This window comes from Rhynchophorus ferrugineus, unplaced genomic scaffold, assembly GCF_030347505.1.
Source record: "Rhynchophorus ferrugineus isolate W39M unplaced genomic scaffold, kcgeb_rfMv2 rfM2, whole genome shotgun sequence".
Lineage (NCBI taxonomy): Eukaryota > Metazoa > Arthropoda > Insecta > Coleoptera > Curculionidae > Rhynchophorus > Rhynchophorus ferrugineus.
Genome location: NW_027472581.1, coordinates 5,143,573 through 5,287,751, shown reverse-complemented (window position 1 = coordinate 5,287,751; position 144,179 = coordinate 5,143,573). Strand labels below are relative to the sequence as shown.

Below are 144,179 nucleotides of genomic sequence, written 5' to 3'. Positions count from 1 at the left end.
TTTTGTCATTTCGCCGTAATGCAAATTCAACATAGCTAGATTTGGAGCTATTAGCTGTATTTTCCAGTCTCTAGTCGATTTGTAGATTGATACCGTACTTTTTTACAGCCTTAGGCAGAGATATACCATTGCCATGATAACTGTGTTGTCGGCAGATGTTCTAATTACTGTTTCATTTATTGGACATCAGCAGTATAGAGCAGATACAGGAGTGGTCCCAAGACACTTCATTGTGGAACTCCAACCGAAATAGGTTTAAGTGTTGAGAATGCCCCTTCATGCGAAACTAAATTTTCTTTCGAAAAGATATGATTACAGCAGTCGACAGTAATTCCACAGTAGCAGTTTGCCCATTTTGTAGATTAATCCAAATACCATACCGGGTTAAAAGCTTGTGAGATGTCCAGGAATATTGCAGTTCAGTATTTCTTTTCTTCGAGTGCCTGTTCAATAACTGCTTTTATACTATGCACTTGGTTGATAGTCCAGTGATGATTTCGAAATCCAAACCGGAAATCTGATATTTCTATAAATGATTTAATACGTTTTAACAGCAGTTTTTCAAATAATTTTTATATTGGAGGTATCAGTGAAATAGGCCTATAAAATACAACTTGTTCTGTCAGTTTATCAGTTTATATAAATGTACAATACTGACAATGACGTCCGTTTATATATAAATGTTTTTAATTACTTATTAATTTATAACTATAGTTCTGTTGCATTTGCATCGATACATAATTAAGACGAGTGTGGGATAAATACATCAATATATAATTTCAAAATTAAAATAAAATGAGTTACAAGTTCATGTGGTTTGATTCGCTTCGTCCTGTGCTATCTGCATGTTGCCTACTAGCTGTATTGCTTCTACATTGGTGATATAGTAACCTTATTTAATGTTATAAGACGAAATCTTGTATAACTTCGTAAAAAAATATAAATAGTTAAAAATTTTATGTAAATGATTTTTTGGAGTGTTCATTTTCTAAGCGTATTAACTTTTCACTGAGTAAACGAGCTAAGTCATCGTTATACCTTGAATATTCTATACACTGTTACCTTTCAAACATGCGAAGTTAAGTTTCTAAATATTACTAAATATCTAAATATTACTAGAATATTCTAGGCTTTATATTAGTCTGTTAGGAAAATAATTAATGAAATTTTATACCAACATTATATAGGATAACACTGGATTGATCAATAGTTTCGTAAAGCTAGCTCACCAACTATTCATCAACATCAAAACTGAAATCTCGATGCCCTTTTATTAATTCATTTCATTCATGGGAACATAACCTAAATGATGAAGCATAAGTAGAAACGAAGGGAGGCATGAATTTGCGACCAAAGTGTTAGCATCTACTTTTTGGGATACAAAAGGAAAGTTTTTTTGGAATTGTCTCCAAGTCGGCAGCTCGATAAAGTCAGATCATTTTTTCACCTGGTGGATCCGTTGGATTCGTAGGAAAATACCAGGTTTGCATAGAGAAAAAATCGTCTATCATTAAAATAAGGCGCCTACTTACGCAAAATAGATCTAAAATTCATAAATAAAAGTAGGACTACTTTCAATATCCAGCTTATTAGACTGATTTGGCTTCCCATGACATCTGAATGTTTCAAACCACTCTTTCGTGGGAAATAATTGTTATCAGATATTGTATTTAGAATATAAAAATCATACTCCAAGGCAATATATCCAACACAAAAAAATCTTAGCATTATGTGAATTGTAAAGAAAATATTAGAAGCGTGTACAAAAAAATGTGAATATACATTTTTTAATCAGGTTAATTGCGCTTTTAATTGGTCATAAATATATATTGCCATGCGGAAATACACAATGCAATCGTTACACGCTAGTAGACAATGACTTTGTTTTCACAACACCGAAGATAGGCAACCCATATTTCGAGACATTCCGTCGTAATGTTATTATCTCTTTATTTGTTGGATAAATTGGAGAGTTTTTGTTATACTCCTATTAGTAAGGTAGAAAACAATAATATTAAATAATATTAGTAATAAATAAATAATATTAGTAAGTGATAACAGGTCAATTGAAAAGTCCAGGGCCTGACACATAGATGGCGCTACTAGAATTAAATCCATATGTTTTTAGTTAGCTCTAACCTTCAAAATATGCGTGTATAAATTTAACAGCTGTCGGATCGTTAGTTTGTGAATTATAGCATTTTGAGTGAAACAACTTTTGTTATTGTGAAAAAAATAGATAAAAAGGAATTTCGCGTGTTGATAAAGTATTGCTTTTTGAAGGGAAAAAATATAGTTGAAGCAAAAACTTGGCTTGATGCCGAGTTTTAGGACACTGCCCCAGGAAAATCAACCATCAAATATTGGTATGCTAAGTTTAGACGTGGTAAAATGAGCATCGAAGACGGTGAACGCAGTGGACGCCCAAAAGAGGTTGTTACCGACGAAAACATTTAAAAAATCCACAAAATGATTTTGAATGGCCGTAAATTGAAATTGAATGAAATAGCAGACACTAAAGATATTAACTGAACGGTACATCATATAATTCAGGAATATTTGGGTATGAGAAAGCTCTGTGTAAAGTGGGTGCCGCGCGAGCTCACTTTTGACCAAAAGCAGCGACGAGTTGATGATTCGGAGCAGTGTTTGAAGATGATCAAGCATAATAAATCCGAGTTTTTGCGTCGATATGTGACAATGAATGAAACATGACTCCATCATTTTACTCCGAAGTCCAATAGATCCCCTCCAAAGCGTGGGAAAACGCAACAGTCGGCTGGCAAATTTATAGCGTCTGTATTTTGGGATGCGCATGGGATAATTTTCATTAACTACCCTGGAAAAGGAAGGACGATCAACAATGACTATTACATAGCATTATTGGACCGTTTGAAGGACGAAATCGCTGAAAAACGGCCGCATTTGAAGAAAAAGAATGTGCTGCTTCACCAAGACAATGCACCGAGTCACAAGTCAGTGAAAACGATGGCAAAACTCCATGAATTGAGCTTCAAATTCCTTCCTCATCCACCGTATTCTCCAGATCTCAAAATAATGCTCGCTGGGAAGAAATTTTCATCGTATGAATAGGTGATCGCCGAAACTGAGGCCTATTTTGAATAAAAGGACAAATCGTACAACCAAAATGGTATCGAGAAGTTGGAGTGTCGCTATAATCAGTGTATCACCCTTGAAGGGAATTATGTTGAATAAAAAAAATAATTTTGCAAAAAATGTGTTTTACTATGGTAGGCCGTTGACTTGTTTGACCCTATGTATATAATCATTTAAACTGATGATAATACAAATAATATCTCTATAATATATATTAGCAAGCCATAAGATATAACCAGCTTTAGCATTAAAACAAATATGTCAACATTGGGTTGATTGTATTTCACTTCTCAATCAGAAAATACTTAAATTACAAAGCTATAGTAATAACTTGTTTATGTTATGCATAACCTAATTTAATTTTTTTTTAATCCAAGGTAGTATAATCCTGTACTGGATATAATTTTTTGAAATAAAAAAAAATTAACATTATGAAAGAAGTAGCTTTTTTCCGGACCTTCCCGTATACCGAGGCTTTAATAACCTTCTTACTAATTAAACTCTTGTTTTAATTTTGTTTGAGCATGCCGAAAGGGTTGCAGTCGTATAACCCGTACTGTTTTGTTTGCGCCTTTTTTATTACCTTTACCAGCTTATAATTTCCAAAAAAAAAAAAGAAATTGGTTTAATAATTTCGCCTGGTGAATATTAGAGTATTAGAGATAGTGACGATTGTTAAAAAATGTCCCTTGATACTGCCAACGAGCAAAGACATATTAATAATAATGAAGGAATTTAAATGAGAGCAAAACAAACTGACTGGTTTCACTTTAATAAAGTTTATTTAACCCACGAAAGGTTAAGCGAATATTTGCTTATCCGCACCCTGTTTTAACTTTTATATTTTTAAAACTTTTCGTTAAATATGCTACATAATACGGGAGTTGTGATACAATTATGAAAAATAGTAAGATTGCTACAATAGGATTATTAGGAATTTTTTCCTGTGCTTTTCAACATAGTACTGAAGGCAATTACGAGAAAAGTTCTAAAAAACACACATGGCGTTCGACATAGTGCTATAAACTCCTTGATGTTCGCTGCTGATAGCGCTATTTTCGTTGATACGTATGTAGAAGCTTCGAATATTCTTTATGATATATAGTTCGCACTGACAGTCATACAACTAAAAATATAGATAACTGACGAATCGCCTGTTATTGTAAACCTAAACTGGACTCAGTTAAACCAAGCGTAGAAATTAATTGAAACCCATTGTCAAATATTTGGTATCGATAATACAGGATAAGAAAATGGCACCTACCCCTGAAATAATAAGCCGAATTGATCCAGCTGCAACAGCGCTGGCTACAGAATTCTAAATAGAGTTAGCTTGCAGAACTTCTGAGAAATCGTATAAAGTATTAAAGGATTGGGAAAATCGATGCCATCAGCACGAGATGAGCCCTATAATTCAAGGATGAAGAACAGCAAGCTCACAATGAAGCTAAACATATGCGGTATCAGAAATATATAATAGTTTAGCATGAGAAAAACTCGGTAAATCTTAGGGCGTCAAATACTGCGTACAGACCGAGCCAATGAAAGACAACGAATGAGATTCGGCGTTGAATGCCGAACTTGGTTCGTTGACAAAAATGTACCCAATTTATGCCTATATAGATTTATATGTAATTTTTTTTTGGTAGTTTGCTTGTAAATAGCTATATATTATATATTAACTAGCGACCCGCCCCGGCTTCGCACGGGTGCAATGCTGATACTAAATTAAATACACTACAGAAAAAATATGAACGTTGTATATAAAAACATAGCGGCCCGCTCCGACATTGCACGGGCATAAAATATATATGCCTATGTCACTCAATGAAAACATGATTAAAATCGATCCAGTATTTTTGGTTCATTCATTACTGCCCTTGGCCTGCACGCATTAAATTTGGAGTAAAACAATTCCACTTCCCCTATACTTACTATGAAGATTTCCTGCTATCTTTGGAATATCTAAATTCATACAATTTTTATTACATTACACATTTTTAAACGCAAATTTTAAATTTGTAATATCTCCGAAAATATTTGTTTAATTTACATGCTGTAAGGAACCATATTGATCTATATTAATTGCACACTGTATTTAAGGTACTTAATTCGATAAGGATTAATGCCGTATTGCTTAAAATAGCTTCGTAAATAAGCCATTTTCTCACGTAAAAAGTAAACAATAAAAATGGTTAATGTGGGTTATCCCTAAAAGATAAACATATACCATCGCGGACTTTTTTGTAGACCTTTTTATGGTGTACAATACTGTAGTACATTAATTTGATCTAACTCGTAGGGTTAGGCAGCGTTTTTGCTAATTGCTAAATAAGCCTAAAAAATAGGTTAATTTACGACATCACGTTAGAAACCTCTAAAATTAGCAATGTTGCCTTAGTATATTATGCATGTATTATACATATAAACCTTCCTCTTGAATCACTCTATCTATTGAAAAAAACCGCATCAAAATCCGTTGCGTAGTTTTAAAGATTTAAGCGCACATAGGGATATAGGGACAGAAAAGGCGACTTTGTTTTATACTATGTAGTGATACACCAGCATTTTGGAACGATATTTTTAAGGTTGTTAATGTAATAGGGTAAAACGATTGTTAATGATAAATAGTAACATAGTTTTCACTGTTTTTATGACAATAATAGGTAATATTTCGATTACTCTCTCGATTTTTGTGAAAAAAATATTTCCGTTCAATAATAAATAAAGCATTTACTTTATTTAAAAGCTCTAGTAGTTATTGTGCGATCATTTTTAAATATGTCATGAATTAGTTCTATTGTATTGTCTATATTTATTATAGTATATTATTAGAAAATAGCAATTAACATATTAGAATACGATAAAACATTTGTGGGTTATTATTCCATTTCATAGAAAAATTCCATTCCTTTTTACAGATCGTCAGAACATTCACATATAAAAAGAATTCTACTTAGTTTAAAATGAAATTATTAATTGCATGTTAATAGTATTCAGTAATTATTTTTTTCCTTTCTTTTTTAAAGTTAGTACGTGAAGGAATTGTTCATCTCCGTCTCACTTATACTACCGTTGGAAAATATAAGCACATTATATTATTATTTTCTATAGTTTGGGGCTCGGCACCGACTTGGTAGTAGTTAACTACCAATGTACCAAGTGCACTCTTTCGAATAAGTAAAGAATTTTGAAAACCGGCCCACAATTGATGGAAATCGGCAAACATACATTAAAAAAATATATCCCTTTTCAAAGTCGGTTAAAAAAGTTTGCGACCAACAGGCAACAGTCGCGGAACCTGGTGATGAAGTTTTGTAATCCTGCGTCAAGAGTATTAGTATTAGTTGAGGTAGCTGCTCTGGTCATTGATGATGATAATAACGATGATGCTTTTCACAAACTATTCACTCAAATAACATTTCATCATTTCAAACGTTTGACAAGTTGAAAAACCATCTCTAAAATAAAATTTATATCGATTATAGCTAAATTGCATAGACTCATCAAAAACAAAACGAAATTACTAGATAATAGCGAGAATAAATTGAAGAATCCAGGGTAAAATTACACACCATAAACCATTTTGAAAATGACTTTGTGAAATTTAACAGTCTTTATTAGTTAATTCAGTCTTAGAACTTATTGCAAATAAATAAATGCAGATTAAAGACAATTAAATGGAAAGAATTAAATCAAAAAGTCGAACAACTAAAATAATTGTTGAATAATAACAAAATAAATGAAACAAAAAAACGGCATTTTGCAAAACAATTTGGCAAAAAATATATCTTCCTCTTTTTTACACGGGAATGAAATAAATATACAATCTATTCAAAGTTATTTGGTACATGTCTTCTAAATTTGTGACGTCAAAACGTCGCAATGTTGCCGTATCAACTCGGAGTTTTATTTCAGTTTGGCCTTGAATTACAACAAAATTTTAGTTTAAATAAAATAATTAAACAAAAATACTGGTATCAAATATGTTTTTTTAAATATTAGTGTAAATCTAATGCATATATTATCGAAGGGGTTCAAACTACAATTAAGTACACATCTATACTAATTTGTAAGTTAGGATTGTATTTGTTATATATTTAACTCTTTTCCATACCACCTATTAGTTCTAATAGTGTTGTTAGTTGTATCCCTTTTGTATTCTTAAATCCTAAATTGTATATCCAAGTAATATAGTTTACTTTCATTGGTGAGACTATTTAGCATTATAAAATTAGATTCAGGAAAACAGTTAGCAATCATTCCGTTCTCATGCATTCTTCTCAAACGTCACATATATTCTGAACAATCCTATATTAATTATATTTTCACTTTTAGTTGTTTCCACTCCTTGCCTTTTGCCTTGGTAATTGTTATTTCGAAAGACTCTACCATTTGTGAACCTCCTCTTTTGGGTGTCTAATGGAGTTCATCCAGAATAAATTATTGATAATCTTTTTTCCAATATTCAACAGTTCTTGGTTGTATATCCTTCTCGATCTACATACCAATTCTTTGCCACACTTTGCCATACTCTGTGGCCATCTGATCTAGAGAGCATCTTTTTTCAGGCCTATTTCTAAAAAAGTAAATAACATCACTACATAGTATAAAACAAAGTCGCCTTTCCTGTCCCTATATCCCTATGTGCGCTTAAATCTTTAAAACTACGCAACGGATTTTGATGCGGTTTTTTTCAATAGATAGAGTGATTCAAGAGGAAGGTTTATATGTATAATACATGCATAATATACTAAGGCAACATTGCTAATTTTAGAGGTTTCTAACGTGATGTCGTAAATTAACCTATTTTTTTAGGCTTATTTAGCAATTAGCAAAAACGCTGCCTAACCCTACGAGTTAGATCAAATTAATGTACTACAGTATTGTACACCATAAAAAGGTCTACAAAAAAGTCCGCGATGGTATATGTTTATCTTTTAGGTATAACCCACATTAACCATTTTTATTGTTTACTTTTTACGTGAGAAAATGGCTTATTTACGAAGCTATTTTAAGCAATACGGCATTAATCCTTATCGAATTAAGTACCTTAAATACAGTGTGCAATTAATATAGATCAATATGGTTCCTTACAGCATGTAAATTAAACAAATATTTTCGGAGATATTACAAATTTAAAATTTGCGTTTAAAAATGTGTAATGTAATAAAAATTGTATGAATTTAGATATTCCAAAGATAGCAGGAAATCTTCATAGTAAGTATAGGGGAAGAGGAATTGTTTTACTCCAAATTTAATGCGTGCAGGCCAAGGGCAGTAATGAATGAACCAAAAATACTGGATCGATTTTAATCATGTTTTCATTGAGTGACATAGGCATATATATTTTATGCCCGTGCAAAGTCGGAGCGGGCCGCTATGTTTTTATATACAACGTTCATATTTTTTCTGTAGTGTATTTAATTTAGTATCAGCATTGCACCCGTGCGAAGCCGGGGCGGGTCGCTAGTATAATACAATTAAATATTTCATTTATATTTATTAAGTGACTATTTTAAATACTTCACTCTTTCAAGACGTAATCATCAAGACGTAATTTATGTTTTGCAAGCCATTCCTTAATTACAGACTTTGTCGATCCACTTATTGGCATCTCTTTGACCAGTATGTTATGATATGATACACTGTTCATAACAATAATTGATGGTTCCTTCAAGTTCTTTAACAATCGATTTTCAAACTGGAGCAAAAATATAGTATGACTAATTTTCCCACGTTAACATGAACTTGGAGGAAAACACTAATTCTGTTCCAGAAATAAAACCACTTTTGTTTCCAACATGAAGAACAATACATCTGCAATGAATTTATAAATTAATCCTTTAATGAATAGATTAAGTGTTGATGTATGGTAATAATGTGTACTTGCTTTCTAGGTATGGACCAAACTTACACCTATAAGTAATTTTCGCATGGTAAAAGTCCATTCAGTCTTCCACGACATCCCAGCCGAAACCATGTTTGACGTACTGCACGATCCGGATTACCGCAAAGAATGGGACGAACATATGATGGCTTCAATAGAGATAGGATTTTTGAATCCCAACAACGACGTAGGTTATTATGCACGTATGTAGAAAAAGACTCGGTAAATCACCATAAATTCTATGCGATATTTTTTAGTGTCTTGCCCGGCACCCGTGAAGAACAGGGATTTCGTTCTCCAAAGATCTTGGTTGGATATGGATGAAGAGAAATTGATATTAAACCATTCTGTAAACCACAAAGATTATCCGGCAAAAAAAGGATACATACGGTATATAGATGCTTGTCGAATGTATATATAGGTTTTAAAGTGTTCTTTTATCGTAACTGATATTTTATTTAGAGAAACTGGTTAAAACCCTTTCTACTTTGCCTCTGTAACATTTTGGTATTGTACATAGAACACATATGGCAACTAACAGTTCAATTGAAAAGTCGCCGGCCTGACACATAGATGGCACTATTAGAATTAAATCCATATATTTCTTAGTTAGCCCTAACCCTCAAAATACGCGTGTATATATTTGACAGCTGTCGGATCATTAGTTTGTGAATTATAGCATTTTAAGTGAAGCAACTTTTGTTATTGTAAAAAAATGGATAAAAAGGAATTTCGCGTGTTGATAAAATATTGCTTTTTGAAGGGAAAAATGCAGTTGAAGAAAAAACCTGGCTTGATGCCGAGTTTCCGGACACTGTCCAGGAAAATTTGTATGCTAACTTTAGACATGGTGACACGAGCACCGAAGACGGTGAACGCAGTGGACGCCCAAAAGAGGTTGTTGCCGACGAAAACTTTAAAAAATCCACAAAATGATTTTGAATGGCCGCAAATTGAAATTGAATGAGATAGCAGACACTCTAAAGATATCAACTGAAAGTGTACATCATATCATTCACGAATATTTGGGTATGAGAAAGCTCTGTGCAAAGTGGATGCCGCGCGAGCTCACTTTTGACCAAAAACAACGACGAGTTGAAGATTCGGAGCAGTGTTTGAAGATGATCAAGCGTAATAAACCCGAATTTTTGTATCGATTTGTGACCATGGATGAAACATGGCTCAATCATTTCACTCCGAAGTCCAATCGACAGTCATCCGAGTGGACTGCACACGATAAACCCACTCCAAAGTGTGGGAAAACGCAACAGTCGGCTGGCAAGGTTATGGCGTCTGTATTTTGGGATGCGCATGGAATAATTTTCATTGACTACCTTGAAAAAGGAAGGACTATCAACAGCGGCTACTACATAGCGTTACTGGACCGTTTGAAGGACGAAATCGCCGAAAAACGGCCGCATTTGAAGAAAAAGAAAGTGCTGCTTCACCAAGGTAATGCACCGTGTCACAAGTCAGTGAAAACGATGGCAAATTTCCATGAATTGGACTTCGAATTACTTCCTCATCCACCGTATTCTCCAGATCTGGCCCCCAGCGACTATTTCCTGTTCCCAGATCTCAAAAGAATGCTCGCTGGGAAGAAATTTTCGTCGAATGACGAGGTGATCGCCGTAACTGAGGCCTATTTTGAAGCAAAGAACAAATCGTACTACAAAAATGGTATCGAAAAGTTGGAGGGGCGCTATAACCAGTGTATTACCCTTAAAGGGAATTATGTTGAATAAAAAAAATAATTTTGCCAAAAACAATGGGTTTTACTATAGTAGGCCGGACACTTTTCAATTAACCTGTTGGCAATGTCTTCTAAATAGATAATTCGGATATATTTCAGTACATTGTAAGCATCACGTTTTTGAAAATCACATAATTTTGTTTATTGCTTCTTAATATGATCTTTCCACTTAAGCTTGACATCCATTGTCATGTTATGAAACTATTTATCACTGAGAGGTATGTGGGTGAAATACCAATACCTACTCAATAATGTTATTTACAGCTGTTTACAGTTGTCTCAATTTACAAAAACTTCTGGGAGATGGGAGAGAACATAACATTAAGATGATGCGATACTTGTGTGTGCACGATATGTACTTTCGTACATACATTTTACATTAAAAAATATTCATAGACTGAATATTTTTTCACTAATATTTGCATCCAATTAGTTGTAAGAGTTGCGATAATAACGAGAACTATTGCTTTACTCTGTCTATTCAGCCTATCGAAAACTTATGTCAGCCAAACCAAACTGAACAAGTGGTAGTCTAGTAGCTATACATAGTGAATACGGTGGGTTTGACAACAGTGTACAATTCAACCCCAAACCATAGAGAAACAACCTTCCCCCTTCTATTAAACAAATTCATTCTCGATTCACCCTCGATGCTGCAGACTAAAGGGAGGCCAACAGAGAGTGCACGGGGGTAAGGAAGGCCGTCTCGAACTGGCGAACGATGAAATGGAAGTCATTTAACTTTCTGGTGTATCTTTTGATTCCTCGTGGGGAAGACACACAATGTCATCCCCCTCTAAAGTCAGCGGTTACAGGAAATTTCGCAGTCACTGATCAAGAAAACGGCTATTGAAATGCCTCCCCCCGCAGAAAACACCAAACCTAAAGACAACGACAATATCATTAACGAATCCAACTCCATCAAAAGACTAGTCACCCCAGCCTTTCTTATCAACCATCTCGTGTCTCCAAAATCACTGCAGATGACTATGATCGGCAAACTTCAAACCAAAAAATCTTCTGGTTTGGACAAAATATCGATTACCCAATTATAAAGGCTACCACTTAAGCAGATCGTGGAACTGGTAAACATAATTAAATCCATCATTAGTTTGCAACATTTCCCGATGTCTTGGAAACACGCACATGTAGCGGTTATTCCCAAGAAAGAAGCAAAATCATCTCTATCTGACTACAGGCCCATCAGCTTTCCCAGTGCCATTTCGAGGCTTCATCCGTCCATCAGACCACTCGTCTGGCCGCACACATCCATCACGCTCTTGACCAGCGTAAAAAGCTTGGTGCAGTCTTCCTGGACCTAACCAAAGCTTTCGACAAGGTCTGGTTTGATCGCAAAATGCGTGCGGTTAGACTTCCCAAAAGACTTTTCAGGTCGTGATCAGGAAAACACTTTCCAGTCAAAAACAAATCGACGCAGAGACAAATCGACGACTCAACAATTCCATGGCTGGATAACGTCACGTACCTAGGTCTCCACTTCGACCGACGGTTCAGTTGGCATTCCCAAATCCAGAAATCGTCTTTACGGATCTAATGTCTACTCCAAGTTTGTTACACCTAACCAGTTGAAACGGCTTCAAGTGTTCCAAAATAAGCTCCTCACGAGAATCTGAAACACTCCATGGTTTATCAGAAATAATCAAATTCACAGGGAAACTGACACTCCAGAAATCAAGCACTTCATATCTCAATCCTTCCACAAGTTCAAAAAACGCCCTTGTTCGCGAGCTGGTGGAAACGCTGAGAGCTTAGCACCGCGTTATTGCTAACCTTCTCTTTGCCTTCGCCACCTTTCATCTCTTACAGCTACATATTAGATAATTTATTAGATTAGATTTAGCTGGACCTTAGCTTTACCAGATTAAACCAAACCAAACCAAAACCATTAAATTGAAAAGATAACTGAGGTTATTTAACAATTTTTTTGGGGCAAAAGTCCCGCTACCATTTTCGCCACAAGAACGAATAGAAATAGTTACAATATTTATTAAAAATAATCGTTCTATTATTGCCACCCAGCGAAAATTACGTCAATAGTAGCGCGAGTTTTGCCCCACGTTGTACATCGTTGATCAAAATGCACGGATTCTGTTTTTATGCACAACAGTTATGTTACTGAAAGATATACAATCTGTACATATAGTGTTTTACATGAGACAATATCTTTTATTAAGGGAGACTTGTTGGAAACTTATTTGTACAACTAATAATTTTAAACTTTAACATTTTTTGCCTTTTTTTAGGGCCATATCATATCTAACCGGATTTGTAGTAAGACAAGTGGGTAAAGGTTGCTTCTTGGGCTATATCTCGCAGACCGATCCTAGGGGGAAGCTTCCACCTTGGCTGGTGAATAAAGTAACTCAGAAATTCGCGCCTAAAGTAGTTAAACAGTTGAAAAGAGCGGCAGAAGGATACGAGTGTTGGAAGAGGAGGCAGGAGAATCCTCTATTGAAACCGTGGATATATCCAGAGCAGATGCAGGGTACTAAAATCAGTATTATGGATGTAAGTTTCTGTTAGCGTTTCCCAGTTCCTTTAATTTTATTTAATTGTTCTTCCAGTGCGTCGACAGTGATGCAACACATATCGAACTGGAAACCGACGAAGAGAATCAATAAAAACCAAAAACTAAAAACGAACAACTTGATAAGGACCCATATTTATTTATCATTAAATATATTTGTATATTATTTGTTTTATTTTTATATGTTATATACAAATCTTCTTATACTTAAGGTGTGTCATCCCGTTCAATACAGTGACGCAATGGGAAATAATAACGAGCTAGTCAAACATTAACTTTTATATAAATTAGTTTTCAAGCAGTTATCAATAAACATATTTCTTTTATTACTTGTATGGATCATTAAAACTGAATGATTGAAATAATAAATGTGAATGTTATGGTGAAACAATTAAAAGATAATTTTTTTATTAATGAATATCCAATTAATTACATCAAACATTAAAATCTAAAAAGATATGTTCGAATAATATGTTCCAGAAGAATGTATTAAAACCAGCTGCATTAGTAATTTCTTATAGTTTTTTTTTGCTAAAGGAAACACGTTATTTACAATTGATAATTAACATTTATTTATTGGTATTGGACATTTGATTCCTCAAACCTACTGAATTTTTACATTTCTAAAGACATCTCATCAAATCAAATATATATCGAGACGTTGTGCGAACTAACATCTGTTCACACTTCAGTATTGTTAACAGTGAATGTGACAACTCTAATAAAAAAACAAAAAAGCCTAATCTTTCTAATAAATTTACTAACTGGGACTGGTTTAGGCTTATATTTCAGGAATAAATCAGTTTAAACGTAAATATCAAAAGCACATTTTTTTTTATTACTCTTCGTGAGTCCACAATCTGCCCTATTGGCAATAAGTATTTCTTCTGTTTATATTATATATACATGGCATGTAGAAAATCACTTCATTAAGCAATCTTCTGTATAAAATATTATCTGAATTAATTAGTCTTATTCTAATGCTTATTCTAAACTCTACATATGTCCAGTAATCAGATCAGGTGGTGTTAAACGTTTTAGTCTACGCACTTCACTATCACGTCGCATATTTAGCTGATTAGCGAGTACATTGGGATGCACTGACACTCTTTCGAAGTACTTCACACAAACACGTTGGATTACACTCGTTATAGGTTCTAGAGGAATATCGCGTTGTATCACTTTATTTGAAATATAGTACGGAGCATCAACAATGGCACGCAACACCTTATTTTGGAACCGTTGAATGATGGATATATTAGATTTGCTAGCGGTACCCCATAGTTGAATTCCATATGTCCAAATGGGCTTGAGTATAGACTCATACAGCAATACCTTGTTATCTAATGATAACTTGGATTTGCGCCCAATGAGCCAATACATTTGATATAATTTTAGACCTAGTTGTTTCCGTTTAGAGAGTATGTACTTCTTCCAGGTTAGGCGTCGATCTAAATGCATACCAAGATATTTAACATGCTCTGCTTGGGGGAGTTGACGATGATTGATATTTACTGGTGGACATGTTCTTCTACGCAGGGTAAACGTTATATGCGTAGATTTTGATTCATTGGCTTTAATGCGCCATGTCTTCAACCATAATTGTATTTGCTCCAGGTGGGTTTGTAGGTTTATTGATGCTGTGACTGGATCTTCATGGGATGCTAAGATTGCTGTATCGTCTGCATATGCAAAAGCACATATGATCTTGAGCAGCAAACCTGAAATATAATTAAACAAATTTGGCCAGCTGCAAAGGAATCTACCCCAAGATGGAGAGAAAAATCAGAATATGAGGTAAATTTTCCCCTCGAAATTAGGGATTTGGTAAAAGAAACACGAAAAGCTAGAAGAGTATGGCACAGAACCAAAAATGCTATAGACAATACAATATTTAATAGAATTAGTAATCAGATAAATCAAAAGATTAAAGTATATAAACAGACTTGCTTTGAGAAATATGTAAGTGAATTAAACCCGGAAACAGACAAAGATTACTCGCTACGGAAAGCAACTTGGAGAATTAAGTTCTAGCTACTTAAATTTTACCTTACAGACAAACAATATACTACAAAACAAAATGATAAAAACACTGAACTGCTAAATATATTCCAGCATATGAAGTGTTATTTGAGATTTTTTAATATAATTTGTTGTAGAAATAGTTGTTTTTGGTAGAAAAGCTAAATACATTAAAAAAGTAAAAACAAATATCTGATATAAAAGCTTTTATTGAACTAATGAACTAATTTCATTTACAATAGTATTTAGTTTACTGCCTTTGAAAAATATTATCCTTCTATACGGAATCATTTGCTTATCTTCAGATAACCATTTGCCAGCTAAGCCAACATCGGCTTCTTTCTCTACACTAAAATCGAAAGTGGCATCAGCTGCTTTTCTAAAAATTTCTTCTTCATCATTAGAATAAAGTTCTTCTACTGCTGCGAAACAAATAAATATAAGATAAAGTTACTGAAAATAGCTATCATTAGTTTAATTACCATTATTTTCTTTTGGTTTGGATGTTTTGCAAATTAAAACATAATAATCAAAATCATATGAATTATCCTTTTTTTTAATCCTATTCAACTCATCTAAAAGTGAATTTAGCATGACAGCTGATATTTTGGCTGGTATATTAACAAATCTTTCATTTATTAAAAACCCTGAAATAAAAATAAATAAACAATATTTTAAACATAATTTTCCTATAATTTCCAATTGTTACCTATTTTATTGCTCTGCAGAATTTGAAGAATGTCTGATTGCATGTTATTATCAGCATGTTGTTTGATTAACTCCTCTAGTAAAGCATAAAACTGTTTAACACATAGGGTTTCTTTATGAGAACTCAAATTTATCACACTTGTAATTCCAAATACATTGGACTCATCTGACAGATCCATATCATCCTCATCATCACTATCTTCACAACTCTGATAACATTACATGCTATACTATAATATGTATATATACTTAGGAAAATATACCTGTTTCAATACAGACCCAACACCAAATTGGGCGATTAACATTTCAGCCATTTGAGAAAGATCAACATGTGCTTTCAGGAACAACTGAAGTAACAATTGTTTGATACCATGAAAATCTTGTCCTTCTGGGTTTCTACCCTCAAAGGTCGCTTCAACTTCCTGGAGAAACAAATAAGTATAATTAAATATTAAAAATATAGAAAATATAAAATACATGTATGAAAACAATTAATGTACAACCTGTTGGCCATGATAAGTCCCAGATTCGCTCTCATCACTCATAGATTCATCATCAGATTGAGGCTCCGCTGGTTTTCGGGGCTTTTTCGTGGGGCCGGCCATCGCTGCTTTAAAAAAAATTATCGGAAAGAATCAAAACACGCTTAAATACATAACCCAACATAAATATTATTAGTAACGGAAATAATCGAATCAAATTTAAGGAAACATTATACCATCCTTAAAAAAAAGTTGTCAAAAAATACTAGAAAAGGAATTGTTTTAAACGTAGCTTTAAAAAATCACTTGAGTCGGAGGAGAAAGACCGCAGGTGAACCCTTTGTCTTGTAGACGATACTTTGTTTCAAATAATTTTATATCAGATTGAAAGTAACGAATGAATTTATTCGATAGCTCAAATCAGCTATTTACCAGGCTTTCCATAGTTAAAACTCATTTGATTTTTATTAATACTAAATATTACAGTAAACCTAGTTCACACTGTTTATAGTTATCATGAAATTCAATAGATGACACTGCCTAAAAGTGGTGGGATTAGTTTTGTACTGTTGCATCTTTTTCTAACTTATAGTTTTTTGGGTATAGAATATATAAAATTAGTCCTTCATGAAATTCTTATCGATATTCTTGACGTAACAAATGAATGACCTTGCATATGTTTGTAAATATTCAGGCACGTTGCATGTGTTTGTGTATACTGAAACAATTTTTGCAAGTTTTCGACGCTCTGAAGAGTTTTTAAATAATAACAATGGATTTTCAAGAAATGACTGTGATCGACGAGAACATTGCCACAGTAAGTTTTAAATGACAAACAGTTTTTCATCGATTGTAAGGAAAATGCTGTATCTACACAAATATTATACTTATGTATATTTCAATCAGTTAATCTGACTCATATAGAAGTTAATGTAGTATTGATGCAAATTTGTTTGGCATTAATTTTATATTAATTTTAGAATTCCAAATTTAATTTTGATTAGCTTTTGTTCTAGGATATATTTAAGGGGCACATTTGGGTTATATAAAACGGGTTGCGCATGCGTTCCAATTGATGTGCGAAAAAATATTTTTATTGAATGTTGTAATTGTTATTAATGTCATAATACTCATATTTGTCCCGTTGTTTACCTACTCATAAAAATGACATTTTTTGTTATAATTAGGTTTGCTCTAAAAATAATTTCTGGTATTTTAAATATGTATTTCGTAAGATTACACCACTAACGCTACGATATTATCACGTATTGTCTAGAGATGGCGCTCTGCTGGTGTTTTTTACTGAACGGTCCACTAGTAGATGGTGCTGAAAGTTAATATTTCGAAATACATTTTATATGCACTTTAATATTAATTAATATTATAGATATTTTTTAATCTTTTTAGTTTTTGTTTTAAAGTTAATTATATCGTTGGCACAGAAATATTATGAATTTAACTGATATTAATTCGTATTTTGTTTAAAACTTTAATGTTGATTTTTTGTGGATTTTCACATTTCTTCTATTTTCCACTTTGAAAATTTCCAAGGCGGTGGTAAAACTGCGCAATATATAATGTCAACCGGTGTTGCCGTAATGACAAATCAGATTGTCATCCCAATTAAATACGTCTGGACAAGAAACAAATTTTATTGTTTGTCCAATTTACGTTTATAATATAGGTTATTGGAAATTGTCTTTATTTTAAATAGACACTTTTTATTTTCTATGTTTAATAATTTATGAAAACGACGCATTATCATGTTTTAAATTAAAATCCAATATTGCAATAAAAATACATATATACTTAAAAAAAACTTTTTTTGAAATACATGGGAAGAGACAGTCTTGGTTTAAAAATTATTTTATTTTAATCGTTTTATGATCTTATTGTGGAAAATAAATACATACTTTAGATATATTTTTTAGAAACGCAGTTTTGGTCGCAATTTTCATTTGGCAACAGCGCTGTTGTCGACGGCCGCTTTCATACCTAATAGCTGAGTTGTCGATAGTATCCGTATATAAGTATATTTAATTTTTTAAAAAAGTGGGTATCTTTGAACTTAGATTTTTCTCTGATACTGTCTAGTAACGATATAGGGACGTTTGGCTACACTTGAAACGTTGTATACGTTACGGAGTGTTGTCGAGGTAGTATGTCAGAGTTTGGCAACGTCGCACGGCGGGTTTTAGCCGTCCGTTCGTCTCCTCATCCACTGCGTGTCGGCGCTGCTTAAACTACGCACTTCATTGGGAAAACGGTAAGCGAATTATTTTAAATTCGTCATATTTTGTTACTTCTTATATTAAAATATTGCTCGGTATTGTCCAATTGGAAAAAGGAAAGTTTACCATTCATGGAATTCGTAGTTTTGCTTGACGGTTTGTCGAATTTAAGCCGGTCCCATGCCGGTTCTTTTGTTTCATGCATTTTTCTAAGCACACTATTGTATTATTGGGGTCAAATACAGTTGAATGCATCTTCACCAGCTGATATTTGAATAATAAAGCGCGAAAAAAATGATAATATACTTTAAATGGTGATTTATAATTGACGAACTATTGCGTAGTGGATGTACGACGTAAAAGGGATAGAGTATTTTTATATAATTATATAGTAATTTGTAATTGTCTTTTGCAGTATATATAATTCGTAATCGTTATGTTATTTATATAACGTTATTGGTGATTAAACGTTCGTCGTATTCATTTGTTTATTGAAGCCACTACTGAATCTAATTTCAACACTGACCTTCCTCACTAGCAGCGAAATTATGACGTGCTATCTATCACGAAACCGAACAAACAATAGAGACCCTGACATTCGGAAAAATGTGTCAGTGGCGGGCATTGGCAGTATCAAATAATGTCAATTGCTATGTCAATATTTCCTTAATCGTATTTACATAATGACAATATTTCTCGTTCGATTGTAGTCGATAATTTGAGATGTTTATTTAAAATTTATAATTTTATAATAAATATTGGTGTTGAGTTTTTAAGGGTAGAAAACATTGTTGCAAATGAAATACAATTTATTTTCTCTTTTCTCTGCTTAAATGAATGCGCGAAGACGAGTTTGTTTATTTAAATGAAAAATATAAAAAATATATAAAATGAAAGATGTCAGATCGATAGGTAATGGCGAAAAAAAATTATGAATTGCATGGAAATTACTTACTGAATCCTATGTCTGGTTTAGCTAATACTGATACTGATCGGACCCAACTGATGATTATACACGCGATCTATAAAAATTGTACTGTTCTTTACAAACAGCTATTCTGTATTTGTTCTTTCATTATTGTTGTTTTTTTTCTTCTTAATTGACATTTCTGTTCTCACTCTCGACACTCTACTGTTCTGACTTATTCTGTAATTCTGTTCGGACTTTTCTTTTCCGAACTCTTTGCAACTTCTTTTAATTTTGTTCTGGCTGTTCTTTTGTTCTTAATTTTGTTATTTTCGATAATTATAATTCTTTGAACACTTCAATTCTGATTCTCGTTGTCGGTGCACCGGGTTTTATCGTCGAAGCTCCTCCCTCCGGTTCTTGGTTCAAGCATCCCGATTCGTTCAAAATTTTGAGGAGGGAAAGACTCTTCCAGTTAGGAGCTTCGCACATGGATGAAACACGTGCGTTACCGATTCTTAAAAATGCTCGAATATTCCCTTCTTGAGGTTTATGGTTATAGCCATCATACAGGGTCCTCTATCAGGTCTAACTTACGATTCGTCTACCCCCGGCACCTGTACCACCATTATCAGGGCAGCTCGACCACTTTTTTACTAGCCACGTGTTATCTGTTTGCTCGGTGCCTTTCTTATCTAGGTCTAACTTCACCAGACATTCGATACTATGCGATATTTTCTGTTGAATTTCAAATAGTTTCTTGAATTTTTTTGGATGTGTTATTCCCAACAATTCTATGTATTCTTGTGTTTTACATGGATTATCATCGAGTAATTCTTTCACCAAAACCACGTCTTCAAACTTCCTTGGCTGAACGTTCAGAACGTTCTTTGTCTTCGGTGTCAAAATATTTAAACCATCGAACCCAGTACTCACATGTTCAAATCGGTGGAGCATCATTATCATTTATATTATAGAGAGAAAAATAAAATATTAGTAACAAAAAATTGAACCAACTTCAAAAAATAAATAAGGAACTACTCACTAAATAGTAATTAAGTTTATCTATTTTCAATATTATTTTAACTTCTACCAACAGATTACTTTGATGCCGGTGCCGAGCCTAAACAATACAATAATAATAATATAATTTTGTGACATATACACAAAATTAAATTAGGAACAAAACAAATCTATTTTGTTGCTAGATTCAATTTTTTTGTTAAAAATATTTTATGTACTCATATACACTTTGTTTTAGCCTTGGAGTTAGAAAGTACTTGAGATATCTGATGGTTTGAAGATGTTGTTGATAGTACCCTGTCAATGCGGCTTGTTGTTTCCCGAACCTGCGAGAGGGCTGCTAAGGAAACTTCTTCAGTCTTTTATTGTTTGGCATTGGCAATCGTTCCACAATTATTCGAAACATTCCTTGGTGTAGTTGGTGGCCGTTCAGGCAAAAGAATCGCAGCTGAAGCTGTAAGGCCTGTAATAAATGGGGATTGAAGGTGCTCAAAAACCCATATCCATAAACTATTCCAATAAGGAAACATTCAAGCTTTATGAAATACTCCTCGTTCTTCGACTTCTGGTATAAGTATCGTAGTTCAAGGTATAAGGCGATCAAAGACGGCGTAAAATTCCTGTGACCTAACATAGTCTACTGGAATTTAGACTGAGGCTTGCAGTTCAGAATGTGCAAGTACCAAGGCGGATTGCTGTAGCTCACAGAATTGTGTGTTTACATTAAGATTGAATGGTTTGATGTGTGAGATGTCTTATTTTCGAATAGATTTAAACGCTCAGTATCATTTTGTTCTTACTATTCAACAATAGCCACTTCTTTCCGTAATATAGAATAGTTCTAAAGTAAAATAAAAGTTTTTATTGTTTTAAACACTTAGTTCGCACTTTTTTTCTGGTATTTTTGATGTGAATGATAACCGGGGCTGTAGTCGCACAAACACTGAAAAAGTTGATGAAATTCTTGAAGCAGCCCAGAAATATAACCATATCAGCAGTATCGAAATTTGGAATGAGCTAGGTATTGAGCACAACGTTATTTTGAAATATTTATATAAACCTGGTTACAAAAAGAAGCTTAACAGGTCTATTGAAAAGTCCCCGGCTTACCATAGTAAAACACATTTTTTTTGGCAAAATTAAATTTTTTATTCAACATTATTCCCTTCAAGGATGATACACTGATTATAGCGACCATTTTCGATTATTGTATATTTCGATACCATTTTTGTAGTATGATTTATCCTTTGCTTCAAAATAGGCCTCAGTTTCACTGAGTCACTGGAGGGCCAGATCTGGAGAATACGGTGGATGAGGAAGCAATTCGAAGCCCAATTCATGGATTTTTTTCCATCGTTTTCACTTACTTGTAACACGGTGTATTGTCTTGGTGAAGCAGCACTTTCGTTTTCTTCAAATGCGGCCGTTTTTCGGTGATTTCGTCCATCAAACGGCCCAATAACGCTATGTAATCGTCGCTGTTAATGGTCCTTCCTTTTTCAAAGTAGTCAATGAAAATTATTCCATGCGCATCACAAATACAGACGCCACAAACTTGCCAGCCGACCGTTGCGTTTTCCCACGCTTTGGAGCGGGTTGATCGTATGCAGTCCACTCGGATGACTGTCAATTGGACTTCGGAGTGAAATGGTGGAGCTATGTTTCATCCATTGTCACATATCGACACAAAAACTCGTGTTTATTTCGCTTGATCATCTTCAAACACTGCTCCGAATCATCAACTCGTCGTTATTTTTGGTCAAAAGTGTGCCGCACCCACTTTGCACAGAGCTTTCTCATACCCAAATATTCGTGAATGATATGATATAAACGTTCAGTTGATATCTTTAGAGTGTCTGTTATTTCATTCAGTTTCAATTTACGGTCATTCAAAATCATTTTGTGGTTTTTTAAAATGTTTTCGTCGGTAACAACCTCTGTTGGGCGTCCACTGCAGTCACCGTCTTCGGTACTCGTTTCACCACGTCTAAACTTATCATACCAATCTTTGATGTTTGATTTTCCTGGGGCAATGTCCGGAAATTCGGCATCAAGCCAAGTTTTTGCTTCAATTGTATTTTTTCCCTTCAAAAAGCAACACTTTATGAACACACGAAATTCCTTTTTATCTATTTTTTTTCACAATAACAAAAGTTGCTTCGCTCAAAATGCTATAATTCACAAATTAATGATCCGACAGCTGCCAAATTTATACACGCTTCTTTTGAGAGTTAGGGCTAACTAAAACCATATGGATTTAATTCTAGTAGCGCCATCTATGTGTCAGTCCGGGTACTTTTCAATTGACCTGTTATAAGCGAAAGGCGAAAAAATGTTTCTGGTGGTCTTTTCTATACTCATAATTTTTTTTGTTTATTTTCATTCCTATTTTTTACCTTCTCCTGTTAGTTCTTCAAGTGTATTATCTATTTCAACAGTTTCTTATTTTTCTACATTTTAGTCATTTTTAGAAACGTGTTCAAGATACCATTTCTTTGTTTTACTCAATTTTTATAAACTGTAATTTCTGTGACATTATACTGACTTTGGAATGTTCTCTCTGGAGTTCTCTGGTTCTCTTTGGAATAGTTTGTCCCTATTGATGGACTCAATCATATATTTTTATTTTATATCAATCATATATCATATATTCATATGTTTTTTTTATTATTTATTTTAGCTTATCTATTGATGTGCTTTTTGAAAGTACGATATTGATGACTTCCTTTTTTAGTTTTTTTCTCTTGTTATGGAATAATAATACAAATGAATATCATATACATTGAAATCATCACTCACTTGCCTTCCATATTTTATCAGTTCCATATTAAGTTCTTCCTTGCCTACTGCAAAATAATTTGTTATTAATTTGAAAATACATTATTTTACTCTTTTATTTTCTCTTCGATACGTTATGTGAGCTGAATAAAATGTACCTGCTGATGCGTTTACCACCAGGCATAGTCCTTCCAATAAAATAGCCAATATACGTTATAGATATTCGATGTCACTTTTATAAAAATATAATATTCATTTTAAAGTTGGGGCAGATTTTTCCTTCTGATAGAAGAAGAAACAGAATGTTGTCTGATATGTCAGAACATATAACCGAATCAGTCTATAAAATCCGCTTTGTGTTGGCACTGATCGATCCTGTTGTCAAATGTATACAAAATTCTTCTAAACATTAGTGATAATTATTAGAATTACAAACTAGCTAACGCTGCAAACCAAAATTTTAAGTTAAGACGGCAACATTGCAACATGCGATAACTTACTAACTAACAAGAACAGAAGACTAATTTGTTTGCTTAATCAAAAGTTATTGAGCTTTGGAAATTATGTTATTCTTATACTCAAAATAACCACATAAATTACCACATTCCCAAATTAACTGTGATTGTGTCACAGTTCGTTTTTTTTTACTTTACTAACTTATGAAAACTTCCAACCTATTGTTATTTAGAATTAACTTGTTGGAAAATAAATACTTATATGAAATATTTTGTCGAATACTTTACAAATAATGGTTATGTTATAACTGGAGTTAAATAATTTGATTGATACACTTTGTTTTTGAAAATAATTTATTTATTTATAATTAATTACTTTTACTAAATTATTACAGAGACAACTTAAGTTCGAAAATTAAGTATATATATATATATATATATATATATATATATATATATATATATATATATATATATATATATATATATATATATATATATATATATATATATATATATATATATATATATATATATTATTGACGACATCGTATAAACACAGATTAAACTAATATAAACAAAGATGGGTCGTTTCTACCTACATAACTCCTCCCTCCATGAGTTCGGAAAATAAGAGTTGGCGATTTTCCGCTTCTCTGGGTTGAAGTTCTAAGGTAATATTGATGTCTTCTCCGTTCGTTTTTTTAGCTTGAGTCCTTTTCAATAGGCTTCTTGTGGTCACTATGATGCCAAATAAGATTAGGAGTACTAGGGCTGTAATTGGGGCTATCCAATGGTTAGCGGTTATTCTTATCCTGTGGACATCGTGAAATTTTATTGGTGATTAATTTCTTGCAATTTCAAGTGAGGGACATGTAGTAGAGGTTGCTTGATTTCTCGAACGCTGTTGACTGATCATTGATTTCTAGTGGGCATTTTTCTAGGGTGATGATTGTAGGTTTATCGATGAGTTTGGAGCGCTTCAACTCCTGGCAATGACTGATCAATGGTACCGGCTCTGCAGGTATTACCAAGATTTCCTTGTTGTTTACTTTGATGATACTTGTAGTAGTATAGCGGACATTGACCGACCGGTATTCTGGTTATGTGTGAGGATTCTTGTAATGCAGTTTTCTTCTTGCAACAGGCTTTCTTGTGCATATATAAAGATGTCTTCGACTTTTGGGCATTCTTCTTCTGTAGAGAAGTACTTTTTTTCCATAAGTAATAGGAAGGATTTAGGGGTGAGTATTGTTTGGTTCTGGAAGGGAATAAGCAGTATTTTGTACAATGTGAATTGAACGGGGTGACAATTGATATATGAATTGCAAATATTATATATTGATTCATCAGTTTAACTTGAGGTGTCATAATCTTATAATAACTTATTATGTTTGAAAATTGAACGAAGTTTCTATGTGGCAGTTTGTTAAGAATTTCGTTTAGCTCGAGGTCATTTAGGATTGTGTTGTGCATTACATTTATCCTTTTGCAAAACTAATTGCTGTTTCAATATTAATTAAAGTTGACTTTATCTTTAAAAGTTCGGCATTTATGTTATCAATTATAAGTGAGATATATAGAGTGTCGGTGATTGTTACCTCTTTACCTTCCAGAATTATCAGCTTATTTTTAATAATGTTTCGATTTTCCTCTACTTTACTTAGGTGGTTTATGTAGGCCTGTATTACGTTAGAAAGTACAATAATGTTATGTTTCACTTCATTTTGAAGTTGTCGTTGGTTATCAGAGATAGCTGAGATATATTCTGTTAAAAAAACCGGTAATGACTTTCCGGTACACCTTTGTTTTCGCTACACTGCTACGAAAAAAAAAACATCGACCATCAACAGTTTTCAACGATTTACATAAGACTGGGTACCAAAAAATGCTCAATACTTGGGTTCCATACCAGATTAGTATTAGAAATTTGTATGAATATATGCCCTATTCTAGTTTAAATGTTTTCGTTGGTTTTATTAACATGTATTTAAATGGTTTTAGGAGGGACCACAGCGTAGGGAGTCGGGCAAGAGAGGTCGCAAGCCGGGCCGAAAATCTGCTGACAAAGTTGACATGAAAGCCAAACTAGGTACTGGTTACCGCCGGCTCTTATTTAGAAAATATATTTTTTAAATTCTCAATTAATTTTAGAACGCAGTCGACAAAGTGCTAGAGAATGTAGAGCCCGGAAAAAACTAAGGTACCAATACCTAGAGGAACTTGTTGCAGATAGGGAGAAGGCTGTATTTGCGCTACGAAAGGAATTAGAACGGGTATGTGTATCACACTCACTATGTGTTTTTTTCATTAATTACATCTTTTATTTAATTGATATATCAGATATTTCAGATATATATATATATATATATATATATATATATATATATATATATATATATATATATATATATATATATATATATATATATATATATATATATATATATATATATATATCTGAAGAAACTGCGTACATGACAGATCAATGGATTATGTATGATACATAAGTATATATCAGAAAATGATTATAATCGGTATATATTTTACCATAGTAAAGCACACCTATGTTAAAACAGGTCAATTGAAAAGTTCCCGGCCTACCAGTAAAATTTTTTTAACAAAATTAGTTTCTTTTATTCAACATAATTTCCTTCAAGGGTGATACACTGATTATAGCGACCGTCCAACTTTTCGATACCATTTTTGTAGTACGATTTGTCCTTTGCCTCAAAATTGGCCTCAGCTTCGGCGATCGCCTCTTCATTCGACGAACTTTTTTTCCCAGCGAGCATTCCTTTGAGATTTGAGAACAGAAAATAGTCTCTGTGGGGGCCAGATCTGAAGAATACGGTGGATGAGGAAGTTAATTTCATGGTCCAATACACGGTGCATTGTCTTGGTGAAGCAGCACTTTCTTTTTCTTCAAATGCGGTCATTTTTCGGCGATTTCGTCCGGTTCAATAACGCTATGTCATAGTCGCTGTTGATAGTCCTCTCTTTTTCAAGGTAGTCAATGAAAATTATTCCATGCGCATCCCAAAATACAGACGGCATAAACTTGCCAGTCGACTGTTGCGTTTTCCCACGCTTTGGAGCGGGTTCATCGTGTGCAGTCCACTCGAATGACTGTCGATTATACTTCGGAGTGAAATGATGAGCCATATTTCATCTATTGTCACATACCAACGCAACAACTCGGGTTTATTAAGCTTGATCATCTTCAAACACTGCTCTGAAAAACTCGTCGTAATTTTTGGTCAAAAGTGAGCTCGCGCGGCACCCACTTTGCACAGACCTGCTTTTCGTACCCAAATATTCGTGAATAATATGATGTACACGAGTGTCTGCTATTTCATTCAATTTCAATTTACGGTCACTCAAAATCATTTTGTATATTTTTTTAATGTTTTCGTTGGTAACAACCTCTTTTGGGCGTCCACTGTGTTCACCGTCTCCGGTGCTCATTTTACCACGTCTAAACTTAGCATACCAATTCTTGATTGTTGATTTTCCTGAGGTAGTGTCCGGAAACTGAGCATCAAGCCAGGGTTTTGCTTCAACTATATTTTTTCCCTTCAAAAAGCAATATTTTATCAACACGCGAAATTCCTTTTTATCCATTTTTTTCACAATAACAAAAGTTGCTTCACTCAAAATGCTATAATTCACAAACTAATGACCCGACAGTTGTCAAATTTATACACGCATATTTTGACGGTTAGGGCTAACTAAAAAACATGGATTTAACTTGTTATTTATTGTCCATGGACTTTGTAGAAAAGAAATTTTTGCAGTGTTTGTAAGTTCGTTTCAAAACTAGTACTCAAATATTAGTATTCAAAACATGTAAAAAATAATTAAAACTTATTCAAAATTAAAGGAATAGTATTTTATATTTATGTATCATTAATATATTATTACCTTTGATTTTTTTTGCATGGAGTCTTTTTGCATTGTAGAAAAATAATAATAATAAAGATACGTTTCTATTTAATTAAAAACCGTAAATATTGAAAACTCTATTATTCACTGTTCAGTTACTTTTTCTAAATTATCATTATTTGTGTTGTTAAATATCTTACAATATATAGTTAAAACCCACCATATATCTTTCGTATTTCTCACGTTCTTCCAATGATTTTAATAAGTTTTTTATTATGGTTCTATAATATATATTTTTTACTCACTCAATATTTTGTCCGTGTTAATTGCACCATTTTTTTGTATCAATGTACCTACGTTTTAATATTCTCCTGTTGTATATAGTATCAAAGAAAGGGAAGAAAATTATAAGTAGGCCGGGGCTATAATAATAGAAATATGTAATTGGTAAAATCATTATCTTTCACTAAATATTACTCTGCAGTATATTTCACATTAAGTCAATTGGTCTGTCATGTACTTTGTCATGTGTCTAGTAAATAAAATATATCATTTTTATTTTTTTATACAGTAAAGTAGGCTTTGGTAAAAGCAGCGTTATCGGAATACGAGGTTTATTCAGAAAATAAGGGGGATTTTTTGATATTTTTATAAACAAATGTATTAATTCATCTACATTAATAATATTCTGTTCAAAATAGTTCCAAGTTAGATAACACATATCACCAAAACACGTTGTCTTTGGGATTACTTTGATCATTGGGAAGCTTTTTCACAAATTTACTTTTACTACCACTTGTGATGCTGGTCTGGGGAATATGTAAGGTTGGCGACAATCTGTTATTTGATTTTTATAACGTTTCTATTGTCTGTTGAAATTGTACACCATTGCAATGTAATCGTTCATGGAAAGTAATATTTAATTTTCCTATCACCTTATTGTGCTTTAAACCATTTTTATAACTTAATACAAATTATCTTATCAATCCTTTATAAAAAATATAAATTATCGAAACACGTTAGTTTTGTATCACTACATAGTATAAAACAAAGTCGCCTTTTCTGTCCCTATATCCCTATGTGCGCTTAAATCTTTAAAACTACGCAACGGATTTTGATGCGGTTTTTTTCAATAGATAGAGTGATTCAAGAGGAAGGTTTATATGTATAATACATGCATAATATACTAAGGCAACATTGCTAATTTTAGAGGTTTCTAACGTGATGTCGTAAATTAACCTATTTTTTTAGGCTTATTTAGCAATTAGCAAAAACGCTGCCTAACCCTACGAGTTAGATCCAATTAATGTACTACAGTATTGTACACCATAAAAAGGTCTACAAAAAAGTCCCCGATGGTATATGTTTATCTTTTAGGGATAACCCACATTAACCATTTTTATTGTTTACTTTTTACGTGAGAAAATGGCTTATTTACGAAGCTATTTTAAGCAATACGGCATTAATCCTTATCGAATTAAGTACCTTAAATACAGTGTGTAATTAATATAGATCAATATGGTTCCTTACAGCATGTAAATTAAACAAATATTTTCGGAGATATTACAAATTTAAAATTTGCGTTTAAAAATGTGTAATGTAATAAAAATTGTATGAATTTAGATATTCCAAAGATAGCAGGAAATCTTCATAGTAAGTATAGGGGAAGAGGAATTGTTTTACTCCAAATTTAATGCGTGCAGGCCAAGGGCAGTAATGAATGAACCAAAAATACTGGATCGATTTTAATCATGTTTTCATTGAGTGACATAGGCATATATATTTTATGCCCGTGCAAAGTCGGAGCGGGCCGCTATGTTTTTATATACAACGTTCATATTTTTTCTGTAGTGTATTTAATTTAGTATCAGCATTGCACCCGTGCGAAGCCGGGGCGGGTCGCTAGTGAGCTAATATATATCGAAATTCATGCATGATGTTTAGCTTGTATCAAAAGTTAAAAATGTATTTGTAATGGAAAAATTGTATGAATGTTGTAATTGTAATATTAATTTTAAAACATCTTTTTTTTTGTAGTACATACAAATCGCTAGAGAAATTGATGAGGGAAAAATTCCAGAGGGAATCCAAGCTTTGTTGGAAGAATCCACCGAACTCGATCTTAAACAGGAACCCTAGGCCTATACTTTCCATTGTGATATTTTAAAGTTGGCTATTCTCGGGTAGCCTTTTGTATATATATATTTTTTATGATTTAAAATTACATGAAGTCTATTAATCGATGAGGCACAAACAAAATAAGTTACAATAAAATCACGGCTTATCTTGTTACAATATTATACAATATCTGTGTTTGATCAGGTCTTATTTATTTTATATATGTTGGACAACATGAAAATATATTTTGTTACATTACAGATATATTGTTTTTTATTATGTATTAAAACCATTCCACTTTTTATATTTTTGGGAAAAGTGATATCTAATTAATCTGAATGATGGTTTTGGTGACTTGACTCTATACTGAGTTTAATATTCTTTTTTTTTCTAAAATTTTATGAAAAATATTAATGATAAACTACTTACATACAATGTTTTACATTACGTCTGTTCTCTAGATTTCTACACAAAGGATTCTTTAAAAGCTTTTGTAGTCATAATCTGACAAATGTATGAATTAACGTACATATTTGAACAACTTGCTTGTTCCTCTTTTCAGGTAATCTTCCTTTCTGGTGTAAGGTTTCGATCATAACAGTAAAACGGGTGAATGAATCATTGAGAACATGAAAATATAGTTAACCATGCAAAACAAATGGCCCCTCCTTTGATGTTTAAAGAATTGATTTTTTTGAATGAATTGATTCCTAACTCTATATAATAAGTGGAAAGTTGAAGCAATTAAACGACAATCTGTACAATGTAGGGCATCGAGTCTATTGTGACGCTTTTTTACCTATATATAAGTTTTTATTTGTATACGGATGGAAATACACTTTTATTATGCTTAAACAATTTTATTTTTAACCGATTTCTTTGTCGACAGTGGACTGATTTTCAAAATTCTTTTTTTATTCGAAAAAGCATACTTCCGAGGTGGTTCCATTGGAAGCAAGTCAGGATCTGTTTGAGGAATCCATGGAAATCGAGGGAAACCCTCAAATTTCAAAGGCACGTACAATGTTTTCACATATTTTTATTTAAAATAATCAAATATCTGTGTATAATGTTAGTGCTGAGTTGATGTGACAAAAGACACAACTCGTCAACGGTTAGTAGTCGGAGGATATTTCTTTAAATGTTATGGGGACGTACACACAACTACTTTCGTACTTTGAAGTTATTTAGGTAAGCTGATGATGAAAGCAGGGACCGGACCGCTATACCCTTCAGTGTTTTTGAGGAGATTTTAGTAAGGGTGTGTTTACCAAAGTCGTTGAGTGCAAAAGGCGTTCAATTTGCTTTTTCAGCACTAACCATATCATATGGGAAGCTGTAGAAATATTGCAGACAACTGCCTCTATGGTGTAGTGCTTAGAGAGTTCAGCACACACACGGAGGTCGCGGGTTCGATTCTAGGCGGGGGCAATGACTTTTTGTTGCTTTAGTTTGGTTAGAACATTTATCCAAGTCACCTCTAATCGTTCTTTATTTTCAATCGTTGTTTCTTTATTCCTATTTTTCCCATACGTGCTGCAACTTTAATTGACCTACCCATTGTAATACTAAAGTTTTTTTTATAACATCTTTATTAGATACGCTTTGTACAATCTTAATTATACATTAATTTATTGATACTTTTCATTTGTACTTGGATTAATTCACAAGCAAGAGGAGTGTGATAAAATACATCAATATGTATTCCTCAATAATAAAATTATAATAACTTATAGCTATAGTTACCATTAAAGGTATACACTTTATATAAGTTCGTATGGTTTGGTTCGCTTCAATCTCCTGACATCCTGCGCGCTGTCCAGCAGTTGTATTGCTTCTACGTTAGTATGATTTAGTAATCTTCTTTCGTGTTTCAAGGCGAATTCTTGGATAAATCTATTTGATTTCCAGGCCATCGTTGAGTTCTTCGTTGGTTACGTACCGATATGCATTGGTAATCAATCGAAGAACCTTGTTTTGACAGCGTTGTATGACTAGTTGATTTGAATTTTTAGTGCAACGCTATATTTGCACCCCATAGGTCCAAATTGGCTTTATAATTGTCTTATAGATCAACCTCTTTGATTTTAGATCAAGTTGAGTATTTACAATATTATTTTAACTGCTACCAACCGATCAGTTTGAAGTCGGTGCCGAGCCCAAACAATACGAAAATAATAACATAATTTTGTGTGATATACAAAAAATTAAATTAGGAACAAAATATCTAATTTAATATAACTGTTTGGGCTCTGAAATCTCTGACGATTGTTTTCACTAAATTAAGGAATTCTACCTATTTAAAGAGAGTGTAAACCACTTTCAAAATGTATAAAGTGCTCGATAGGACTTGTAAACAGAACAATAATTTTGGAAAAATATTTCTGTGTTAACTTGATGCTTATGAACTATTGGGTATTTACATGTATTATGATCATTTTTGCCCCTAAAAGACCTTCATTTATAAAAATATGTTCTGTCATTTTTTGCAACTTTTTCCCTTCTTTCTGGCAGTATAACTACACTGTATGAAAATGAATTTCTTTAACAAGCTAAGCTATGTTGCATCATTCAATCAAGAACACAGCAAGCCTTTATGGACATGAATATTCATGTTTTTATCTCCAGTCATAGTTCAGTTCCAACCTTCGTAGGGTGAAGACGTATTTTCAATACGGTCCAAGCTATAAAAAGATACCGTTCTTTAAAAAAACCCAGTATTTTACGGTTATTTAATTGAGTGTTAAAAACGCATAACAGATGCGGCTATCCGTCTCTCAGTGGACCTAAAGTGTAGTGAATACGTGTTTACGTGACCAGACAAAAGGTCTGCATCTCATTTTTATTAGTGTTTAAAATTATTTCATCTTATTTTACAACAGTCCTTTTGAAATTCATTTATAGTATTTATAGTAAAAAACTAGTGCTAAAATAACGTAAGTGAAAAATGAAGTGCGTGAAATAAACAATGTATTTATTTTATTTTTTTTATCATCTGGAAGTAAATTAAATAAAATATTAAAATATTAAAAAATGGCAAACCATAGCGATTCAACCAAATCACCTGCACACTTTGATATAAGATTAGAACAAACAGCAATAACGCAAACTCCATTATCAGAATGGACTACAGTCATTAACAAAAAACGATTGAGAAGTCCAGAAGAAGAAATCGCGAGGAAACAAACAAGAATCAGTGACTATTGGTTGCAGAAACCGATAGAGACAAAAAACAGTTTTAGCAACCTGTCGGAAGAAATTGAAGAGAACATACAACCAAGCCCTGAAAAAGTTGTTCCCAAACCACCACCAATAACAGTCTATAAGGTAGGAATAATAAAAAACATCCATGACTTATTGAAAACCATTACTACGAACTACACAATTAAAACAGTGAGCTATGAAACAATTAAAATCCAATTGTTCGAAGCGGATCACTTTAAAGTTCTTATAAAAGAATTAGATGAAAGAAACACCCAATACCATACATTCAGGCCAAAATCCGAGAGAACATTTAAATTCGTATTAAAAGGATTACATCACGGGACGGACTTTAACACCATCAAGGTAGCACTAGCTGAAAAAGGCCACGAGGTCGTAAATATTCACAATATACGACATCACACGACAAAAAAACCTCTGCCTATGTTTTATATAGACATAAAACCTAATGGAAATAATAAGGCGGTGTATGAAATCACCAAATTGGAAAATAATATTATTAAATGCGAACCACCACATATAAAAAGAATTATACCACAATGCACAAGATGTCAAGCGCACGGGCACACAAAGACTTACTGTCGCAAATCATATAGATGCGTAAAATGTGCAGGAGAACATAAGACAGGAGATTGTACTCGTAAAGTTCGCGATGAAAAAGTGAAATGTGTTAACTGTAATGGAAATCATCCAGCGAACTACAAGGGTTGCGCAGTTCACAAGCAACTACAACAGAAACTCTATCCTGCCTTAAGGGAAAAAAGGCATCAACAAAAACAATCCACTACTACCAATCTACCACTACCCACCAGAACAAGTCAACCAGACATAACTTATGCCCAAATAGTTGAAAATGGTTCAGCACAAAAACTAGAGACAATATCTCAACCTACTGAAACTAGCAACATCTCAAAATTAGAAAATATGATGGCTAAACTAATGGATCAAATGAGTACGATGCTTGGTCTACTCACAACCGTCGTAAGCAAACTTGCCTAATGCCTGAAACCAGTAGTTACAAAATCGCCGTCTGGAATGCCAATGGGCTCCAACAACACGCCAGGGAACTAAAAATGTTCGTAAATGAACAAAATATTGACATTATGATGGTTTCCGAAACACACTTTACGGACAAGAATTATCTGAAAGTTCCTAAATATAAGATTTATCATACAAATCACCCTGATGATAAAGCACATGGAGGTACAGCCATAATAATTCGAGATGATATAAAGCATTTCGAAAAAGAAAAATTCCGCAAAGACTACCTGCAAGCCACCAGTATAACCATAGAGGAAGCCCATGGACCATTAACAATTTCTGCGATTTATTGCCCACCCAAACATAACAACAAGGCAGAACAATTTCAAGAATTCTTCAGTACGCTAGGTAATAGATTTATAGCAGGAGGAGATTATAATGCAAAACATTTAATGTGGGGTTCAAGAATAATAACCTCAAAAGGTAGAGAACTGCTCAAAGCCATAAGGAAAGATAACTTACAATATATCTCTACTGGTGAACCAACATATTGGCCTTCAGACAGAAATAAAAAACCAGATACAATAGATTTCTGTATTACAAAAAATATTGATCCAAAAAAGTGTCAGGCAGAATCATGTTTCGACCTGTCTTCTGATCATTCACCAATAATAGTAACAATTTCTTCAAAAATTACCATCAAAGATAAACCCCCTTCTCTGTGCAATAATAGAACTAACTGGCCCTCATTTAGAGAAAACTTAGACCAAAATATCTCTCTAAACTTACCGTTACAAACTGAAATGGATATAGAAATAGCAGCAATAAATCTTACAAAAAATATACAGGAGGCAGCATATTCCGCGACTCCCAACAGTGAAACATTTCCAAGAAAAAATACACATATATCATGTACAATACAGAAAAAGATAGCAGAAAAAAGAAAGTTACGACGAAATTGGCAACGGCAAAGGACTGAAGAGAATAAAAGAAAATTTAATAGGGCCATAAAAGAGCTGAGAGATCTAATTCAAATTGAACAAAACCAAGGCATTCAAGAATACCTAGAAAACTTGACATCAACTGAGGCTACAGACTATTCGTTGTGGAAAGCAACAAAAAAGCTTAGGAGATCCCAGCAGCATAACCCACCTATTAAAACAAGCGAAAATAATTGGGCGAGAAGCAATAAAGAGAAGGCCGACATTTTCTCAAAACACTTAAAGAATGTTTTTAAACCTTTCCAGTCTCAGCTACATAAAGATGACGAAAATAAAATTACTAGCTTTCTAGATTCGCCATTTCAAATGGATTTACCGCACGAGAAATTAACGGTCAAAAAAGTTAAACATACAATAATGAGAGAGATTAATATTAAAAAAGCTCCTGGTTATGACTTAATTACTGGCAAAATTTTAAAAGAACTATCAGAAAAGGCTATAAAACTATTAACATATATATTTAATGCTATGCTACGAATTAATTATTTCCCTAGTATCTGGAAAGTAGCTAAAATATTAATGATACTTAAACCAGGAAAAATACCAGAAGATGTGACCTCCTACCGACCTATAAGTTTATTACCAATAATCTCGAAAGTTTTCGAGAAATTATACATAAAAAAACTAAACTGTATAATAGAAAAAAGAAAAATTATTCCAGAACATCAGTTTGGCTTTCGCAATAAGCATGGGACTATAGAACAAGTGCATAGACTTGTAAACCAAATAAACGCTGACCTAAATGCCAAAAGATATTGTTCGGCTGCTTTCCTAGACATATCTCAGGCTTTTGACAAAGTATGGCATACGGGCTTGCAGGTTAAACTAAAGAAACTTCTCCCTCATCCGGACTATCAGCTACTAAAATCGTATCTCACTGACAGACATTTTATTGTAAATCAAGGCGATGAACATACCGAATTAAATCCCATATATTCAGGAGTTCCGCAAGGTAGTGTACTGGGTCCAGTACTGTATCTTCTGTATACGGCTGATCTGCCCACCACAAAAATAACTACTGTGGCAACATATGCAGACGATACAGCAATCTTAGCATCCCATGAAGATCCAGTCACAGCATCAATAAACCTACAAACCCACCTGGATCAAATACAATTATGGTTGAAGACATGGCGCATTAAAGCCAATGAATCAAAATCCACGCATATAACGTTTACCCTGCGTAGAAGAACATGTCCACCAGTAAATATCAATCATCGTCAACTCCCCCAAGCAGAGCATGTTAAATATCTTGGTATGCATTTAGATCGACGCCTAACCTGGAAAAAGCACATACTCTCTAAACGGAAACAACTAGGACTAAAATTATATCAAATGTATTGGCTCATTGGGCGCAAATCCAAGTTATCATTAGATAACAAGGTATTGCTGTATGAGTCTATACTCAAGCCCATTTGGACATATGGAATTCAACTATGGGGTACCGCTAGCAAATCTAATATATCCATCATTCAACGGTTCCAAAATAAGGTGTTGCGTGCCATTGTTGATGCTCCGTACTATATTTCAAATAAAGTGATACAACGCGATATTCCTCTAGAACCTATAACGAGTGTAATCCAACGTGTTTGTGTGAAGTACTTCGAAAGAGTGTCAGTGCATCCCAATGTACTCGCTAATCAGCTAAATATGCGACGTGATAGTGAAGTGCGTAGACTAAAACGTTTAACACCACCTGATCTGATTACTGGACATATGTAGAGTTTAGAATAAGCATTAGAATAAGTCTAATTAATTAAGATAATATTTTATACAGAAGATTGCTTATTGAAGTGATTTTCTACATGCCATGTATATATAATATAAACAGAAGAAATACTTATTGCCAATAGGGCAGATTGTGGACTTACGAAGAGTAATAAAAAAAAAAAAAAAAAAAAAAAAAAAAATCTCCAGTCATAATGGGCCACAGAAAACTCTCTTTTGTTGTCTGGCAAGCAATGGAACAGCGAAGTTGAAGCGTAGTAGCCATTTCCCCTCTTTTTGGATATTTTGCATTGTACGTAAATGTCTGGAAACCATTGATTCATGAAGTGCTAAACTGTCTGAAGCTTCTTTGAGAGTTCGAGCTGAGTTTTCATCCAGTGGGTCTTGCAAGTCTCCATTTTCGATATTTGCAATGCTTCAGGCCATACTTGTCATTGATATCAAAATAACTATTGTTAAATCATTGGAACTAAAATATTAATAATTGAGGTGTGCCGCAGTAGCATCACCATAAGTTTCTAAAAGTGTTGGTTGGGCTTTGACAGAAAATTCTAAAGGGACAACTGTTATTTTATGGAGAGAAATGTTAAAATCATCGAATTTAATAGTTAGGTTAGGTTGTTTACATTAATATTTTCAGAAGTGGCTAATTTTAGGTGATCCTAGTCGGCATTCGATAAGCTTCAGCATACTCCGCTTAATTTTGCGATGTTGTCGTTGATCGAGAGTCCAATGAATTATGACAGCTACTTTTATTTTGATCCTGCCACTCCTAAGAATGTTATTGTTTATAGTTTATTTGTTCTTTGGATAAATAAATATATATGTATCATTATGGATAAATTATGGATTTGTAAATATTGCTATACAACCTTTTATATACTTTTAATTTTAATTTAATTTTTAAATTAAGAAAATTCATCCGAATATCCATTACATTTTTATTTTAAATTTGTAAAATAATTGACTCTGCCAAAGTAAAAGTTCTGATAAATATGATTCAATGTCCTTTATATGACCATACCTAATCAAAATCTAATGAACTAAATCCTCATTTATTAAGATTGCAGGTTATATTTGGTCAAAAATATTAGCACTTCTAAATTCGACTGTGATGATCGAGAGGAATTGATAAGAGTATCAAAGGATGAAAGAATTCAAAACTTCGGGGAATTAACAGAATAAATTATCACTGTCCATCTGACAAAAAAGAGAAGGGAATGTGAAATACAACTCAGGTGGGGCATGAAAATGACAAATGAGCGGGTGAGTTAATTCAATTAAAATCGGGTAGAAATGTGATTGCAGCCAAATTAGTAGCTGAAGTTGCAATGATAATTTCGAAAGATTAGACTTATTGGTTCGTAAAGTTCGATTTACAGTAAGCAAATTATTTGAATTCCATAAGGCATATAAGAAAAGCTAAGTGTGGAAGCAACGGTAGATGAGGTCAAAAAGAAATTAGAAATGAGAGTTTTGATAGGGGTAAGATTGCATTTTATTTGATAGACAATGTAATCGAATATTATGAAAGATCGGGCGATGTATTCAGTGAATATGTTAAGTTTTAGGTGTGTACAATTGTTTAGCTATATTATTGTATGATTGTAAAGATAAATAGATGCTTGTAGACCAGACTTAAGTGGATACCACATAAAAAAGTGTATCTAGAACTGCTTCATGGGTGGTATAGAAAATAATTTACAGTATATTTTTTATAGAAGTACAACTTTGATTTGTTATTGTAATGTTTATATATTGATAAATAAATTATATTTGTTATCGTACATATTATTTTATTTTCTCTTTTTTTCCTTTCAAAATTGTTTTGAAGTTAAATATGTTTATGAATGGTTCTTTATATTACAATAGATAAAAAAAACTTGAGTATCAGGGGAAATATTATATACTATAATCATCTACTTCAAATCTACGTATAATTTGCCAGAATTGGCAACGGGGCAAATTCAAATTCTTGCATATACTAAGGTCTTTCAAAATTAGACTCTTGTATAGTTACCAAGTTGAATATCGCTGATCAAAATAAATATAAGTAACAGGTAAATTGAAATGTCTCCGGCCTGACACATAGATGGCGCTACTAGAATTAAATCCATATGTTTTTTAGTTAGCCCTAACCCTCAAAAGATTCGTGTATAAATTTGACAACTGTCGGATCATTAGTTTGTGTTTTATAGCATTAATGCTATAAATTTTGAGTGAAGCAACTTTTGCAATTGTGAAAAAATGGATAAAAAGGAATTTCGTGTACGTTATATTGCTTCACAGCAATTTTTACAAGCAAGGAAAAAATACAGTTGAAGTAAAAACTTGGCTTGATGCGGAGTTTCCGGACACTGTCCCAGGAAAATCAACCATCAAGGATTGGTATGCTAAGTTTAGACGTAATGAAACCTGCACCGAAGACGGTGAACACAGTGGATGCCAAAAAGAGGTTGTTACCGACGAAAACATTAAAAAAATCCACAAAATGATTTTGAATGACCGTAAATTGAAATTGAATCAAAGAGCAGACACTTTAAAAATATTAACTGAACGTGTACATCATATCACTTACGAATATTTGGGTATGAGAAAGCTCTGTGCAAAGTGGGTGCCGCGTGAGCTCACTTTTGACCAAAAACAACGACGAGTTGATGATTCGGAGCAGTGTTTGAAGGTGATTAAGCGTAATAAACCCGAGTATTTGCGTTGATATGTGACAATGGATGAAACATGGCTCCATCATTTCACTCCGAAGTCCAATCGACAATCACCTGAGTGGATTGCACACGATGAACTTGCTCCAAAGCGTGGGAAAACGCAACAGTCGGCTGACAAGGTTATGGCATCTGTAGTTTGGGATGCTCATGGAATAATTTTCATCGACTACCTTAAAAAAGGAAGGACCATCAACAACGATTATTACATATCGTTGTTGGACCGTCTGAAGGACTAAATCGCCGAAAAACGGCCGCATTTGAAGGAAAAGAAAGTGCTGCTTCACCAAGACAATGCACCGTGTCACAGGTCAGTGAAAACGATGGCAAAATTCCTTGAATTGGGCTTCTAATTGCTTCCTCATCCGTCGTATTCCCCAAATCTGGTCCCTGGCGAGTATTTCCTGTTCTCAGATCTCAAAAAAGTGCTCGCTGGGAAGAAATATCGAATAAAAAAAACTAATTTTGCCAAAAAAATGTGTTTTACTATAGTAGTCCGGGGACTTTTCAATTGACCTGTTACCTAACAGAATATTCAAAAAAAAACGCTTTTCCAAGGTGTTAAATGAAATGAAATGTTTAATGAAACACTCTTTATTTACAGTTAACAAAAATACCGATATTGGAACATCATTTGGTTCGATGGAGTACACCTCTCGATTTGTATTATAATTATTATAAAGGCGATCACTAAACAACAATACAATATAACGCATATCCAGAAAATCGATCTTCTGGATGCCGTATTGTCGTGACATTTAAAAAGTATTAATCCTGAAACATATACATGTTTATTGAGTTTAGGCCTACCTGCATCTTTACCTATTAACAGTCCTGTTATAGCTCCGGCTAAGTGTGTCTGCCAGGATACCTGAGGTTTCTTTTTACACATGACATGTACGATGTCGTAAACTATGTCGAATAACACTAAGATTCCGATTGTGATGGAACGATATCTTCTATAAGTACTTGTTTCGTAATTCTATGAATGATAAATAGTAGTGCTGACGGCTTATTTGTATGCTTTCCTTAACTTACTACAATGAGATCCGATGCGTTTGACAGTAGAAGGGAATATCCACCAGCCGATGAACCGATTATTAAGTTTGGATTGACGCAGGTCGCGCCTAAAACACCTGTAGCACCTCCAGCTAGGTATATGGTCAATACTCGCAAGGAACCCTTAAAATAAAACCATTTTGTAAAGTTAGGATTGCGTATATCGCTTGTATTTTATCCAGCGCATAAATTAATATAAAATGATGAACAACAACAGAAGATCTCGTTATGTATTAAATCGCATAAAGTCTATTTGTAATCAACTTCATGTTGGGACCTCACCAACAGCTTCATTTCGCTTCATAGTATGCATCATTTCGCCGAAGTATGAACAAAACATTTTTTACTGTGTACTTCATCGATTTCAACATATGGATACTGGTTTTGACGTTTTAAAAGCCGGGATTTTGCCACGGAAGACAAATTGTGTTCTGGACAGTCAAACAGATTCGAAGACGAGGATTTGAAAGCATTACTATTTGATGATCCGCGTAAAACGCAAGAAGTATATGCCGAATTGTTGGGAGTAATACAAGAAAGCATTTATAATAATTTAAAGAACATGGGAATCAAAAGCTTAAATATTTTGTACTGTTTGCATTCAAGCCAAGAGATGCTGCTTCAACGACAAAATTGGAAATATTTTTGCATCGTATTGTTACTGGTCATGCATCAACGTCAACGGGAAAGCCGAATAGTCATGGCTCCAAGCTAATGCTCTTGGTGGGATCAGCTTGGTGTGCAATTCTATGAGCTGCTAAAATCTAACGAAACCATGAATGACGGTTGCTATTCTTCGGCATGTTAACGCTCGACTACATGTTGCAAAACCGGTAAAAACCTATTTGTAGACATTAAAAAGGAAAGTCCTACACCACCCGCCGTATTCTCCAGACCTTGTTCGTTCTGATAACTATCTGTTTCGACATACGAGTCGTGGCGTGTCTGAGCAACGCTTCACGTCTTATGAGGATACCAGAAAATGGGTCGATTCGTGCATAACCTCAAAATACACATCGTTCTTTTAAGAAGGAATCCGTAAATTGCCTGAAAGGTTGGAAAAATTTATTTATTGGCTGATAGGGCGTAAATTTAAATTATCATTAGATAACAAAATTTTACTGTATAAGTCAATATTTAGGCCCATTTGGACCTATGGTATTAAACTGTGGGGCACTACTAGCAAATCTAACATAGATAGCCTCCAGAGGTCCCAGAATAAAGTGTTGGGAGTTATATTATTATATATATATAGCCTGAAATACGATTAGTGGATCCCAATGCACTCGCCAAACAGTTAAATGTGCGCGATGACAATGAAGTGTGTAGGCTAACGCAAACTACCTTACGAACTGATTAATAGACACACAGAGTGAGATTTAATAATCTCTAGAATAAGTTAGAATAGTTTCTAGAATAAGATCTAGATTATAAGTTGTACAGCAGACCACTTACTGAAGTGATCTTCTAGATGTTAGGATGGTTATATTATATAACGGAAATCATATGATAATACTTATTGCCCACGGGCAAATTGTTGACGTTGACGAATCACTACATAGTATAAAACAAAGTCGCCTTTTCTGTCCATATATCCCTATGTGCGCTTAAATCTTTAAAACTACACAACGGATTTTGATGCGGTTTTCTTGAATAGATAGAGTGATTCAAGAGGAAGGTTTATATGTATAATACATGCATAATATACTAAGGCAACATTGCTAATTTTAGAGGTTTCTAACTTGATGTCGTAAATTAACCTATTTTTTTAGGCTTATTTAGCAATTAGCAAAAACGCTGCCTAACCCTACGAGTTAGATCAAATTAATGTACTACCATAAAAAGGTCTACAAAAAAGTCCGCGATGGTATATGTTTATCTTTTAGGGATAACCCACATTAACCATTTTTATTGTTTACTTTTTACGTGAGAAAATGGCTTATTTACGAAGCTATTTTAAGCAATACGGCATTAATCCTTATCGAATTAAGTACCTTAAATACAGTGTGCAATTAATATAGATCAATATGGTTCCTTACAGCATGTAAATTAAACAAATATTTTCGGAGATATTACAAATTTAAAATTTGCGTTTAAAAATGTGTAATGTAATAAAAATTGTATGAATTTAGATATTCCAAAGATAGCAGGAAATCTTCATAGTAAGTATAGGGGAAGAGGAATTGTTTTACTCCAAATTTAATGCGTGCAGGCCAAGGGCAGTAATGAATGAACCAAAAATACTGGATCGATTTTAATCATGTTTTCATTGAGTGACATAGGCATATATATTTTATGCCCGTGCAAAGTCGGAGCGGGCCGCTATGTTTTTATATACAACGTTCATATTTTTTCTGTAGTGTATTTAATTTAGTATCAGCATTGCACCCGTGCGAAGCCGGGGCGGGTCGCTAGTATTAGAATAAAACTTACTTGTTGGCGTTCCAATGGAGCTGCGAATATGCATTGAATAACAATATTTAATATTAAGTGTGCCCAATCTTCATGTACTAACATATATGTGATATATCTCCAAATTTCACTTCGTTTATCTGGTTCGAATCGGAAATATTTATCTGTTGTTGGCGTGGAAAATATATGAAGGAGTATCTGTAAATATAACTATATAAATGAATTATATTAGGTGGAATTAATTTGTAGCGTTGGGTTAGGATATCTTACCGAAAGAAATGGATTGATTTGTGAATTGTATCTAATGGCGAAATACAGAAAATATTGAGGAAATGTTTTTAATTCTACTAATTGAAGGTCTAAATGTACTCATATTACAATGTAAAAATTATCTAGCATTTGGACACACGTCAATCTTTTTGTAAGAAATAGGTGAAATGTGTTGTTATCGCTATATAACGTTATCTCGTATATGCCAAATACGTAAATTGCTGACATCATCCAGCTAACTGTGGGGGTCGTTACCATACAACCGATAAAATAACTTCAAAAACAAAGAGGAAAAAATTATAAACGAAAAAAGAAATAACTAAAAAACAGCTGAATCATAGGAAACAATGTTAATCGCAAGAAGAAGGAGAGTTTTCTTCCTCTATCTAAGATCATTCCACAATGCGGCATAACAGATAGTAGCACAAACGCACAAATGCACAAAAAGTTAAAGACAAACGACAGTTATGTATATAACTCTCAGAAAAAATTGATAAACATGAAAAAAACATCAAAAAAATATTAAAAGGTTGAAAAAATAAAGGCAGCTTAGAATGAAAATGAGCTATTAAAACAGGTCCATGAGTTATTCATATTTCTCATGCAGCAAAAATAGACAATTTGTCAATTTTCTCAAACACATTTTGCTAAGGGGTTACAATATGAATATGATATTAATACATAATTCTATATTAGAACATTATGAAGATATCATATATCCGATATGGGAGATATAAGCAACATCAAACATTGTTGCAATACTCACTGCCTACCTAGGTATGCACTAGAAAAAGAAAATTATCTTAGATATTTTTAAGAGTTCGGAAATCACTTCATAATTGAAAGAGATACAGAATATCACCACCAAGGGTAAGCAACTATATATATAACTATATATATAATAACGCTCGATGTTGTGAAATGACGCAGTAGAAGTGGAGGATCTGAGGCAACCAGCGTACTCACCAAACATAGTACGATAATTGAAAACCGTTTGGTAAGATCAATACTGCATGATATGTACAGGGCTTTGAAATGATGAGGAAGTGCCGTCCTTGTTTTGACACCATATTCTCGGAAAGATCGGTAAAAATGGTAGAGAATGATTTAAAAGTTGAAAATATTTTGATTGGTAAACTTGTACCAATTTTTCTCAGTTTTACTCATCTTTCAAGTGTACAATATATACCAGTCTATTGGTAAACCAGCGTATTAGCCAAAATATGTCAACAAAATATCGATTAATAAAATACATAAAGTGTGAAGCACCACTTCTATATCTGCGAATATTTGCTGACGACACAGTTATCATGGTAAAATATGTATCTCTGTCTAAGACTGTAGAAAAAGTGCAAGTAGCGATCAGCAAGATCTACATATGGACTAGAGACTGGAAAATACAACGTATTAGCTGCAAATCTCTCCATGTTAATTTAGCGTTGCGGCGAAATTACATATTATTATCGATTCCCCAAGCAGAATGAGCTAAATACCTCGGATTATATCTCGATGGATTAAACTGGAAACATCATGTTAGACAAAAAGTAAAGCAGATTAGACTCAAAATCAAGTAATTGTACTGGTTGGTCGGAAGATACTCTCGAATTGACCTGAAATTAAAGAGATTGATTTATCGGTAAATCATAAAACCAATTTGGACCCATGGAGTGCTAATATGGAGTTGCAGTAAGACATCAAACCAACTAGTAATTCAACGCAATTTCAGTGCTTATCGCTGCGTAACTAAGGAAGGGCTAAATGCGAAGGGATTTGTGAAGTGACCCAATATTTTACCTTAAAACATGAAATAAGGTTACGATCACAGCAACGTCAAAGCAATACAGCCAATGGACAAAACGAAGGAAATACCATACGAATGTGTATAGTGTATAAGTTTAACTCTTAAGCTTAAGTGCTTTAGTTTTGGGAAATACATACCGGTGTATTAATCCCGTACCCCCCTTCCTTGTGTATTGATGCAAGTAAAATAGAATAGTAGTAATTAATTAAATTAATTTGTGAATTAAGATTGAACTAAGCATATCTAATGAAAGATTAATAAAAGTAATTAATAAAAAAAACCTGTTATATGTAAACCGAAATATGTAAACTAACAACGTTATATTAACATTATATTATCAGAAAAATCGGAAAAAATTGTAGAAAATAATGAAAAATACTTTGATTAATATATATTTTAGCGACTTTCCTGATCATAATACATGCCAATCTACTGGTAAACCAACGTACTGGCCAAGAGATAGATAGAACGTCTTCAGAGTGTGAAGCACTCACATTGGTATTGAATATAATTATAGGTGAAATGATTGTCATCTTCCATCATTAATGAACTTAAATTATTCATAAAAAAGTATCGATTTCTTGATAAATGTAGAGATACCAATGAGAAATCCATCGTACACTGTTTAAGTAATGTTTTGAGAGGTTGCATCTGAATTTTAAACTAATAGAACAAGAAGAATTTTTACCGCCATAACCATACTAATTCCACTTACCTGCAAAATACTAACCACTACAATAGAAACTGGAATTCTTATATCGTCGATGTTGTCTTTGTATGACTTCCGTTTGTTTTGCTTGTTTCGTTCACATGTTTCTGTCATAAAAATGACCAGGGGATCGGTCATTTTTCGGGACAGGCCAATATGCGGACGTGTTCGACTAGTTGTGAATGTAAAAATTCTACAACACCGCCTGTTTCTCTTCACGTTTCTCCTCAATGTTTACGTATCGCGGTTACCTAATTAAAATAAACAAAAATCTGTGTATTATCGTCCTTGGGCGAAAGGTATATATAGAACGGCAATTATTTAAGGCAAATCTCGACTGTTTTCGAAACTATGCAAATCGTGTAGAATAAACTGTTCTAATTTTACGTCCTTTCTACAGATGCATTAGGATAGGTAAAGATAAATATTTCTCTTTCTGCGATTTGTTTTGGACAAATTGCCCGCTGGTTTATCGAATGTGAACAAAATACTAGCATGCACTGTATTATTTTATTTAATTATGTAAGGCAAGACAATGGGGAAGTCCAAGCCCAACATTGTTCATAACATTTTTGAATGAAATAACAAGGACATGTCAGAAAGAGGTTTTGTTGTTGTACTATAGAAAACCTTAACCAAAACACGGTTCTAAAATAATATGGGATGATTTTGAACAAAAACAATAGGAAAGTCACGATGATGGAGCATCCAAAAGAAATAAATATACAAGTTGAAGGGTTTGGAACACATTGAAATACATTCTGGTATATTTGAATAGAAATTGAAATTAATCGAAAAATATATTGAAGTTCGAATGTCAAAATTAGAAAAAATAAATTCCTTTGTAATGAATCTGAAATTCATTCAGACATGGCTGAATAGGATGAGAAACGATGAAATAAGAAAAAACCTCAACATAGAACCTTTAAAAGAATACATAAAAAGAAGATAGTTGAGACACTTATACTTATAGTTCGTAGAAGAAACAAGATGTGTTAAGAGGGTTTGGGAAAGAAGAAAAACCCGACCAAAAGCCAAAAAGCAATCACAACCAAAGAAATTATCCAAATTTATATACAGAACATATGAATAATAGTCACCAAATATAGTATATCTACACTAGTGATATAAAAGGCGTTTTGGTTATATATTATATTAACTTCTATTTTACTTTGAAAACGATTTTATTTTACGGAAAGAAATGGAAACTATTGAAGTGCGACTACAAAACAATAATGAAGAATTAAATCTATTATATAAAGTTTTTGTTACTTTAAACCCTTCACATGATGATTGATAATACAGAGCTGCGAAAAATACGTACTTTGCTTCAATTAAAATACAAATTACAAAATACTATCTCATATGTATTTAAAAATAAGGAATGCAAAATATTTTTAAGACATATATTTTATATATACAATATAAAATACAAAATATAGTATTTTAACTTTTTTTAAAAATATTTTTAGAGTCAGATGTTAGGCTATGTAAATATAATTGAAGCAATCTAATACAGCCCATTAATCAGTAAAAGAACAATTTCCTTTTACGAACACTAGACTTTGACATGTACTATCAAACACCCTATTGTTGAGGAATTAATAAAACCTACTCAAGAAAACAATAACTATTTACAACAATAAGCCCTGCTAAGCATAAATTTGTGTTATATTATATGAACCCATTTTTTATATTTGGATAGCATTCAAGGATGTTTTTTGCTTTTATTGTTTAAGAAGCTACTAACTCTATTTTCCAACTAACTCCAATTCCACTTTTGATGTCACTGCCCCTGTTTGCAAAAACAGTTAAATCATCTTCTTTACTAATACTGATACTTCCATTACTGCCAGGCATTATGCCATATTTTTTATAATTTCCCTTTAAGGCATGAATTGAAAGATATTAAATTATTTACCTCTCATAGTGATGTTTTCTGGCAGACAGTTTTGTGACAGTTCAAAAATCTTTTAATTTTTTTTGTAAGATCTTTTTCAGCTATAATGCAAGTGTAGTCTTATGCATCTTATCAAATAGGTACTTTCATTTTGATTTACATCTCATAAACTGCACTATAGGCTTGTAGAGTTCCATTATGTAGGACAGGAATATATGAACTGAGTCCTAAAGATAGTATTTTATGATTTGCAGCGGATTTGGATTGTTAATATCAATTAAAATTTACATTTTTAAGAAGTAATTGAATTACAAGTACAATTGCAATTGCGGATTTTAATTATTAAGTAATTAGGTACTACCCAACCCTGTGAAGTGATAATTCCTTCAAATTCATACAAATGTACAGGGTATATACAGGGTAAATACTTGTATTCTGTTTAGTTATTGTTTCAGATTTGCAATTTCAAATATAATTAAATATATATAAAAAAACAGCTAAAGTATAAGAAACAATATATAAAGAAAAAACCCAAGGGATTTTTCTCTTTTTACCTAAAAGTATCTCAGGACAACAAAATTACATAACTGACTATGCTTAACAACTAAGTATAACAGAAGGAGCCTAGTAGTAGATGCAATACTTAATATACGTTACCAACAATCTTCAAATAAAAATTAACATGAAAAAATTATTAAAACATTATTATAGTTTAAAATTTTGGTGAACTATCTGGTAAGCAAATGAGCTATTAAAATAGGTTTGATAGTTAAGATTAGAGTTTTGGACCTCCATAAAATCCCTACCAGAGGCTATAACAGAATACATCCGGTCTTATCTAGCCTAATTACCGGGATAACTGGAATAGTTGTTTCTTGTCGGATTTTACATTTGTTTGTAGACAATCATGTCTATAGATTCCCAAATATAGGTAAATATATTGCTTAATTGGAAGAAATTTACAATTATTATTGCGTAATAATCTGCTATTAGACAACCAAGTATTGATTGAATTGATTATTGAACTAATTACTTACATCTAGACCTTCAGATACCAACTGTCACTCAGGAAATCAAAATAACCGCAAGAAGACATGTGGAGAGACTTCATTCTCAGGTAACTATCGAAACTATACAATTCTAGAATAACACCAGAATAGAACGCAGACTCAAAAGAATCAAACCATTTGATTTTGGGTAGTGTAGTGATGTGTATTTATTAGAGAAAACATCAGTGTTAAAACATAAACATTATTAGAGACCAAGATAGAGCCGATGGGACTCCTAGATATATACTTAGATTACTAACTAACTATAGACTTACAGTTCAATTAAGAACACGAACAGGATGAATATTAAAAAGGATTGTGGTACATATTTGAGTAATATTGTTTGAACAAAAATGGTAAGACAAGAGCTCCACAAAGCTAAGAATCATGAAAGGATTGTGATATGAACCTAGTAGTAGATGCAATACTTAATATATGTTACCAACAATCTTCAAAAAAAATTAACATGAAAAAATTATTAAAACATTATTATAGTTTAAAATTTTGGTGAACTATCTGGAAAGCAAATGAGCTATTAAAATACGTTCGATAGTTAAGATTAGAGTTTTGGACCTCCCTACCAGAGGCTATAACAGAATACATCCGGTCTTATCTAGCCTAATTACCGGGATAACTGGAATAGTTATTTCTTGTCGGATTTTACATTTGTTTGTAGACAATCGTGTCTATAGATTCCCAAATATAGGAAAATATATTGCTTAATTGGAAGAAATTTACAATTATTATTGCGTAATAAACTGCTATTAGACAAGCAAGTATTGATTGAATTGATTATTGAACTAATTATTTACACCTAAACCTTCAGATACCAACTGACACTCAGGAAATCAAAATAACCGCAAGGAGACATGTGGAGAGACTTCGTTCTCATGTAACTATCGAAGCAATACAACTCTAGAATAACACCAGAACAGAACGCAGACTCAAAAGAATCAAACCATTTGATTTTGGGTAGTATAGTGATGTGAATTTATTAGAGACAACGTCAGTGTTAAAACATAAACATTATTAGAGACCAAGATAGAGCCGATGGAGACTAGTATGTCAAATTACAAGATGACGCGACCTTACATAGAGCCAAAAAAGTTCACTTTTGGAACATCAAAATATCATCAAACATCCTTTCCTTTCCTTTCCTTGGAATACAAGAGAGTACCTTTCTATTAAATAAATATTATGTATTTCACAGGTATTTAAATCAACAAGGATTTAAATTTAACAATAAAAGTATTTTTATATAATATTATATGTTATAAACTATTTTTATTTATTATTTTTTCTCGCATAATTTAAACACACAAAACTATCGAAACCTACTATACATAGAAAAATTATACGATGTACTTACCGTAATATTTACTGATTTATTTATTTAATATAAGGCAAGGGAAATATACCGTTCGCATCAGGACCGAAAGACACAACTGCTGGACCATATAAACCGTTTCAGTTGCACTAAAAATAACATTTTCCGAGACTATTTCTGCATTTGTTTGAACCAATAACGCGCATTTTCTTACTTGTCAAACGTAAATTCGGAGATGGTCTTCCCGGTTTCGATTTTTTTCTCTCTCTGGTTGCCTTTGATGCGCTCGTTTTCAGGAATATATACTATATTTATAATAGACGGCCATCAGCGTAAGATGTTTCTTTAGTAATAACGTAAAACGATGTAATATGATCTTGTTAGACGTTACGAGTGTATCAATTATGTACGCCCACATGCTTCTTTCATTTAGCGAGAAAATTAGTGCAATGTTTTTTAGATTCCATCGACGTGAAAAGAGCAAAAACTCCTAAATTGATAATAGTACCTCTGGTTTTTACGGTTGTTTAGGTTAAAGGCTCCCGCTTCTTGACCACTTTACTTATTTAGAGCGCGCACGTTGCTTTTTTTGTTGTTTGTAAACAGATCATCAGCACTATACACCTACCGACATCGCACTGAATGCTGCTGGTTGTCTTGTGTCTTATGGCCCTTGTTCTTTGAAATTTATGGGGGAGTTTTAACAAATACTGATGTTAAAACTCGCGGTATTTTACCACTACCGTTCAAAAGTTTGGAAACCTATTTCTAAATATATTTTAGTTGACATAATCATGCTTCAATAAATCTTTATTATTGGTGTTTATCATTTTGACGCCTACTGGTAAACCAACATATTGACCATCAAATAGAAACTGAACACCCGATATTATAGACTTTTGTGTTACTTATTGGTACAAATAAGTGCCGGGCAGAATCATGTTTTGATCTACCTTCAGACCATTCGCCAGTAATAATACAAATTTTTAAAAAATTATCATTAAAGGTAAACCATCTTCTCTGTGTAATAATAGAACTAACTGGTCAATTTTTAGAGAGAATATAAACAGAATGACTTCTTCAAATTTGCCACTACAACAAAAGTTGATTTAGAAACAACAGCAATAAACTTTACAACAAATGTACAGCGGGCATCATGTTACGCGACACCTAACAGTGAAACACCTACAACAACAGAGCAATATGGAAACTTGTAATTCAGTGTACCCTAAGCAACGTTCTACGATTGATTACCAATGCTTATTGCTACGTAATCAACTAACAGCTGCACGATGACATCGAAATCAGAATCAGCTGCAGAAAATACCAAGGAATTATGGAATACTCTGACATAATCTAAGGCTACAGATTATTTATTATTGAAAGCAATAAGAAAGCTCAAAATTCCCCAGCAGCGTAATCAGCGTAAGAGAAGGCTGACATTTCGCTCTCAAATCGCTTAAAACAAGTATTTAAGCTTTTCCCGTCTGTTTCCCTATTTCAAATAGACCTGTCATATTAAATAAATTAGTCAGAGAAGTTAAACAAACAATAATGAGTAATTGTAAAAAATTCCCGGATATGATTTAATAACGATCCGAGGAGGGTGTTATATAAATGTTGATAATACCTTTAAATATTTAACACAATTCTTCGAATTTTCCTAGCAATTGAAAAGTAGTAAAAATAATAATGTAATAATAACCAGTCTACAAGTTTACTACAGATCATCACGAAAGCTTTTGAGAAATTATACATAAAGGGGCTTAATACTATAATAGAAAAAAGAAAGATAGTTCCAGAACGTTAATTTGGGTTTCGTGATAAGCACGGGACTGTCGAACAAGTGCATAGACTTGCAAACAAAATAATTATGGACTTTAATGCCAAAGTATATTGTTCGGCTGCATTCCTTATGATAAATTATGGCATATAGGGTTGCAGGTTAAATTAAATAAACTCTTCCTTGACCCATATTTTCAATTACTGAAATCTTTGCTCACAGAGAGATATTTAACCTAAAACAGGACGTTCATGGTTCAGTGTATTGGGTCCGATAGTGTATCTCGTCGTCTACCGATATACCAAATACAAAAATCACTACTGTGGCAACATATGCAAATCACACAGCGATCTTAACATCTCATGGAGATCCAATAACAGAATCGAGGAACTTCCAAACACACCTTGATAAAACTATGCAACTCTGTCTGAAGACATAGCGTATTAAAACAAAGAAAACAAAACCTACCCTGCAATATTGATTCTGCGTAAAAGAACATGCCCACCAGTGAATATCAATAGTTGTTAACATCCCAAGCTGAAGATGCTAAATATCTTGGTATACACCTAGATCGAAGCCTAACCTGGAAGAAGCACATAATTGACAACATTGATAACAACTTGGACTTCAACTATATCAAATGTATTGATTTTATCAAATGTACTGTTAGCAAATTTAATATAGACCAACTTAGACGATGGATGTCTGTGATGAAGTGATACAACGCGATATCCCTCTAGAACCTATAATGAGTGTAATTCAAAATATTTGTGTTAAATATTTCTTTTTATTAATATCTAAGGACTTCAACAATCTGCCCGTTTGTGACAAGCATTATTATATGATTTCCGTTATATAATATAGCTAACCTGACATGTAGAAGATCGCTTCAGTAAGTGATTTGCTGTACAACTTATAATCTAAATCTTATTCTAGATAATATTCTAACTTATTCTAGAGATTATTAAATCTCACTCTATGTGTCTATTAATCAGTTCGTATGGTAGTTTGCGTTTGAACCTACGCACTACACTGACTGACTGACTGATTATTCAATTTTACTGAGGGACAAGTTCTTCTACAAAGGGTGAATGTCACATGGGTCGATTTTGTCTTATTTGCTTTGATACGCCACGTTTTTAACCACAATTCGACTTTGTTAAGATGAAGTTGGAGGTTTCTTGTGGCTGATATTGGATCCTCGTCAGTATATTCGTCACCTTGTTTTACAATAAAATGTCTGTCTGTGAGTTATGATTTCAGCAGTTGAAAGTGCGTATGGGGCAAAAGCTTTTTCAATTGATCATGCAGTCCAGTATGCCACACCTTGCCAAATGCTTGAGATATATCGAGAAATGCAGCGGAGTAATATTTTTTATATATCATTTAGGTTTTTATTAATTTTGCGGACTAATCAATGTATTTGTTCTGTTGTTCCGTGTTTATTACGGAAGACAAATTGATGGTATAGAATAACATTTTTCTCTTCTGATATTATTAGGAGTTTCTTATTTAAAATACTGTTTGTGCATCCCAATGTGCTCGCTAATCAGCTAAATATGCAACATGATAGTGAAGTGCGTAGGCTAAAACGTTTCACAGTATCTGATCTGATTATAGGCCATATATAGACTTTAGAGCAACATCTAGAATAAGACTAACTAATTAAAATAATTTTTTATATAGGTGATCATCTAATGAATTGATTTTCTATATGGTATGTATATAGTACAATCATAAGAAATGCCTATTTCTCATTGGGCAGATTCTGAACATATGTAAATATAAAATTACCATTTTATGGTTTATCTGATCCCTCAAACCCAACATAACTGAATTATTACTATTATAGTAGACTAATAAAGAGATTGTAAATAATATTATAGTGTAACACTGAAGATTTATTCAATGTATGAATACATGTAACAATTCTTGTGTGCAATATCCACATCTTCTTGGTATATTGATTTATTTTACTTAATTCTTGGTATTGTTAAATAGTTTAGTACCTTGTACTGCCTGGTTTATTGGTCAATTTCAAATTAGTCTGTAGGGAAACACAATTTTGTGTTTACTTACTTTACATTAACAAACTCTAAAGTTAATATGGATTGGTGCAATATCTGCTGTATTTCCCATATTTAATTCTCTTTGATTTCTCGCCGCTTTAACTACATCTTAAAATATTAATGTTAAAAAAAGAATTTTTGAATGAAAAATGTCTGTGTAGGTTAGAATATTATTGGATTGTATTCATAAAAAGTGTTAATTTATCATTTAAATCCATAAAATTGTGTTTCTCTTATAAAGCGACAAGACGAATCCAGTAACTGTAAAAAATATTCCGTGAAAGTAAGTTTTCAGTGCTAAAATTCTCTGATGCATTCAATGTATCTAAATTCTAATTTGTTTTCCCGAAGGACGTCAGATAATTCACCCCCGTTATAAAATGCGTGAGGGTAAAGTTCCGAACGTCTGAAGAAAGTTCAATGCTCCCACAGGTGCTGTTTTTGGCTGGAACAACTTAACACTTCCAGTTTTGGCCACCAAATATGGGAAATAAACGCTGATTTTTTAAGTTTTAAATGAGCCTGATGAAGCTTTCTTTAATTTTGTGAAAATTATCCATTCATTTTATTTATGGACTGATAAAAATTTAGTGAGTAAACAAATGTTGATTTGTTTCTTTCTTAAAAATAACACAATATATTTTTACTACTACTACAACTAATTAAAATTCAAATTCAACAATTAAATATTTTTAATACTATCAAATAAAAAATAAATATAATATACAGGACAAAAATGATTAAATCTTACAATTTCTCTTTTCAACAAAGTTATTATGTTTAAGACCCATTATTTTTAAATTTTTTCTTTGATAAATATTTATTATATAGATATAATTATACATCTACCCATATAACCATCCCTGTGCTTTGCCTAATTTATTCCCTAACAAATTACCAATTAATTATATTCACCAAAACAAACAACTTCTTAATTACAATATCTGGTTAAGGATGCTCCTCATAATTTATTATATTAAAAAATACAAATGCCGGCTTGACTGGTGCAGTGGTCAAGGCGACAGGACGGTCCTCGGTATTGTTGCGATAGTCGCGGGTTCGAATCCTGGTGGGGTATGTATGTACTTTATGTTGTATTTGTAAATGTCTTTATAGGCAAGACTGGACAAGGAATATCTACCCCAGTCACGCCGATAACCAAGCTGGATAAGACCAGATACCTTCTGTGATGGCCTCTAAGTTGGTCACTGGCCAATCGCTAGGCTTAATGTCGAGGACCGTGGTTTGAAGCTTATGTTAAACACAAGATGTTTGCTCGTTTTCGTTCAGGGCTGTAGTATCTATCTCTGATATATATTTTTTTCTACTTCAGTGTCATAGTGGATTGCCACCAGCTCAACTTCTAGCTGTTCTTCTTTGCTCTAGCCATTATTAATATATCGACGTTGTTGAATTTTAAATCAAATTATGAGGCTATTTCAGTTACTGAGAATTTACTGGAAGGTCTTATATATGCGGGTACAAGTATATATCGTACATGTTCTGGCACATTTAAGCTATAACACATTATTCCTGTATTTAACTCGCATATTTAGCACTTACATATTTTTTTAAATAAGTATATTCGCCAGTAACATTTGGGATGTTTTATTAAAAAAAAACACATGAAATGACATTAGGATGTTTTATTTTGCAAACTGATGATAATTTATTCGATTTTAATATAATATAGAAAAACAGAAAACAAAAAATAAGTATTTTCTCAATCTTCAAAAAATAGAAGATGTTTCCCTTCATTTTATAAAATATAACATTACGTCCTAATATATCACAATGAAATCTAATGCGAATGAATTAAGGGGCTATATCCGTTTGAATCCAAGGAACCAAAAAATTAAGGCTGTTAATAAATATATTTATTTTCAATATTTGAAATTTCGTATTTTTTATTTAAAAGCTTTCGTTTAGTGTAACTTAAATACAGGCCAACTTGATATAGCCTCTTAATAAAGATGGGCATTAACTCGTTAATCCTCACTCAACAAATGGATTAACTTTTAAGATAACTTCTGTTAATTTGTATAATTCGTGTGTTGAGTTGCGTATATACAAAAATGTGACAACAGTATGTATACCGCAGAATTTCAACACTCTAGTGTACTTATATACTCTTTTAGTTTATACCATATTAAATGGATAAATAGAAAATTTTAACGGTTTTATTATAGTTATTTTATTTAGTTAATTTAGCATCCTTCCATGCATCCATCCATTATTTTAACGTCCTTTAACTTATACTTTAACTTTATAGAAGGAGATGGTGAATATAGTTCGAATAGAGGAAGGATTGAAGAATTGAAGAAGATCATGTCAACACCAGCCGAAGTAGTAATATTGAAGAAGAAGGTGGCCATTTTTTGACCCCGTCTGAGGAAGGTACATCTATAAAGCTATAAAGATGTGAAAAGCTAACAAAGAACTAAAGTGAATGCTATTTGATAGGTAGGTAAGTCAGCTTTATTAAACATTTTCATTAGATGCAGCATGGTTACATTTGTTGATGATACTGTTATTGAACACAATAGCGAAGAAGCATTAGGAATGCTGCAATACATGACTAATATTATAAATAAATTAATTCGGACATGGATAGTAAAAGTCAACTAGAATAAATCAGTACTAATAAAAAAATACCAATATGTATGAATAATTTTATTATCCCATACAGTAACAATGGAGCATATTAAAAACGTAAAGAAATCTAATTAAAACACAAAAAAATTTATTGGTTATTTGGAAGAAAACATAAATTATCCGTGCATAATAAGTTACCGCTATACAAGCAATTACTAAAACTTATGTGGACATATGGAATTCAGTTATGGGGATGATCTATGAGAAGTAATATCAACATAATACAAGTATTTCAGAATAGATAAGTTCTGAGAAATATTGTGGATGCCCTTAAAAACAATAACTTACCTGACGCAACTTGTAAATTCGTTTTAGAATCAGACAATATTTTCCTTCTCATTTTATTCTAGTTAAATATAGACACAATGCTGTCTGATTAGTTCGAACAAGTAAACGAATGAGACTGCCAAATTCGTCCCGTTGCCAGACGTATGCAAAATTGAAAGCAATAGTGATAAAAGGTTATAACTCTAACCTATAAACTATTATAGCTGTATAATTAACTGTAGTTTTTAGATGTACTATAATATTAAAATAAATTATATTTGATAATATTTTTGTTCAATTATTTTATTTAGATTAGTATTTTGTTGTATGTCAAACCCAAACTGAACTAAAACTCGGAGTTGATGCGGCAACATTGCGACGTTTTCACATCACAAGTTTAGATGACATACGTACAAAATAAATTTGAATTGACTACAGTTTTTAGGAGACAACTTACGAGATTAAGGACTAATAATTAATTAAGATTTGCAAATTTATTAATATTAAATATAACGAGTATATTAAAATTTGTAAAATTTAGCATCTTAACGAATATAGGAAGTAAATTTTTAGATTAATTATGCCCACCTATGTCACTTAATATGACTAAATTAATTAATCAACTTTATTCTATTTTACGTACACCGAATAAATATGTAATATCAGAAAAAAAACTTACGTTAACAAATTACATTACTCTAACATTAGCAAATATATATTTCCTATCGATTAAAAATATGGTATATAGTATCTAATATAGATACAAGATAGAAATACTGATTTTGAACTTAAAAACCGACACTTACTTAAACTAGACTTAAACATCAGAGAAAAAAAGAACCACGTGCAAGCTAGCATTTTAGTTGTCGACACTGTACCCCAATCTCGGTGCATTTACATTCCAAACAAGGTCCTGACAGTTCCGAAATGATCCTACCTACCCTATACATCCTGCCATAAATATTGCAGCCGGCTAGTTTTAATAAGCCGACGCCTATAGTGTTGTTTTCGATTTTATCGTCGGAAGTAGCAAATTTGTGGGAATTCGTTTTATTAGCTTTGTCAGATACGTTATCAGTTTTTCCACTGTTTGGCGTTTTCGTTGTGCTGGGAAGGGAATTATCCGAGTTGTTGGTATTTAAGTTATTGTTTACTGTGTTCGGTGGTTTTCTAAAGTTGGTTTGTTCGTCGGTGGTTGGTCTGTCTTCGTCCGAAAATATCAGTTTCCAAATTTTGTCCAACTCGAAGAAATCTTGATGATCTGTGGTTGTACTTGGTATATCGACCTTAGGAGTAGTAGTGAAACCTGGAAGTAAATGAAAAAAAAATAGTTTAACTTATATACAAACTGTTATAGGTACTTGCATGTATTCTGATCATTTCTTCATTTTAAAAGGACATATATTGATAAAAATGGGGGCAGTATATGCTATTAAAAAAAATCCATCTTTGTGGTAATATGGCGAAACTATGTTGAAAGAACTATGTTAGTTTCACATTTTCGCACTCCTGGAATTTCTGATATTTCACCTGGGTTATTGAAAATCAATTATCATGTTGACATACATATGTTGTAGAAGAACATGTCCACCAGTAAATATCAATCATCGTCAACTCCCCCAAGCAGAGCATGTTAGATATCTTGGTATGCATTTAGATCGACGCCTAACCTGGAAGAAGCACATACTCTCTAAACGGAAACAACTGGTACTAAAATTATATCAAATGTATTGGCTCATTGGGCGCAAATCCAAGTTATCATTAGATAACAAGGTATTGCTGTATGAGTCTATACTCAAGCCCATTTGGACATATGGAATTCAACTATGGGGTACCGCTAGCAAATCTAATATATCCATCATTCAACGGTTCCAAAATAAGGTGTTGCGTGCCATTGTTGATGCTCCGTACTATATTTCAAATAAAGTGGTACAACGCGATATTCCTCTAGAACCTATAACGAGTGTAATCCAACGTGTTTGTGTGAAGTACTTCGAAAGAGTGTCAGTGCATCCCAATGTACTCGCTAATCAGCTAAATATGCGACGTGATAGTGAAGTGCATAGACTAAAACGTTTAACACCACCTGATCTGATTACTGGACATATGTAGAGTTTAGAATAAGCATTAGAATAAGACTAATTAATTAAGATAATATTTTATACAGAAGATTGCTTAATGAAGTGATTTTCTGCATGCCATGTATATATAATATAAACAGAAGAAATACTTATTGCCAATAGGGCAGATTGTGGACTCACGAAGAGTAATAAAAAAAAATGTTGACATACATGTATATTCAATGCCTGTTTGAGACTGAAGCATGTTCCAGAATGTTTTAATGTTATTAGAATAATTATGCTTAAAGAACCTGACAAACTGACACAACAAGTTGGATCTTAAAGGCCTATTTCACTGCGATATCAAAAATATTTGAAAAACTGCTGTAGGGATATACTCAACACTTAAACCTATTTCGGCTGAAGTTCCACTTGGTAGTGACTTGGGACCATTCCCGTATCTGCTCTATATTACCAATATCCCAACAACAAAAGAAACAGTACTTAGAACTTTTGATATATCTGCCTAAAACTGTAGAAAAAGTACAAGTAGCAGTAAACAAGATCTACAAATGGACTAGAGAATGGAAAATACAGTTCCAAATTTATCCATTTTTACGTTGAGGCGAAATGACAAAAATCTAATTAAATCATTTGACGGATGTGCGACTCCTCCTTATATTGAAAACACCATCTTAGACAATAAGCAGAAAAGATTAAACTCAAATTGAAGCAATTGTACCAGTAGTCATTGCATTAGTCCGAAGATACTCTCAACTTCATTTAAAATCAAAGAGATTGGTTTATCAGTCAATCATAAATCCATTTCGGACGTATGGGGTGCATATATGGGGTTGCAATAAAACATCAAGACAGTCAAAGTAAAGTTCTACGATTAATTAGCAATGTTTATCGCTACGTAACCGACGAAGAACTGCACGATGACTTCGAAATCAAATGGATGTACGAAGTGATCCAGGATTTCGCCTTAAAACATGAAATAAGGTTGCTAAATCAGAGCAACGTGGAAGCAATTATATATGGGAAAAATTACTACAGTAGATATGCAGGTCGAGAAAGAGATACAGGCAAGAACTGTTTGAATATGTAGAAAGGATTGTCTACAATAAAACCCTTCGGTTTTGATGAACCCTATCAGGTACAGAAAGAAGAAGTTGGCAAATGGTGGAATTATACACTAGTGTTAGATTGAAAATTAACAGCTTAGTTATTGATTTGAATAGTGGCTTAGAAAGGGACAGTGAGCGAATTAAACTTTCTAGATGTGGGATTGTGATTCAATGTTGACAATACCAAGTGAGAGTGGAAACAGCTAAAGGTGACTATATAATTAATATAGAATACCTGCAGAAGATTGTATTGTAGTGTGTGAAACATTGATGTGTATAGATATGTGTGTAATTGTTCATTTGGTTAAAATGTTCGAGGAGAGAATGAATACTGTTTTAACAGATAACTGTTGCAGTTATGGCAAATGCATTAAGGATAATTCAGTGATTAAATAAAATTATATTAAGAGAAATGTACTCAGCTAATAATAGACGAAATTAAGGAGAAATACAGTCTTATAAGGAAGATTTGAAAAGGAAACACGGCAACGAAGGAAAGAGGAACAAAATATAAAACTATAAATATGTTCTCTAATGAAATCAAAATACATTACTTAGGTGGATTAAGCCTCCAGGTGGTTTAGAAAAGAGTTCAATGTAAATATAATAAAATAGCTCCAACCAGAAACTACTGTGGCTGTTTAATTGACTGTAGTTTAAGTCTTTCGATAATATATGCGTTAGATGTACTATTTATATTAGAATGTTGTTTTTTTTTATCAAAACTGAAATGAACTAGAATGGGTAAAAGGTACGTTAAATGTGTCAATGTTGCACCGTTTTGACGTCATAAATTGAGATAACATGAGTTCACTGCTACTTTGGATAGACTATAGAATACCGCTTGATGCTTCGGAATGTTTAACTGAATCAGCATATAAAATTGGATTTGGCTTGGTGCTGGTGGGTCATGTTGCCAAATGTTCGCAAAATTCACAACAAACACGGCAAACCTTGTAAACCAAAAATTAAATTTCATACGGCAACACTGTGACGTGTTAACGTTATAAATTTTGATGAGGTGCATTAGCTGTTGAATAATGTCAGTTACCTTTTTCTACTGGTAATTTTGTAGTTGTTCCTTTTTGTAACGAAATCATATCACCCATCAGTGATTGCAGATCTGGAGCGGGTTCCGTTTTGATAACGTCCTTGAAGGGATCTGCTGGTATTATACCTTCAGCGACCGTCACTAACTCGGGAACGATGTCGTACCGATCCACTATAATGTGATCGTCTAAAACACAAATCAACTTCATATATTTTCATTGATATTTTCGACGATATCTTACCGCAAACGTAATTCGGACAACATAAGTTGGCGCCCTGTTTCGCGGCTTCTTTACAACCGGGTCTGGGCGGCGGGCAATTCGGTTTTTGGCAAACGACGTTTCCGTAGAAGCAGGTGCAAGTCATGCATGGTGAGTTAGAGGCCATAGATGTTCCATGTGTGATCTCTTGATTATTAGATATGCAGTTTACTGAAAATAGTCGTGTATATTAGGTACTAGGTGAGTTTTAAAACATATGTTTGGAATTTTATTTCAAAATAATTCCGATAAAGCGTTTACTCCTGTCAAAAAATTATTTTTCTGTATAGATTGAAATCGCGTAGTGCTAATTCAGTTAAATATGGACATCGGGGGAGACAAAATTATTTTAAAATTTTTTCTAGGTTCTTTGATGCGGCGAAAATTTTCAACTAATATTTCTCAATATTGGCGTAGTCACTGCTGCGCTGTCCGAGCTGGAGCTTGGAGAGAGTGTCTACTTCTCAATTAACAAGCTGAATATTATTCACTAAACCTCGCCAGATAGCTGTTTATGATATTGACCCATTCCTCTTTCTGAGCTGTTATTCATCTTGTTTTTGCATCTTAAGCTCATAAGGTCGATTTCACCCTAGAAACCCGTATGGAACTAATTCAAATTTTATTAAACAGACATGTCCAAACCATTCTAATCTACGTCTCTGAATGTGTTCCTCAATTCATTCACTGATTGTCGCATCTTAAATGAATGACATGACTACTACTAATCTTGCAGAGAAATATGTATAATTTATTTTAAGAATTTCATTTGAAAGATCTCAAGCCTCAAGCCTATATATGGAAGATTGGACAGATTTGGTCTAAATACCACCTGTTCTTTTCGGCTTCTCTCCTCATGAGCTTTTTCATGTCTCATCATATACATATGGTCTTCATGAATACCCTTCCCGACAATCTCCGATAGGAGACATACCTCGATTTTTTTTTACAATTTACATTCGGCTGTTTCAATCGCATTTGGTTGTGACAGCAGAGGGTCAGGTTAATGGTTTGGTCATGTTTGAGCAGTTTACAATATGCAATACATTTCCACTCAAGTACTTACTACTATCTTCTGTAGAGTGTTATTGTGGGTTTTACAACCACTTGTGAAGCGTCTCCGGGTTTTAGCAACAATATTTTGCAGACATTATTGTTGCCACATACGCTTTTCATTGCTTATAATTACTCTTTCCAGAAATTTGTTTGATTTTAGGAGTGGTTCACCATGGAGTACCAAAAACCGAAAAATGAGAATTACATTTAATTTTAAATTTCAAAACATTTTAAACCTTCTGATACTCTAACAATTTAATAAAAACACAAATTGTAGAAGCTTAGAGTGATGTTGTTCCATCACATTTTTGCTGTTGATTTTGACATCAACGTATATTACTGTAAAATTAATTTTTTTCCTTCTTTATTCTACACTATGACAATTTATTAAACCAATAAACCACCGTGTTCTCCAACTCCTAACTATTTGATTGTTGTTTTTTTTATAGAAGAGCTTCAATATGTTGTCACAGATCTTACCCCTCTATGCGAATCTGTTGCTGAGATAGAGTCTTTTGTTCCGAAGAACTAAATGGAATATACTCTCACCAATAGCAATGGAATGAGTAAAAAGTATGTTATGTATATTATGAGCTGCTAAAACAAACTAAACATCTAACCTATAAACTCCAACTATTAGTTTAACTGATATACACACTGAGAATCCTTTTGAATGAAGAACTGTTACAGAAAATTGGATACTTGACCAAACTCAAAAGTCTAACCTCAAATTTAAAATAAATGCGTGTGGTATGTGCAGATCGGATAAATTTCAACCACCAACACAACATCGACAAAGATAAGGGCCTTTTTATCTGTCACACCAACTCCTAGTTGTTTGATTGAATCGAACATAGATGAAAAAACAAGTTCATCAAGATTCATCGACTTCCAGGCTATTTTTGAGAGTATGCTCTGTGTGTTCATCCAATAAGTTTTGTAATCAATTGTCTTCGGACATTTTTAATCCTCCAGTTTGTTCCTTGTCATTGACATCAAAATTACCATTTTTGACTCGTTGAATTCAACACAGACAATTGGGATATGACTCAGCAGCATCGCCATACATTTCTAAAAGTGTTAGACGGCTTCCGGCAGTAGATTTCTTCATACATAGTTGTATAGAAAAACATCAAGACAATCGAATATAGCAGTACTATATATATAAATATATATATAAAACATCTATTTAACAATGTTCCATTTCTTGTAATTTTCTGTTTTTTGAGAATTAATAAGTTTAATAAGATGATTATATTACCATTTGTATTCACTTTGGGAGCCATGGTGTTTACTGGTGGAAAAATATTGGTATAGAATGATTGCAGGATAGGTGGTTCCTTTGGTACAAAGCCGCCTAAAATACAAATTCAAAAAAGTTTATTAATTATTCGAAATGTTAATAACACCTTTTTACTACCTTCCGTTTTTGTTGGTGGTGAAAATAAGTTTGTGTTATACCCCAATGTAACAGTTTCTATTTTATTGTTACTAAATATCGGTACACGGTCTTCAGGACTTTCTTTTTTTACATCCAGGGCATCGGCAGCAACAAAAGGTATAATTCTGGAAATAAAATTATTCCCCATCTAATATATTCCTGCCATATTTTGATTATAATGCTTACTTGACATTTGGCAACGTTGGCTCCACATAGTCATAGTCTAAATTTTCTGTCTCTGTATTATTAGTTTTTGCTGTGGGATTCTCGGATACTTCATTGAATTCCATGTGGTTTTCCATGTGGTTGATTTTCTCAGTAATGTTATTATCAATCAAAATTTCGGTATGAACATCTGAGAGGTTATTAAGGCTGTTTGGATTTTCTGTCATTAAGGTGGTAGTTTCCACTACAGTATCTGTAAATAATTATATAGGGTTTAGGATAGCTATTTTTGAGTTTCGAAGATAAGTTTGAAGTCAAATATAAAGACCAGGTCATATACGGATAAATTACCATAACTTAAAAGCTCTAACAGGTAATATTATAAATTTTATTTCTTGGTGTTTTGTAAAAACTCAGGAAAAGCCTGTTGCTATTTAAAAACAAGTGGTTTGGGTTAGGTTTTAGATAGGATGGGTAAATGTTGGTCAATAAGCCGTAGGCGACCAAAGCCATTATAAAACTCTATTTTGCTAAAACTGATGCGGTCTGACACTGATATAGTTTCCATACTGATATAATGTCCATGAAAATAGGAGATAGCATATTTTAGACACTTGTTGAAAAATTACAAGCTCTATTTACCATACCGTCCAAACATTTCTTCTTGCAACTAATATTTTTCTGCCTTAGTTTAATATTTTGGGGAGTCGGTGGTTATTTTGAAGATCTGCTCTTTGCTTACCTTAGGCACAAATTGTTGATCACTGTACTTGTAGAAAGTTGTCAAAAAGTTGAAGAGGAGGTCTCAGCCAGCTTTAACTGAATACTGTGTGAATTCTGACTTATGAAACTTGAGTTTGATAAAGTGGAGGCCCTAGACAGCCACAAAGCTCTTTTGGGAGAAAACACTGAGTAAGTTTCAAGTAAGAGATTTATATACCAACACAATATCAATAAAGACAAGGGCCAACTTTATCTATCACACCAATTCCTAGTTGTTTAATTGAATCGAACAGAGATGAAAGAAAAAGTTCATCAAGATTCATCGACTTCCAAGCTGTTCTTTGAGAGTATAATCTGTGTGTTCATCTAATAAGTTTTGTAATCCATTTTCTTCAGATGTTTTTAATCCTCCAGTGTGTTCCTCGTCATTGTCATCAAAATAACTATTTTTGACTCATTGAATTAAAAACAGACAATTGGAATATGAAGCAGCAGCATCGCTATACATTTCTAAAAGCGTTAGTGGCTTACGGTAGTAGATTTCTTCATATATAACAGGTCAATTTAAAAGTTCCCGGCCTGACACATAGATGGCGCTACTAGAAATAAATCCATATGTTTTTTAGTCAGCCTCAAAAGATGCGTGTAAAAATTTGACAGCTGTTGGATCATTAGTTTTCCAAAGCCATTTTAAAACTCTATTTTGCTAAAAATGATGCAGTCTGATACTGATATAGTTTCCATACTGATATAATGTCCATGAGAATAGGCGATAGATTCTCTATTTACCATACTGTACAAATATTTCTTCTTGCTACTATTACTTTTCTGCCTTGGATTTAATTTTTTTTGGGAATCGGTGGTTATTTTGAAGATCTTTCTTTGCTTATATGGACACAAATTGTTGATTATTACTTGTAGTATTATTTGTAGTGCGTGCGTATTAGTACTTGGTGGAACGTTGTCAAATAGTTTATAATCTCCTAATGGCGTTTATTTATTTATTTTAGAAGTATGTGAAAAAGCCGTTTAACAAAAGGAAAATTTTCTTGGCAGTCTAAAAAGCTCTTTGTCTTCAATGTCAAAATCACAACTTTTAAAACATGAAACCAGTATTGAAATCGATGGAGTTTGATTGCCATAATGCACACCGTTAATTACAAGTGTACCAGGTGCAATTTAATACACAATTTTTTTGTTTTTTTTGTTCAAAATTGGCTTTATTCATCAACGTAAACTCCATCAAGAGCCACACAATCATTCCAGCGCCGCTCTAACATTTTAGTACCACTTTTGTAGAACGATTTATGTTTTGCTTCAAAATAGGCCTGTTACCACTTGCTGTCCACTCTGATGATGATCCTTTTGATTCCGGAGTGATGGATCCAAGTTTCCCACTTTGTACAGAGCTTTCTCATAGTCAAACACTCATGCAATATAACACCAACACGATCTTTTGATATCATTGTGATGTTAGCTAACTCACGCAACTTTACTTTTCGATCATTCAAATCGATTTTGTGAATCGAATCAACGTTTTGTTATTGTTTCTGATAAAGCAATGTTCTTATAGCACTTTCCCAGCAATTGCTTCGCTTGAACGGTATTTTTTCCCATCAAAAAGCAGTTTTGATCCATTGTTTTGAAAATAACAATAGTAGTGTCACTCTTAGCACAATAACTCACAAACTTATTACAATTCAAAACTGTCACCATTAAGTCTGTTGAAATTTTAGAAAAATTATTATTTATTTTTTAATTTGATTTTGTCCTATTGATATCAATTTATCGAAGAAAATATTACGGCAATAAAATAGAATAGGCATAGAATAGAGATCATGTATCAATGTCATCGTTCGAGATTGACAGAACTGATATATGGCAGGTATAAGAACTCGTCAATTAATAGCTCGAGAGATTTTCAATTAACTATCCGCGTTAATACAAGAAAGAGTTCATTATATAATGATATATTACGATATAAGAGTAGATATACGATGGTACGGACAAGCGATATTTATATTTATGAAATGATTTATGATTTGTAATATAATTGAATAAAATCTTATTTGAAAATTATTTTTTTTTTACATTTTACTATTAGGGGTTCGATCTACTTGGAAGCGTTTTTCTGTTTAATAAAATATAGCTGATTTTTTTATTATTATTCGTAGTGGTTCCACACATCTGCTTAATAGGCAATAAGTATTTCTTATATTTATATTCGAAAATTGTTGTTTGTTACGAAATACTTCACACAAACACGTTGAATTACACTCGTTATAGGTTCTAGAGGAATATCGCGTTGTATTACTTCATTTGAAACATAGTACGGAGCATCAACAATGGCACGCAACGCTTTATTTTGGAACCGTTGAATGGTGGTTATATTAAACTTGCTAGCGGTTCCCCATAGTTGGATTCCATATGACCAAATAGGCTTGATTATAGACTCATACAGTAATACCTTGTTGTCTAATGATGTATTTGGATTTGCGTCCGATGATCCAATATATTTGATGTAATTTAAGACCAAGTTGTTTTCATTTAGCGAGTATGTGGATCTTCCGAGTTAGGCGTCGATCTAAATGCATACCAAGATATTTAACATCCTCTGCTTGGGGAGTTGAAAATGATTGTTATTAATTGGTTAGTTTTAATACGCCATGTCTTGCCACATAATACTTGCCACGTAATACCACAGTTGTATTTGTTCCAAGTGGTTTTGTAGGTTCATTAATGCTATGACTGGGTCTTCATAAGATTGCTGTGTGGTCTGCGTATGTTGCCAGAGTAGTTATTTCTGCGGTGGGTAGATCGGTTGTATATAGAAGATACGGAACACCTGAATATATTGGATATAATACGGTACGTTTATCGCCTCCTTTTATAGCAAAATGTCTAACAGTGAAATACGATTTTAGTAACTGATAGTCCAGATGAGGGAGAAGTTTTTTCTATTTAACCTGCAAGCCCATATGCTATACTTTGTCAAAAGCCTGAGATATGTCTGAGAAAGCAGCCGAACAATATCTTTTGGCCTTTAGGTCCATGTTTATTTTGTTTACAAGTCTTATGCACTTGTTCTATAGTTCCATGCTTATTGCGAAACCCAAACTGGTGGGCTAGAAATTTTTTTCTTTTTTCTATTATATAGTTTAGCTTCTTTATGTATATTTTCTCAAAAACTTTCGAGATTATTGGTAATAAATTTATAGGTCGGTAGGAGGTGAGATATTCTGGTATTTTTCTTGGTTTGGAAATCATTAATATTTTAGCTATTTTCCAGATGCTAGAAAAGTAATTAACTGGCATAGCTTTAAATATGAATATTAATAGTTTTATACCTTATATTATATATCTATATGTTTTGTCGTCTTTATGTTGTTCAGACCGAAGAGATTTAAAAACATTTTTTAAATTTATTTTAATGATATGAAAAATGAAATTAAAAGAAAAAATTATCTGGTGTGAGTTGTCACCTTTTCCACGAGTGTTCATTCCAACAAACATTAATTTTAATATACTATACAGTGAAGCATGAAGGAAAAATATCAACAAAAACATTTCATTGAACACAACAAAACCTGACATATTTGATATAAATTATTGTTAACACATAATATAATTATTTTGAGTTTACTAACAAATGATAATTCCTCTAATGTAATCTAACATAATAATCTATATACCCAAGAATATATTGCTGCTCCGAAGTTCAAAAAATGTACTGGTAATGGGTAGATATTCAGCACTGTCACTATATAATCAGCTTTTGTCTTTTGTCACTCTATAATCTTGAAACTAGTGTGAATCTATCGTGTTAAGATTACGAATTCAGAGGTAATTCACGAACAAAATTCTTCGTGCAGTTTAAGCCACTAACATTTCCTTGAGAATAACTTTTGAACACCAACGATTTTGTTATGAAAATAAAAACGGTATGAGATTTCTGATTCAATATTTTGTTCGATGAGGATTTAAATATTTCTGCAACAAGCTCGTATTTTCTTATAACTTAACAATAATCTAATTCAAAATCAATACAAAAGTCTATATAATATAAAATATTCGGTATATACAAAAAAAATTCTCGTTTTTAAAATAAAAAATGTATCTATGAGAAATTTGGCAAAATTAGTTTTTTTTATTCAATATAATCCCCTTCAAGGGTGATACACTGATTGTAGCGACCCTTCAACTTTTCGATACTAGTTTTGTAATACTGTTTGTTCTTTGCTTCAAAATAGGCCTCAGTCTCGGCGATCATCTTTTCATTCGACGAAAATTTCTTCCTAGCGAGCATTTTTTGAGATCTGCGAACAGGAAATATTCGCTGGGGGGCCGATCTGGAGAATACGGTCGACGGGAAAGCAATTCGAAGCCCAATTCATGGATTTTGGCCATCGTTCTCACTGACATGTGACACGGTGCATTGTCTTGGTGCAGCAGCACTTTTCGGCGATTTTGTCCTTCAAACGGCCCAATAACGCTACGTAAATCGTTGTTGATGGTCCTTCCTTTCTCAAGGTAGTCAATGAAAATTATTCCATGCGCATCCCAAAATACAGACGCCATAACCTTGCCAGCCGACTGTTGCGTTTCCCCACGCGTTGGAACTGGTTCATCGTGTGCAGTCCACTCGGATGACTATCGATTGGACTTCACAGTGTAATGATGTAGCCATGTTTCATCCATTGTCACATATAGACGCAAAAACTCGGTTTTATTGCGCTTGATAATCTTCAAACACTGCTTCGAATCATCAACTCGTCGTTGTTTTTGGTCAAAAGTGAGCTCGCGCGGCACCCACTTTGCACAGAGCTTTCTCGTACCCAAATATTCGTGAACGATATTATGTACACGTTCAGTTGATATCTTTAGAGTGTTTGCTATTTCACTCAATTTCAATTTACGGTGATTCAAATTAATTTTGTAGACTTTTAAAATGTTTTCGTCGGTAACAATCTCTTTTGGACGTCCACTGCGTTCACCGTCTTCAGTGCTCATTTCACCACGTCTAAACTTAGCATTCTAATCCTTGATGGTTGATTTTCCCGGGGCAGTATCCGGAAACTCGGCATCAAGCCAAGTTTTTGCTTCAACTGTATTTTTTCTATTCAAAAAGCAATATTTTATCAACACGCAAAATTTATTTTTATCTATTTTTTCACATTAACAGAAGTTGCTTCACTCAAAATGTTATAATTCACAAACTAATGATACGACAGCTGTCAAATTTATATACGCATCTTTTGAGGTTTAGGGCTAATTAAAAACATATGAATTTAATTCTAGTAGCGCCATCTATGTGTCAGGCCGGGGACTTTTCAATTAACCTGTTGTAGATACAAATACAAATTAATCATCTACTAGAAGCAACGTTACCACTACCAGTAGATCATCAATTCAAATTGATCATTGCAATAGACTCATTAGTTTTCAATAAATTCAATAAATTGTAAATTTTAATTAAGATTACCATTCCGTAGATTGGTTTGATTAAAATTAACTAAACTCACCTGGACTTAAAACATGTTCTATACTATTGATACAGTCTGTTGACTTAACAACACTTCGTAATGTTATCACTTCTGCATTCGTTGATATATCGATAAAAGTGGTTGGTTCTTCTGTTGTTGTGGATTCCATTAAATTTACGTTCGTCAGTATTGAAGTCGCTGAATCATCGATATAATTCGTTGTTGTTTCTACCATTTCAGTACTCGTCGAGACCACAGTGGAATCATCCGAAGTACTATCTTCCAGATCAGAATCTTCGCCTTCTTTAATACCATGGTAAGTTATGGTGGAATTCGTTACAGTATCGTTTGAATGTTCGTGATTTTTATCCTGCTCTTTGTCATAAATCGTTGTATCAAGCAATGTATCCACGATACTCAATATGTTAAACTTATTTAAATCCAGATAATCCAAAGCATCATCTTTGTTCTCTATCACTGTCAAACTAGGTGATGGTATATTACCGTCATCGCTGTTTTTAGCTTTGATTTCGGAAAGGATCTTTGTACCGCTAGATCGTATGTTGGAAGGTTCTGGAGTACTGCTGGAGGAGAAAGTACCGGAGAAATGTCGGGTCGTTCCCGAACTTCTTTGAGATATCATTTTGGTGGTGGGGTTTGACCATGAATCCGATAAAACATAAAGTGGAGCTACCGTTACAACGCCTTTCTTGTGTTGTGGTATAGTCGGAGGTGCCTTGGTATGTACTTCTTTTCGAAATTTGGAATATTCCTTACTTATTATGGGAGATGGGCCATAGTTGGGTTCTGCTTCGATTTCAATTGTACCATCTGAAAAAAAATCATTATATTATTTTAAATAACTTTACTTTGTTATTTGTTTTTTAATATTTTTATTATCATAAAGTATAAAGATATACAGCGCATGAACAAAATAATATGGACACCTGATATATTCACATTTATTTTTTAATAAGGTATTGAGTCACCATTTGCTTTTAAAAAAGCTACTGTTCTTCGCGCAAGTTTTCAACGAATTCCTGTCCATTGTTTCTATGATATTATGATGTTATGTTGAGATTTGACTCTTGTGCTGGCCAGAGAAGCTGTTTGATGATATTCTGATGCTCCTTTTGGCTGTGTGACTGGGCGCATTTCCATTCTTGGATTACGCGTATGCACAATCAGTGAGGGTGCCGATATATTCATTGGCAGTAGTATGGCCAGTGATGTGAATGAGGGTACTAGCTGAACAATAGGTTAAGTTATAAGTGTGACTCTTAATTTTAGTTAGTTCGCACTCATCTTGCTTGTATATTAATGAAAGTACAACAGAACAATAGTTATAAGTCATTTTGTAAATCAAGAGCATACTAAGCACATTTAAAGTAAGATGTAATAAAAATATATTTTAGCATATTAGTGTTACGGTTTTTGCCTGTAATAGTTGCTTCTGCCATTAATTATCATGGTAGGCGAATAGAATTAACTTTAAATAAACACTTACCCCAATTACTTCTTTTAATACTAATTATATGCTAACACGTATGGCTTTTATGGAAGAGTACAATAACAAGATAATTAATATTGATGCATTAGCAGCTAATTGTTAACCTAGATAACTTATGTAGTTATGATTTTGTTTTTCAGGACATTATTGTTATTTTTTAATATGTATCCTACTATAAAGTAGATGAAATTATATATTCATTCTCATTATTTTGTAACTGTAAATAAATTTTACCTTTAACTAGTAACATATTTCAAAGGATGTTAATATTGATATTTCTTGATGGTGTTTTTAAAATTTAACTGGTAAATATTGCTAGATGATTATTTAAGGATAAAACGTTAAATTTCTCTAAACAGCATGTGGTTTAAAGGTTTAGTTGGAGGAATTAATTCATAACAGGAGAGAAATACACTTCTTATATGCAAATATATAGTAAAAAGATGGATTATGGATTTTTTTTCAAGAAGAGGATTCGTTATAATATACAATTCACTTTTTGACCATATTTCGGTAAAAAGTAATAGCTGCTGAGGGATATTTTTTATAATATTCTTGATGACATGATGAAAATTATGTCTTCCTAGAAATATTTGTACCTCTACATAAAGTACTTTTACCGTCGCTGCATATAAAGTTAGGATTGACGAAGCAATTTGTCAAATTACTTCCCAGAAATGGAGGTTGCTTCAAATATATGATGTCAAAGTTTCTAGGTCAATCAGAAGCAAAGGCGAAGGAAGGTATTTTCGTCGGACCATACATTAGACAACTTTTGATCTACAATTCACCACGACTATGACAGATTCTCAAAAAGGTGGATTATTTTTAAGGAGATGGTATATAATATTTTAGGCAATCATAAAGCCCATAACTATAAAAATTAACTAACAATTTTGTTTGTAATTAAAATAATTCTTAACATTCAGATGGATTGTTACATTTTAATCTTCTGTCTCAATATCTCATTCACTGGACACAATATTAAGTGAGTTTGAATGTTTATTTATTTCAAGCAAGAAAAGTTTTGTGGAGTGTGTCATAATGTATGAAAAAGTTTGGAGGGAAATTTATACCAAAAATGAAACTCGCTTAAATTATTAACTTTATTTTTGCAGTAGTACTTTTGTTTTCTTTGTAATATTTTTTAAATTTTCTCGCTGAACATATAGTATGTTTAGTTATTGCTTCAGTGGATAACTTGGGCTTCGAATTGCTTCCTCATAAACCGTTTTTTCCAGATCTGGCCCCCACCGATTACTTTCTGTTCTCAGATCTAAAAATAATGCTCGACGGGAAGAAATTTTCGTCGGATCAAGAGGTGAGGCGATAAATCTGAGGCCTATTTTGAAGCAAAGACTCGTACTACAAAAATGGTATCGAAAAATTGGACGGTCGCTATGATCATAGTATAACCCTTGAAGGGAATTATGTTGAATAAAAAAAAAACTAATTTTGCCATGTAAAAATGTGTTTTACTATGGTAGGCCGGGGACTTTTCAATTGACCTGTTAAGTAAATATGAAGTTAAAATTAAGGGATAGAATTAGAGAGTATTAGAGAATTTATAATATGCAAATATAATAAAAATAAACTTACTTACTACAGTTATAGCTGGCTGCACAACACTCTCCTGGTCTAATAACGGGGGTACAGCCCAAAAGTGGCGGGGCACAAGACAAAGGCTCGCATCTCAAAACTCCTTTCATACAATAGCAATTATCGCATATAGAATGTCCCACTCCAATCACTTTGGTTCCTTCATTATAATAATTATTATCCACGACACAGCCACCTGAGAAAAAAATTAAAAACAATATTTCTGAATTATTCCAGAAGCGTTTTTTAATGGATATATTTACCTTTATCATCATCTGGTTTAATAGTTGATGTGGTGGTTATATCAATATAATCTTTAGGTCTGGTACAATTGTATCTTGAAAGAACGAATAAGTTATCTAACATATCTAACTATCTAACATACATAAAATATATGTTTGCTGTAAAAAAATCATTACTCTTTATGAGACACTATATAGCTCAGACATTGTCCCGCCAGACTATCATTTGTTTCAGTCTACGCTGAATGAAATTCATTTTTTTTTGATGGTATAAAGTGGCTTCAAAATTAGTGCTTCAATTTTTCGCCTAGGAATCTTAGCAATCCTGCAATAATGGGATTAAGGTTGTACCAGAAGACATATATAAGGAAGAGAAAGACATATATTGGCACAATGACATTAATTACATTCTCGAAATTCATATTCACATTCGAAAAAACATGAGGAACTGAAGTTTTTTTTCCTCAACTCTGGTTAGAGTGGATGCATGAAACCATAATACGCGTTCTAAAACTATATTTATGCATTTCAAATTGTATGACATAACATACTCTTCTGTTTCTGAACAACATACACATTTAGAATAATTCTTAATAAATATTCTGTCTGAACTTTTGGATTTCAGAAAGCTATGTAAAAAATGGATGTATTATACGTTCACAATGGAATATAAAACATTATCATGTGACGTATCTATGTAATTTGTAGTTTATTATATTTGGCTGAGTAAATGTTGTTTTTAAAGGGTTATTATAATTTCAAATAGGTACTGATATCATTATCATTGTTTCTGTGAAGTGGCATCACGCATAGAGTATATATAGAGATTTTACTTTTTATCTTTACTTATTATTTTGCTGGCTTTGGGGCCTCTTTTTTGATTGGTTCATTTGAATTGGCCTACGAAGGTATTTGACTAGCTTATTTCTATAATGGGATTGTTTGTATCAATTTGTTTATGAGGCTATTTTAACTGTACGATCAGCATTTTTATATCTTAGTTTCAATCACTATTATTTAACTATAATGTATCTTCATTCTCAAAAGTGTTGTGTATCCAGTGTAGGTGCGAAAATAAAAGGACCAGACGACCTTTTCCTTGGAAGAAACAACCCAGGTTAGCTAGATTAAGGATCTGTATGAGACTTACCATTTCTTCTAGCTGGTACGTATTCAGTTATTTCTACAGAGCATTTGTATTCATATATAATGCTGTTTAAAGAAATGCAAGAGAAGAAATCATGAAAATATCACCCACACTTTAAAAACAAAATGTGTCCAAATTAGGAGATGAAAAAATTACATTGAAGGTAAATGTGATTATACTCCATGAAAAGTTTTTGTTACCCTTTAAAAAGATGTTTGTAAAGTGCCATCAATTAAAAACTTAATTATTTTTAAGGGGTGGATTTACTTGAAATAAATGTATTATTGGTTAAGATACTTATAATTAATATTTTGGCTTAAGGCTCCTTAACCGAGATAACATTTTCAACAAAGATGTTAAAAAATACATTAATATAAAATAAAATGATACAATTTGTAAGCCAGCAAGATGAGCTTCGTTTCGTTTCCTTCGTTCATTGTCCATTAAAACGCGCGCTTTGTAGCATTGTTGTTGTATTGTCTAGGTATTATAATTTCATTACTTTAACTCACTTTTGTATCTAAAACAATCAAAAGGTCCGTATAATAATATATCTTTCATCTGCGAATTTACTTTTTATTAACGGTTCGACGCGATTATCTCAAATTTTCAACTTTTCAAGATGTGTAAGGCTTTGAACACGTTTCCAAGAAAATGTAGAGAGGTACAAACGTTGTTACTGCACTTCACACATTCCTAGAAAGGGATAATACCTATTGGTTGAGTTTCAAAGTCTGCCTTCAATCGAATTAGAACTAAAATTGACAACAAAACGCTTTTTGACGCAAATTGTATTGGCAAATGTGACACAAAACCTCGTAGCGATCGAAAAGCAGATACATCTGTTCCAAAAATCCTAAAAAATTCGTTAGTCATTTGACTGCGGTAATAAATGGTCAAGGTGTAAATATTTCAGAGAGGACAACGCGAAGGCGGTCAACGATTCAACTTTTCAAATTTTAATTGACAAAAGATAATTTCAATTCCACGCTGATTCCCTTGTAGATAACCCTCTCTGCGTCCGGCCTCCAAGTCAGAAGTGTTACTGCATATTTGGCGGAAAAAATGGCTGCTTTGCCTTGACCAAGGAATTCTCCAGACGTGAATCATATATAAAACATGTGGAAGCTCACCAAACGGCCGATTGCAAAAGAGGTGATTACCACCAAGCAGCAGTCAGTTCCAGGAAAATGCGAAAACATGTAGTGAGTGCATGTCCCAACGCACAGAAGCTCTTGTTTCAGCAAAGGGTGGTATGACTAAATATCAAAATTGATTCTGTTGTCTTTAATAACATTAAAATTACTAAAACGAACATTATAAAACTGTTTTGTATATGTTTGTGTAGCGTTTATGATTCGAATAGGTTGCAGGTACAAATAAACATTATATAAGAGACCACCAATTAATCATTTGTTACAGAAATCCAATTAAACTAGAAAATGAAATAAATTCAATATTGTCCCAAATAATTTGGTCGCCCACTGTAGATGTGCGTCTGCCCTTTATAGATGAGATCCAATTATAAACGATGAAAATGAAGACTTGCGAAAAAACTGAATTGTCATCGACAGATTTATGTCATCTTATCTTTGAATCTCATTTTTGCCACCTAAGGGTTATCTGAGCTCGATCTATTGCTAACATCGGCTCCGAACCACAGTTCTCAGTTGTTCAGAAGACACTTCTCTGGTCTTACCCAGCTTGACCATTACTAGCGTGAATGAGATGATTCCTATAGCGTTTGGATGTTTTTATATTTCAGAAAAGCAACAGATAAATACATTCATCAAAATAAATGGAGAACAATTATGGAAAAATCACAAAATGAAGATTAAAATCACAAATTTGAAATAACGATAAAATTTATTTATTGCTATATGGTCAAGCCATTATTAACGTAAATAATTTTAAAAAACTTGTATATTTAAACATTATACTTGAAAGTTAAATTATGTATATTTTACCTGATGGGACAACAACTGGTCTCTTCAAATTCGGGAATACATCCGTCCATATTCATGAGGCATTTGGGTTTCACGCACACTTGCTTGCCCGCTAAACAATAACAATACTCGCATAATGAGCCGGTATGCATTGCTGACCCCGGTGCATAAATACTTCCTTCTAATATACAACCTTAAAAAAGAATAATTGTCAGATATATCTTCACACATGAAAATATGCTATAATTACTGTTATTCTCTTTGCTGCCACGTAAATTTATTATTAGTATATTTTATTAATTTATTTTTAATATGTTGTCAAAGCAATTAATACGAGGTTCACTATTTATATTTCGGGAATTGGCAACACTGTTGTCATGTCAGTCCATCTGATGATGGTTCCATCGTAAAGTTTGACATTTTTGACGATATACGTGTTCAGAACATTTTGTCACAAGGACGCTATTTGTTTATTTTATATTTAGTTTAAAGTTTCGTCTCGGTAAAAAAATGGAACTGAATAGTGAGTACGATGATTTTTTACGATATTCGACGTGGATTATCACAACAAGAGTGCATCAATCAACTTAATTTGACTTTTAGCGATGAAGCTCCATCAAAAACCACCGTGTATCGCTGGTTTAGTGGATTCCATCGTGGTCGTAGTTCGCTCTTCCACGAGTTTCGTGAAGGCGGTCCAAAATCGGCTGTTGTGCCAGAAAACATCGGTTCTGTGTGCAAAATGATTAAGCAAGATCGTCATGTCACGCATTGTGAGATTGAGGCATCTCTAAGCATTAGTTCCACCAGCATATAACACTTAGCTGTGCGAAAGTTATGTTCGCGCTGGATCCCATACAATTTGACAATCGCTCAAAAAAAGGCTCGGTCGATTGGTGCAAAGAAATGCTTAAGAAATTCAATCGCTGTGCTTCTAAAGACGTTTATAAAATAGTGATATAATAAAAGTTGTACACGCACGAGGCACTTCAAAGAAAAGAAGACACCTCATTCGGAATGGAGTAAAAGTTCTGAAAATTGTTTAAGCGTATGCAAAAGTGTATCGACAATCGCAGCGAGTACTTTGAAAAACAATAAAAATATATTCGCAGCTGTTTTGTCGCAAACTTTTTGTTTCTTTTTTCCTATTCTCGAAATATAAATAGTGACCCTCGTATGTATTATTGATTTTATTTTTATGTACAGAAGAAATACAAAGAGAATATATTATATTGTAGTACTGCAGATATTTTAATCGGCAAGAGCTTTTGGGGAAAATGCCAAGTATCAATGCGTCTATATGCTAAACTCTCAAATAACCAAACCTAACTGTTCAAATTCAACAAATTTGGTATTTTTCATCATAAAAGAATAGTTGGTAAGTTTTAATAAATCCTCTGCCTAACTCCATTAAACGCTTTCAGAAACTTAAAGTGATGGTGCTTCTTCATATTATAATTGTCGGATTTAGTTTTAACTGATATTAAAAACGGTGATTTTGATATCATTGGAAAAGAATCGCCTGAAGGAACAAACAGATCGAAGAAATTTCATTGAGAGACTTCTAGGGCGATAAATTAGCTCGATATCTAAAAAAATCATACAGCGGTTGGTAGTTGATGAATTAAGTTGAAGCAAGTAAATAACAAGAACGCTTCTGCATGTAAACCATAAAATAAAATACATTTTTGAGAATATAAAGGTTTTTAATGGGCTTATTGATCATTGTTCTCATTAAATCATTTGGCAATATTTGGTAATTAGCATAATGTTTCTATATATAGTTTTTTTGCAACATGTAATCATTGTTACAATTACAGGATAAGGGTTACTAGAATTGTGGCTAATGTAAATTTTAATTATTATAATTAGCCATAGTTTATCCTTCTGAATGACTAACAGGCCAATTGAAAAGTTCCCGCCCTACTATAGTAAAACACATTTTCTTGGCAAAATTAGTTTTTTTCATTCAACATTCCCTTCAAGGATACACTGATTATAGTGACCCTCCAACTTTTCGATGCCATTTTTCTAGTACGATTTGTCCTTTTTTCCAAAATAGGCCTCAGTTTCGGTAATCACCTCTTCATTCGACCAAAATTTCTTCCCAGTGAGTATTCATTTGAGATCTGAGAACACAAAATAGTCGCTGGGGGTCAGATCGGGAGAAAATGGTGGATCAGGAAACAATTCGAAGCCCAATTCATGGATTTCTCTCATCATTTTCTCGTGACTTATGACATGGTGCTGTGTTTTGGTGAAGCACCACTTTCGTTTCCTTCAAATGCGGCCGTCTTTCCGTGATTTTGTCCTTCAAACGGCCCAATAAGGCTATGTAATAGTTGCTGTTGATGGTCCTTCCCTTTTCAATATAGTCAATGAAAATTATTCCATGCGAATCACAAATACAGTCGCCACAAACTTGCCAGCCGATTGTTACGTTTTCCGACGCTTTGGAGCGGGTATATCGTGTGCAGTCCATTCGAATGACTGTCGATTGGACTTCGGAGTGAATTGATGGAGCCATGTTTCATCCATTGTCACATAACGACTCAAAAACTCGGATTTATTACGCTTGATCATCTTCAAACACTGCTCCGAATCATCAACTCGTCATTGTTTTTGGTAAATAGTGAGCTCTCGCAGCACCCACTTTACACAGAGCTTTCTCATACCTAAATATTTGTAAATCATATGATGTACACGTTCAGTTGATATCTCTAGAGTGTCTGCTATTTCATTCAATTTCAATTTACGGTCATTCATTTTGTCAATTTTTTTAATGTTTTCGTCGGTAACAACCTCTTTTGGGCGTCCACTGTGTTCACCGTCTTCGGTGCTCATTTCACCACGTCTAAACTTAGCATACCAATCTTTGATGGTTGATTTTCCTGAGGCAGTGTTCAGAAGCTCGGCATCAAGCCACGTTTTTGCTTCAATTGAATATTTTCCCTTCAAAAAGCAATATTTTATCAACACGCGAAATTCCTTTTTATCTCTTTTTTAACAATACCAAAAGTTGCTTCACTCAAAATGCTATAATTCACAAACTAATGATCCGAAATGTGTCAAGTATTCTCAAATATTATGCACGCATCTTTTGAATGTTAGGGCTAACTAAATAATATTGGATGGATTTTATGGACTTTTCAATTGACCTGTAATAATATGTTTTTTAGTTGTCTAAGTAGCTTCTTACCATTTTGATGTGACAAATGCTCATCAGGAAATAAGTCAAGTGTGGTATCTGTCTCTGACCTGCCTTCTAAACTGTTTCCTCCGTCATAAAAATCTGCAGTAAAAAAAAATTATTTATTATTTAAGTAATGTGTAGTTCGCGGGAAAGTAAAAGTTTCGTGTGAGCTGATAAAAAAATGTGGATGAAATTGTTATGTATATCAAATTTGAATAGAATGTACAATATCCTCTCTTAAATATATTATTTACCTGAACATATCAACTCAGGGCAGCATGTCTTATATCTATGTAACAGGATACACCCTTGAGGCGGTGGATTGGGCAACTGGGGACACACCCTTAGGTAACAAAGAAGCACGTTTCTGGTACAGGTACAATTTAGACAGGGTTCTCCCGTTGGTACTTCCGATCCTTCAGGATGCTTCTGGTTATCATACAAGCAATCTGCAAAGGTACTAAAATAACTTATGTTGTATTACTGATTATCTTATTTAACTAAATGAAATCAATTCACTTAATGCTTTTTCTGTTTATATAGTGGTTATTAAATAAACTCTCATTTTTAATGTCTATTTAATCAAATAATCGAAGAACCAATAAAGCTTTAGATTGATATCGCAGGCAGCAGCGAAATAGGCACGCTTGTTCTGCCGATTTGTCAGGTTCTTTAAGCATAATTATTCGAGCAACCTTAAGACATTCCGGAACTTGGTTCAGTCTCAAACAGGCATTGAATATACATGTCAACATGATTTTAATAACCCAGGTGAAATATCATCAATTCCAGGAGCCTATTTAGGATTGAGAAATTGTCAATTTCCGTGGCAATTTCCATTACATCGTACTGATAAACACGATTTATATCTATTGTAGAATCTATATCATTCGGCTGAAATACATTAGCTAAATGTTCTGCGAATACTTCAGCTTTTTCGTCGTTACGTCGAACCGATTCATTTTGATCATTTTTAATAGACGGTACCCTAATAATTGGTGTTTTTAAATCTCCGAGTTACTTTCGATAGCGAGTAATCTTTGTGGGCTTAATTCACTCACATATTTCTCGAACCAACTCTGAATCTTTTAATTTGTCTGATTACTGTTTCTATTAAATATTGTTTTGTCAACAATATTTTTGGTTCTGTGTCATACCCTTCTAGCTTTTCGTCTTTCTTTTAACAATTCGCTAATTTCAGTGGAGTAATTTACCTTATATTCTGATTTCTCTCATGATGTTTGGGTAGCTTCTTTTGCAGCAGACCGATTTTGTTCAATTATATTTCGGGTTAGCAGCTTCAAGATCGTCTATAGTATTGAGTCTTACGTTTAAACTGATTTGTTTCTTCATTACTCTAAACGTTTCCTAGTTTCCTAGTAATACATTTATTAGCAAAGTTAGGCTTATTTGTTTTTTTCTTCAGAATTATCGCGCCTAGTGTTAACAATACTGGACTGTGATCAGATGATAGTTCGCACAAGCTCTCGATTTGTTTTCCATTTGATGATATGCCTTTCGAAATGTAAAAGTCCAACAGCTCTGGTACTTTATTACTGTCGGTGGGTCAATAAGTGGGTTCGCGCCGTGAATGATGGTTACAATTAGTATTATTTATTGCTGCGAGTTTTCTTTCTTCATAGTGATATAAAAAGTAAAACTTCCCGCAACTGCGAGTTACTTGGCCAACGCATACATTTCGATAAACGTACTGAAAAGCCAAGCGTGTGAGTGAGGCTTCAACATGAAGTTGATTACAAATGTACCCAATGCGATTTAATACACAATAATACCATTTGTTGTAAATCCTTTAAAATTAATTCATAAGCCGATAGTAATTTGGGACTGCATAATATTACTCATTGAGCAAGTATTCTTCAGGTTGTATTTTCTAGTAATATCACTGATTTTAATAAGAATAATAAAAGAATGATTACATAGGCCATCCTGTATAGGGATGGTCGGAACGCGCATCTGCCTTCGAAACCGAGAAGATAAAGAGCGGGCCGCCGATAAATCGAAGATACGATCGGTCAGAAATTATACCCACAGTGAGAGACGAGCCTGGGAAAGAACCGTGCGAAAAGGCGCGTTTTTCGAGCGCAAAAACTGGCTAAAATATTGGCTCTGTCCGAGTTGTTAACTGGTGTCGGCCCATCGGACACCGTTTCGCCCGTGGGAGCGGCAGTCAGGGTCTCATCCACCGTAATGCGTCATTTCGACCTCGATTGAGTCCATACCCATCATCGGATCGCACCGTCATTACGATTGGATTACGTTTAGGTTTGCCGCTCGTTATTCCGCCACGGCGTTTGGCTTGAAATCATTTTAGACATATCACGTGCAGATTATTTATCATTCGGATAGTAATCTGGGATGCACGAAGTGTACCTATAATTATCTTGAAATGCATTGGTATACGGGGGACAGACTAAATAATATGAACTCCTGACAAATACTATGTTTATTTATGAGAAGGTTTGGGTTACTATTATATTTGTAGAGTTCTCGCCGTACCGTTTTTGTCGAAACAGTATTACTTATCAAGAGTGTTGGGTTCTGTCGCTTTTGTCCGTGTAGTTTTATGTCGTCTGGCCACAATCCTTTTTAATGTTCGTTGGCCTCTGTCAGTAGTCGGAAATTAACGCTATGATAAAAGGTATAAATTACAGTAATATAATTACTTATTATATTATTATTTTTTACTTTAACTTTCATAATACTCAAGAAGTCAGTGGAAATGAACAGAACACTTTATTAGCTATACAGGGAGTAATATAAACAATGGAAATAATATAAAAACATAAGTGAGGAAAGGTTTTTTTTTGCTGTGGAAATGGTGAAAACTCAACATATACACATCAATTCAATACAGATGATCAGTATAGCTAATACTTTAGTTCTTAGTTAGGGTCAGTTGATCCGTAAATATAAAACATATACATTGGAATATTAAAAAAGAGAAATACACTTTTCGAATATGAATAATATAAGTAACCTGGTACTGCTTTTGTTGAAGTGTCTCACATTTAGTGAAATTATCCATTATTTACTTGCTATTATTATTATGAGCATATTAAGAAGAAAATAAAAGACCGGAATATGAAATATAACAAATGATTTGACTAACTGTAAGAAAATCTCAATTATTCTACGTATATTACATATTATGGGTGTGTTCCGTGAAAACTAATATAAATAAAACAGAAATTATTCTGGACGAAGTCCTAAGAGAATACACCCAGATAATACAAGAATGATTGCATACTCTGAGACTTTCAGGTAACGACTTTTACTCAGGAAATGAAGAGAAATACAGAGAGATATGAAATATGAGATATGCAGAGATCTATTATATATATATATATATATATATATATATATATATATATATATATATATATATATATATATATATCGTATATATACTATAGAGATTAGGCAAGACACGATGACTTTTGCTAGATATAAATGAGGCATATATATTAATTTTAAAGGATTTACAACAGAGCGTGTTACTGTGTATTAAATTGTTTCGCCTTAGTTACAGGCTTAATTTTCAAAAATGTGAAAAAAATGTGTTTTAGTGGGTTGAAAATGTCTGAGTTTGTACCGAACAAATCGCATTTGCGTTAAGTTTTAGTTTTTTAATTCAATTTAGAGAAAAAGGCGGTTGAAGGTCACCGACAGCTGTGTGAAGCTTATGGCAATCGGGCTCCACCGATTTCAACATGTTAATACCGGTTTCGACGCTTTAAAAGTGGTGATGTTTGCGCCGAAGACAAAGAGCGTTCTGGACAGTCATCAATGATGATGAAAATGCAATTTGGCAATCGGCAACGTAATTAGCATGCCGAATATTACTTGGAATGTGAATTGGAACAAAATCGCTAATTCATAAGACCATTTTACAATTTTGGCCCAAGTTAGAAGCAGAGCCAATATTGTAACATGTCGATAGTCCATATCTCGGAAACTATAAGAGATAATGCAATTTGGCAATCGGCAATGTAATTAGCATGCCGAATATTACTTGGAATGTGAATTGGAACGAAATCTCTAATTCATAAGACCATTTTACAATTTTGGCCCAAGTTAGAAACAGAGCCAATATTGTAAGATGTCGATAGTCCATATCTCGGAAACTATAAGAGATAATGCAATAATTGATGCGCTTTAGCCGAGTACTGTGCGAAGAACGGCCAGAATACAATCAAGATCACAACAGTGTCATTCTTCAGCATGACAACGCTCGATCACATGTGGCAGAACGCCTGCCGCCCTATTTTCCAGACCTTCTCTTTCTGATTACTACTTGTTAAATGTAGTAATTATTAATGTTTAACTCCGTGGATATCCTCAATGGAATCCGTAAATTGTCTGAAAGATGGGAATATCTATGGACAATACTTTGAATAAAATACATTATACTGATTTTTCACAATAAAGCTAAAAAATCCTTTAAAACTAATATATAGGCCTAATACATAATTTTTTAGATATTGTAAAGTCAAATTGTAGGCTAGTCGGCAACGACTGGTAACAATATATTAATATAAAAAAAAAATTAAAATAGCACTGTTAAAATAAAGAATAGAGTCAACTAGATTAAACAGTGAGCGTGTCTGTGAATAAAATGGCAAGAAGACGTTGAGTTATATACCGCAGCTAAAATCGAACGCCCAACAATAATAATTTCGTGTTCATAAACATAGGTCGCGAACTTAACGGAATACCGAATCCCAAACACGTCGTTTATCGCGTATAATCAGTGAGAAACATTTTCCTATTCTTTAAACATCTATATAAATGGAGGTTCCCACAGAGAGGAATAATAACTGATAATATAAACGATTAGAAGACAGTTCAGGCAACAGCACTCGTCGTTGGAATTTCGAACGATTACCATATTTACGGAAATGGTTTAACATTCCTATTTTTTGAGATATACAGTTTTAATAAACAACAAAATATTAACATTATAATAGAAGTATTATGAGTAAAATTATTTTCACAACTGCAACAATTTCTCAATCTTCCAAATGTCTGGGACATTGATCAAGTTGGTGAGTTTAATAATTCCCTTTCTTGGTATCTTTTGCAGTAATTCTCCTGTTATTAAATCGTAGCCTGGTGATTTCTTGGGGTTAATGTGAGTTTTAATAACTTTGGTTAGCTCTTTCGGCGTGACTAATTCAATCATCGAATTTTCAGATTCTATTCCCGCAAAATTATGTTCAATACTAGTTTCATTTGATTTGAAAGTTTTTTCTAGATATTCAGTTCAAATGCTTCTTGTCACGCGCCCAATGCCACAAAGGTCTCTTATAGGTGGACTGTGTAGACATGAGCGCTTTGGATATTTTGTGGCTTTCCAAGAGTGAATAATCAGTTTCTTTGTCATCTGTTAATTTTCTCAGATAGTCATTTATAGTTTTGTTTTTAATTTCCAGTATTTCCCTTTTCAGTCTTTCGGATATATTGTTTAAACTATGTTTATTTTCGGGTGTTCTGTTTTGTTGCCATTTTTTCCTTAATTTTAATTTTTCAGCTACCATTTCCTTCACTTCTTTTGGATAATTAACTCCTTTAATCGTATTTTCAATTTCTGAAGTATTATTCCAAGCAGCTTGTTGAATATCTACTACGAATTTTTCTGTTTATATAAGTTTATATGATTTTCTTAATTATATTCAACAACATGGAATATTTCCATACTATGAAATAAGTAATACAAATTTGTATGTAATTTGTCCAGAACGCCTATTGTCTTGTTGTGTTGTTGTTGTGATATGTTGATGAGTATAGTTATCTTAAGCGTCACACATCATTCGATGGCTTCCAGTCACCTTTTCTTGATGTTGAAGTAAAAAAGTAAAATTTCCTCCTAATGCATATTACTCAGTACATATTCATTAGTTTTAACGCACTGAAAATATTTTGTTCACACTTCGACGAAATGATATATACTATTCATACTTCATTCATACTAAAACCTCTGTATGAAGTTGATTTCACGTGTACCTGATGGGGTTTAATAAACAATAATACTATCTGATATATATCCTTTAAAATTAATTTATAGGCCTCATAATTACCGACACACCTGGTAAATTCGTTCTGAAAACTATGAAGAAAAAGAACGAAATTTCTTCTTCCCCAACTCATTATTATGTGTCGTATATAGTACACAATGTAACTTAAATCCCATTATACGGTACTTCTTCTCCGTCTCCATTATGAAAAGCGTTAAACGTATCGAAACGCGATTACCGTATAATCGAGTTTTTAATCTTGTCTGTGCGGCGTGAAAAAATCCTCGGCGAAAAGTTGAATGACGATTCGGGCGTCGCCTTCGTCACGGCGACACTAACTGTCGCTAATTAGAATGTTCAAAATCAAAAAAACAACAGTTAACTCATTAACGCGTTACATAACTGGCCGGCGAATCGACTTTTTTCATATGAATGAACTGTCGAACATAACGTAGTACTCCCTGAATATGCGACCGAGCCTTTTCGGCTTATTCAACCGCTCGGCACCAGGCCAATAAAAGAAAACGGTACCGCCACGGGCTGTACTTCAGGTTTAAAGTCACGACACAATCGGATCTCCGCCGAAGATGCTGGAAAAATGGCCGTTCTCACCCATAAATATTAGTTCGTGTAATATTATCCGTTCATCTTCTGTCTTTTTCGCATCATTATATGCTATATATACGTATTACTTTGTTTGTTTGGATTTGTTAACAAACATTAGACGATTGACCATGTGTAAAGAAAAATAATGATAAAATCCTATGAAGGTAAAAAAGTATGTTCAGTCAACTTCTTAGATTTTGAATTAGATGATGTAATTGAAAAGTCCCCGGCTTAACACATAGATGATGCTACTAGAATTACATTAATATGTTTTTCAATTAGCCCTAACCCTCAAAAGATGCGTGTATAAATTTGACAGCTGTTGGATCATTAGTTTGTGAATTAGAGCCTCTTGGATGAAGCAACTTTTGTTATTGTGAAAAGAAATGGATAAAAAGGAATTTCGCGTGTTGATAAAATATTGCTTTTTGAAGGGAAAAAATACAGTTAAAGCTAAAACTTGGCTATCAATCCGAGTTTCCGACCACTGCCCCAGGAAAATCAACCATCAAGGATTGGTGTATTAAGTTTAGGTGTGGTGAAATGAGCACCGAAGACGGTGAACGCAGTGGACGCTCAAAAGAGGTTGTTACCGACGAAAACATTTAAAAAATCCACAAAATGATTTTGAATTACCTTAAATTGAAACTGAATTAAATATTAGACGCTCTAAAGATATCAACTGAACGTGTACGTCATATCATTCACGAATATTTGGGTATGAGAAAGCTCTGTGCAAAGTGGGTGCCCAAGCAAGTGCGCGAGCTCACTTTTGACCAAAACACAACGACGAGTTTTTGCGTCGATATATGACAGTGGATGAAACATGGTTCCATAATTTCACTCTGAAGTCCAATCCACTGCCATCCAAGTGGACTGTACACTATGAACACTCCAAAGCGTGGGAAAACGCAACAGTCGGCTGGTAAGGTTATGGCGTCTGTATTTTGGGATGCGCATGGAATAATTTTCATTGACTATCTTTAAGAAGGAAGAACCAGCAACAGCGACTATTACATAGCGTTATTGGACAGTTCGAAGGACAAAATCGCCGAAAAACAGCCGCATTTGAAGAAAAAGAAAGTGCTGCTTCACCAAGACAATGAACCTATTCACAAGTCAGTAAAAACAATGGCAAAAATCCATGAATTGGTCTTTGAATTGCTTCCTCATCCACCGAATTCTCCAGATCTGGCCCCCAGCAACTATTTCCTGTTCTCAGATCTCAAAAGAATGATCGCTGGGAAAAAAATGTCGTCGAATGAGAAGGTAATCGCCGACACTGAGGCCTATTGTGAATCAAAGGTCAAATCGTACTACAAAAATGGTGTCGAAAAGTTGGAAAGTCCCTATAATCAGTGTATCAGCCTTGAAGGGAATTATGGTGTATAAAAAAACTAATTTTGGCAAAAAAATTGTGTTTTACTATGGCAGGCCGGGTTTCAATTGAGCTGTTAGACAGGTGATAAAATATTTTTTTAAAAAATTCAACCGACTTCAAAAAAATAAACAAGGAACTCACTAAAAATTAAAAAAATAATCAAACTCAGGTTTTTGACACCAAAAAAGCATTTTAAAATAAAATATGTCCCTAATAATCGTTGTAATAACTAAATAAAGATCAACAAAAACCTTATTTAACTTATCTACTACATGTCATTTATACTCTACAATATACACACAATTTAGCTTAATACATACCTAAACATATTTATGTATTTACAATATTATTTTAACTACTACTAACAAATTAATTTGAAATGAAGAGTGAGGTGTAATTTCGATGGTTTTTTGATATAAAATAGCAGTTTTTCGTTTAGTATTATTGAGTTATTCAGTGTATACAATCGTAAGTGTATACTAATTATGGAATTCTCGAAATTTTATTTTCGACATTTATTTTTTTTATCGAATTTCAATAAATCTGCTATCGAAGCCCGTTAAACACCTTTAAAAATTATAGTGTTGCTGCTACGTTATATTTCAATTGTCGGTATTGGTTTTGACAACGAATTGCAGGATTTATGGGACAAAAACCGGGCTAGTGCTCCCAATAAACATTCAGATAGCTTAGTAGTGGTTTAATCAACTATTTCTAGACGTCTACATGTGATGATAAAGATACAATGAGAGGGAAATTTGTCACCATGCGAATTATCTCAAAATGCCACTTTAATTGACTGCCAAGGCCAATATGAAGAGTTTTCTGTGATATATTATGAATATTTAGGCTCATAAAGCCTTGTTGTGCATGTGGTAGTGTCAACAGGGTGCAGTGTATTATAAACTTCGAAAACCGAACCGAATGAAACTATCACTGCAGTTGTATTTCAAGTCAATTTAACAAATTAAACGAATATATTGTTACAAAAAAGACAAGTAGCTGCTAGTAATAAACGCTGCTTGCATGACACCGTTCGACTACATATGAAAGGATTGGGACTTGCGGAATAAACTGTTGAAGTCCCAATAAGAAATTTTGTCGCATCAGATAGGTTGTCTTATTGAATATTGAATAGAAAATATTTCGATTAATATAAATTACATCAATTTTTCTTGTCGTCGATTCATATCTTGCTGAAAGAAGATTCAGGGTTTCGCATGAAGGTACATACTCAACATTAAACCTATTTCGTCTGTAGACCACTCCTGTATCAGCTTTATACTGCTGATATCTCACTAACAAAAGAAATAGTACTTGGAACGTTTGCCGACAACACAGTTATAATTTGGACCTATGGGGTGTAAATATGGGGTTGCACTAAAATATCAAGCCAATTAGTAATCCAACGCACCCAAAATAAAGTTCTACAATTAATTATCAATGCCTATTGCTACATAACCTACGAAGAGCTGCACGATGACTTGAAATCAAATGGATATATGAAGTGACCCAAGATTTCACTTTAAAACCTAAAATAATGTTGCTCAATCACCACAAGAATCTTTTTAGTGTACTGTTAACTTTAGCTTAAGTAGCTTAGTCTTAATCCCGCACTCGCTTTGCTTGTGCATTATTAAGTACAACGGAACAGTAGTAATAAATTAATTTGTAAATTAAGATTGTACTAAGCATATCTAATGTAAAATGTAATTAACAATTGTAAATCCTTTAAAATTTAATTAATATCTACACATATTATGCAAATTAAAAATATAAATTAAATACCACCAAATTAAGGAGATATATTGTTAACGATCCATGGTAAGTTTTAATTTGTTTTTAATTTCTATTTCAATTAAATCAAGACATGTTTTGCTCAGTATCGATGCTGCGTGATATCGCGTTATGATAAGTCTATTCAAAATAACAGTGAACTCACATCATCAAGATTTCCTTCTCATTTGATTCTAGTTAAAAAGAGATAGAGTGCTATCTGATACGTTTGAACATATAACCGAATCGGCCTACAAAATTCGCCTGGTTGCCAAACGTCTGCAAAATTCTTCAAAATATTAGTGATGATAATTAGTGTTTGTAATTCGGCAAACGTTGTTTTGGTGCTTTAGTTGTTTTCATAAGTTTTAATTTGCTGCTTATTATTACTTAATGCAAATCATATTTGATAATTTTGTTATTTCATTATTTTATTTTAATTAGAATTTAGTTATATCTCAATGACAAAATGAAGTAAAACTCAAAGTTCATGCGGCAACATTGCGAAGTTTTGACGTCATGTATTTGGATGACTTGAGTTCACTGTTTTATTTTCATTGTGTATGTGTGTGTGAATATGCCCTCTTTTGAATTAATTCATTTAATTGGAATCGAAATAATTATCAAAAAAATAAGACAGTTTGAGGTTAGATTGGCAATAGTTCCGCGGTTACTCGAATCGTTTCTTGGTGTAGTTAAGTGGCGTTTGGGCAAAACTATCGCAACTGAAGCTGTAACATAACAAACGGTAAATTGAAGGTTCCCAACGATCCCTAGCCATAGAGGGTTCCAAGTAAGAAACATTCAGGCTTTGAAAAAAAGGCCTAATCCGTCGATATCTGACACATGCATCACCATTCAAGGTGTGAAGCCACCAAGGGCGGACTAAAGTTACTATGAATTAACATAGCTTACTAGAATTTGAACAGAAACTTGAAGATCAGGGTGAATTATCACCAAAAGCGCAATGCAGTAGCTCATTTTCTTAGCCATAGAGACATCAAAGCTATACCAATGATAATTTGGATAGAAACAGTGACCTTTCGAAGATCTTGAAAGTTCATCAAACATAGTTTTACAATAATCCTAAGCTGTCAAGACGGAATAACGACCACGTATATCCTTGTGGCCGTTTCTTTAGGGAGGACCTGTATTTCTTACTACCTGGGCGGTGAACGACTAAGACGGCTTGGTCTCAGCGTCGATTGGTTTTTTCTAGTTAATTTTTTTTGCTTAAATACATTTCCACATAATCACTTTTATTCTTAAATTCTATATATTTTTTTATAATAAACTTTGTAAGTATAAATTAAGAAACATTTGGTTGGATAAATAATTAATGTACTACTATTATCCCAGCGCATTTAAGATATCTTATGTTTCGTCCGCGGTGGTAAGTCACTTAGTTACCAGAATGAGATTCTATCGTAATACCAAACCTGGACTGTAAACCTGATATACGGCCCGTAGCGATACCGTTTTTCTTTTATTGGTCAAGTCGTGTGAGTATACCGTAAAGAACGACTATATTATTTAATGCATTAGCTTAAAATACTTTCCATGATTTACTTAAGACAAGAAGCCGTATTATTTTACATTTCTATTAATTTAGACGTCGGTTATATGTACATTACTATTACTAATTAGTGATTTCCATGTATAATATTTATCTGTTACTAATTACATGTTGCACGAGCGCGTTAGTACAGTTAGCTCTATATTATTGTATAAGATACGGTAGAACTAAGTTAAAGAAGTTACTTAAATATACAAAGGCTATTCGATAAGTAATTCATCTAAAATTATTTGTTTTTATTGAGCATCATAAATCACTTGAGAGCTATCAAAGTCTCAATTAGTTTCATTATATGGATTAGATTTTATTATGAAAACAAAACAAGTTATGCTCCGTCAATCAGAATGAGTGACAATGAGAAGATACTAAGCCTGGTTAGTATGCTGGGTGAAGCAGAACTTTAACAATATATTCTTAGAGGAAATTTTTAATAAATTTATGGCTTATAGTAGATATTTTCACTTCTTTTGGTTCCTTCTCATCGCGTATAAACTTCTGAATCTGTTGATTTTCATTCAATCTTCAAGTCTTGCAATTACTGAAAAACCGTTGAAACCAAAACTGATAATTTAGTTATGCCAGTATCGCCATGAGTTTTCACAAACAAATTTCTTCAAATTAACCTGTACACACTGAATAACACAACAATATTTAAAAAAACGGTTATTTAATATAGCGAAGTATCAAAACAAACGATTATGAGTTAAGTTGGGTTTTTCAGTAGTTATTTACTTCTTTCACCAATATATATCGCTGACTAAAATACATGCATTGATTTAATCCAATAATACTATGTATTGAGAGAGGAAAAACATAAAATTCATGTAAAGCTGCCCAAGAAAGGTATAAGTTATACACAACAATAAGGAATGTTTGAAAGCAATGGTTCAAATAAAATATACAAACTGATTATAAGCATCATACGTGACTAATTAAATGCGTTGCTTAATACTAGAATTACGAGCATGTTAAGATAAAATATAGGTGTATTTTTATTGTATTATAAAATAATTTAATCAATACTACAATTAATAACTTAATTAACACAATTCGTACGTATGTTGAATAATATGAAATGTTACAAACATTAACATACTACAAGTAACAATAATAAATGATGATGGGGTTTGTGATTCACTAAACAGGTCATTTTTATTATTGTCGTTCGTCCTTGTTAGTTTTTGGGCAAGAAGGAAATAATCATTAAAATTAAAGGAAATAAAGATACGAGGGTTAATGTAAAATTATGAAAACTTGAAAGGCGAAAAAATAACAATCTGAACAATACTTATTATTATAAGTAATATTATAGTAATATTATGCAGTATTTAATAACTGAAAACTAGGCATCCTTATATTAAAATCTCTTAAGATTCATCAACTTCAACAACACGGAAACCTCAATATTAACACTGTCCATTTCTAAACTTATATGAAGAATACCATTTCTGAAGTACCACCGCGCATTAACAGCGCTTCTTGATATTTTATTCTGATACTGCTGAATTATGATTGGTCTTCTTGGCACTATCTCCTATATATATAAATAAACTTAATATAGATAAACTTAAAGGCTTATACAGCAGTACTTTATTGTATGTTGTCAGAGTAGAAATTCTTCAGTTCTTCTTTCTTTCTCTTTACTCTTATTCCTACAAATTTTGTTATGTTAGCGTACGACAATAGAACAGATTTAGGGTTCTCATAGGGATTTCTGTTATCTGTAAAATTGACGTGCACAGATTTGCAAATTCAAACCGATTCCCCATTACACTTTGCCAAGAGCAGTAACTATTAAATGTTTCAACATCTTCATGACTTAAATGGTGCGTCAAGAATCCTTGTCATACGAAACAAATCAAAATAATTGAGATCAGTGCAACATTTAAAAAAAATTAAAAATACTTTGTGAAAAATTTTGCACAAATACTTAAAAGTTTAGAATAAGGAAAATTAAGAAAAATCACCAGGATGATAAACAGACGCCTGATTTTGTAAACCCAGTAATTTCAATTTTTTCAATGTTGATTATTATTACTATAGTTTACTCTAATTAATTAGCATATGTTCGACAATTAACAATCTTTCTTTTATGACATTAAAAGTAAATTATAAATGCATATTATCAACTAGAAAACATTACAAATTGGTATCATTCAACATTTTACTATGTCTGATGTTATATATTTCGGTGTCACAATAATATACTATGTTGTATAAATATCAGTAATCTTCACAACTGTTTTACCATATTTAATGGTACTACCTGTGTCTATGAACTATGTTATTTTCCATTTAGGGCAATTTTCTTCTCTTATTTTCATTCTAGTACTATGATATTGACTCTACATTTATCCGTTTTTGTTCCAATCTAATATCAGGAGTATGAATTTTCCGCTTAGTAGACACAATCTTATTTTAAAAAAACCGTTATAGTCGTCGGCGTTGAATTCCCTTCAAAATATTAATTTGAATAACTGTTACTAATAAGTTTTCGGAGTTCCATCCCCTCGTTAGCAGTAAAACAAAAAATGAATCAGTATTAATCGGTCGGTACTAGCACTAAACAGATATATTAAACGCGTTATCTTTTGTTACATAACAGGTCAATTCAAAAGTCCCTGGCCTGACACATAGATGGCGCTACTAGAACTAAATCCATATGTTTTTTTAGTTAGACCTAACTCTCAAAAGATGCGTGAATAAATTTGACAGCTGTTGGATAATCAGTTTGTGCATTATAGCATTTTGAGAGAAGCAAATTTTGTTATTGTGAAAAAAAAATTAATAAAAACGAATTTCGCGTGTTGATAAAATATTGCTTTTTGAAGTGAAAAATGCAGTTGAAGCAAAAACTTGGCTTGATGCCGAGGTTCCAGATACTGCCCCAGGAAAATCTACCATCAAGGGTTGGTATGCTAAATTTAGACGTGGTGAAATGAGCACTGAAGACGGTGAACGCAGTGGACGCCCAAAATAGGTTGTTACCAACGAAAACATTAAAAAAATTCACAAAATGATTTTGAATGGCCGTAAACTGAAATTTACTGAAATAGCAGACACTCTAAAGATCAACGTATATGAAGCTCATGAGCTCACTTTTGTTCAAAAACAACGAGTTGATGATTCGGAGCAATGTTTGAAAATGATCAAGCGTAATAAACCCGAGTTCTTGCGTCGATTATTGATAATGAATGAAACATGGCTCCATCATTTCACTCTGAAGTCCAATTGAGAGTCATCCGAGTCATCCGACTGCACACGATGAATCCGCCCCGGAGCGTGGGAAAACGCAACAATCGGCTGACAAGGTTATGGCGTCTGTATTTTGGGATGCGCATGGAGTAATTTTTATTAACTACCTTGAAAAAGTAAGGACCATTAACAGTGACTATTGCATAGCGTTAATGGACTGTTTGAAAGACGAAATCGCCGAAAAACGGCCGCATTTCAAGAAAAGGAAAGTGCTGCTTCACCAAAACAATTCACCGTGTCACAACTCAGTGAAAATGATGCCAAAAATCCATGAATTGAGCTTCGAATTGTTCCCTCATGTATTTTCCAGATTTGGCCCCAAGAGACTATTTCCTGTTCTCAGATATGAAAAAAAATGCTTGCTAGGAAAAAATGTTCATCGAATGAAGAGGTGATCGTCGAAACTGAGGCCTATTTTGAAGCAAAATATCATACTTGAAGGGAATTATGTTGAATAAAAAAAAACTAGTTTTGCCAAAAAAATGTGTTTTGCTATGGTAGGCCGGGGACTTTTCAATTGACCTGTTATATATTAATCTACATAGCAAAAATGTTCTCTCCCTTTTTGAAGAAAACGGGAGAACCTCGAGACGTGAAATCTGGCATGATTATAGCTTGTATAGAGAAAGAATTATTAGATTAAAACTTTGAAGCCATATTTAAGCTTTAATTGAGTCAAATTTTACTCCTCCAGGTGCACCTTTTTATCATCAGAAATGGAGGAAAAATTTTTCCCTAATCCTATTAATATATAGATGACCCACCCTATACGTATTATATAAATATCGGGCATTATTATTTTAACATAACGAGGCTCCGAGCGCAGTTAATTAAACTGAATAATAATCAGTGGGTTTTAATCTCTTCGGCCATTGTGATGTTGCTCACCCGCATCACCGTCTCCGATGGTAAATGAGTTTCGCTCTCGATCGATGTCATTGACAGTACGTGCGGGGACCACCGTCGCGCCCCGATGGCGGTCTTCTTTGTTTTGACAGATTTATGGGAAAATCCGATGGGGCAGGTTGGATTGCGCGCATATTTTTTACACCGCGCGTCTTTACCGACACAATAGATAATCGTACATTGTTCACGACTACCTTACCACCGATACTGGCGTGTTCGCTCATCAGCCGGTTTTTATGCGATTAATTAATTGAATTTACTGCATAGGTCGGATGGCGGAGAAATTATAACAATCGAATCAAGTCTGTAGTCTCTAACTGACGGTATGTATAGCCTATTCAAAATAATAGTGAACTCGCGTCATCAAGATGTTTAATGTATTGCCTGCCGCAATTTATAAATTCGTTTAAACAGACACACAACGCTATCTGATAAGTTCAAACATTTAACCGAATCAGTCTGCAAAAGTCGTCCTTCTCAAAATATTAATTATAATAACTATGGGATAAAAACCGGCAATTGTTGTTTTAAGCTAGACATAATAGTTTGTCTCTCTAATCAGTTACTTCGAATAGGAATGAGTTGCTGCAGTTTTATTGAAAATATTTTCAGCGTGCTGCAGCTGCACTGACACTGCATTAACTGGTCAATTGAAGTCCCCGGCCTACTATATTAAAACAAATTTTTTTGGCAAAATTAGTTTTTTTATTCAACGTAATTCCCTTCAAGGGTGATACACTGATGATAGCGACCCTCCAACTTTTCGATACCATTTTTGTAGTAAAATTCGGTTTCGGCGATCGCCTCTTCATTCGACGAACATTTTTTCCCTGCGCGCATTATTTTGAGATCTCAGAAAAGGAAATAGTCGCTGGGACCAGATCTTGAGAATACGATGGATGAGGAAGCAATTAAAAGTCCAATTTATAGATTTTTGCTATAGTTTTCACTGACTTGTGACACGGTACATTGTGATGGTGAAGCAGCACTTTCTTTTTCTTCAAATTGTGCCGTTTTTCGGCGATTTCGTTCTTCAAACGGTCCAATAACGCTATGTAATAGTCACTGTTGATGGTCCTACCTTTTTCAAGGTACTCAGTGAAAATTATTGTATGCAAATACCAAAATACAGACGCCATAACCTTGTCAGCCGACTGTTACGTTTTCCCACGCTTTGGAGCGGGTTCATTATGTGTAGTCCACTTGTATGACTGTCGATTGTACTTCGGAATGAAATTATGGAGCCATGTTTGATCGATTGTCACATATTGACGCAAAACTGAGGTTTATTACGCTTGATCATCTTCAAACACTGCTCCGAATAATCAACTCGTCGTTGTTTTTGGTCAAAAGTCAGCTCGCGCGGCACCCACTCTGCACAGAACTTTCTCATACCCAAATATTCATGAATGATATGATGTACACGTTCAGTTGATATCTTTAGAGTGTCTGCTATTTCATTCAGTTTCAATTTACAAATCATTTTGTGGATTGTTTTACCGTCTTCGGTGCTCATTTCACCACGGCTAAACTTAACATACCAATTCTTGATGGCTGATTTTCCTGGGGTAGTGTCTGGCAACTCGGCATCAAGCCAAATTTTTGCTTCAGCTGTATGTTTTTGTTCAAAAAGCAATAATCAATGAAGCAATAAATGGATGAAAAGCAAAGCCATTTTATCCATTTACAACAACAAAAGTTGCTTCAATCAAAATGCTATAATTCACAAACTAATGATCCAACAGTTGTCAAATTTATACACGTATCTTTTGAGCGCCATCTATGTGTCAGGCCGGGGACTTTTTATTTGACCTATTAGTATGAACACGGTCACTGAAATGTCTCGAAAAATGAAAAATATAATCTTGGATTCACCAAAAAGAAACCGTTTTCATATGAAGCACGTGACGAATCAAGATGAGCTTGGTGTTAGCCCTATGACATGTCAAATATACGAAATGGATAAAAACAGTGAGTAGTTTTTTCAGTATAAACGTAATTTAGTACAATTGTTTCGTAGGAAACTGTTAATCTGATGCAAGTATCTATAGAAAGCTTAGAGATCTTCAGCTCTTTGAGAGATTTAAAATATCCCTTCATACACTGTGAAGATAACCCACGAAGAGATCTAATGGAACTTCCAGACATTCCTTTTAAGAGTATACAATTTTCAAAAGCATATAATAAAATAAAAGCAGACTCATTATTTCAATTTGTTTATTTAGGTGAAACATGGATTTTTCAGAATGAAACCAATATACCCAATGGTCACACATGACGATAATAAAATAGTGTTAAAACAGCGAAAGTATATATGTTATAATGGTTTTGTTCCTTTTGTTTTATTTATACTATAATATTGTTATGTATCTAAAATAAAAATGTTAAAAATAAATGCGACAACATTGCTACGATTTAACGTCATATATTAAGATGACATGAGCTCACTGCTACTTTGGATAGACTATTTGCATCTTTAGGATTACACAACCTGATCAGACAAAAACTGCTTATAAGATTAATCTAAATCAGCAGCCCGTTTTCTTATATTGGTTCTAGTTTTCGAAATATTTAATACATTCATTGTTTTACTGTTTTAGACCAAAAACGTACTGCAAATTAATACGTGTGATGTATTACATATACATTACATGTTACATATCTCAACTAATTTTCTGTCAGAGCATTTTTAATTGAGATATAATACTCGCAAAACTAATAGAGATATTATTTAACGTTGATTACAGTCAAGTTATAAATAATCGTTTTATGCATCTTTAATTTTACAAAAATACTCTGTGTCATCTACTAAGATGACTTACTCTGATCAGCATTAATAATACAAACTTGCGAAGATAGAGAATGAGATTTATCTAAACGATCTCGTTAAGGAATATTGAAACAAGTCATGTATTCATGGCAGAATTGTTATGATAAGAATCTTGTGCACAATAAGTCATTATTATACAAGTTATGTCGTCTCATTCTTTTATTTACCAATATCTCAATTACTAATACATCAACCGGGCATCAGTTCAAATATTCCCATAATAAGTGGGATTGATTTCACATCTTTAGTTCTTAATTATCTTTACACTTATAATAGTTTCATTTTCAACCTGAAGCTGTTCTTAAGCTCTATGTCGTATATTATATTTGGTCTTTGCGTGTCTATTATATATATATATATATATATATATATATATATATATATATATATTTGCATTTGTTATTATTAAGATATTCAGTGTATATAGATGCAAATCAAGAATCAAAATTGCTTCTTCGACACTCAATACTACTATTTGATTTGAAGAAATCTGCAGTTTAAGCCCATCAAATATTTTTCGAAATATATTTAGAAGTGGTGATTTTAATGTTATTCACGAGGAACGAACATTTTTTATCAATTACATCTTACGTTAGATAAGCTTAGTACAATTTTATTTTACAAATTAGTTTATTGGTACTATTCTGTTGTGCTTGCATTAACGCACCAGCAAGGCGAGCATGAGATTAATACATCAGTGTGTATTTCCCAAATTGGAACTAATGTTAAGAATACACTTATACCCTAAATAAGTTCGTGTGATCTGGTTCGCTTCAATCTTCTGATTTTCTGCGTATACTCCACCCTATTGCTTCCATGTTGCTGTGACTTAGCAAGCTTATTTCATGTTTTAACATCTTGGATCACTTCATATATCCATTTGATTTCGAGGTCATCGTGTAGTCCTTCATTGATTACATAGCGATAAGCATTGTAATTAATCCTAGAACTTTACGAATATTTTGACTGCGTTGGATTACTAGTCGGTTTGATGTTTAAGCGCAACCCCATATTTTCACCCCATAAGTCCAAATAGGCTTTATGATAAATTGATAAATCAATTTCCTTGATTTTAGGCCGTGTATTGCTTTTCGTTTAATTTCATTTGTATTGTTTTATTATATTTGTTTGTATTCTTATATAATATTGTACCTTATGAAGATATTTCTGGCTTTCTGGAAAATGGTAGGAAGTTATGAAATCAAGTCCATAAATTGTGACGCAAAAAGCATTTCCGATATATCTTGGACTATTGTAAAAATTATTTAAACTAACCTTATTTTTAGGATAGGATTAGGATTATGATAAAACTTATTCTATGCATATAGGCTGCAGTAATATTGTGAAAATAACTGGAAAAGACAAATTGAGCATTTGCTTTCCCCATCATTTGGTAGTATAAAATGTATAACAAAGAAGCTTTGTAATTTTAGAATATTCCATTTGTTTTTGCTCTTTGGTCCATACATTTCTAAAATATTTTACTAAGTCACATTTTTTTCAAAAACTAGAACATATAAATCAAAACCGAGTAAAAAAGTCCAGCAAGCTTCCAAATTGGTTGGTTTTAGTTTTGAGACAAAATATAGTAAATTACACTGACTGAAGATATATATGAGTATAATCAAACGAAATTGATCTCGCTTCAGATCTTCAGACTCAAATTTCTGTAGATTTGAAGAAGTTGACTGGTATGTCATATATAATTTATGTTATCTATTTTTTATATTGGGTAATGTCTTGGAACCACTCCTGTGTTACGACGACACAGTTATCATCTTACCATCTTATCGACAAAATATATATCTCTGCCTAGGTCTATAGAAAAAGTACAAGTAGCAGTTAACAAAATCTACAAATCAACTAGAAACTGTTCATGATAGTTTTGCGTTGTGGCGAAGTGACAAAAACCTAATTATATTACTTGAAGTAAGCCCGATTCCTCAAGCATAATCAACTGAATATCTCGACATACATCTCGATGATAAGCCTGGACTGGACCCAAAGTCAAGCAACTGTGCTAGTAAGTCGAAATATGTCAACTTGACCTAAAAATCAGAGAGATTTGTATATCAGTCAATCGTAAATCAATTTGGATCTATGGGATGTAAATATGGGGTTGCACTAAGACATCAAATTAACTAATAATCCAACAAACACAACGAAATAAAGTTCTACAATTAATTACCAATGCTTATCGCTACGTAACCAATGAAGAGCTGTAGGTTGATGTCGAAATCAAATGGACATATGAAGTTACTACATCACAGGTACTGGACAACATGCAAGAAAACCGTATTCTTAACTTTAGCTTCAGTAGTTTAATGTTATTTTAATTTCGAAAATACATAGTGATGTATTCATCCCATAGTCGCCTGGCATGTGGTTTATTACGAATATAACACAACAGTAGTAATAAATTTATAGGTAAATTAAGATTCTACTAAGGATATCTAATGTAATATGTAATTAATATAAAAAAATTATATTAATTTTTTCGATTAATTGTTTAAAAAGTGGAAAAAAACCTATTTTGTAGGAAGAACTCTTTTTGAATTTACAAAAAGATTGGCAAGCCTCAAAATTAACTCATAGTAAAAATAATTTTCATACAAGTTTAATGCTTGTTATGATAATTTAAAATAAATGGTTAAAATTTTTCGTAAGAAACATAAATCTCAAAATAAAAGATACGAGTATTTAAATTTCTGCGATAAAATTTCCGCGTCAGATAAAAATGAATATTCATATTCGGGTTCGTGTCTTTACCTCATATTTCATTCACTGTTACGTAATTCTCCGTTATGCGGTCTAGCCGTTGTGTTGTACTATTGATAAATTAAAGCTTGCCACCTGTGTCGTTCGTACCTAAACCGAATATCAAAAGTTGCTCCAGGTGTGCTAGGCTGGGCTGTTTAACACCTTTAGACCAGATATAATTTTGTTTTGATGATTTATCACTATTCTTTGAGATTACGGTGTCTTGATAACGCTAGTACTACAGGGGATGGACGAGATAATATGAACACATAACATGTACACACTATTTTTTTATAAATAAAGTGTTTAGTCACCATTTTGTTTTAAAACATCTGTAATTCTTCGCGAAATCGATTCGTAGAGTATCTAAATAGTTGCCAAAAGAATGTTGTCCCGAAATCTAAATCCTCACCTTCTGTTCTATAATCGCCCATAACGATTTAATTACATTGTGGACTTACGATTGTGCTGGTCAAGGAAGATGTTTGTTATATTATGATGGTCTTCAAACCAAAATTGAAACGCTTTAACTATATGTATGGGCACATTATCATTTTGGAGAATGGCAACAACATACTACTCATAGTAAGAGCTTTAGTATTGAGAATTTCGAGATAATCTAACGCAATAATCCGGCCAGCCAAATACAGCGATATTGCCGTCTAAATCATAAGGAAACCTTTCTCACTGGATTGGCCAGAAGTGCGCATTTATTCTAAACTAGCTCAACAGATATCAACGCCACGTGGTTTTTGTTTACGAGAGTTGTGGTTAAAAAGTGTAGCGACCGCTACAACCCCTTAGGCCGCCACGTATTCATCTACATCAAGTTCTGAGGTTCGCAATGCCGGTCGATTGGTACTATGCGGTTTCCAGCTATAAAAAACCACCATGACGACGTCTCCCTCTTCCCTGGCTCCAAAGAATTTCAGAGAATTTCACGAATATGCTCAGTGTAAGGTTCTCCATAGGCGCATTAGAATACGACAACACCTTGATTAAATTCTTACCCATCCACAAGCCTCGGTAGTATACCAACTACGACAACCCCAGCCGTAACCCAAAGTCTCTGTCGCCCGCAAAACTCACTATCCCGAACTCGAAGCGACATCAGCAAAAGACCATTTGGTTCTAGCTGGTCATCAAGGAATAAGAAAAAAACGTCTCGCCCTCTTTTCTTTTCTCTAAACCCTTGTAACAGTACCACTTCCACCACGCTACCGTACTTCCTTCCCCTAACCTAATATCCTGTCAATTTCCCCATCGACCACATGTTTCATTCAATATCGAAATAAACAATTTTTTATTCAGCCAGTGTTTTCAGTTCCCGTGTGAATTCCTTGCATAAAATAGTAGTCAACACCACACATTCCGACCGACCAGACGAAGAAGTGCTGGAATCAACACAAATATGGCAATAGAGTCCTTGAACAATCTGCTAAAACCCAATACCCCAAAGAGGAATACTTAGGTAACAGTTCGAAAACTATTAGATTCATTAGATGATCTGAAAATAATTTTGGATATTGAACGACCAAATGCTAATAATTAACTATATAGATAGAAATCACAAAAGATAAGTTTATAACTCTTTTACAGCATTCAGGCAAATTTGCAATAAAATATAAGGATGAAACCATAAAAATTGCGTTAGAGTATACTATGTCAAAATGAATTATGCTCATTCTAGTTTTTGTTTCAATATTTTATTTATACTATTTGTCTGTATCTTACTTAGATTCTTTTTTGTTTATCTTATTACATTTATTTCAGTAAAACATGTTATACAAACAAAAAAAAGTGTAATATGGTGTTGTATGAAATACAGCAATTATTTCTTTCACACTGAAGATGATTAATAACTCTTTTTTTTTCTCAGGCATTACAAAGTCGAACTAAAAACAAACTCTTTTTCTTTTTTAAAAGGTTCTCACAAAATATGTTTGTCCATAAAAAAAACTGTATTACAAGCAAAATATTTAAAACTTAATCACGTATAATCAATTTGTCAAAGAAAGAACAAATATAAAGTCTTATTGAAACTGATTCTCAAGACCTTAGCATATTTTTACGAATACTTGAACTGTTTCCCACCACTGTTTACCTTATATCATAGTTAGGATGGCGACTAATAAAAAAAAAAGTTCCCACATATTGTTCTAACCATCATTATAAATCTTATTCTACTCTGGATGTTTTATATATTTATTTCTAATTGAATATCTTGAGTACTCGGTCGGAATATAAGTAATAAAAAGTAACCCAGATAGTATTATAACAATAGAATCGTATGTAACATTATTTTTATGGTTATAAAAACCATGCTTTGACATCGCTGAATCTATACAGCGTTATACAGGTACAGTTACGAATGCAGCCGCTGCACCAATATATGTCAATGGAGTTTAAGCAGCTTATATGAAACAATAATATTTGGTATATTAAAAAGTGTTTAAATGCTAAATATTATAAACATACATCAATCAAATATCAAGGGGGCCGGTTTTCAACCATAACTTTTGTAATTTTTCTGATAAAACCTTAATTATGTCACTGTGGAGCAAAGTGACTTTTATAAGCCCCTTTTGAAGCCTTTACAGCTTTGACATTATTTACAGAAGCTGAAGGATATGGTAGTCAGGTAGGGCAAGGTCCGGTATATATGGTGGATTTATCAATGCATCCTAACCAATTTATTTAAATTTTTGATAAGCTGTTAAAGATGGCGATCTCTAGTTACAGTGAGAGCTGATGCAAAAGTCTGCCATGTTTTTTCACTGTGATTTGTGCTACTTGCATTCAATTTCTAGCAACTCTTTTTTTGTCATCAATCCAACAAATTGGTAATCTTCAGCTATTAAGCTTATAAGATTAACAATATTCTTCGAAGCTGAAATGGAGCCAATTCTTCTCTAATGGTAGAAAAAATAGAGATTTAATTTTATAGGCAATTTTAGAGAAATGTTTTGCGACGTCAGTCCATGTCACTACTTTGAAGTGGTTTCTTGCTTCAATCCCTATGATAAGAGCCGCGATAGTATTGGTTCATTCTGTTTCCGTGGTGATTATAAGACTACTTAACCAAAACAGATGAGTAAATACTTTTGGATCTATTAGAAGTCATAGATTCATAAATATAAATCCCTCAACAACTATGAGAGCATGAACATGAGGGCGCTTTAGATAATTTATTTATTTGGTAACGATAAATTAATTACCAGGGCTTAAGAAATTGCATCTTGACTTTATACTTTCAGTTCCAGATGTTCGTACACGAACAAACAAAATTTCAGGTTGGACAGTAGTAAATCTCTTAGGTTATTTGGTAAAACTTTTATACAAAGGTATTAATTGTCATTTTTCTTTGCTTTTAATTATGACTAATTCAGTAGACCCACAAGTTGAGACTGATTTTATAGAGGCAAAGCAAATTCATTTCGCAGACTTCAAAAAAAACTATATATATTTTACTATACTATTAATACGTCTTTGAGCTATCTCTTATTTTATCACGCCATAAAAGTAAAATTAAAACCTTTTGATTGCACAATACATAATGATCTTCCAGAAATTTTAAAAATAATAAGACATGCCATATACTTTTGGATTAAATAAGTAAATAGAACCTTAACAGAGACAGAGATAGTGATTAAGACATAAATTTTGCTTCCAGTATAAGAAACCAAAACGACAGAATTCTAATAGATTCTATTAATCTGATGGCATTAAACAAATATGAGAAAGACAAAAGACGGAGGAGAAAATTTTGAATTTTATTTTCCATAGGCCAAAGCTTTTTCATATATATGATTTTATATAGGTATATTTTATATTATACTTATATCTTATGGATAAATTTACATTTTGTATTTATATTTTACATATATATTTATTTTTAAAGACTATATGTTTATTTTTGTATTCCTATTGAATTTTAAATAATAATTTTTTTTCAGAAAAAAATACAATTTAATGTTTTTTATTTAAATTTCATTTATTAATGAAACGTGATGTTATGTGCTGAATGTTTGTGACAACCTTTATGAAAGAATCAATCATTTGTTCCAAGCAAAATATTTTCCTTGCAGGAGCCTAACCAATTAAATTAGGTGAATGGGCGATTATAACCCCTTCTAGATATTAGACATAGCTAAACTTTTCTCGAGAGACCGCTATTGCGTTTTCTCTCTATTGCTCTATGATTCTAATATTGTTATTTTCTGTATTATATTCTATACGTTTTCCTTAGTTAGTTTTCCATAGTTGAAGCAGTTCTAATTCTCGAACTCAATGATTGAACACATATGCTCAAAGTTCCGGGCGTAAGAAAACGCCGTCTTTTTGATCAAAATTTGCTTTATTCATTAACGTAATCTCAACAAAGAGCCATACAATCATTCTAGAGCTTTTCTAATATTTCAATACCACTTTTGCGGACGATTTATCTTTTGCCTCAAAATAGGCCTGTCACCAGTTGCTGTCCATTCAGATGACAATCGTTTTGATTCCAGAGTGAAGTGATAGGTCCATGTTTCATCCATTGTCACATATCGACGCAAAAATTCTGGATTGTTAAATTTAAACATGGCCAAAAACTGCTCAGAATCATCAATACGTTCTTGTTTTTGGTCAACAGTGAGCCAACGCGGCACCCTCTTTGAATAGAACTTTCTCATAGTCAAATGCTCATGCAATATAAAACCAGTCGTTTTTTTTAATACCTTTACGATATTGGCTAGCTCACGCAACTTCACTTTTCGGTCATTTAAAACGACTTTGTGGGTTTTTTTGGTGTTACCAACTCATTTGGACCTCCACTGCATTCTGCATCATCGATATCTCTACGACCACGTTTGAAATCAGCAAACCAACGTTTTGTTATTAACATTTTTCAAGCCATAGCTTTGCATGGTATTTTTTCCCGTTAAGAACCAGTGTAAAATTAAAAACGAAATTATTTTTGATCTATTGCTTTGAAAATAACGAAAGTAGTGTCACTGTTAACACAATAACTCACAAACCTCTGAATACATTATCATGAAATTTTATCAGTTTTCTTTTGAATGTTAGTATTAACTGAAACTTAGTACTGAACAAAAAAGCGGTGAATGCGGTGTGAGTGAAAACTAGAGCCATCTATGTGCTAGGTCCGTGTTGAAAAATTTGTAGGGCAAGAAAATACACCAGAAAGTTCAAAACAATTAGCAGAAAAGACTAAAACATTTTTTTAATGTAAATTACCACAAACATTCAACCAATTTGGAATGATCAACATTTTTAGGAATTATTAATATATATAGGACGTATTTAAAGAAACTGCCGTCCACTGCACGTCCCACTGCACGATAGTGTGAAAGGTGCGAAGAGAAATAACGACATAAAAATAGCCGGCACTCCGAAGTTATTATACTATTTGATAAAGTTTACACTACTAGTTTTGGATATGCAATTTTCACGGCCTAATTATATATATTCGATTGTCATTTGGATATTTCACCCCTTACCAAGGTCATCAATTAGTAGAACAATATCTTTAGCCTAACGTTAGCCTGAGAAACTTTTTCTCACCCTTATATTTACTCTTTTTGAATTTTCGTGATGATTTTTTTAAAAACGTGTTTTTAGTGAGTTAAGAAGACGTTTGTTGACATTTTACATATCTTCCGATCGTTATGGTGTTACTGGCTCTGTGAAGACGACAAAAATAAAAAAGGGTTATGAGGAATTTGTTAGTATTTGCTTGGAAATCCTTTTGTCTGTTAGTAAGTGCCATGTAAGTGTTATACGTATACATTTACACAGCATAATTAATTATAATTTATTTGCATATTTACTAGTATTTATAATCTATCTATCCTAATATTTAAGATAAAATATTGATTAATTTAAAACTATATTCCATCAAGGGAACCATAAACCATAAAAAGTATCTGTGAATGAGAAATATGGTGGAATACCACAAAATGTTACCAGCTTTCGAATATTTTATCAAGTAAATTATATATTTAATTATATATTCAATTATATATTTATTATATAATGCTGAATACACAAACTTCATTATTGGTAGTTTTCATTTATGTAACTTATTCTCATTTTATTCTTTTTTAAGTAAAAAACTACAATTGCTCCTACCAATAATTGGGAAAGTATTTATCAAAATTATACAAATGTCTTCAAAGGACCCACGAAGGCACAAGCAAGAAGATTAGACCTGACTCAGACCGAATAGCGGTTGTCATTTTTATTGATACTCATCCTCCTTTCGACTGTATATACCATCCTTCACTTTGGAAAGCTTTTGAAGCTAAATATATTCGCCTAAAAATTATTAAACCACTTCAAGCATCTTATGACGTGTGGAACTATGAAATTATTTGTCAAATTCATTTGATATCCGGGCAGGTGCAAGCCAATGAGATTTCAATTCACTGTTTCTCAATATAGTAGAAAAATCTTTACAAAAAAAGACATATCGCTCACTATCAGTATGATGCTTGAAACTTCTTGACCAATCTGATGTTCGCTGATGATGGCGCCTTATTCGCAGATATTGCTGTTGAAATATTGCCGTATGAAACTTCCATACGGTTACTCGTTTGTTTATTAAAATTGTTAAAAAATTGTTGCTAAAAAAAGAAAACATCAACTCAAAAATTTGATGATCATATATCACAGAGTTTATATTTAATAATAAATAAGGTATCCATATTTATTTGACTAAAATAATACTAATAACAAAAACGTGAATAGTTGCAGTTACTTAAGGAAGCAAGCAATAATTTCTCGTTCTAAATATTAAATAATATGAATTGAGTTCAAAATGTAACTGTTTTCCTTTGTTATATAACATGGCATCTTTTGTATAGTCTGTAATCATTGATGTGTCATTGATTACTGCAATCTGCCATATTTTATATAGGATACAGTAATATTGGTGAATGTATAACTGCATGTTTATGTTACGCAATTCATTGTTTTCTATTATATATAGGTGGTATATACGGTAACAGTAAAATAACAGATGGTATATATTAAATATTGTTATACCTAATAATATCTTATTTTTTGCGACAATATAAGATTTTTTAATTGAACGGATTGTAGTAGTTCATCTATTTTAATTACGAATTACTTATATTGAATATATTCATTCATAAAGCATTCATTATTCAATTTTACCGTATTATTATTTTATAAAGATACAGAAAACCATTGCATCATAATGGAATGTTCATGTTGGCCACAACAATGTGGCGATAAAAAAATTATATTTGATGGTTAAAACCAATTGCAATAATTTAAAATCAAATAAGATTGCTAAATTTAAGTCGGTACGCGTTGGTACACTGTTGTTATTGGTGATAAAAAAATTGATATTCTATCGTAATCTAAATAGTTTGGGCAAAAAAGATATTTGAAAGATACAAGTTTAACAACACAGAAGTAGAAAGTTGACTAGACTAATAAAGACTAAGAAATAAAGAGTATGACAGTAATTTTAATTTTGTTGCTAAAAGACATATACTATATTGCAACGATCTATATTTAAAATTAATTAATTCCAATGAATCCCTATAGTGTTATGTCATATTCAATGTAAAATTATCAATATAATTTTATTTCCTCGTATCAACTAACTTTATAAAAATCAAAAATAGACTAAATAGGTAATACAGAAGAAAGATAATGGCATACATGAAAATATAACTTTATTGTTAAGTGCTTGCCTCTATTTTTATCACCGATATCTATAGGTGAAAATGTAAAAGTATTAATGCAAATAATAATAATACAATTTAACCTAACTGTTAAATGCGATGGTTTTGATCTATCAAATAGCATTATAAACTTATGGTCATGCTGCTTCGTCATATCCAAATTGTAATTTAGACTTAGAAGGATAAAAAACGCAAAGACGTTGAATTATAAAACTTATTGGACGAAAACTTTTAAAAACTATTTATTTCAATAATTTCAGCATAAAACATCATGAATCCTGGAGAGCAAACCACATTGACACCACATTTGAAAGTACATAGACATAAAGAATTAATGTGCATGATGAGATTAGCGATGTGTATTGTATTAGGAGCTATTGAAACCGAATAAAAGTGTTGCTGCAGCCTGTTACTGTTACTTGACTACTATTTGTCTGCATTAGCATGAAACAATAGACAGTGCACAATTTGCATTGTCCTTTTAATATTGTAACTCAAAGTTTCCAGAAAAATTAAAAAGAAAGAAAGACTCCGGAATTATAGATCATGGAAATATCAAACAAATTCAAATATTTGGTGAAAATAGCACTGCCATAGATTTATACCTCTTATTGGATAAAGACTCAACCCAAACTCATGCCTAATTGAATGTCAGGCAAAAGGAAAAACGTCTGTGAAATGATCGGAAATCATTTATGCATTGAATAGTGACGGGTGATGAAAAGTGGGTATATTGTGAAAACTCTAAGCACAAAAATTCAGGGTTATCACCTAACGAAGCCGGCCGATCGACTTCACACCGAAATCGTTTTGGTCTCAAGAAAATAATCTGTGTTTGGCAGCACCAAAGTGAGGATGTGTATCACAAACTGTTGAAACCTTGTGGAACCATGAATTGATCGAAAAACATCCACAATGGGCCCGAAGTCACTGTAGAGTGATTTTATAGCACGATAGCGCGCCGTCTCATAAAGCAAAATCGATCAAGGAAGCGTTGAAAGTATGGGATATATGGATGCAATATATTATCACATACGCCATACTCTCCAGACCTTACCCCGTCCGATTATCAACATTTCGCATTAATGAAAACATTTAATGGATAATTATTGGCTTGATGATTTTTTTTCTCAAACGACAGATAGTTTTTTAGCATGGCCTCCATATATTGCCTGAAAGATGGGTATAACGTATAGAATCAAATATCCAATACATATTTCCATATTTTGAAAATTATGTAGTTTTTCCGAAAAAAAAACCTGTAATAACATTCCCCAGGCATAGGGGTTACCAATAACACTATCCGATCTGGTTATAGGTCATAACAGGTCAATTAAAATGTTGACAGAAATGTTGCCCAGAATGACACATAGATGGCGCTACTAGAATTAAATCTATATGTTTTTTAGTTAGCCGTAACCCTCAAAAGGTGCGTGTATAAATTTGACAGCTGTCGGATCATTAGTTTGTGAATTATAGTATTACGAGTAAAGCAACTTTTGTTATTGTGAAAAGAATGGATATAAGGAATTTCGCATGTTGATAAAATATTGCTTCTTGAGGGAAAAATATAGTTGAAGCAAGAACTTGGCTTAATGTCGAGTTTTCAGACAGTGTCCCAAGAAAATCCACCATCAAGGATTGATATGCTAAGTTTGGATGTGGTGAAATGAGTACCGAAGGCTGTGAACGCAGTGGGCGCCCAAAAGGGGTTGTTATCGACGAAAACATTTTAAAAATCCACAAAATGATTTTAAATGACCGTAAATTGAAATTGAATGAAATAGCAGACACTCTAAAGAAATCAACTGAACATGTACATCATATCATTCACGAATATTTGGGTATGAGAAAGCTCTGTGCAAAGTGGGTGCAGCGCGAGCTCACTTTTAACCGAGTTTTTGCGTCCATATGTGACAATGGATGAAACATGACTGCATCATTTCACTCCGAAGTCCAATTGACAGTCATCCGAGTGGACTGCACACGATGAACCCGCTCAAAGCGTGGGAAAATGCAACAGTCGACTGGCAAGGTTATGGCGTCTGTATTTTGGGATGCGCATCGAAAATTTTCCATTGACTACCATGAAAAAGGAAGGACCTATCAACAGCGACTACTACAAAGCGTTACTGGATCGTTTGAAGGACGAAATCGCCAAAAAACGGCCGCATTTGAAGAAAAAGAAAGTGCTGCTTCACCAAGACAATGCACCGTGTCACAAGTCATGAATGGGCACATGAATTGGGCTTAGAATTGCTTCCTCATCCACCGTATTCTCCAGATCTGACCTCCAGCGACTATTTCCTGTTCTCAAATCTCAAAAGAACGCTCGCTGGGACGAAATTTTCATCGAATGAAGAGGTTAACTCCGAAACTGAGGCCTATTTTAAAGCAAAGACCAAATCATACTACAAAAATGCTATCGAAAAGTTGGAAGGTCGCTATAATCAGTGTATCACTCTTGAAGGGAATTATGTTGAATAATAACTAACTTTGCCAAAAAAATGTGTTTTTCTATGGTAGGCCGGATACTTTTCAATTGACCTGTTGTATAGGCTTTAGAATAACATTTAGAATAGAACTAACTAATTATTAATTAATGAACCACTAAAAGTAATAATAAATAAAATTAGGCACTCGGGTTGTGGAGCAGTACTTCGCCGATTTCGAAGTTTAGCACAAAGAAAAAACTGCTAATACTTGAATGAAAAAAATTTAACAACTTACTATAAATAATTTGTTCGAAAAACCAAACCGAAAGGAATTTTTTCAATGAATTTTTTAACAATTTGCTAAAATTTAAAGGGACAAATATAACCCGACGATAAGTTATCAGCAACCTCTGCTACTACTATAAATTCCGTCATGCGGGATACTTACTAAAACCATTTAATTACTCACCTGCTATCACCGCAGTCCACCAACAGCCGATCTCCAGTAGTACTAGGGCCGCGATCAGCTGATAAGCTGATCTAGAGCTGAAGATTTTCACTAGCGCCCGTGTCGGCATACTGTGCCGAGTCGCTGCCACCGAAGAACTGAAGGAAGACGTCGAAGAAACGGCGTCGGGCACTGCCAGACCGGGCAGAAGACCTAAGAGCGTGTGTTCATGGCGTGGGTGAGACTGGTCGCATAATGTGCGTATAGCAGCATGGGAACCGTGGCTAAGCTCGACTTGATCCATTAAGTTCATTCTTGTTTCTTCTCCTGGTCTAATGTACACACCATGTGTGGCAATGATGGGTTATGAAATGGAAAATTAATATATTAGGTCTTAGGGATGCCGAAAAAATATCGATATTTATATATATAATATCGATATATCGATATTTTCTTAATAACTATAGTGTTAGAAATGAAGAATAAAAGAAAATACTCCAGCGGCTTTAACACATATATTAACACCCTTTTTTAAGTAATTACAACAGATGTGAACAATATATTAAGATAATAAGAGCGATACAATAAACATAAACAGGTAAATATTAAAAGAAATATGTTTATTAGAAGAGAGATGAGAACTGTAGGAGGTGGTACCGAGGAATGTGTCCTCAATTTTCCAAACGCGTCCTTTTGTAATCGACGCCCTGGTGGTAGTTCGGTGAAACTGACAGGGCAAATACATCAACAATCTGCTCGTGGACAATAAGTATTATTAAATGATTTCAGTTATATAATATAACCATTCTAATATTTAGAAGATCACCTCAGTAAGTGATCTATTGTACAACTTATAATCTAAATCTTATTCTAGATACTATTCTAACTTATTTTAAAGTCTATCCTAACTTATTCTAAAAACTATTCTAGACACTACACTGTCATCGCACACATTTCACTGTTTAGCGAGTGTATTGGGATGCACTAATAGTCTTTCAGAGTATTTCGCACTAACACTCCGAATCACACTCGTTATGGGTTTAAGGGCATATCGCGCTGAATCAGTTTGTTGGACACGTAATATAGACGATGACTCGCAACACTTTATTCTGGAACCTCTGGAAGATATCTATGTTAGATTTGCTAAAAGTACCCCACAGTTTAATGCCATAGGCCCAAATGGCCCTAATTATTGACTTATATAGCAAATCATTGTTATCTAATGATAATTTAGATTTACGCCCAGTACATTTGGTTTAGTTTAACCCCAAGCTGTTTGCATTTTATCACCCTATATTTTTTCCATGTCAAACGTCGATCAAAATGCATTCCCAGATATTTAACGTTGTCTGCTTGCGGAAGTTCATGATTATTCAATTTTACTGATGGACATTTTCTTTTACAAAGGGTGAATGTCACATGGGTAGATTTTGTCTCGTTTTCTTTGATACACCACGTTTTCAACCACAATTCGACTTTGTTAAAAGAAAGTTCTGTGCAAAATGGGTGCCGCGCGGGCTCACTTTTGACCAAAAACAACAACGAGTTGATGATTCGGAGAGGTGTTTGAAGATGATCAAGCGTAATAAGCCCGAGTTTTTGTGTCGATATGTGACAATGGATGAAACATCGCTCCACCATTTCACTCCGAAGTCCAATCGACAGTCATCCGAGTGGACTACCCTCGATGAACCCGCTCCAAAGCGTGGAAAACGCACGAGTCGACTGGCAAGATTATGGTGTCTATATTTTGGGATGCGCATTGGATAATTTTCATTGAAGAGGAAGGACCATCAACATCAACTATTTATAAAGCGTTATTGGGCCGTTTGACGGACGAAATCGTAGAACAACGGTTGCATTTGAAGAAAAAAAGTGCTGCTTCACCATGACAATACACCGTGTCACAAGTCAATGAAAACGATGGCAAAAATCGAATGAATTGGGCTTCCAATTGTTTCCTCATGCACCATATTCTCCAGATCTGTCTCCCAGCGACTATTTCCTGTTCTCAGATCTCAAATGAATGCTTGCTGGGAAGAAAGTTTCGTCGAATGAAGAGGTGATCGCCGAAACTGAGGGCTCTTTTTAAGCAAAGGAAAAATGGTACTACAAAAGTAATACCGAAAAATTGGAGAATCGCTATTATCAGTGTATCACCTTTGAAGGGAATTATGTTGAATAAAAAAAACTTTTTTTGGCAAAATAATATGTTTTACTATGGTAGACCTGGGACTGTTTAATTGGCTTGTTGCTTATTGTTTTGAGACAAATAGCCATGGCGCAGAATAGAGACTGAAGAGAGTTATGTGGCGTATGGGGGCTGGCGACAAAAAATTAATCTAATATGATAGTTCCAAGCTCCAAAAAGTTGATATATTGGTCTAAGCCTATCTAGAGCCATCCCCATCGATACCAAAGAGGAATATTGATGGCCATATACTCTTCCTCTGTATATGGTGGATCAACAATCAAGTATAGTATATTAAGAGCTTCTAAAGTCGAATGAAACTGCCACTCCGGATGTCTACCGAGACCAATTAATTAAATTAAATGACGTATTATTGCAAAAAATAGCAGCAATAATACAAAGTAATCACTAACAGCATCACTACGGTATTGTCTTCATTAAGAATTTTTCTTGGTTCAGTCTTGACCCAGTCTATAAGTCAATTACCACGTAAGATATACCACAGAGATGCTAAGGAGATCTCACGGAACATATAAAATGACAGATTGTTAGCCGTTGATAAATGTTTGAACGGTGAGAATGTTTTAGGAAACATTCAATTGCGTTATATAAGTCTGTTAGTACCTTCTCTGGTACCGATGGGTAAATGTATCTCTAATATTTATTTAATCCGTTTAATCCAGTTACCTATATCTTTTATTTAAGCAAGTGCCTGTCATGGCACCGCACTCTGCTTTTTCATAGTTTGTTGAATAATTAAAATATCAGGAAGGTAGTATGCCCGATTGGGTTCGTCTTATAGCTCTTTTCTTGTTGATATTATTTGAGTGTCTTGAAATCTCAAATCTTTCTTGATGTCTTCTCTAAAAATAGCCTTAATAGCCTTGTGGGGTTGACGAAACCTCGACTTTACTCAACTGAATGTTGTGGTAAGTACTTATCCTGCGTTCAGCCAAAGTCAACTGGACAGTGTATCATCACTACATAGTATAAAACAAAGTCGCCTTTTCTGTCCCTATATCCCTATGTGCGCTTAAATCTTTAAAACTACGCAACGGATTTTGATGCGGTTTTTTTCAATAGATAGAGTGATTCAAGAGGAAGGTGAAAGTCATAATATACTAAGGCAACATTGCTAATTTTAGAGGTTTCTAACGTGATGTCGTAAATTAACCTATTTTTTAGGCTTATTTAGCAATTAGCAAAAACGCTGCCTAACCCTACGAGTTAGATCAAATTAATGTACTACAGTATTGTACACCATAAAAAGGTCTACAAAAAAGTCCGCAATGGTATATGTTTATCTTTTAGGGATAACCCACATTAACCATTTTTATTGTTTACTTTTTACGTGAGAAAATGGCTTATTTACGAAGCTATTTTAAGCAATACGGCATTAATCCTTATCGAATTAAGTACCTTAAATACAGTGTGCAATTAATATAGATCAATATGGTTCCTTACAGCATGTAAATTAAACAAATATTTTCGGAGATATTACAAATTTAAAATTTGCGTTTAAAAATGTGTAATGTAATAAAAATTGTATGAATTTAGATATTCCAAAGATAGCGGGAAATCTTCATAGTAAGTATAGGGGAAGAGGAATTGTTTTACTCCAAATTTAATGCGTGCAGGCCAAGGGCAGTAATGAATGAACCAAAAATACTGGATCGATTTTAATCATGTTTTCATTGAGTGACATAGGCATATATATTTTATGCCCGTGCAAAGTCGGAGCGGGCCGCTATGTTTTTATATACAACGTTCATATTTTTTCTGTAGTGTATTTAATTTAGTATCAGCATTGCACCCGTGCGAAGCCGGGGCGGGTCGCTAGTATTTCATATATTCTTAAGGGGTACCACCAAATGAAGCGTTTAATATTTAATTTTTAAAAATCCGCGTTACTATATCAGCTACATCTCCGAAGCTAATATAACTAATTTAAAGGCATACTCTTAAATAAAAAAAAAGATTTTTTCAAATTTCTAAACTAGAAGGCATTTCGTTAATGTCACAAATGAATGTGTAGATGCAATTTTGGATGTAACCTTTCTTAAATAACGGCATACTCTAGTTTTTCAAATAAACAAATTAGTGTCCTTTTCCTGAGTTCCATTACCTTCAATTTCTGTTCTCGGATATTTAAATACCTGTTAAATCTTGTTATATCTTCCATTACCATAAATTTCGTTTAGTTTTTGTTCATTATCATGCTATATTCTCTTAGAATACTATTTCATCTACTTAGGCATTTCTGTAAACAAGCTAAATGAGTTATTATAAGTAAATCATCAAAAGCTCGTTCCTGTCTTTTCGAAATTGTATTTCTTTATTATTTTAACAATCAATATTATGAACAATGTTGGGCTTAGACTGTCCACCTTGCATTAGTCCTGTTTGAGTTCTGAATTTGTTTGATTCTTATTATTATGCATATTATTTTATATGCTAAATATATGCATTGTCTTATATATATATATATATATATATATATATATATATATATATATATATATATATATATATATATTAAATCTCCTTTTACCAACTATGGGTTTATCTGGACTGGACCTAACAGTTTAACGTGGGCTCCGAACCACGGTCCTCAGCATTAAGCCTACCGACTGGCGAGTGACCAACTTTAGAAATCACCCCAGAAGACATCCGGTCTTACCCAGCCTGGTTATTGGCGTGACTAGGATCATTTTCCTTGTCGGATTTTACACTCTTGCCTGGAAAATTCATAAACATAAATTTAACGACCATGCCCCAGCAGGATTCGAACCCGCGGCTGTCGCAACAGTAGAAGGACCGTCTCATCGCCTTTACCACTGCGCCACCAAACCGGATATGCATGGTCTTGTAAACATTCTTTTCGATATCGTTTTTGCGATTCTGTTAGTGTTTCTTCTTTTGCCGCCCTTTTTATGTATCGGTGCAACATAGAGTAATTTAGATGTAACTCAATAGAGGACTCTGGGTCAAAGTTTTGCTTTGTCAAACATCCAGAGGGCGACATAATTGGCCGTTCTAGTAATTTGATTGGCCAATTTAAATCTCCATTATAGGCACCTGTAAGAGAAATATTTTACTGTGAAAACATTTGATTTGCTCATTAGTAATGTTTGGCACGTGACAGCCTTGACGTAATGTTTACTTAACCAATGAAATTTAAATAAAAAAACAATTTTGTTTCTGAAATAAATTTATTAAATAAAATATAAATAAAAATATAATATGTAAAAATAAATAAAAATAAATGTAATATATATATATATATACATATATATATATATATATATATATATATATATGTATATATATATATATATATATATATATATATATATATATATATATACATATATGTATATATACAAAAAACTTGGTACAATGCAAATTAAAATTATCTTTTCCTTTTTCATATTTGTTATATTTTAATATAGTTGTACTATTAATAATTTATCTGATAGATCATTATGGAATGTACAATTGAAATAGTTTAAACTTTCTTTAAAAAAAATTGACAAAAATTTTGATATAACATATTATCGACGTTGCAAAATCGCTAAATTAAATAAGAAAGAATAACAAGAGATGGCTCAAAGACCTACTGACAGTATTTTCATTTCATCCCCGGTTAGTATAGAATGTAAATATTTAGAGCCCTCATGTTCATCCTCTTCACAATTACCTAGAGGCCAATGAGATGAAAAAAATTAACTTACGTTGAGCTCTTCAAATGATTTTTAAAACATACTAGCTGAGGATGTATATTCCCGAATTCATGACCTAGATTCAGAACAAACCATCTTGGTTAACTAGCCTTAAACCAATATATTATTTGGATAATTAAAGTTTTTTTCTTTAATGAAATAAACCCCTCAAGGTAGTTATTAAATTGATGATACTTTAGCAAATTTGTTCTCTCTTAATAGATTTCCATTCACGAAAAAGAAAAGTATATAACCATTTTCGTAGCGTTTTTCGGAAGGGGATTAATTTCTAAAATTAAAAAAATTAATATTTGATATTTATATATATGAATAAACTTACCCCAACTTACAACAACAAAACATATTGTAACGATCATAAATTTTCTTTGATACTTAATCCAATCGGTTTGGAATTTTTCACATTATCAATCATTTTTTTGATGACAGCCAAATACTTCTTCGAACGAAAACGGTTCTGCATTTCTTTACTATCTGTGCATCCAGGTACACAACACTTCCCAGACCTATAACTCACTTTACTGTGTACTATTTACTTATATATACTAATGAACTAATAATTTAATCTCTAAACGCACTATGCAATTATGTCAGCAATACTGAAAATGGCGTTCAAAATAAATAAACAAGAAACGTACCATAGAAGCGAAGTGGGCCAATCAGATCCTGTTGGGATTTATAGCGTAGCGATTAAAACAAGTAATAAGATAAAGGTAGCGACATCTAGATGTTGGACGTCGCCAAAATTTCCTATGAAGTTAAAATCTCTATTTCTCTATGCGGTGCAATGAGTGTAATGACAATGACACAATGACATTTATCAATTACGATGTTCGTTCTTTTTTCATATGTGTTGTAAATTTCGAGTAATATTTTTTGTTATTATTTTATCATTTTATCTATCTTTGTGTTCCGTGCAAAGCAATTCCTGAAAGTAGCTTTTTCTAATAAAAAAATACAAGGTTTTTATCTGTAATAGTTACTTCTGCCACCAATTACGGCTGTAACAGAGCATAATTACTTTTAAATAAGCATTTTACTTAGTTCAATTATATCTTGTAGTATTATACGCTAACGCGTTTGATGATTATGGCACATTAGCAGCTAATTGTTGACCCACATTCCGTATGCATTTACAGCATTTATATTTTTAGTTTTTACAATGAATAGAATAATAATATATATTTTACTAGAAATTAGATGAAGCTGTATATTCCTTCTTTATTTTGGTGCCTGGTTATAACTTGTTTTGCAAATTTGAAATTATTATTACTATATTCTACGTAATTTCTGTAATAACTGCTGTTACTGATGCGAATTTTCTTTGTACATATTTTTAAAGTACCTTGTGAATTTTTTGTAGCTTTATTCCATGAAATGTAATAATATGCAAAATTTCTATTCAATTTACAAAAGAAACAGGAGAAAAATGATATTCTGAAATTTAAAAATGTTCCACAATCAAATCTAGATAATAATACTATTGTGGCGACCGCCACGACCCCACGGTACTATTACAAGGGGATGGAGAAAAGAAAAGAGAACGAGACGTCGTCGTGATGGTCTTTTATCGCCTGGAACTGAATGGTACCAATCCACCGGCGTTGCCAACCTTTGTACTTGCTGGTGGTGAATTCGTGGTGGCCTAAAGGGTCGTGGCGATCACCACACTATATTTCCCAATATATATATATATATATATATATATATATATATATATATATATATATATATATATATATATATATATATATATTAAAAAGCGAATCGCCCGTTTGGTTGGCGCAGTGGTAAAGGCGACAGGACGGTCCACCTACTGTAACCAGTTTGAGTAAGACCGGATGTCTTCTCGGATGATTTCTAAGTTGGTCACTCTCCAGTGGGTACTTAAACCGTCGTTGGCAAAAGGAGACTTTAAAATATTTAAGAAAGTCGAATTTATATTGATAAAAATTACTTTATTTCTCGGTATAATTTTAAAAAAGAAATTAATTAAATTCATTAACACAATCAATTTTAATTATTATTAATTGAAATTAATAAAGGTAAATAGAATATTTTCCAATAAATTTTGGATCCTACAGGCCTGAATGGTCATAATAATTATTTGAATATATTGTTGTCATTGTCAGAATAGAAGCGCAACTAACATCCTTCAAGAAATTTATGAAACACTATCGTACCATCGAAAATGCCACCACTTATTTCTTCAAAAATAACTCCAATAGTCCAATGTTGCTTAGAAGTAACAGGTTGTCTAAAGGCCCAACAGTAACCAGGCTGGGTAAGATCGCTGGGATGTCTTCTGGTATAGTTTATAAGCTATCTTGCAATAACAACTTACTTAAAAAAACATAGGTCTTCTAAAAATATTTTTCAAACAAAAATAAATACTTGGATTTAATGTCCGTTTATTTCAAGGTACTCTAAAAACTCATCCTGTATTAATTGAAAATATGAATATTAACGCCCATAATTGATTTAAAAAACGAACAAATATTATGGTTATTAAAACAATCAATACTAATTACACTCATATTTTCCATTAAACACTGTACTCTGTAATTATTTTAAATTGAGAACATAAAATGTAATATATGAAACAAGATTTTTTTGTAGTTTTCGATCAATCGATAGACAAACCTGTAATTATAATAAGGAACCAACAGAGGCAGGATAATGAAATAAATTATTATTTTATCGAAGCGCCATCTAACCGTTATACTCATAGTTTCTGTAAAATATCTTTAATGACATACAAGAGCATTGTTGGTTCATTATACTAGATGGCGCTCTAGGCAAATTTTAGTTTTTAAAAAATAACTAGAAAAATGTTACCAGTTAAAGCAAATGCTAATCAAATAATTTCGAATATTTTGGTAGAAGTGAATATAGTGGAAAATAAATGATAAGATATAGTTATTAATTGGACGTAAAACTCGTCAGCCATAAAAGTAATAACAACACAGGAAACGGTTTATACAAACCATATATGATACTGTATAGAGCCTGTAACATTTATGCTATGTATAACAATTTATGTTGTGTAATTTGGGTACTAAATTAAGACTAGTAAATGATGGGAAAAAGGGAGGTACTCTAAATTGTTGTCTTTCTGACAGCTTTGTTGATGCAATAACTAAATTACGCGCACAGTCGTATATAAAATATAATGATTATCCTCTAAGAGAGCTATTGGATGAAAGTATATGAGTAAAGGTTTTCAAGGCGTTATTGTCCTTTATATTGTGTGTCATTATATTACAAGTGTTCAAAAGTTTAAAGAAATTTTTCAAAAATTTGGTAGACATTTTACAACAGGGTTGTCCAATACCTATACGAACCGACTTTTGTCATCTGTCTGTCTCTTTTTAATTAGTATAAAATAGAAAGGAAATATTTATTCCGAATTTTACATTTTTTACAAACTGTATTGGCTATTTTATTGGAAAGATTATAGTATATTATAGACTTTAAAATACAGACCGATTTCTTTGAGGCAAACAAACAATTTTAGCAGTTTTTGAGGCAAGAACACATCCTTCAATGAATTCCGTAAGTCATGAATTCTCCTGACAGTTAATGATTTTTTGCATTTCACCAAAATATAGGAGCCTGACACTGGTTTCTCCACAAATGAGACACAGGGGTCTTCTCAGTTTTATTTATTAGGAAGGAATGGGTAAATTGGCAGTGACCAATCAAAAAACTGTTTAATTTAACTTGTAAATATCTAATCCCTATAAAGGTAACAGGGGAAAAGAAGTTCTTTCTAATGGGCTACCCTACCCCTGGGCTACCCTTCCATCTATAAATGGGTAAATATTCTTATAATATAAAGTATTTACAATTTGTTAACCTCTTGTATTTTATCGTAATTTTTTTGTAATTTGTAAACCAAAATGTTCAATCAAATCAAATATAATAATTTTAACATTATAGTACATCTAAAAACTACATGTAATTATAGAGCTACAATAGTTTATAGGTTAGAGTTATAATGTTGTAGGAATGTTCGTCTGGTTAGTCGGAATGTGTGCTGGAATGAATGCTGTCGATACGATTGTTTGTCCGAACAATCACTACTATTTTTGGAAGGAATTTGACCGATAACTAAAAACACTGGCTGAATAAAACTTGCTTATTTCGTTATTCAATGATACATGTGGTCGACGGGAGAATTGACAGGATATTAGGTTAGGTAAAGGAAGTACGGTAGCGCTGTGGAAGTGGTACTGTTACAAGGCAGTGGAGAAGAGAAGGGAGAGCGAGACGTCGTCACGATGGTCTGTTATAGTCTGGAACTGCATGGTACCAATCCACCGGCGTTGCCAACCTTTGAACTTGTAGCTGAATGCGTGGTGGCCTAATGGGTCGTGGCGATCGCCACAATGTCATTACTATTATTTTCAAGAATTTCGCATACGTTTGACAACCGGACGACTTTGACAGGCTGGTTCGGTTCCATGTTCGAACGTAACAGAGAGCATTGTGTCTCTTTTTAACTAGAACAAAATGACAAAGAAAATATTGTCTGATTCTAAAACGAATTTACAAATTGCGGCAGGCAATACATTAAACATTTGGATGATGTATGTTCACGGCAACTTTGGATAGAAGATAGTTTAGTATAGACCTTCGCCCAGAAATTTTAGAAGTTCTATACTGACAGAATTCTGGTTTTATCAGAAACATGATAAAAGACCCATATCACTGATTAGTGTTTAAAGTTTATATTAATAAATTTGACTTCAAAAATATCGCAAAAATTAAATTAAATTTTTCCCAGTTCTTTGTTAAGCAGTGTATAAACAAAAAAATAAATTAAAATTATAAATTATTTAAAATTTCTTTCTTTTTCATAAATATTACGATTTAAAAACAAAATTCCTTTGCTAAAGAATTAGTCCACAGAGAGATATTGCCAAATTTTGTGAAACTATGTCACTATCACCATATTTAAATGTTACGTTTGTTGTTGTTTTTAAGTTGTTTACGGAAACATCCGAAGACAATTAGAATTTGGTGTAATGCATGTTTAAAATACGGGTATGTACTTTATTCAATCAACAAGAATGAAAATTACCATATTTACGAAAAGTGTCACAGCGATTTTTTAGTCATTAGTTTTGTTATTTCAAGAGCTTTTCTATGTCAGGGTTACTAATTAATATGTATGAACATAATAAAATTTTAATGAGTAAATTAAGTATATATTTTGCTTCTTTTTTTTGTAAAATATTTTGAAAACAGAAAATTCTTTCAACACTGGTTTGAACTTCAATAATGAATGCTTTATTAATATACAGTAAATGCCTAAATTCAGTATTAGTTTTGTTTAAATTATTCTTATTATATTTTGACATCAAAATCCGATTATGACATCAATATACAGAGATATATTCTGGAATTTAATTTTATCTCATACATTGGTTTAAATTTTTTAAAATTATTTAATTAATATCTTGTTAGTAGTCGTTTCCGTCTAACCTACAATTTGTCTTTATGATAACTTAAATCTAGGTATAGAACTAGGAGGACTCATCGGCCTTATCTCAGTCTCTGGTGAAATAATGTTTATACATGTCACTGCAGAATTTTTTAACATATGCACCTCAATACACAACACTACACAAGATCAGGTGGTTTAATTCTTTTGAGTCTGTGTTCTGTTATGGTGGTATCCAATAGTTGTAATATTTCAATATTCGTGTGAGAATGGAGTCTTTCCTCATGCCCCCTTGCAATTCTCTTGATTTCTTGACTGACTGTGGGTATCTGAAGGTCTCGATGTAGATAATCAGTCCTATAGTATTTGGGTGCACACACAATACCTCTCAGGACTTTGTTCTGAAAATTTTGTATTTTATTTATGTTACCTTTGCAAAACATCCTCATAATTGAACTCCGTATGTCCATATAGGTTTGAATATTTGCTTATATAATAGCAATTTATTATGTATTGAAAATTGTGATTTTCTTCCAATTAGCCAGTACATTTTCCTATATTTCAATTCCATTTCTCTTTATATGTTCCTTCCGGCTAAGTTTTACATTTTGCATCATCAGCAAATGTAGCCATCGTGATATTTTCCATTTGTGGTATATCACAAGTGTAAAGTAGATAAAGCATTGGTCCCAGTACACTTCCCTGTGGTCCATCTGCTTTAGATTATTTTATTGTAGAGTAAGCTTCTTCTTGTTGACTCTAAAAATTCTGGTTGTAATATATGATCTTAATAGTTTGGTGTGTTGTTTTGGTAGCATTTTCTGTAGTTTATGAACAAGGCCTTCATGCCAAACCTTATCGAAGGATTGTGCTACATCTAAAAATATAGCTGAGCATACTTCTTGACTTTCGTAGGCTTTTTCAATAACATCTGTTATTCTGTGGACCTGGTCAATTGTTGAGTGCTTGTTAATAAACCCAAACTGGTGTGTTGTTATTAAGTTTTTTCTCTCTATGAACGCTTTTATTCTTTTCAACAGCAGTTTTTCAAAAACCGTTTTGTGACTTCCCTGGTTTTGGGATCATTATAATTTCCGCCATCTTCCAAATGCCTGGGAAATGTTTTAATCTAAATGTTGTATTGATCGAGTTGGTGAGTTTTGTAATTCCCTTTCTTGGTAGTTTTTGCAGTAATTCTCCTGTTATTAAATCGTAGCCTGGTGATTTCCTGGGACTAATATCAGTTTTAATAACTTTGATTAACTCTTTCGGCGTGACTAATTCAATCATCGAATTTTCAGCTTCTATGTCCGGCAAATTATGTTCAATAGTAGTTTCGTTTGGTTTGAAGGTTTTTTTCTAGATATTCAGCAAATGCTTCTACTTTTTGGTGATTGTCACGTGCCCAATTGCCACGAAGGTCTCTTATAAGTGGACTGTGTAGACATGAGCGTTTTAGATATTTTGTGGCTTTCCAGAGTAAGTAATGAGTTTCTTTATCATCTGTTAAATTTCTCAGATAGTCATTTATAGTTTTGTTTTTAATTTTCAGTATTTCTCTTTTCAGTCTTTGGGTTATATTGTTTAAACTATTGTTATTTTCAGGTGTTCTGCTTTGTTGGCACTTTTTTCGTAATTTACGTTTTTCAGCAATCATTCTCTTCACTTCTTTTAATTTTTTTTTAAATTTGGTAGTTTACTGTTAAATATCAGTACAATGTATTTGATTCAATTATTATCCATCGATAGCAGGTATTTTTTTTAATTCTCAGACAATTTATGGATTCCTTCTCGAAAGAACGATGTATCTTTTCAGGCTGTCCACAAATCGATCCATTTCTCACAGGTCACAAATCATATGTTGGAACAAGTAGTAAGTAGTACAACAAGTAGTTCCAAGTATATATTCACTGATTTTCCAACATATGGGCCAGCGCTCATACTGAAGGATAACATTGTTGTATTTTGCTCGTATTATGGCCATTTCTCATCACACAGTTTGATACTGATAATTTCACATTGATAATTTCATCGAGAAATGTCTTCAAATCCTCGTCATCAAATAACTACATTTGTCTGTCTGGAACGCACTTTTTTCGGTGTCAAAGTTACCGTTTTTAAAATGTTTAAACCAGTATTCACATGCTTAAATCAATAGAACGCGGTTCCCATAAGCTTCACACAGCATTCGATCACATTCAACCGCCATTTTGTTTAAATTAAAGTAACAAAGTAAAATTTTACGTAAATTCGATTTACTCATCAACAAATTCAGATATTTTCAGCGCGCTGAAAAAATTTTGATCTCACTTTGACAATACATACTGAACAGTGAAGCTTGTCAGTGAGGTTTCTAGAGAAAGTTAGTTACGAATATACCCGATGCGATTTAATACACAATAACGCCTTTTGTTCTAAACCCTTATTCTAAATTTAAAATAGATGCCTGTTGATACAATCGTTATTTTCAGCAGCTATATAAGTTATCTGTCTACAGAGGGTCTTGTAACTTGGTTTACATTTTGCCTAAAGACACATGTAGTTTATGCAACTCTAACACTTAATTTTTAATGATAATGGCTCCTTTTCCCTAATCTTGTGTGTTATCTTGGTATGCATTTAGATCGACGCCTAACCTGAAAGAAGCACATACTCTCTAAACGAAAACAATTTGGACCTATCATTAATTATATCAAATGTATTGACTCATCGGGCGCAAATCCAAGTTATCATTAGATAACAAGGTATTGCTGTATAAGTCTATACTCAAGCCTATTTGGTTATATGGATTCCAGCTACGGGGTACCGCTAGCAAATCTAATATAACCATCACTCAACGGTTCCAAAATAAAGTGTTGCGTGCCCTTGTTGATGCTCCGTACTATGTTTCAAGCAAAGTGATACAACGCGATATTCGTCTAGAACCTATAACAAATGTAATTCAACGTGTTTGTGTGAAGTACTTCGAAAGAGCGTTTGTGTATAACAATGTACTCGCTAATCAGCTATATATGTTATGCGACGTGATAGTGAAGTGCGTAGACTAAAACGTTTAACACCATCTGATCTGATTATTGGACTTTAGAATAAGTTTTAGAATAAGACTGATTAATTAAGATATTATTTTATACAGGAGATCGCTTAATGAAGTGATTGTCTACATGCCATGTGAATATAAACATAGGAAATACTTATTGCTTATTAGATAGATTGTGGAACCACTACTTGTTATAAAAAACATGGCATTTTTCACATTTTTATAATAGATTTTTCGACTTATGTCACCACAAACGGTTATGGAGTATTAAGTAATTTGCTATATCCTAAGAAAGTAAAGGTGTTATATAAATAAAATATAATTCCACTATTTTCTATCGAAACTTATTAAGGGCTTGAATGCATTTTGATTATATACTCCTCTCTCTGTATTGAATATATTACAAATTTATTTCCCATAAACAACACATTCACTTACCAGCGAAGTTTCTTCATAAAACAAATTGCAATTCGACGATTTTCCTCTTAGATTATCTAACAAAGTTACTTAAACTAATTAAAAATACGACGACAAGGATCTTCCAAGGTAATTTACACTACAGGGACGAACGCTATTGCATCAGACATCAGACTCGACGAAAATGTCGAAAGGTGAAACTGTTACTGCAGATGCCAACCAATTTTAACTGAGTAAATTAAACGACAACAATTGATGACGCAAAGTAAACCTTTTACATGCTAGTGCTCTACCACATGTTTCAGGCATTGTCGCACCCAGTCAACTTATCAGAAATGACACCTTCTGATGATCACTTGTTCAGATTCATCGATCTGCAGCCTCAGCTACATGCAACATGGCTTGGCTGGCATACGATTTATAAACGTATGGTTTGTTCGCTGCGAAACCAACATTATTCTTTTGGGAAAAGTCGTAGAAAGTAATGGAAAGTATTTTGGTTAACATATACTGGACCAATTTTCCTGCATAAATTCAATTTTAAAGTGGAAAAATGATCACAAAGACCTAACAATTTCTGACGAATAAGCAATTCTGTTACGAAAAATAGATCAACACTAATAACTAATTGAACGATTATGGTGCGGATTGTACGACCTTCGTTGTTGCTAAACCCAAGGACTTTTGTAAATCAAGACGAGGCTCCAGCAGTTTTATATAGTCGTCTCTCTGTATCGAATATATTACAATATTTATTTCCCATAAACAACACATTCACTTACCAGCGAAGTTTCTTCATAAAACAAATTGCATCTCGACGATTTTCCTCTTAGATTATCTAATAAAGTTACTTAAACTAATTTAAAATACGACGACAAAGATCTTCCAAGGTAATTTACACTACAGGGACGGACGCTATTGCATCAGACTCGACGAAAATGTCGAAAGGTGAAACTGTTACTGCAGATGTCAACCAATTTTAACTGAGTAAATTAAACGACAAGAATTGATGACGCAAAGTATACCTTTTACATGCTAGTGCTCTACCACATGTTTCAGGCATTGTGAAGGGTACACCGTGGAAGTTCCAATGGGAAGTTCTGTCGCACCCAGTCAACTTATCAGAAATGACACCTTCTGATGATCACTTGTTCAGATTCATCGATCTGCAGCCTCAGCTACATACAACATGGCTTGGCTGGCATACGATTTCTAAACGTATGTTTTGTTCGCTGCGAAACCAACATTATTCTTTCGGAAAAAGTCGTAGAAAGTAATGGAAAGTATTTTGGTTAACATGTACTGGACCAATTTTCCTGCATAAATTCCATTTTAAAGTGGAAAAATGATCACAAAGGACTTAACAATTTCTGACGAATAAGCAATTCTGTTACGAAAAATAGGTCAACACTAATAACTAACTGAACGATTATGGTGCGGATTGTACGACCTTCGTTGTTGCTAAACCCAAGGACTTTTGTAAATCAAGACGAGGCTCCAGCGGTTTTATATAGTCGTCTCTCTGTATCTAATATATTACAATATTTATTTCCCATAAACAACACATTCACTTACCAGCGAAGTTTCTTCATAAAACAAATTGCATCTCGACGATTTTCCTCTTAGATTATCCAATAAAGTTACTTAAACTAATTAAAAATACGACGACAAGGATCTTCCAAGGTAATTTACAGTACAGGGACGGACGCTATTGCGACAGACATCAGACTCGACGAAAATGTCGAAAGGTGAAAGTTTATGTTAAATAATGTGCACGCGTATTTATATTTGGCATTTGTAAGGTAAAATAAAAACTTTCTCTATGATCCTCATAAGGAAAAACGAAATTCCGCGAAAAAACTCGGCTCTCGTGACAGATACCAGTCAATATCTATTCTTATCATTATACAATTATAATAAACTTTCGTTCAGGTCATAATGAATAAAACTACAAAGGGTTTTTATATAAAAATATCGATGTATTTAATAAAAAATATCTACAAGAGTTATTCTAACGTAGAAAAATACAGTTGGCACCTTTGGGGAAGAATATCAACAGGTCGAAAATCAGGGTAGAAAAGGGTGCAATAATAAGAAAACTACGTGCGACAGTAAAACTACACAGATTAAGAAAGAGAGGGAAATAACACTTCATTTAGATGATAATTAAATGTAAAAATACATGAAATGTGAAAGTAGGACCATGCAAAACTGGTCCACACCAGTGAATGTTAGAAAGAAACCTACATTTTTAGAAGACTAGCGAATGGATGAAATACAGATGAGTATATACAAAGAAAAGAAGTGAAAAACAGGTAAATAGACAACGATCACAGTAAAGATTCCGTCTTGATGGACATATTTTTTAGTTCTTTCCAACTTGATCGATTTGTCCCTGGAGATTATTGACTACTTCTGGGGGGAACTGGTCACCCAAAATCTCGAACAGGTTGATTTTCTGGTCTCCGGGGATGCTCTCATAGGCGCCGATTTCGATTCCTTCTTGTACCTGGGGGAAAACAATGATGTGCCGTATAAAATAGTAATATGAACGTTTCTGGTTCGTACCTTTTGTATTTGAGCGTCTTTAGGAATCAAGAAAGTCTGTTGGGCTTGTCTGATGGCTTCGTTAGTGTAGGCACCTCCTTCTTTTTGTGGTTGAGGGTACGCGGATACGAAGGCGATGAGAGCCAAAGCAAGAAATACGACTTTCATTTTTATATAACGTCTGGAAAAATTCGTTATTATGTAATTAATGACTATTCCTGGGATATACGTATATTTATTAAGTAGATCGCCGGATTTCTATGTACAGCGAATGAAATAAACATCACTATCGTCGACGGAACATCTTAAACATCTATATAAACCACTTTCACTACGCACTTACCTCGTTGACTCGCCGACCAAACAAAAACAACTGACCGAATGTTCAAATTGCGCGATACCACTTTTGTTAAGTTCTTATATAAGTGGCTCTCCATCGCCACTGTGTCTTACTTTCCCCCGTCTGAAAAATATGGGTACCTTCGTGTGATGACCTGAATCCTGGTCATCATTTTTTTTTCTGTTGGTCGTGCATTTCTGTTTAATGTACCGTTTCCGCTAATTTTTTTCGTTAATGGAATAGACAAACTCTTATAGTATGTCTTCTGAATTCGAATCTATACTATCATTGATGATATATGCAACATATGGCATTATAGTTTCTATAAGACGGCTATTTTGACACTAATGTAATTTTTAAAATTACATTACTATTAAAATAAATTACATATTTAATTTTTATTTTAAAATTAAGAAATGAGTTTTAATTTTCTATAATTCTTCATCATTTTAGCACTCTATAAAGGGATATGAATGCTTCCAAAGGAGCTGTCTCGGTCCTTTGAAACGAATCAGTTTCCACCTAATTTTTATTTTATTTTTTGATACACTTTTCCCTCTTTCTTCTTTATAGCTCAATTCGTATACTTTTTTAATTTTTCAGCTTCCATCACCGTTCTTCATGCCCACAGTTTGTCGGTATCATTCATCAAATATTTGTTTTCTTGTCTATTAGTACTTTCTTGTATTTTTTGTTAAAATCTTATATTTTAGGGTTCTCTGTATATTTATTTCTATATTTTTTGGAGCATATCAGCCTCTGTCTAGTTCTTATTTTACTTTTTGATACATTTTTCTTTATATCTTTATATCTCAATTCGTAAGTTATATCTTTTACTTTTCTAGTTCTATAATTGTTCTTACGTTCTACGTTCTTAATCTGATTTTTTTCTTTTTTTTCCATATTCAGAGAGCGTTAGTTAAAATCTGTACTATTATTGTTCTGTTACTTCTGCAACCTTTGTTTTTTGATATCCTCTATAGCTTTTTGCTTTCCTTGCCTTTTAAACACGTGTTGTTATTTTCTTTTTGTACTTTCCTACATTTGCATTTATTGTTCTTCTTTTATCAGATATGAATTCAGTAATTTTGGAATCTAGTTAATAATTTATTTTGCTTTCTAAATTTTAAACTCTTTTTAAATATTTCTGGTTCTTTGAAAAATCTACTCATATCTTTTGAAGATAACGCAGTAGTTAACACATGGGTTGAAAAGTCCCGCGTGTAACAAAGAAAACTCGGTATTTTTGTATAATTAACTTTATTCATTAACGTAATCTCCATCAAGAACCACACAATCATTTTTCAATCAATCTTTTACAATAACTCACAAACCTACGAATAGAATATCATGAAATTTTTACAGGTTTCTTTTCAAGGTTAGTACTAACTGAAAATCGGTGGAAAAAAACTAGCGTCATCTACGTGTCAGGACTGGGACTTTTCAGTTGTTTTTTTCTGTTATATTATGAGAACCACTTTAAATTTGTAGACACGTGATTTTTAATTATCAAGCAGAAGAAAATCAGTAATGGATACGATATATGACCAATATCTAGCTATGACTGAGCCCAAGAGAGCGAAATACTTTAGCAGATCGAAAATAATTAAGATGATTCTTCAGATAAATTCCTTCCAAAGGAGTGAAAACTTGATGGAAAGGAAATCTTCAGTTTTAGTAATAAACAATTACAAACCAAGTTTCCATTATATATGTGCATACCTATTATAATGAGAGACTACATAAAGGTTGTATAATGTATATTTTTCATAAAGAAGACCAGAAACAATTGAATCAAATAAAATCTACTCGAAACGAAAGCTATAGTCTGTTGTATGCGTAATGTTATTAATGTCCTTGAGTACTACATTATTCAACCAAAAAGAATATTAATTCATGAGTAAAAGTGTTTATTTAATTGCTGTAGCAGAATACTAATTTAATTTAAATGATGGTGACTGCTATATGGATACAGTGATATATTTAATATGTTATAACACATTGTTATGCTTATGTACTGTAATACATTGAATAATATTAAGAATTAAGTAATATTTTTTGATTTTATAAAGTAATTTCAAAATGAAAGAAAGTGGCACGTAAACTAATTAAAATTTAATTACAATGATTCGTTCATTAACAAAATTCAAACACAAAAGAATATATGATTATTTTGGAATAGCATTAAATTGCAACTGAAATTTGCGCAATTATATATTTGAATGTTAATATTTTGTACTAAAGCCTGATGATTTTTGGCGCTTCATTGAAAACGTGTGAAAAAGGGAAAGTTTTGGAGATAAAGGTCGCTCGCAAGGTTTGAAACGTCCGTTAGGAAATATGTTAAAATAATCAAATATTTACTAGTTAATATTTGTTAATACAATGTATGCTAAATGTCAGGAAAATTGTTTAATTAATTGAAATTAATAATATTATTATTCACAACAATCCATTATTAATCATTAATTAATTATATACATTGGACATTTGGATTGGACAAAATAATATGACCACCTGACGTATACAAAATGCAATAAAGTGAATATCTGAATTGTTTCCAATGGAATGGAATGATTGTCCCATCCTTGTACCAAAACATTTGTCAAGTGGAGTAATATTGGAAATGACAATATTCTCCTCAGTGCTCTAAAAAGCCCCATAATGTTTCAATTATTTTGAGGACTGACGATTGTACTAGAGAGCGAAGTTGTTTGATGATATTCTGTTGCCCTTCAAACCAAGACTGAACCTGACTGTACTGTCATACTGTTTATCACAATGCTTGACTGTAGGAAGCAAAAAACCAGGTTGCAGATTTTTTTTAGGGTTCCTCATACCATACCCGGCTATTTGTAGGAAACAATTTAATGATGATTAATCGAACAATACCACATTCTTCCCATCACCAAGTGTATTCTTATGTCTATATTATATATACATGGAATGTAAAAAATCACTTCATTAAGCGATCTCCTGTATAAAATATTATCTTAATTAATTAGTCTTATTCTAAAGTCTATATATGTCCAGTAATCTGATCAGATGGTGTTAAACATTTTAATCTACACATTTCACTATCACGTCGCATATTTAGCTGGTTAGCGAGTATGTTGGGATGCACTGACACTCTTTTGAAGTACTTCACACAAACACGTTTAATTATACTCGTTATACGTCCAGAGGAATATCGCATTGTATCACTTTACTTTAAATATAGTAAGGAGCATCAACAATGGCACGCAACACTTTATTTTGGAACCGTTAAATGATGGATATATTAGATTTGCTAGCGGTACCCCATAGTACGATTCCGTATGACCAAATAGGCTTGAGTATAGACTCATACAGCAACACCTTGTTATCTAATGATAACTTGGATTTGCGCCCGATGAGCCAATACATTTGGTATAATTTTAGCCCAAGTTGTTTCCGTTTTGAGAGTATGTGCTTCTTCCAGGTTAGGCGTCGATCTAAGCGCATACCAAGATACTTAACTTGCTCTGCTTGGAGGAGTTGACGATGATTGATATTCACTGGTGGACATGTTCTTCTACGCAGGGTAAACGTTACATGGTTGGATTTTGTTTCATAGGCTGTAATGTGCCATGTCTGCAACCATAATTGTATTTGCTTCAGGTGGGTTTGTAGGTTTATTGATGCTGTGACTGGATCTTCATGGGATGCTAAGATTGCTGTATCGTCTGCGTATGTTGCCACAGTAGTTATTTTTGTGGTGGGCAGATCGCCCGTATACAGAAGATACAGTACTGGACCTTGCGGAACGCCTGTATTTTCCTTTCCATTTTATTCTACTTAAAAAGGAACACAATGCTGTCTAATTAGTTATAACTATATATTATATATTATAGAGGTTATAACTCTATTCTGTAAACTATTGTGGCTGTATAATTAACTGTAGTTTTTAGATGTACTGTAATGTTAAATTAAATTATGTTTGAAAACATGTTTGTTCAAATATTTTATTTAGATTATAATGTTATTGTCAAAGCCAAACTGAACTAAAACTCAGAGATGATGCAGCAACATTGCAACGTTTTGATGTCAGAAATTTAGATGACGTATGAGCAAAATTGCTTTGAACAGACTATATCAATCGTTTGGTTTTTACAGATAATTATAAACAATTGTAAGACATTAGATATCTAATTTTTAGATTCCTGGTGAATAATAAGAATTATTTTTGAATTAGCTTGTTCTGCTGGTTTTTCATCAGCTGCAAATGCTTGCAGATTATAAGCGGTGATTCTATTGTGCTATAGTGAATAATTTAATTCTTTTTGTAATAACTGATGTGAAATATCTTGTTTTGGAATGTTTTAAAGAAAAGAAACCCTCAAAGAAGTTATAGACGGATTTATTGAGAACAAAAAAGACGATACATTTACATAATAGTATCAACTTATATATAAAAAGTCCCTGAATAAAAAAATTCTATACTCTTGACCTTTTCTAGTTGTAGAGCCTTTAATAACGAGCATGAAAAAGTTTTCAGCCAGATATTCCAGTGACAGAACGGGCAAAAAATGGTCGCTGGAATAAAGAAATGATTAGTGCGTATTTAGGTCATACAAAAGTCATTTGTTATTTATATCTTGTTGAACAATAAAATTTTTAAAGAATCTAAGAGTGATAAGAATCTAATATATGATAAACTTTATTTCCTTCATAAACAGTGAAAATTACAGATCTAATTAATTTAGTAATTGTTAACAAGCATATCATGAAAAATCATTAAATAATCTGCAAGTGTATAGTTCTAAGAATCAATATTTCCTATTTGTTAAATGAAGTTAATTCAAGTTCAACACGGTTTATGGCATCTGTAGACCTGATATTGCACCATCGGACTTTCGCTTTTACAGTTAATTGGCACATACGTTAGCTCGATCTTCAATGTCTTAAAAAAGAAGGGCCGGTTTTTGCAAAGGACTTCTTATAGCAAATATTGCTAATTTATTTAATGTAGTATCAAACATTACTGAATCTGTTAACGAATGAATATGATGACTGTAATAAAAAATCACAAAAATATTGACTTTTAATAATAATAATAATAATATAGGACAGATTATTTAAAAGTGCGGTTGCTAAGATTTTAAAAAAACATAAGCATATAAATCATAACAATCCGACATATAAGTCAAACTCCAATCAGCAGCACCTGGCGTAAAGCTTGAGTAAACTTTATTTCTGCAGTTTGCATATCATATACATATATTTGCATCATTTTTCTGGTATTTGTCCATGTTAATTTTAAGTTGGGCCCAAACGGTAGGCTGAATTGGAAACATCATGTTAGACAAACAGCAGAACAGATTACAGTCAATATCAAAGACCTGGACTGGTTCAACTTGATCCAAAATTAAAGATATTGGCTAAACGGTCAGTCATAAAACCTATTTGGGTGTATAGGGTTCAAGTATGAGTTTTCAATAAAATATCAAACCAACTAGTAATCCAACGCTGCCAAAACTCATTCTTTGACGTAACCAACGATATATTTACGAAGTTTTTGCCTAATACTTTGCCGTAAACGTAATACAGCTTCTGGACGACACGCAAGAAATCAGCAAATTGAAGCGAACCGAAAAAAAACGAACTTGTTTAGGATATAAATGTTTACCCTTAACTTTAGTTTAAACAGTCTAATTTAGTTTTAATTTGCGAAACACATACGGATTTACGTAAAGGCAATATGAAAAAATATCGTGCAGTAGTTTCTCAAAATTAGTCATCATGCCCATTGTATTTATGTTTAAGATACTACCAGAGTCAGTTATTTTTTATGATGTAATATTATTGTTAATTTTCCACCACTAATATGTATGTTAGAAACAAACAAAAACGTAATTGTATAGGAGGTATGTAATTAAAAACATTGTTATTATTTCTAGTTATTGTAGATTTTAAGTAAGAATAAATACTAACTTTTTGTTTATAATTAAAATTTATAACAAATGTTGTTGTTGTTTTTATTATTTTGGAGCAAGCTCTAAAAATTACGATAAATGTTATAAATCATATGTGCCTGCAAAAGAAAAACTGTTTGAGCATTTTCGACCTGTTTCTATGTATTTTGATATCCTGGAAATGAAAATAATATGGAGAAAACACCGATAATATTTAGAAGAATACAACTACATGCAAATGCTTCGATGTCCTACGCTACCAGTCGTATTCACCATTTACCATTCACCATACCATTTACTTAACAGGTCAATTAAAAAGTCTCCGCCCTAACCCTCAAAAAATGCGTGTATAAATTTGACAGCTGTCGGATCATTAGTTTGTAAATTACAGGATTTTGAGTGCAGCAACTTTTGTTATTGTGAAAAAAAATGAATAAAAAGGAATTTCGCGTGTTGATAAAATATATCTTTTTGAAGAGAAAAATACAGTTGAAGTAAAAACTTGGCTTGATGCCGAGTTTCCGGACACTACCCCAAGAAAATCAAACATCAAGGATTGATATGACAAGTTTAGATGTGGTGAAATGAGCACCGAAGACGACGAACGCAGTGGACGCCCAAAAGAGGTTGTTAACGACGAAAACATTTTAAAAATCCACAAAATGATTTTTAATGGCCGTAAATTCCATGCACATTCTAAAGATATCAACTTCATATCATTCCCAAATATTTGGCTCTGTGCTCTGCGCAAAGTGGGTGCCGCGCGAGCTCACTTTTGACCAAAAACAACGACGAGTTGATGATTCGGAGCAGTGGTTGAAAATGATCAAGCCTAATAAACCAGAGTTTTTGCGTCGATATGTGACAATAGATGAAACATAGCTCCATAATTCCACTCCGAAGTCCAATCGACAGTCATCCGAGTGCACACGATGAACCCACTCCAAAGCGTGGGAAAACGCAACAGTCGGCTGGCAAGGTTATGGCGTCTGTATTTTGGGATGCGCATGGAATAATTTTCATTGACAGCCTTGAAAAAAGAAGGACCATCAACAGCGAGTATTACATAGCGTTAATGGACCGTTTGAAGGACGATATCGCTGAAAAACGGCCGCATTTGAAGAAAAAGAAAGTGCTGTTTCACCAAGACAATGCACCGTGTCACAAGTCAGTGAGAACGATCGCAAAAGTCCATGAATTGGGCTCCGAATTGCTTCGTCATCCACCGCATTCTTCAGATCTGGCCCACAGCGACTATTTCCTGTTCTCATATCTCAAAAGAATGCTCGCTGGGAAGAAATTTTCGTCGAATGAAGAGGTGATCATCGAAACTTAGCAATATTTTAAACCAAAGGGCAAATAGTACTACAAAAATGGTATCGAAAAGTTGGAGGGTCGCTATAATCAGTGTATCACCCTTGAAGGGAATTATGTTGAATAAAAAAACTAATTTTGCCAAAAAAATGTGTTCTACTATGGTAAGCCGGGGACTTTTCAATTGACCTGTTATAGTAGTGGTTATTTCTGCTCATTTAAGCTGCTCGCGTCGCAGTAACCATCGACCAGGCATTAAGAAAAGTTCGCAAAGCTGGAGCCATCTTTTTAGATGTTTCCAAAGCTTTCGATCAAATATGACACAACGGTTTAATATTCAAAGCGAACCAGCTCGACTGAATTCCGTGATTGATTCATACTTCTGGCGGCTGCTGATAAACCTGAGCAAAACTCAGGCTATGCTGTCCACCGCAAGAAGGAGTTCCGCGCTTATCGCTTCCAAATCGAAAAAGTTCATATATCCGACCGCAGGTTCCAATGGTCAGCTGAAATACAATATTCCATTTGCAAGGCCAATGGCGTGTACAGCCTACTATTTCCACTCTTCTGCAGAAAAATCAAACTCCCAATTCCCCAAAAAGCAACTCTGTATAAGATGCTTCTCCGTCCAGTCTGCCTCTAGCACAGGTGTGGTACGCCGATACGTCTCTGAGACAACTTGGACTACTTTAAGTATTCCAATCCAGTCCGCGCGTTACTCAATGCCCCATGGTTTATGAGGAACGTCAACACTCAGCTCGAATTAGGCATCCCGGTCGTGAAGAGTTTCACTAACATGGTTCTCCCAACGTGCCTTAGAACACGATAACAACTTGATAAAAAAATTAGTAATTCTAACTTTTCCTAGAAAACTAAAACCACAAATAGTTAACATAAAATATGAAATTTGTATTGCTTTTTTATCCTGAGACAAGAAACATATTCAATTATACAGAATGTTTTAAAATTCCGTTTTGGTAACGCATGTTTAAAAGTAATCGACCCATTGTTTATTTAGACACGTTATTATTGCCACTTTCTTGTTGTTATTTATTTTAACAGGCACGTGAGTAATTGACCTTAAAATAATTTTCTTGCTTTCTTAAAATCGATCGTCGGTTTTTCAATATTCAACACAATTCCAGATATAAAATCAATGACGAACTTGCAGAGGTATGGTAGTTACGAGATTCGCTGAATTCACGGTATCGCTGTGAAAGTTTTATGATAATGCGGAAAAATTTGTTTGGATAACACATTTTGTAAGAAAATTGATGTAAAAAGGCACGTAGGCTCATTCTTTCAAATAATATTAAAACAACTTTGAAAAAATGTAGACTGTTTGTATAATCAGTTGAACTAAATGTATTGTTGTATTGTTAATTAGTTGTACAATGTAAACCACATAAGACAAAATAGAACGTATTTTCTTATATAGAAAATATTTGTGACTACAGAACGACTATAGCAAGTAGGATGGTTAATACGTCATGTTTTCAACCAAAATTAGATTTTCTTAAGATGAAGTTGGACTGACCGTTCTATCGTCAGCATATATTGCCAGAGTAGTGATTCTTGATAGCAGTAGGTCAGCTGTATACAACAGTGATTGAGAAGAATAATGGGCCAAGGATACTGCCCTACACTACCTAAATATATTGGATATTCAGATCAGAGTATTCTTCAGCCTGTTAAATAATATACTATTAGTAGCTGAAAGCACTACTTTTTCAGTGTAAGTTGGGTTTTGAATTATCTGGTGGGCCTTTTTGTGAACCTGTTCTATTGTTTCGTGTTTATAACGTAAACCAAATTATTGTAGAAAATCGTAATTTTATCACCAACAATTCATATTAAATCAGCTTAATAGAATAGAAATTTTTGAAAATTTAAAAAAAAAATCGTTTCCCATAAAATAATTCTTTTGAATTCAAAGAAGTAATAAAAGTTAGAAGGATAATAACCCGGATATTGATTGATTGAGTAATTACTGCGTGCTATTTTGATGGAAAAATATCTTTAAGATCATATAAGACAAAATAGAAAATATTTTTGTATGAAAATGTTTATAACTACGGAATGACTATAGAAAGTAGGATGCCTAATACGTCATGTTTTTAACCACAATTAAATTTTATTGATATCAAGTTGGACTGATTGATATTGATTCTCTTGAGATGAGAAGACCGTTTTATCGTCAGCATATATTGCCATAGTAGTTGAGATACTGCCCTGCAATACCTACATTTATTGGATATTCAGTCCAAAGTATTCTTCAGCCTGCTTCACAATAGACTACGTATCTGGGAGGTACAATTTTAGGAGCTGGAAGCACTGGAGCGGCAGAAGCTTTTTCAGTTTAACTTGAAGTTCAGTGTACTACGCCTTATCAAAGGCTTAAGTAATATCGAGAAATGTAGCCGAGCACTATTTTTTATAATTTTAAAGTCTCCTTTTTACCAACGAGAGTTTATCTGGACTGGACCTACAGTTTAACGTGGGCTCTGAACCACGGTCCTCGGCATTAAGCCTACCGACTGGCTATCGACAACTTAGAGACCATCCGGTCTTAACCAGCCTAGTTACTGGCGTGTCTGGGATAACCATCCCCTGTCGGATTTTCTACTATTGCCTATAAAGACATTTATAATTACAACCAACAACATAAAGTACCTACATAATATAACATCGACTATATATCTCAAAAAATAGGAAAATTTTAATAAAATAATGAAAAATCATAGTTATTTTATAAAGCAACTAAAAAAAGATGAAAATACGGGGTCCGTATAAGTTTAAAAAAGTATCAGCTTTTAATAGAATAGAAATGTTTGCACTTTAACATATGTATATAGTTCTTCTCCAAAAATAGCAATTTTAACAAAATAAACTACTGAAAAACTAATTTTTGTCTTAATATAAACGAAAATCATTTCTATTGATGATATTAGAATTAGCTGTAATTGTGAACAAAAAAAACCAATTTTACTAGAACCTGGAAATTATAACAAGACTTCTTTTGTTTCAAATGGCCAGAAGTATCATCAAGTATGTTAAAAAGTATGCTCTTATATTTTTATTTGTTTTAATAACCTTTATTTTTATATAATAATTTTCTTGTTCAATAAAAAGGTTCTTGGTATTACATTTTTGTAGTTTTCCTCTGGTATAATAATATCTTTTTAAAAAAACATCCTTTCCCATAAAACCATGTTTTGAGTTCAAAGGAATAATAAAAGTCAGAGGGATAACAAGCTGGATATTGATTGATTGTATAATTACTATGTTATTTTGATGGACAAAGATCTTTCCTTCTATGATTCATTTATTTTTTACGATTTTTTACTTCTAAATGGTTCAATAGGTTACACTAATAATCTCTTTTAATGTTTTTCTACAGTTTGGATGTAATCGACGAAACAATTTCCTTTTTGCATTCCAACAATGTGATGCTAATTCTTCTTGGAAAATTTCTGGATGGGTCCTGAATCAACACAAGAGGCAAGCAGTTGCATAATTATCAAATGTTTTTGAGGAGACTAGATGAAAAAATTCGGGAGAGAAACTGCACTTTATAAACCAAGATTTAGCTGCTTTTATATTAAGGCTGTTCTTACAGTGCATGCATTTGTATGAGGCTTAAAAAGCTGTCTCCAAGATAAGTCTACTAGTCTACTAGAAATTGTTATATTACGGATACATTTTAACCTGTGGACTTAAAAGACGGTGTGAAAACACGACGGACACGAAAACTGTGCGTATGTGGATTGCACCAGTGAAAGTGTATCCATCAAACGCTAAGTAAGCTTGGGTTTGGAATTTTAGATCTGGACTTAAGAACCTAAAAACTACGTGAAGGAAAAATTACTAGACAGTTGTACCATCGAAAACAATTTTCGTCATAGCATTAAATACTTTTAACATAAGTTAAAATGTTTTAGAAAAAGCAGTATTTAAATTAACAACAAACAAAGTTACTATAGTTCCCAATTGTATTATTCTAAACACTGGCCTTCATTCTTACGGTACAACAGACGCGTGAAGAATCTTCGTTGTTACATAAAAACAGTAACTTTATCATTTCAAAATATATTCTTCTAATAAAAGGTAATAGTTCACTATTATGCAATAATATTTATTCAACTTTCACTAGCACAAACTAAATTTATTCTTTCTTCGCAATGACATAAAACATGACAGTGCGTTCTGCTTGTTAGACTAAAAACAATATATCTCCTTATAACGTACGTACTTCAAAATACGTACATTATTACCATTTTTCTTATTTTATATTTTGCACTTGGTACAATCTTGGTACAATACTACATTTCATCTGTACTTAGATTAATTCACAAGCAAGATGAGTGCGAGATAAATACATCAATATGTATTCCTCAATTATAAAATTATAATAACTTGAGCTATAGTTTACACCAAAGGTATACACTTTAAGTTCGTATGGTTTGGTTCGCTTCAATCTTCTGATTTCCTACGCGCTATCCAGCAGTTGTATTGCTTCCACGTTAGTATGATTTAGTAATCTTCTTTCGTGTTTCAAGGCGAAATCTTGAATAACTTCGCAAATCCATTTGATTTCCCGGTCATCGTGCAGTTCTTCGTTGGTTACGTAGCGACAGGCATTGGTAATTAATCGAATAATTTTGTTTTGACAGCGTTGGATGACTAGTTGATTTGAATTTTTAGTGCAGCCCTATATTTGCACCCCATAGGTCCAAATTGGCTTTATCATTGTCTGATAAATTAATCTCTTTGATTTTAGATCAAGTTGGAAGTATCTCCCGACTAACCAGTATAGTTGTTTTGTTTTGGTTCTAATATATTTTGCTTTTGGTCTAACATGATGTTTTGAATTTGGTTTACTAAGTCAAGGTGGATGCCGAGGTATTTAGCTGATTCTGCTTGAGGAATCGAGCATCCATTGACTAATATAATTAACTTTTTATTATTTCGTCGATGTAAAATTAACATGAACAGATTTAAGTTGAATTTTCTAATATTTCGTCCATTTGTAGATTTTGTTGACTGCCATTTGAACTTTTTCTACTGCCCTAGGCAGAGATATGTCGTTTGCCATAATAATTATGTCGTCAGCAAAGGTTCCAAGTAGTGTTTCTTCTGATGTTGGGATGTCAGCAGTGTAGAGCAGATACAGGAGAGATCCTAAGACACTACCTTGCGGAACTCCAGCCAAAATAGTTTTAAATGTCGAGAACGCTATTTCATGCGAGACTAAATTTTCTTCCGCAAAGATATGACTCCAGAAATTAAATACAATAGTTACGCGGTAACAATTTACTCATCTTTCAGATTAATCCCAAATGCCAAACCCAATCAAAAGCTTGTGACACATCCAGGAATATTGCAGGGCAGTATTTCTTTCCTTCAAACGTTTTTTTCAATAGCCGCAGTTACTTTGTGCACCTGACTATTTAAAGTAATCTCCGAACCATGATCCTCGGCATTAAATCTAGCGGCTGGCAAGTGACCAACTTAGAGATCTTCCCAGAAGACATCCGGTCTTACACAGCTCGGTTATGGCGTGACTGGGGTCATTTTCCTTTTCATATTTTGCAGTGTTGACTCTTTGTACAATCGCGAACATAAATTTACAACCAAAGCCTAACATAGAGTACCGTCCTGTCGCCTTGACCACTACGCCAATCAGGCTGGCTGTATATTATTTGCTGTTTTGTTTTGGATTTATTTTTTAGAAGGATATTAGAGCTATAGCCATAATTCTTTTAAATGTTGCTTTATTTAAAATCAATTCAATTTCTCGATAAAAATTATATTATTATTGCAGTATTGGTTGGGCTCGCTCAATTCTTTGAAGTTGGTTAAAGAAACATTGCTTCAAAATAGACCTCAGTTAAAGACTGAGTATATGAAACACCCCATAATCTGGAATATATTTTGAATCAAAAAATAATCATGAAGTTCTCTTCGAGAAAGCTTGGTTTAATATCAAATAGTCAGAATTAATATAAGCAAACTTTGTTAAGACACACTGGGAAGTCCGAAGGTACATACATTTTTGAAAATGTGTAAGAAAATTAATTGATATATTTAAAGGTGTTTAATTTTTTACAGTGAAAAGATAATTAACCATATTCTGAAAGTCAAATCATCAAGATGACTTCTGCAACACTGTCAAATTATTTAAAAATTATCTTGTACTGAAAATTACTTCTGTTTAGAAAAACACGATATCATTTGTGATTTTTATGTAATTTTGAAGTAAAATGATTAATGTCTTACTGTTTAATTTCAATGGAAGTTTGACTCTACCATATCTTTCAATATCAAACAAAATGAACACATAAAAATAGTCCAATGCAACAAACCAAGCGATATATCATCCTACATCTAAAATAATTGACTGCAACAATCTTGTGGAACCGTTTTAACGTTTTTCGTGATACACATTAACCGCAAACAGGACCAACCCGATTTAAAAATATTTCTAACGGTAAAATACATCAGTATTGGTTAATTGCAGCGCTGTCAGCGTTAAAAATAAATATAAATATATAAAAATGTATTGGTAACTAGGCTTCATCCGATTGTAAGAACTAAATAAATCCTAAAAATATAACGACTAGAGAAATACTTCCGGTCAGAGACTTCAAAACGGTTTTATGTAACATCTATGACATAATAATGATTAGGAGATATTTAAAAGTAGAATGTAATCTTCAATCAAAAGAACTAGAAAATAATTCGAAGAACTCTAAAAAAAGAAACTAAGCCGTAATAATACAATGGAAGAAATAATTTACAGACTTTTTAATTACATCTTACATTAGATACAATTAGATATATATTTCCCAAATTAAAATTAATTTCCCGCGTGTCTTCTAGTAGCTGTATTACTTCACTAGAGTCTAATTTTTGAAATCCTTTATTATAAAAAGGTAATATTTCTTTAAATTAATTACATCATACATTAGATATCGTTAGTACAGTCTTAATTTACAAATTAATTTACTATTACTGTTCTGCTGTGCTTTCATTAATAGACAAGCAAAGCGAGTACTAATTAAAATTAAAATAAACTACTTAAGCTAATGCACTTATACACTATACGAGTTCCTGTAATTTGGTTCGCTTCAATCTTCTGATATCCTGCATGTTGCCCAGTATGGATCACTTATCCATTTGATCTCGAGGTCATCGTGCAGCTCTTCTTTGGTTACGTAGCGATAAGTATCGTAGAACTTTGTTTTAGCTGCGTCGAATTACTAGTTGGTTTGATGTTTTGGTGCAACTCCATATTTGCACCCCATAGGTCCAAAGTGGCTTTATGATTAATTAATAAACCACTCTCTTTTATTTTAGGTCAAGTTGGAAGTATTTTCCGACTAACTAGTACAGTTGCTTTTTATCTAACATGATGTTTCCAATATAACCTACCATCGAGACGTATTCCTTCAGTCAGAAGGAATAGACTTCTTTAGATCTTTTTAACTGCTACTTGTACTTTTTCTACAGCTTTAGGCAGATCTTTTGCCATTATAACTTTGTTGTCTTGAAATGTTCCAAGTACTGCTTCTTTTGATGTTGGGCAGTATAGAGCTATATAGCTA

General features: G+C 33.1%; 6 protein-coding genes across 12 annotated transcripts in view; 2 read left to right on the top strand and 4 right to left on the bottom strand.

Annotated features, from left to right (window-relative positions):
• Positions 1-13,474, top strand: part of LOC143190458 (START domain-containing protein 10) — a 70,996-nt gene extending 57,522 nt beyond the window's left edge. For all 3 annotated transcript variants that reach the window (XM_076394766.1, XM_076394765.1, XM_076394767.1), the window contains exons 3-6: positions 9,018-9,210; positions 9,265-9,397; positions 13,025-13,289; positions 13,346-13,474. In XM_076394766.1, coding sequence (XP_076250881.1) covers positions 9,018-9,210; positions 9,265-9,397; positions 13,025-13,289; positions 13,346-13,402 — 648 coding nt within the window. In that variant the 3' untranslated portion in view covers positions 13,403-13,474. The remainder of the gene's footprint in view (positions 1-9,017; positions 9,211-9,264; positions 9,398-13,024; positions 13,290-13,345) is intronic.
• A 2,047-nt stretch (positions 13,475-15,521) lies between these two features.
• On the bottom strand, positions 15,522-16,715 carry LOC143190436 (protein BCCIP homolog). 2 transcript variants are annotated; one of them, XM_076394709.1, is made up of 5 exons: positions 16,542-16,715; positions 16,302-16,460; positions 16,040-16,247; positions 15,813-15,977; positions 15,522-15,749 (listed from the first exon to the last, which is right to left on the bottom strand). In XM_076394709.1, exons 1-5 carry the CDS (start codon positions 16,641-16,643, stop codon positions 15,538-15,540), a joined length of 846 nt encoding a protein of 281 aa, XP_076250824.1. In that variant the 5' UTR covers positions 16,644-16,715; the 3' UTR covers positions 15,522-15,537. The 2 variants fall into 2 exon arrangements, with proteins under 2 accessions (XP_076250824.1, XP_076250823.1); XM_076394708.1 differs by having other exon boundaries at positions 15,522-15,752; positions 16,542-16,714.
• Positions 16,716-17,178: 463 nt separating this feature from the next.
• On the top strand, positions 17,179-30,179 carry REPTOR-BP (REPTOR-binding partner). The gene is made up of 4 exons (XM_076394710.1): positions 17,179-17,337; positions 25,919-26,006; positions 26,069-26,190; positions 29,837-30,179. The coding sequence occupies exons 1-4, from the start codon at positions 17,293-17,295 to the stop codon at positions 29,936-29,938; spliced, it is 357 nt and encodes a 118-aa protein (XP_076250825.1). The 5' UTR covers positions 17,179-17,292; the 3' UTR covers positions 29,939-30,179.
• A 9,968-nt stretch (positions 30,180-40,147) lies between these two features.
• On the bottom strand, positions 40,148-50,624 carry LOC143192077 (protein rhomboid). Of its 4 annotated transcripts, none has more exons than XM_076397563.1 (7): positions 50,311-50,447; positions 50,139-50,245; positions 45,827-46,071; positions 43,062-43,250; positions 40,608-40,751; positions 40,392-40,551; positions 40,148-40,343 (listed from the first exon to the last, which is right to left on the bottom strand). In XM_076397563.1, exons 3-7 carry the CDS (start codon positions 45,956-45,958, stop codon positions 40,174-40,176), a joined length of 795 nt encoding a protein of 264 aa, XP_076253678.1. In that variant the 5' UTR covers positions 45,959-46,071; positions 50,139-50,245; positions 50,311-50,447; the 3' UTR covers positions 40,148-40,173. The 4 variants fall into 4 exon arrangements, with proteins under 4 accessions (XP_076253678.1, XP_076253680.1, XP_076253681.1 ...); XM_076397565.1 differs by having other exon boundaries at positions 43,062-43,238; XM_076397566.1 differs by having other exon boundaries at positions 43,062-43,238; positions 45,842-46,071.
• Positions 50,625-57,243: 6,619 nt separating this feature from the next.
• LOC143190435 (uncharacterized) lies at positions 57,244-111,926 on the bottom strand. Its single transcript, XM_076394707.1, has 13 exons — positions 111,626-111,926; positions 80,130-80,324; positions 79,882-79,974; positions 76,704-76,875; positions 73,611-73,684; positions 73,352-73,543; positions 70,278-71,069; positions 64,054-64,285; positions 63,847-63,992; positions 63,688-63,783; positions 61,353-61,541; positions 61,112-61,297; positions 57,244-58,176 (listed from the first exon to the last, which is right to left on the bottom strand). The coding sequence occupies exons 1-13, from the start codon at positions 111,915-111,917 to the stop codon at positions 57,722-57,724; spliced, it is 3,114 nt and encodes a 1,037-aa protein (XP_076250822.1). The 5' UTR covers positions 111,918-111,926; the 3' UTR covers positions 57,244-57,721.
• Positions 111,927-128,723: 16,797 nt separating this feature from the next.
• LOC143189884 (uncharacterized) lies at positions 128,724-129,459 on the bottom strand. Its single transcript, XM_076393874.1, has 3 exons — positions 129,329-129,459; positions 129,007-129,166; positions 128,724-128,947 (listed from the first exon to the last, which is right to left on the bottom strand). Exons 2-3 carry the CDS (start codon positions 129,151-129,153, stop codon positions 128,804-128,806), a joined length of 291 nt encoding a protein of 96 aa, XP_076249989.1. The 5' UTR covers positions 129,154-129,166; positions 129,329-129,459; the 3' UTR covers positions 128,724-128,803.
• Between the last annotated feature and the right edge of the window lie 14,720 nt (positions 129,460-144,179).

What these genes read in the sequence shown, in the direction of transcription:
- REPTOR-BP (XM_076394710.1), top strand. Translation starts at nt 17,293, where the DNA reads ATGGATTTTCAAGAAATGACTGTGATCGACGAGAACATTGCCACA. An exon ending in TGACATGAAAGCCAAACTAG is followed by an intron (nt 26,007 to 26,068) that starts GTACTGGTTACC and finishes AATTAATTTTAG; the next exon opens with AACGCAGTCGACAAAGTGCT. An exon ending in TACGAAAGGAATTAGAACGG is followed by an intron (nt 26,191 to 29,836) that starts GTATGTGTATCA and finishes TTTTTTTTGTAG; the next exon opens with TACATACAAATCGCTAGAGA.
- LOC143190436 (XM_076394708.1), bottom strand. Translation starts at nt 16,643, where the DNA reads ATGGCCGGCCCCACGAAAAAGCCCCGAAAACCAGCGGAGCCTCAATCT. An exon ending in GGACTTATCATGGCCAACAG is followed by an intron (nt 16,461 to 16,541) that starts GTTGTACATTAA and finishes TTGTTTCTCCAG; the next exon opens with GAAGTTGAAGCGACCTTTGA. An exon ending in TCTGCAGAGCAATAAAATAG is followed by an intron (nt 15,978 to 16,039) that starts GTAACAATTGGA and finishes TTTTTATTTCAG; the next exon opens with GGTTTTTAATAAATGAAAGA.
- LOC143189884 (XM_076393874.1), bottom strand. Translation starts at nt 129,153, where the DNA reads ATGAAAGTCGTATTTCTTGCTTTGGCTCTCATCGCCTTCGTATCCGCG. An exon ending in AAGACGCTCAAATACAAAAG is followed by an intron (nt 128,948 to 129,006) that starts GTACGAACCAGA and finishes GTTTTCCCCCAG; the next exon opens with GTACAAGAAGGAATCGAAAT.
- LOC143190435 (XM_076394707.1), bottom strand. Translation starts at nt 111,917, where the DNA reads ATGAACTTAATGGATCAAGTCGAGCTTAGCCACGGTTCCCATGCTGCT. An exon ending in AGAACATGTTTTAAGTCCAG is followed by an intron (nt 64,286 to 70,277) that starts GTGAGTTTAGTT and finishes AATTATTTACAG; the next exon opens with ATACTGTAGTGGAAACTACC. An exon ending in ACCACCAACAAAAACGGAAG is followed by an intron (nt 63,784 to 63,846) that starts GTAGTAAAAAGG and finishes TTTGTATTTTAG; the next exon opens with GCGGCTTTGTACCAAAGGAA.
- LOC143192077 (XM_076397564.1), bottom strand. Translation starts at nt 45,958, where the DNA reads ATGACCGATCCCCTGGTCATTTTTATGACAGAAACATGTGAACGAAAC. An exon ending in CTCCATTGGAACGCCAACAA is followed by an intron (nt 40,752 to 43,061) that starts GTAAGTTTTATT and finishes TTTTATTTTAAG; the next exon opens with GGTTCCTTGCGAGTATTGAC. An exon ending in TATAACAGGACTGTTAATAG is followed by an intron (nt 40,344 to 40,391) that starts GTAAAGATGCAG and finishes TATATGTTTCAG; the next exon opens with GATTAATACTTTTTAAATGT.